At 43.1% G+C, this 126856-nt stretch overlaps 1 protein-coding gene across 1 annotated transcript; it reads right to left on the minus strand.

Annotated features, from left to right (window-relative positions):
* Nucleotides 1-64559: 64559 nt before the first annotated feature.
* On the minus strand, nt 64560-105283 carry C25H1orf198 (chromosome 25 C1orf198 homolog). The gene is made up of 4 exons (XM_064276635.1): nt 104907-105283; nt 82420-82470; nt 71474-71971; nt 64560-67518 (listed from the first exon to the last, which is right to left on the minus strand). Exons 1-4 carry the CDS (start codon nt 105246-105248, stop codon nt 67462-67464), a joined length of 948 nt encoding a protein of 315 aa, XP_064132705.1. The 5' UTR covers nt 105249-105283; the 3' UTR covers nt 64560-67461.
* Between the last annotated feature and the right edge of the window lie 21573 nt (nt 105284-126856).

Below are 126856 nucleotides of genomic sequence, written 5' to 3' on the forward strand. Positions count from 1 at the left end.
ATATCAGTTTTTGCTTCATGTGTTTTAAAGTCCTGCTATTAGGCGCTTACATGTTTAAAGTTTTATGTCCTCTTGATCCGTCAACTCCTTTATTATTATGAGATAACAGTAGTAATATTCATTGCTGTGAGACCTACTTTATCAGCTATTAATAGAGCCACCTCAGCTTTCTTACGATTAAGTTAGCATGGTATATCTTTTTCCATGCTTCTGCATTTGACCTATTTGTACTTTTATTTTTAAAATGCGTTACTTATGGCAGCATATTTTACTATGCAATATGACAATCTTTTTTTGTAATTGGGTATTTAGACCACTTATATTTGATATGATTACTAATAAATTGGATTTAAATCTACCATCTTGCTACTTGTTTTTTATTTGTCCCATCTGTTCTTTGCTTCCATTTTCCTCTTTTCCTGACTTTTTAATTTTTGATTTCCCATTTCACTCTATTGTGATTGGAGAACATACTTTATATGATTTCTTCCTTTTAAATTTATTGAGGCTTATTTTATGATCTAGCATATGGTTTATTCTGGAGAATGTCCTATATGCGCTTGAGAAGAATCTGCATTCTGTGGTTGTTGGGCATTAAGTCGGTTAGATCAAGTTGGTTTACAATGTTTTCAAGTCTCCTGTTTTCTTCTTGATCTTCTTCTTATTCTATCAATTATTGAAAGAGGAGGTATTGAAGTGTCCAACTATTATTATTGATTTGTCTATTTCTCCCTTCAATTCTGTCAGTTTTTGCTTCATATATTTTGGCGCTCTGTTGATAGGTATATACATGTCTATAATTGCTATGTCTTCGTGGTGGATTAAACCTTTTTTCATTATAAAATGTCTGTCTTTATCTTTATCTCTAGTAACATTTTATTTTGTTTTAAAGTCTGCTTTGTCTGATATTAGTATAGCCACTGCAGTTTTTTTGTGGTTACTGTTTGCATGATATATCTTTTTTCATCCTTTTAGTTTCAAACTATTTGTACCTTTGAATCTAAAGCATGTCTCCTATAGACAGCACATAGTTGGTTCTTGTTTTGTTTTTTTGTTTTGTTTTGTTTTCCCCTCTGACAACCTGCACTTTGAGTGTATTTTTTAATCCATTCAAATTGAATGTTATTGTTGATATAGTTGGATTTATATCTACCATTTTATTTTGTTTTCTCTTTATCTTTCTTTGTTCCCCTATTCCACCTTTATGAACTTATTGTCTTAGTCATTTAGTGCTGCTATAACAGAAATACCACAAGTGGATGGCTTCAAGAAAGAGAAATTTGTTCTCCCACAGTCTAGTAGGCTACAAGTCCAAATTCAGGGCTTCAGCTCCAGGGGAAGGCTTTCTCTCTCTGTCAGCTCTGGAGGAAGGTCCTTGTCATCAATCTTCCCCTGGTCAAGGAGCTTCTCAGCACAGGGACCCTGGGTCCAAAGGATATGTGCTCCTGCTCTTCATTCTTCAGACATCCGTTTTGGTCTTTTCTTTCTTTTCTTTTTAATGACCTTTTCTCTGGAAACCCTGGTGGCATAGTGGTTAAATGCTACGGCTGCTAACCAAAAGGTCAGCAGTTTGAATCCACCAAGAGCTTCTTGGAAAATCTATAGGGCAGTTCTACTCTGTCCTATAGAGTCACTATGAGTCAGAATTGACTTGACGGCAATGGGTTTTGTTTTTTTTTTTTCTTTTTTGCTTTCTTCATGTGTGATGTCCTTAAGGTCATCAACAATTCTTTTGGTCTTTGGTCATTAACGTTCAGTGCTTCAAATCCTTCCTTGAGATGGTCTCTAAATTCAGGTGGAATATACTCAAGGTCATACTCTGGCTTTTGTGCACTTGTTTTAATTTTCTTCAGCTTCAACTTGAACTTGCATATGAATAATTGATGGTCTATTCTGTAGTTGGCCCTGGCCTTCTTCTGACTGATGATATTGAGCTTTTCCATCATAATTTTCCACAGATGTAGTCTATTTGGTTCCTGTGTATTCAATCTGGTGAGGTCCATGTGTATAGTCATCGTTTATGTTGCTGACAAAAAGGTATTTCCAACAAATAAGTCATTCATCTTGCAAAATCCTGACATGCAATCTCTGGCATCATTTCTATCACCAAGGCTTTTTTTTTGCAATTATTGATCCTTCTTTGTTTCCAGCTTTCACATTCCAATTACCACTAATTATCAATTCATCTTGATTGCATGTTTTTATCAATTTCAGACTTCAGAACTTGTTACAAATCTTCAATGTCTTCATCTTTGGCATTAGTGGTTGTTTCATGAATTTGAATAATAGTCATATTAACTAGTCTTCCTTGTAGAAGTATGGATATCAACCTATCACTGGCAGCTTGTACTTCAGGACAGATCTTGAAATATTGTTTTTGACGATGAATGTGATGCTGTTCCTCTTCATTTTGTCATTCCTGGTATAGTAGACCATATGATTGTCCAATCTGAAATGGCCAATACCAGTCAATTTCAGCTCACTAATCCTAGGCCATTTCTGAAGTCTGAAGCATTGATAATTACCAGTAATTGGAATGTGAAAGTTGGAAACAAAGAAGGATCAATAGTTGGAACATAAAGTCTTGGTGGTAGAAATGATGCCACAGATCACACATCAGAATTTCAGAAGACGAATTATTTATTCATTGGAAATACCTTTTTGTCAGCAACATAAACGATGACTATACACATGGACCTCACCAGATCATGTCGCAGTGGTTAAGTGCTACAGCTGCTAACCAAAGGGTCGGCAGTTCGAATCTGCCAGGAGCTTCTTGGAAACTCTATGGGGCAGTTCTACTCTGTCCTATAGGGTTGCTATGAGTTGGAATCGACTCAACGGCACTGGGTTTTGGGTTAATGCCTAGGATATCAATCTTCATTTCATTTTGACAACTTCCAGTTTTCCTTGATTCATACTTCCACGATCTACTTACTGATGGATTTTTTTCAGCTGTTTCTTCTCATTTTGAGTCATGTCACACCAGAAAATGAACTTCCCAAAAGCTTTATTCCATCTAATTCATTAAGGCTGACTCTACTTTGAGGTAGCAGCTCTTCCTCAGTGTATTTTGAATGCCTCCCAACCTGAGGGGCTCATCTTCAAGCATTATATTGGACAATGTTCTGCTGCTATCCATAATGTTTCACTGGCCAAATTTTTTCAGAATTGAACTGACAGGTCCTTCTTCCTAGTCTGTCTTAGTCTGGAAGCACTGCTGAAGCCTGTTTACCGTGGGTGACCCTGCTGGTATTTGAAATACTAGTGGCATAGCTTCCAGCATCACACCAACACACAAGCCACCACAGTACAACAAACTGACAGGTAAGTGGTGGGTGGTTGCTCTAGGACCTACCATATACATCTTAACTTACTATACTCTACTTCTAATTTATACTAATTTAATTCTAGTGAAATATAGAAATACCCCTATAGATCTATTTTCTTGTCCCTACTTTATGCTATTATTGTTATCCATATTACATCTATATATGTTACAACCCCAACAACATTGTTATAATTATTGCTTTATGTAATCTTATGCCAATTAAAAAAGCTGAGAAAGGAAAGAAAAGCAAGAATTCATTATATTAACCTTCTTATTGACCGTTTCTGGTTTTCTTCATTTGTTCCTGTGGATTTGTAATACTATTTAGTGTCATTTCCTTACTCCATTAAACTTTGCCCCAATCACTTCCTTTTTGCTGCTATTTTCAAATACATTACATTTGTATATGTTATAGGCCCCAAAATACAATTATATACATAATGTATTATACAGCTGGTTTCTAAATTAGTTAAGAGAAGAAAGATGCATTTATACTGTCTTTTATAATTGCATAATTGCCTTTACTGGTACTTTTGTTTTCTCGTGTGGACTCAAATTACCATCTGGAGTTACTTGTTTTTAGTCAGAAGAACTTCCTTTAGATTTCTTATAAAGTGGGTGTGCTAGCAGTGAATTCTCTCCATTTTTGTTTTTCTTGGATTATCTTTATTTCATCTTAATTTTTTAAATTTTTGCTGGGTGTAAGATTCCTGGTTGATGATTTTTTTCTTTCAGTACTTTGAATATGTCATTTCATTGCCTTCTGGTATTTATTATTTATCATAAAAAGTCAGCTGTTAATCTTATTGGTGTTCCCTTGTGCATGATGAGTCATTTTTCTCTTTCTGCCTTCAAAATTTTCTTCATTTGTCTTTGGATTTGGGCATTTTTATATGATCTGTCTGGTTGTGAATCTCATTGTGCTTATCCTTCTTGGAGTGTGTTGAATTTCTGAACTATAGATAACCATTTTTTGAATCAAATTTAGAAAGCTTTCAGCTGTGATTTCTTCAAATATTTTCCCGGCTCCTTTCTTTCCTATCTTTTTCATATACCTGTTACATTTATATTGGAGTGCTTAAAAAAAAAAAAAAACCCTGTTACCGTGAGTCAATTCCAACTCAGCAACACATTTCTCTGAGGCTGTTTATTTTTCTCTCTGTTCTTTGGACTGCATAATCTCTACTGATCTATATTCAAGTTTTCTTATTCTTTCTCCTACCAGTTCACATCTACTATGGAGCTTTTCTGTTTTATTTTTCATTTCGGTAACTGTACTTTTCAACTCAAGAATTTCCATTTCATATTTTTTTTTATTTAAAGGAGTATTTTTTAATTACTCTATTTTATCTGTTTTGTTGACTTATTAACTATAACTTTTTGTTGTATTATTTTTTTGCAGATGCTTTAGGGATATAGTGTACATATGTTACTTATCACAGCCTACCTTCAGGTAATATTATACCACTTCATCCAAAATATTAGAATCTTACAAAAGTAAACTTACATTTCTACCTTCCCACCCTTTGTGCTGGAAACCCTGGTGGTGTAGTGGTTAAAAGCTATGGCTGCTAACCAAAAGGTTGGCAATTTGAATCAAAAAGACTTTCCTTGGAAACCCTATGGGGCAGTTTTACTCTGTCTTATAGAGTCACTAAAAGCCAGAATAGACTGAACAGCAATGGCTTTGGGTTTTTTTGGTAGCCTTTGTGCTATGGTTGTCATACATTTACTTCTGCGTATGTTATAGACCCCACAAACCATTATTATTTTTTGTTTTAAACAGTAAATCACCATTTAAAGAAGTTAAAATAATAAGAAAAATCTTTATATTTACCCATGTAATTGCCATATTAGTGCTCTTCATTCCTTTGTGTAGATTCAGATCCAGGTATCATTTTCATTCTGCTCCAAGGTTGGTTTTAACATTTCTTGGACTGCAGGCTAGCTGGTGACAAATTATCTCAACTTTTTTTTGTGTGTGTGTGTGTGTGTGTGTGTCTGAAAAAGCCTTTATCTTACCTTCACTTTTGAAAACCATTTTACCTGGCTATAGATTTCTGTATTGGCTGCTACTTTCTGTCTCAATACTTTAAAGATGTTCCTCCACTTTATTCTAACTTGCAATAATTCTGATGAAAAATCTGTTGTCCTCCTTATTTTTGTTCCTTAATATGTAATATGTCCTTTTTTCCACTGGGTTCTTTTTAAGATTTTCTCTTTATTACTGGTAGTAAACAGTTTGATTATAATATGACTTTTTGGTTTTCCTTGTGCTTCTTGTGCTTGGCATCCATTGAGCTTCTTGGACCTGAGGTTTTATAGTTTTCACTAAACTTGAAAAATGTTGTCTTTTTTTTTTTTCCAAATTTTTTGTCCTTCACTTTCCCTTCTGCTTTAAGCAATCAATTAAACATATATTAGGCCTTTTGAAGTTGCCTCATAGCTTAAATGCTCTCCTTTTTCTTTCTTTCTTTCTTTTTTAATTCTTCTCTGTTTCATTTTGGATATTATTTTGTAATGTCTTCACATTTACAAATCACTTTGTCTTCAAAGTCTACTCTGGTGTTCATCCCATGCAGTGAACTTTTCATCTAAGACTGTGGTTTTCACCTCCAGAGGTTCAATTTTTGTCTTTTTTTTTAATCTCCCATATCTTTACTTAATATGTTCAGTCTTTCCTCTAACTTGCTGAACACATGAAATATGGTTTTAATAACTTTTGTGTCCTTGTTTACTAATTTTATTTTTTGTGTTAGTTTTGGGTCAGCCTCAACTGACTGATTTTTCCCCCCTCATTATTGGTTGTGTTTTTTTGTTTCTCTGCATGCTTAGTAATTTTTTATTGAGCAACAGACATTATTAATTTTATCATGTTGGTTGCTAGATATTTTTGTGTTCCTAAGAAGATTCTTGAACTTCGTTTAAGGACACAGCTATTTGAAATCAGTTTGATCCTTTTGAGTGCTGCTTTTAAGCTTTCTTAGGTATGCCAGAGCAGCATTTAGCCTAAGGTTAATGTTCCCTGCTATTGTGGGAAAACCATGTACGCTGTCCCTGAGAATTATGATATTATCCACTCAGAACAGTGAAAACATGTACTGTTCCTGGCCTCATATGAACTTTGGAGATTTTTCCCTGTAATACTTTCTGATAGTTCTTTCCCTAGCCTTAAGTTCTTTTTTTCACATGCATATACTCATCAGAGCTCAACTGAGTTCTCTAAGATTGTTGCTCTGTGCAACTCTCTTCTCTCTTGTACCCTGCCCTACAAAGCCCTCCTTCCTTGGCCTCCCTAGACTTCTAGCTCCATCTCCTTAATTCAGAGAGGCCACCAGGTTCCACGTAGGTCTCCTCTCACTGTGACATGGCCTGAAAAACAGGCAGTAAGCTGGAACAGTCATGGGGCTTCCCTAGCTTTTTTCCTACCTCATAGGGGCCCATGTCCTTCATTAACTGGTATCTAATTTTTTTTTAATGTCTTTAGAACTGTTGTTTCAAATATTTAATCTAGTTTTTAAATGTTTTAGGCAAGAGGATAAATCTGGTTCCTGTTTACCCATGTTGGCTGGAAGCAGATGTCTGAGAAATTTAATTTTATTGACTTTAACAAAAGAAAAAGAAACAGAAGTGAAAGAACAAACTTCAGATAAATATTGTTCACCAAGAGATATTATTTCCTGAAAGATTTCTCTTAAGTTAAAAAAAAAAAAAAAGATTATGAAAAACATTAAGGGGTTGGAGTAATTTTTTTTTAATTATATGTTTAAATTTCAGATATTATTTCCTGAAAGATTTCTCTTAAGTTAAAAAAAAAAAAAAGATTATGAAAAACATTAAGGGGTTGGAGTAATTTTTTTTTAATTATATGTTTAAATTTCACTAGAATCAATAAAATCCCTTTTATGAAAAATGAGTATCTTAGCACTTTTACATTTCCATCCAATGTCCTTTTGTCTGCATTCTGATTTTTGGTAGTTACATTATTATTTGTTCTGCCAAGGTTTATTAACATTTACATTCTGTATCTGTAATTATACAAGTGTTTATTTGACTGGCATCAGTGGACATCATCAATCAGTTCACATGGCTTCTTCATTTCATTGGAGGCAGGATTATAATCAGGGACTAAAAGCACAGGCTCAAGCCCCAGCCACCTAATTTAGGAACCTGGTATGTCCATACTTCTCATGTGACCCAGGACAAATTGGTTAACCCTTCTGAACCTCAGTTTCCTCATTCATAAAAATGAGTGTGATAATACTGCCCACCTCATAGGATTGTTGTGAGAATTAAATGAGTCATTATGTGGAAAAGCACTTAGAACAATGCCTTGCACCTAGTAAGTACTCAATACCTTTTAGGGATTATTTTCCTTAAGTCCTTTATTTTGATTCATCTTCATATCTAAGTAGCCCCCTCACCCACTTAAAGGGCTCTTAGAGGCTGTTTGAGAGTTCTTACATGTTTGAGAATGTCTACTCGTTCCCTTTATATTTCATAGCATTTGGGCTGGGTTGAATATTCTCAAGTCACACTTTCTTTCCATCAAATTTTCTAGACATTGAACAATTGTCTTCTAGTATTGAATTCTGCTGTCTCCTTCCAAGATCTCTCAGTACTCTTCACATAGTTCAGGGAGTCTTGAGTATTTGTCTGTGATCTTGGACCATGGTTCTGAAACTTTGGCAAATATTTTAAAAACGTAAATAGCAAAGCCATAGCATCAGACTTCCCACTCCTTATTCCCCAACCCCATCCCCTTCCACCATCTACATATTTACACCCTGGCATTACACACATCTAACACTACTTAGAAGGTGAGGGAAAGGATCTTCAGCTGCACAGATTCCCCCTAAGCCCTGGTCCTAAGTCATGGGACTTTATTTCCCAATCTAAAAATTTCCCTAAAAAGCCAAACCATAGGTACACTGCTCAATATATTTTTATTACCATAGTGCTGAAAGAAATATAGAGATTTATTAAGGCACATGTATGAATTGAACCAATACATATAATCACCATGCATGAAATCACTTGGAAACTGTAAGACATAAAGTGTCTATTAAATAATGGAAAATGAAATATGCAGCCTAAAAATAAGCCTTTCAACAAGATAAATGAGGTCATTTTCTTGGAAAGAACTCTGCCAGATGTTCTTTGTGCCTATGCATTTGAATATATTGAAAGAATGGAACCCAAGACTTCTTATTATGGACATTCAGTAAAGGTGTGGTGTTGGTTCTAATTATCATTCTCAAAGAAGAAGAAAGAGAAGGATAGAGAATTTTGTTTTTTGATTTCTCTCTCTCCCTCTCCCACAACTTAAATACCCAGACACTGCCCATTTTCTCACTGATGTCCATGAAGCTCAGAAAATAAATAGCCAATCTGTGCTTCATCTTCTCCCTCCATAATCTAAGGAATTCTGATGTTGTCTTTGAAAGAGCAAATGTGTAGAAAAGGCATAGAGAGGGGTTAACTTATTTACGCCTCCACAACCTTTTTGAGTACAAGTGGCAAACCAATTTAAAGATTGATGGAAAGAGAAAATGGAAGAAGTCATTACCCAGAAGGAGAAAACAAAGATGTCTGAGGATGTAAATCTTAGAGAGAGAGAAAAAAATGACACTATTGACAAAAATGAGTAAACTAGGAAGAGCAGCCAGTTTCATCTTGGCTGGTAACCAAAAAATCGATGGTTAAAACCCACCACCTGCTCCAAGGGAGAAAGATGTGCCAGCCTGCTTCAGGATGATGGGCAACATAAGACCAGTGAATTCTATGAGCATAGGCCCATTGCTGCATTTAATTTGCCATGAAGTGAGCTCCTTGATCTGAGGTGATGTTGTGTGGGATACCATGACAGTGGATAAGGCATCCTGTAAGTCCACAGATGGTAGTTTTGGCAGAAGCATTGTGTGCAGGAAAGACAAATCCATATCCACAGTGTCTATTCCAGTAAGAACAAAATGCTGCCCTTTTCATGATGGAAGTGGTCTAATGCAATCAGCCTGTCATCAGGTTGCTGGATGATCACTTCAAGAAATGCTGCCATATCAGGGACTCAGTGTTGGTCTCTGCTGCTGGCAGATTGGGCACTTCACAGAGGCTGTAGCCAAGTCGGCTTTGGTGAGTGGAAACCCATGTTGCTGAGCCCATACACAACCTCCATCTCTGCCACCACGGCCACTTTGTTTCTGAGCTCATTGGGCAATGATGGGAGTGGCTGGGAAAGATGACTGGCATCCACAGAATATGTTATCCTATCCACTGGATTGTTAAAATCCCCCTCTGCTGAGGTCACCCTTTGGTGAGTGTCCACATGAGACACAAATATCTTCACTTCTTTGGCCCATTCAGACAGACCTTTTCCCCATACATCCTTGCCTCCAATTTTCCAGTCATGTTCCTTCCAAGTCCCTGACCATCTAGCCAAACCACTGGCCACAGCCCATGAATCAGTATACAATCGCACATCTCCATTTCTCCTTCCAAGCAAAGTGAAAAACCAGGTGCACTGTTTGAAGTCCTGCTCATTGAGAGGATTTTCCTTCAGGGAGGTCCCAGAAAGGGGATGTAGTGCTGCCACTGTCCACTTTCAAGAAGTGCCAGCATATCGTGCAGAACCATCTGTAAACCAGGCTTGACCTTTCTGTTCCTAAGGGTCTGTCCTGTGATTCACCAGTAGGGACCTGCCAAAAACCCCAAACAGCATTTCTATCTGCCACTGACACTTCAAGCATTATTGAATCAGTTGGATTAGATGTCCCAAGTGGCAGAACAGCTTGCATGGCAGCCTGAGCCTATTACAGAGCCTTCTATTGTTCTGGGCCCCAGTCACAATTAGCAGCTTTTCAAGTCACTAGATAAACAGACTGGAGTAACACACCCAAATGAGCATTATGCTGCCTTCAAAATCCAAAGAAGCCCACCAGGTCTTGTGTCTCCTTTTTAATTGTAGTAGGGGAGATGCAATACCTTATCCTTCATTTTCAAAGGAATATTTCAACATGACCCACACCATTGAGCCCCTAGAAATTTCACTGAGGTGAAAGGTGCCTGAATTTTTGTCAGATTAATTTCTCACCCTCTAGCATGCAAAAGTTTTATCAATAGCTCCAGAGTCATGGACACTTCTTCCTTACTAGATCCAGTCAGTGTAATGTCATCAGTGTAATGGCTTAGTGTGAAGTCTTCTGGAAGAGAAAGGTGGTCAAGGTCCCTTCGGACTAAACCATGACATAGGGCTGGAGAGTCGATATACCTCTGAGGTAGGACAGTAAAGGTGTATTGCTGGCCTTGCCAGCTGAAGGCAAACTGCTTCTGGTGATCCTTCAAAACAATTGTGCAGAAAACGACACTAGACAGAACAATAGCTGCATACCACATACCAGGAAATATATTAATTTGCCCAAGCAATGAAACCACATCTGGAACAGCAGCTGCAATTGGAGTGACCACCTGGTTAAGTTTTCAATAATCCACTGTTATTGTCTCAGATCCATCTATTTTTTGCACAGGCTACATAGACAAGTTGAATGAGGCTGCAGTGGTTATTGCCACCCTTGCATCCTTCAAGTCCTTCATGGTGGCAGTAATCTCTGCAGTCCCTCCAGGAATGCAGTATTGTTTTTGTTTACCGTTTTCCTAGGTAGTGGGAGTTCTAATGGCTTCCACTTAGCCTTTCCTGCCATAATAGCCCTTACTCCACATGTCAGAGATCCAATGTGTGGGTTCTGCTAGTTGCTGAGTATGTCTATTCCAGTCATGCTTTCTGAACTGGGGAAATCAGTACAAGATGGGTTGGAGGACACACTGGACCCACTGTGAGATGGATATGAGCTAACACTCTATTAATAACCTGACCTTTATATTCCCCAGCTCTGAATGGTGGGCCACAGTGATGTTTTGGGTCACTTCAAATTAGTATCAGTTCAGAGTCTGTATCCAGTAATCCCAAAAATGTCTGATTATTTCCTTTTCCCCAGTGAACAGTCACTTTCGTAAAAGGCTGTAGATCCCTTTGGGGAAGGATGGGCAAAAGATTAACAGTATAAATTTTTTGGCAGTATAGTGGGACCCTTCCTCAAGGGGACCCAGCCTCCTCCTTCACCCATTGTGAACTTGCTAAAGTCTGGGAATTGACTGAGGGGCTGTGACTCTCTGTTCTGATGTTTCGAGTTAGTCTGCCATTTACTTGACCTAGAATTCTTTAGCTTGCACAGATCAAGTAAATATTTAGTAGATTTTCCATCTATTTCACTCCTAGGGATGCCATAAGTGTATATGAGTCAGACTATTCTAGTTACTGCTCTGACTCCGCTGTCCATTACAGTAACCATGCCCATCCTGTCTTTGTCAGTTGAGTGCCACCACTTGGCCCCTACCACTACAGGGTACAATCAGCTCCATTGTAGTTAGGTGTCTTAATTCAGTTAGGGCAGCTCCCACTGTCAAATCTAACTTACATAAAATAGCAATCACAGCAGTCTTCAAGGATGCTGGGGCTCCCTTCACAAATTCGTTCCTCACCATTGTGGTAAAAGGTGTGTCCTCTGGGCACACCACGTGTGGGTCTATGGGTCTAACCTGATAAAGTCACTCTAACATGCAGATTTCCCTAAGCCTTTGGATACCTTCTTCTACAGTACATCAAGACAGGTCTGGTATTTCAACTTGATTTAGTGTAGGCCACCATGTAATCCATGCTTCGGCAAAAGAACCAAATAAGCTATTAGATTCTTCCTTGACTGAAACGCCAAATGAAGAATCTGTGCTTAGTGTGCTCATGTCAATAAACTCAGATTGCTCCAACTTTATGTTCCTTGCACAATTATTCCACACCCTTAATAGCCATTCTCACACACATTCCCCAGGTTTCTGTTTGTACATATTATAAAAGTCAAGTAGTTCTTTTGGAGTGTACATACCTCCTCCTGGGTCACACTTTGTACTTCACCTTTTAGGGTTTGCTGGGACTTGAGTCTAGTTGTAGATTTGGAAGCAAAAATGAGTTGTGGGGATGCATTTTGAGAGCATTCAGCAAAGTCTTCTAAGGCATCTGCCTCAGGTGATGCCCCAGGGGATGTCTCAGACAAAAGCTCTTCAGACAGAGCTGGGTTAATATCCCCAGATAGGGGTGGAGTGGCTAAGAGTTTGTTGGCAAGAGTGATTCAACAGAACTTGGGGGCTCCCCTGCTTTATGATTATCTGCCCATATGTCCCCATCCCAAGTTTCAAGATCCCATTTCTTCCCAATCAATGCGCTCACATTAACTTCAGAAACTATTCAACGTTGGGAATTTAATTGATGAAATTCAACCACTTGTATGATAAGACTCTGGGTTTGGCTTTTGGCAATATCAGCTCTATTACTATAAGAAATAACGCTTCCTTTCAGTGCACAAGTGGCAACTTTAAGGTCATTTATGTGGTGCTTGAGCTCTGACTCTGAAGCCCTGAGCTCATGTCTTTCTTTCACCACTTTGTCTAGTGAAAGTAGGACCAACCAACCAGCTTCCTTATATTTCTCATTCTGACAAAATTGTATAAAAGTATCAAACATGTAATAACCCAGAGCCTCGCCTCTCACCAATACTTGGTCTAATGGTGGTGACATTTTGTGTGTTTCTATTGCCACTTTACACCATAGACTAGTCATGCCCCTTTACTACAGGAAGCAGAGTCACCAACATCTTTAAGGCTAGCTAAACTTGAGAACCAATTTAGAAAACTCACCCTTACAATTTTGTTTCTCTAGAACCACTCTTGGTACCAAATATCTTAGACTGGGTTCTCTAGAGAATCAAAACCAGTGAAGCGTAGAGAGAGAGAGAGACAAATGGCTCATGCGGTTGTAGAGGCTGGAAAGTCCCAAGTCCGTGGGTCAGGCACCAGGCTGGAGACCTCCTGACACACGTAGCTGCCGTGGCTGATGGACCCAAGATTGGCAGGTCAGATGGCAGGCTGCTGGCTCATGGGCTGTGAAGGCTGATGAATCCAAGATCGGCAGATAAGGTGGCAGGCTGCTGGGTTAAGTCCCAAAATCCAGAGTTCAGATGATTATGGTCTGAAGACAAGATCCAGAGCAGAGCAAAAGCCAGCAAACTTTGCCAGAAAGTCCATATATATTGGATGCAGGCCATGCTCCCAAGGAAACTCTCCTTCAACTGATTTGGTTTCTCATAGCACATTTCATCATGGAGGAGATTATATTGTATCAGATCTCATCATCAAGTGATTACATCATTACGTAACTACCAAACTACATCGTAACTGCCAAACCATTGAAACTCCTGGCCCAGACAAGTTGATACACCACCTTAACCATCACAAAACAGATAAAACCTTAAAGGAGCCTGATGCTAGCGCAAATCAGGAAGGAAGAAGAGATGAAAAAAAGCAAATTACAGGGAGAAACGAGACGTATTATATGGTCTATATGTTTTCCTTGGGTGGAGGAGAAAGGGATTTAACTCTGGTCTGTCTGAATTTAAAGTTTACACTTTTGCCACCATTGAGTGGTGCAAGCAGTTAATGTGCTCAGTTGCTGTTGTGAAAGGTTGGAATTTCAAATCCAGAGGCACCAGAAAAGAAAGGCCTGGCAATCTACCTCCAGAAATCATCCAATGGAAATTCTACAGGGCATAGTTCTTCTCTGACACACACGGGGTCTCCAGGAGTCAGAGTTGACCTGACGACTGGTACTTCCAGGACAAAATTGCAGCTTCTCAACCTAGCCTGTCCCTTGTCTTGGTCTCCAAGGTCTTCTAGAAGTACAGAAAACCTCAAGTCTTCTGAAAAGGGGCTTTACCCCAGTCACAGAGAGTTGGAGTGGGCCAACAGCTAAGGCTTACAGATGAGTGACTGACTGTAAGTGTGATGAAGCAGGTGCTCAGAGTCAAGAGTCTCAGATGAGGGGCAGTCAGCTGAGAATCTAGGCCATGCTCTTTCCACAGTCTTTTGCTGCTGGGAAAAGTTTTTTTAAATGAGTTGGTCATTTGTCACTAAAAAGTTAGGGAGACTTTGAGATACTGATGAATAGTTCGAATAGTAAAAAGATTACCAGCGACTTTCAAACATCCAGTGGTGTAGGAAAGAATGGTGATTAGACCACACTGTCAAGAAGCATGGCAGTGACAAGCAGGAGATGAGTCCGTGGGGAGTTCAAAGTAGGCAGCAGGATTAAGTGAAGGCATTGTATTAGAGATGGTAGAGGATATCTGTTTAAAAGTAGAATATCATGAGCTCTTTGAGACTGATACCGAGACTAAATTAAGTGTTGGAGTTCCTGGTGGCACAAAAAGTTAAGCACTCTACTACTAACCTAATGGTTAGTGGTTCAAACCCACCAGAGGTGCCTTGGAAGAAAGGCCTGGTGATCGGCTTCTGAAAAATCAGCCATTGAAAACTCTGTGGAGCACAGTTCTACTTTTTCTTCATAGCCTGGTGGCTGACCTGATGTCACAGCCCAGCCAGTCCCTCAACTCCCACAAGGGTTGGAGGTGCTAGGGCAGGAAGGCCTGAGAACTGAAGTGTTACATCACAGAGACTGGGTACACCTCGTCCAATTTGTGAAACTGGATTCTTACAAGGAAGTCTCCCCAGGCCCCAACCTTCCTCTCCTTATGGGATTCTGACCTGTTCTAAAGACAGCAGAGAAAAATTAGGTTTTGTAGAGCAAATTGGAAAAAAAAATTTGTGCAATTCTAGAAGCTAGGATGTCATAACCAAAACCAAACCAAACCAAACCCACTGCTGTTGAGTTGATTCCGATAGCGACCCTATAGCACAGAGTAGGGTTTTCAAGGAACAGCTGGTGGATTTGAACTGCTAACCTCGTGGTTAGCAGTTGTAGCTTTTAACCTCTACCCACCAAGGCTTCTAGGATGTCACAGTGGGCTCAAAATACCACAGGTGGCCCTTCTTCCTCCCAGAAACGGGCCTAGGGCTCAGGCAGCAGCCATCTCCAAGTGGGGCCAGAAGTGGTCCCAGGTCACATCCAGAAACAAGCATGACAGTGATGCGGAGCAGGCCATCTGTGGGCCAAAGAGACTCCATGGAGCCTGGACCAGGAGCAAAGGAAATGATTATAACAGGAGATCTGCATCCAATTACTCAGGAAGAGCACCACCCTTTGGACCACTGCATTTTCTTCCAACACCGAGGGAAGAAACACACGCCCATCCAGCAGACCGCCCACTCCACTCCCTGCCTAGTCACCATTGCCGGAGGCCCGGCAGGAAGCAGGGCCCACGCACAACGGACTGAATGTGCTTGTGAGAATTCTAGAAGGTCTGTGGTGGAAGGAACCTCAGAGATCACCCTCCATAGTGGTTCCTTGTGTTCTTCTGGGCCATAGACTCCTTTGAGAATCTGAAAAAAAGTTACGGGCCTTTCCATCAAGAAAATGCACATACAAAAGTTTGCACGTAATTTTAGAGAGCTCACAGAGTGTCTGAAGCCTACCTGTGGACTTCAGGTTAGAATCCAGGCCCCTCAAGTGAAGGTTTAGCAAGACTATGTGACTGGCTCCAGGAGGCGCAGCTGACATTTTGCAGAGCCAGGACTGGACTTACAGTGCTCCCACCTGAGCCCTCTTCCTTTCCACCACTGTATCCATCTACCTGATGGATCCAGGGCCTTCCATGGCCCAGCACCCTTCTTGGAGAACTGGAAGCTTTCCTGTCTCTGCTTTAACTCATCCACATCATCTCAAGAATCCTAGTTGTTATAATTTGCTTTAGTAGCTTGGTGACTCTACCACTAACTGCGCTAAGCAAGGGGCACAGTGAGCAAATCCCAGTTTTACTGTGGGAAGGATCAGCATGAATCCAATCTCACCTGGAAGTGGGTCCAGTCCTCACTTTCCAACAACTCCATCAGCCTCATTGCCAGCCATGTGGCAATTTCTTTCTCTGACCCTAACCACCCAGACCTTACAAGTTAAAAGGAACTCTGTCCTTTTAGATCAACTGCTGTGCAGCCTTTCTCTGACCATTAACCACCTAGAGCTGGGTCTTCACAAATTAGGATTCTGTCCTTCAGCCCTTGCTGGCTCTTACTGCCCCCAGTGAGTACGATAATTTGTTAGAGTGACTTACAGAACTCATGGAAAGGGCTATAGTCCCTGTAACAATTTTAAGATAATCACAAAAGGATATACGCAAAGAGAAGTACAGGCAAAGTCAGAAGGGGGTTTCGGGTACGGAGCTTCATGTCCCCAGAGATGCAAATCTCTCCAACAAGCATCATGAATATAGTCAAAGGCCTTCTAAGAACAATGACTCACTTTCTGGTACTAAAATGTCTAGGTTAAGCCTAGCTACTAAGGAATGAAGTTTAATTCTCCGGGAATCCAGATTTCTGAATTCCACAGAGGTTGGGGTGACCCACCTAGGCCATTGCTCTCAGATGTTCTTGTGGATATTGAGACTTGAGGAAACCGGTTTCCTAAAGTTATCTTTGAGTCAAAAAATAATCCAAAAACCAAACCAAACCCATTGCCGTCAAGTCAAATTCTGACTCATAATGACCCTATAGGTCAGAGTAGAACTGTCCCATAGGGTTTCCAAGGCCACAAATGTTTAGGGAAGCAGACTGCCACATCTTTCTCCCATGGCGGGTTCAAACTGCCAACCTTTTGGAGCAACCAAGTGCTCAACCTCTTGCCCCACCAGGGCTGAGTCGAACAATGGTCTAGATAAATTAGTAAAGACCATTTTGCCTTAGGCATTGTGTTCTTTTTAAGAATTATCTGTGTGTAGTCAATTTCAAGAAGCAGAAACTCCAAGGTCAGACTAGAAGCTGTGTTTTAGGGTAATTCACTATTACATAATCACCATTCTAGCCCTGTTTCTATAGCAGTGTTGATAAGATGGGCTATAAGAATCTTTGGAAGTTCTTTCTTCTTGGGAATATTTTTTACTTCCTAGTCAAAATTTTACCCTGATTTGCAAATAAATTTCAATTAATTTCTATTATTAGTGTGATATAATCTTTGTTTTAACAAAAATATGGCAACAGAAGTGGGACTTGAAGGCATCTGCCCATGTCCTTGGATCCTTGGAGGAAATCAGAAATTAGGCACATCTTTTTTTTTTTTAGCTCATTAATAATTTTTAAATATTAATTACCTGTTGAAATTATACAATTTTAGATATATTTGGTTAAATAAACTTTATTATCAAACTTAATTTCGCCCGTTTGTTTTTACCCCATAGAGTATTTCTTTTTGCTCCGTGTTTCTCTCCAGTATCATCAGGGCCGTGGTAAAAATTCTTGGATCCTGAGTTCCCTGTCTCCTGCTGCAGCTCGGCTGGTTAATAGAAATTGGTTTGAAGTTGTAGAAGATTAAGTCTCTAGCTGCAGAATAAACTAGGTCCAGAAAAATTGAAACTAGGTTTCAGATGGTTCTTACAGAGGAATCTCAGAGACTTTTTAAGCCGTACGGATGTGTGGGTATGAACTCGGCACTTTAACCGCCTCTAGGGTGCTCGCCACCAACAGAAAGATGCTCATGAGAGGATGAGCTGGACATAGGAAGGGCCAAGACATTAGGCTGCCCTCCGTTTGCGAGAAAACTGTCATGCAATAGAAGAACACGGTAAAACAAAACACTGACCAAACCCCACGGCAGACTCCTGCTAGGTATTTTTCTGGATCTAGGAAACCAAAGTTTCAACCTAAGGAAAATAAGGCCCTTGGTATCCTAGAAAAGTGAGCTTGGAGCTCTCCACTCCTGGGACCCTGGTTTGGGGTTCATGTTCAAAAATGCTATAAACTGCATAGCTGTTTATTTCTAAAAAATATTAGAGGTTATTTGGAATTCAAGTGGTTACTTTGGAGAACTGGATTTCCATCTACTCTGTCGTTTTTTCTGACTTTGGAAAAGGTGAGTTCCCATTTGCATTGTCTTTTCTTTTCCTTTTGGAGAATTTGTGTTTGGTGCCCAGGTTTTGTTATTGCTTTCCGTTTGTGTTATTTGAATACTGTCCTTGGGCTGGGTCCAAGGGAAATAGGTGTAGGTCTGATAAAAAGAGAATCTGACTAGGTCTGACAGAGGCATCAGGTAGTTTTTAACATTGATTCAGCTGAGTCAAATTGTCTGGGATTCCTCCATCTGAGACTCTGGCAAGTTAAAAAAGTTTTATCTAGAACCTGTATTTTTCTGTTGAAATGGATCAACCTTTCCAAAGACAACTTAAAGTTACAGTAACCATTTTAGGAAACTGGATTCTCTATTTACTTTGTTTTTTCTCTTTTCTTTCTTTTTTTTTAATTGTGCTTTAAGTGAAAGTTTGCAATTCGAGTCAGTTTCTCATTCAAAAACCTATACAGACATTGTTAAGTGACCCTAGTTGCTCTCCCTATAATGTGACAGCACACTCCTCCTCTCTACCCTGTATTTCCTGTGTCCATTCAACCAGCTCCTGTCCCCTCTGCCTTCTCATCTCACCCCCAGAAAGGAGCTGCCCACATAGTCTTATGTGTCTACTTGAGCTAAGAAGCACACTCCTCACCAGTATCATTTTATGTTTTATAGTCCAGTCTAATCTTTGTCTGAAGAGTTGGCTTTGGAAATGGTTTTGGTTTTGGTCTAACAGAGACCAGGGGCCATGTCCTCTGCGGTCCCTCCAGTCTCAGTCAGACCATTAAGGCTGGTCTTTTTACTGGAATTTGAGTTCTGCATCCCACTGTTCTCCTGCTCCATCAGGGATTCTCTGTTGTGTTCCCTGTCAGGGCAGTCATTGATGGTAGCCAAGCACCAGCTAGTTCTTCAGGTCTCAGGCTGATGGAGTCTCTGGTTTATGTGGCTCTTTCTGTCTCTTGTACTCTTATTTTCCTCGTGTCTTTGGTGTTTTTCATTTGACTTTGTGTTTTTGCTGTGTTGTTTAAGAATATAAGCCTGGTTGTTTTAGCTGGCCTCACAGATGGGTGAGCTTACGTGGTTCTTCTGTCACGTTTTTTCTTGAGAGCTTTGGGTTTGATTTAGAGAGTGTTTTGTCTGATTTTTTTTTATTTTAACACCATCAGATAGTGTGGCTGAAAGTGACTTTACTAGCTTTCATGGGGTAGTTTTAAATATCCGTTCTTTCCTCTTTCAGATAGTGCACCTATCTTTCTAAATGGCACGATTCACTAAGGATGATTGTGGCCTTTAGTAGCTACTTTGAGAAACATTTTAATATAAATTGGTTCATTTGAAAAGTGCACTAAAAAAAGGATGGATAGTAAAAAAAAAAAAAAAAAAGTAGCTTCTGAGGCTGGTTGTATATAACCAAAATCCTCATGGGTTTTGTTTTCTTGGTTTAGAGTCAAGGTTTCATGAGACATCCCAGTTAATTGGCCTAATAACATGCTTAGTGCCTCTGGTCTACCTACTAGTTTGTTGCATAGTTTGGGGTTGTAAAAGCTTACAAGTGGCCATCCAAGGCACAACAATTGGTCTCTATTCACCTGGAGCAACAAAGGAAGAAGGAGAGTCAGGAATACAAGGAGGATATGGAATTTGTGGTTAATTGCCTACACGAATAACTACTTCCTTCGCCGTGAGACCAGGAAAACTGGATGGTGCCTGGCGACCATTACTGAACATTTTGATCAAAGATTCCATAAAACAATCCTGATCACAGGGGGGAATGTAGAAGAGAATTTCAAATTCTCATGGACTGTACACTTTTTGGAGCCATGGAGGGTGGACGAACTCTTGCAACTATTGCCCTGAGAAAATCTTTAAACCTGACACCAAAAATATCCCTGAAGTCTTCTAAAACCAAGCAACAGTTAGTAAAAAACGTCTGACTTGAGCATTATGCTCTTTTAAGAACTATGTATATAGGATCAAATAAACAACAGCTGACTTGAAAGATTAGATAGAAATCTTAGGGGGAAGTGAATTTATGTTAAGGGGGGAAGGAACAACTCAGAAAAGGAGGGTGAGAATGATTGTAAAACTTGAAGAATGTAATCAATGTCACTAAATGGTACATGCAGAAAGTATCGAATTGGTGTATGTTTTGCTGTGTATATTCTCAACAATAACAACAAAATAAATTTTTAAAAAAAGGATGGATTGTTTATTTTGGTTGGTATAACAAGACCTGGGAAAGGCAAATTATTCTAAATTGTTCCTCTAAAAGATTATTTAAAGCATGAGTGATAAGTAAGCACTTATATAAAATTGAATTATTTCCACAAGGAGATTTATTCTGACTGGTTGAGTGATAAATAAATACTTATATAAACTGAATAGTCCTAATAGTCCCAAGGGAGCCTTAGTGGCACAGACGTTAAGAGCTCAGCTGCTAACCAGAGGGTTGGCAGTTCAAATCTACCAGCTGCTCCTTGGAAGCCCTGTGAGGCAATTCCATTCTGTCCTACAGGGTCGCTATGAGTTGAAATCGGCTTGATGGTGACAGGTTTGGTTTTTGGTTAGTATTCCCAGGAATAGTGAATTCATTCTGACAAATTTTTTATAGTATGTTGACTTAAAAGCAGTTTCCAAGATCTTTTTAAGTAACTTAGGCTGGATTGAGTACATGGAATGTATCTTGTTAGAGGAAAAGAGAGTACTTTGCCCATTTTATAATTGAATTATTTGTCTTCTTTTTGTTGTTAAGGGGTTGAAATTTTATATATACCTTGGTTATTAGATTCTTGTCAGATATGTGGTTTCTGAAGATATTCTCCCGGTCAGTAGCTTGTCTTTTCACTTTTTTGGCAGAGTCTTTTGATGAACAAAAGTTTTTAATTTTTATGAGGTCCAATGTATTTATTTTGTTTTTTGTCGTTTATGCTTTTGTTATATTAGATAATCCATTGTTGAAAGCTAGGCCTGACAGTGTTGCCCCTTCTTGTTCTTCTAAGAATTTTATTGTTTTAGTTTGCACATTTAGGCCTTTAATCCATTTTGAATTTGTTTTTGTATATAGTGTGGTATATGGATCCTCTTTCATTTTTCTACATGTGCAAATCCAATTTTCCCAGCACCATTTATTGAAGAGACTCTTTTTTCCCTGTTGATGGCCTTATCTATCACTCTTGTCAAAAATCGGCTGACAGTAGATGTGTACGTTTGTTTCTGGACTCTCAATTCTCTTCCGTTGGTCTGTGTCTATTGTTATACCAGTACCAGGATGTTTTGATTACTGTAGCTGTATAAACCAAAAAACCATTGCCATTGAGTCGATTCCAACTCATAGCCACCCTATAGGACAGAATAGAACTGCCCCATATGGTTTTCAAGGAGATGCTGGTAGAGTTGCCGTAGCTCTTAACCACTGTGCCACCAGGGCTTTATAGTTGTATAATATGTTTTGAAATGAAGAAGTGTGAGTCCTCTTACTCTGTTCTTCTCTTTCAACATTGTTTTTAGCTCTTTGGGGCTTCTTGCCTTTCTGTATAAAGTTGAGAATTGGTTTTTCTATTTCTGTGAAGAAGGCTATTGGAATTTTGATCAGGATTGCACTGAATCTACAGATCATATTAGCAATATTAAGTCTTCCAATCCATGAACATGGAACACTCTTCCATTTATTTAAGTCTTCTTCAATCACTTTCAGCAGTGTTTTATAATTTTCATTTTATAAGTCCTTCACATCCCTGGTTAGATTTATTCCTAGGTATTTTATTCTCTTAGGTGCTACGGTAATTTCCCTTTCAGATTTCTCATTACTGGTATATAAAAACCCAGCTAATTTTTGTTTGTTGACCTTGTACCCTGAAACTTTGCTAAATTCCTCTACTACCACTATGTGTTTTCTTGTGGACTCTTTGGGATTTTCTATATATACGGTTTTATGTTTACAATTAAAGTCCTTGATTAAGAAAACCAAGCCTCATGACTTTCGAAAAAGTTAACGTTTTTACTTCTAAAATCTTTTTTTTTAATAATTTTTAGTGTGCTTCAAGTGAAAGTTTGCAAATCAAGTCAGTCACTCACACAAAAACCCATATACACCTTGCTACACACCCCTAATGAGACAACCCGCTTTCTCCCTCCACTCTCTCTTTTCGTGTCCATTTCGCCAGCTTCTAACCCCCTCCACCCACTCATCTCCCCTCCAGGCAGGAGATGCCAACATAGTCTCAAGTGTCCCCCTCACCAGCATCCCTCTCCGACCCATTGTCCAGTCCAATCCATGTCTGAAGAGTTGGCTTCAGGAATGGTTCCTGTCCTGGGCCAACAGAAGGTCTGGGGGCCATGACCACCAGCATCCTTCTAGTCTCAGTCAGACCATTAAGTCTGGTCTTATGAGAATTTGGGGTCTGCATCCCACTGCTCTCCTGCTCCCTCAGGGGTTCTCTGCTGTGTTACCTGTCAGGGCAGTCATCGGTTGTAGCTGGGCACATCTAGTTCTTCTGGTCTCAGGATGATGTAGTCGCTGGTCCATGTGGCCCTTTCTGTCTCTTGGGCTCGTAATCACCTTGGGTCCTTGGTGTTCTTCATTCTCCTTTGATCCAGGTGGGTTGAGACCAATTGATGCATCTTAGATGGCTGCTTGCTAGCGTTTAAGACCCCAGACACCACTCTTCAAAGTGGGATGCAGAATGTTTTCTTAATAGATTTTATTATCCCAATTGACTTAGATGTCCCCTGAAACCATGGTCTCCGGACCCCTGCCCCTGCTATGCTGGCCTTTGAAGCATTCAGTTTATTCGGGAAACTTCTTTGCTTTTGGTTTAGTCCAATTGTGCTGACCTCCCCTGTATTGTGTGCTGTCTTTCCCTTCACCTAAAGTAGTTCTTATCTACTATCTAATTAGTGAATGCCCTTCTCCCAACCTCCCTCCCTCCCTCCTCTCGTAACCACAAAAGAATGTTTTCTTCTCAGTTGAAACTATCTCTCAAGTTCTTACAATAGTGGTCTTATACAATATTTGTCCTTTTGCAACTGACTAATTTCACTCAGCATAATGCCTTCCAGGTTCCTCCATGTTATGAAATGTTTCACAGATTCCTCACTGTTCTTTATCGATGTGTAGTATTCCATTGTGTGAATATACCATAATTTATTTATCCATTCATCCGTTGATGGGCACGTTGGTTGCTTCCATCTTTTTGCTATTGTAAACAGTGCTGCAATAAACATGGGTGTGCATATATCTGTTCATGTAAAGGCTCTTATTTCTCTAGGATATATTCCAAGGAGTGGGATTGCTGGATCATATGGTAGTTCTGTTTCTAACTTTTTAAGGAAGCGCCAAATCGATTTCCAAAGTGGTTGTACCATTTGACATTCCCACCAGCAGTGTATAAGTGTTCCAATCTCTCCACAGCCTCTCCAACATTTATTCTTTTGTGTTTTTTGGATTAATGCCAGCCTTGTTGGAGTGAGATGAAATCTCTTTGTAGTTTTTTGATCCTCATTTTTCTAATGGCTAATGATCATGAACATTTCCTCATGTATCTGTTAGCTACCTGAATGTCTTCTTTAGTGATGTGTCTATTCATATCTTTTGCCCATTTTTTAATTAGGTTATTTGTCTTTTTGCAGTTGAGTTTTTGCAGTATCATGTAGATTTTAGAGATCAGGCGCTGATCAGAAATGTCATAGCTAAAAACTTTTTCCCAGTCTGTAGGTCGTCTTTTTACTGTTCTGGAGAAGTCTTTGGATGAGCATAGGTGTTTGATTTTTAGGAGATCCCAGTTATCTAGTTTTTCTTCTATGTTCTTTATAATGTTTTCAATGCTGTTTATGCCATGTATTAGGGCTCCTAACATTGTCCCTATTTTTTCTTCCATGATCTTTATTGTTTTAGATTTTATACTTAGGTCATTGATCCATTTTGAGTTAGTTTTTGTGCATGGAGTGAGGTATGGGTCTTGTTTCATTTTTTTGCAGATGGATATCCAGTTATGCCAGCACCATTTGTTAAAAAGACTGTCTTTTCTGCAGTTAGCTGTTTTGGGGCCTTTGTCAAATATCAGCTGCTCATATGTGGATGGATTTATGTCTGGATTCTCAATTCTGTTCCATTGGTCTAAGTATCTTTTGTTGTGCCAGTACCAGGCTGTTTTGACTACTGTGGCGGTATAATGGGTTCTAAAATCAGGTAAAGTAAGGCCTCCCACTTTATTCTTCTTTTTCAGTAATGCCTTATTTATCCGGGGCCTCTTTCCCTCCCATATGAAATTGGTGATTTGTTTCTCCATCTCATTAAAGAATGTCCTTGGGATCTGGATTGGAATTGCGTTAAATGTATAGATCGCTTTTGGTAGAATAGACACTTTTATAATGTTACGTCTTCCTATCCAGGAGCAAGGTCTGTTCTTCCACTTATGTAAGTCTCTCTTGGTTTCTTGCAGAAGTGTACTGTAGTTTTCTTTGTATAAGTCTTTTACATCTCTGGTAAGATTTATTCCTAAGTATTTTGTCTTCTTGGGGGCTACTGTAAATGGTATAGATTTGGTGATTTCCTCTTCAATATTCTTTTTGTTGGTGTAGAGGAATCCAACTGATTTTTGTATGTTTATCTTGTATCCCGATACTCTGCTGAACTCTTCTATTAGTTTCAGTAGTTTTCTGGAGGATTCCTTAGGTTTTTCTGTGTATAGAATCATGTCATCTGCAAATAGAGATACTTTGACTTCTTCCTTGCCAATCTGGATGCCCTTTATTTCTTTATCTAGCCTAATTGCTCCGGCTAGGACTTCCAGCACAATGTTGAATAAGAGTGGTGATAAAGGGCATCATTGTCTGGTTCCCGGTCTCAGTGGGAGTGTTTTCAGTCTCTCTCCATTTAGGGTGATGTTGGCTATTAGCTTTGTAGAAATGCCCTTTATTATGTTGAGAAATTTTCCTTCTAGCCCTATTTTGCTGAGAGTTTTTATCACGAATGAGTGTTGAACTTTGTCAAACGCCTTTTCTGCATCAGTTGATAAAATCATTTGATTCTTTTTTGTTTTATTTATGTGGTGGATTAAAAAAATTACATTAATTGTTTTTCTAATGTTGAACCATCCCTGCATACCTGGTATGAATCCCACTTGGTCATGGTGAATTATTTTTTTGGTATGTTGTTGAATTCTATTGGCTAGAATTTTGTTGAGGATTTTTGCATGTACATTCATGAGGGATATAGGTCCATAATTGTCTTTTCTTGTGGCCTGGTTTTAGTATCAGGGATATGGTGTATGCTCTGAAATACCTTTAGTAGTAGTGGTGTTAACTCTCCTCTGAAAGTTTGGTAGAACTCTGCAGCAAAGCCATCCGGACCAGGGCTTTTTTTTTGTTGGGAGTTTTTTGATTACCTTTTCAGTCTCTTCTTTTGTTATCATTCTATTTAGTTGTTCTACCTCTGTTTGTGTTAGTTTAGGTAGGTAGTGTGTTTCTAGGAATTCATCCATTTCTTCTAGGTTTTCAAATTGGTTTGAGTATAGTTTTTCATAGTAATCTGATATGATTGTTTTAATTTCAGTTGGGTCTGTTGTAATATTGCCCATCTCATTTCTTATTCGGGTTATTTGCTTCCTCTCCTGTTTTTCTTTTGTCAGGTTGGCCAGTGGTTTATCAATTTTGTTGAGTTTTTCAAAAAACCAGCTTTTGGTCTTGTTAATTCTTTCAATTGTTTTTCTGTTTTCTATTTCATTTGGTTCAGCTCTAATTTTTATTATTTGTTTTCTTCTGGTGCCTGTGGGTTTCTTTTGTTGCTCTCTTTCTATTTGTTCAAGTCGTAGGGATTATTCTTTGATTTTGGCCCTTTCTTCTTTTTGGATGTGTGCATTTATTGATATAAATTAGCCTCTGAGCACTGCTTTTTCTGTGTCCCAAAGGTTCTGACAGGAAGTGTTTTCATTCTCATTGGATTCTCTGAATTTCTTTATTGCATCCTTAATGTTGCCTATAATCCAGTCTTTTATGAGCAGGACTATACTTTCTTTTCTAGTGCACATGGAACATTCTCTAGAATAGACCACATATTAGGTCATAAAGCAAGCCTTAGCACAATCCAAAACATTGAAATATGACAAAGCATCTTCTCTGACCATAAGGCCATAAAAGTGGAAATCAATAACAGGAAAAGCAGGGAAGAGAAATCAAACACTTGGAAACTGAATAATAATTTATAAATTAGAGAATGTTCCATGTGCACTAGAAAAGAAAGTATAGTTGGTTGCTGTTGGGTGGACTGTTCTGCATATGTCTACAAGGTCAAGTTGGTTGATTGTGGCATTTAGATCTTCTGTGTCTTTATTGAGCTTCTTTCTGGATGTCCTGTCCTTCACCAAAAGTCTTGTGTTGAAGTCTCCTACTATTATTGTGGAGCTGTCTATCTCACTTTTCAATGCTGATAGAGTTTGTTTTATGTATCTTGCAGCCCTGTCATTGGGTGCATAAATATTTAATATGGTTATATCTTCTTGGTGTATTGTCCCTTTAATCATTACATACTGTCCTTCCTTATCCTTTCTGATGGATTTAACTTTAAAGTCCATTTTGTCAGAAATTAATATTGCCACTCCTGCTCTTTTTTGATCGTTGTTTGCTTGATATATTTTTTTCCATCCTTTGAGTTTTAGTTTGTTTGTGTCTCTAAGTCTAAGGTGTGTCTCCTGTAGGCAGCATATAGATGGATCTTGTTTTTTAACCCATTCTGCCACTCTCTGTCTCTTTATTGGTGCATTTAGTCCATTTACATTCAGGGTAATTATGGATAGGTATGAATTTACTGCTATCATTTTGATGCCTTTTTTTGTGTGTCGACAGTTTCTTTTTCCCACTTGGTTTTATGTGCTGAATAGATTTTCTTAATATATTGTCCTTTCCTCATATTTGTTGTTGTTGATTTTATTTCTGCTGAGTCTGTATTTTTCCCTTGTATTTTATTTTGATGAGGACAGTTTGTCTCCTTTGTGGCTACCTTATTATTTACCCCTATTTTTCTAAATTTAAAACTGACTTTTATTTCTTTGTATCACCGTATCTTCCTCTCCATATAGAAGGTGTATGATTACATTTCTTAGTCCCTCTTTATTATTTTAATGTTGTCTTCTCTTACATAATAACATTACCGTTACCCTGTGTTGGGCTTTTTTTTTAAATCTTGCTTTGTTTTTTTGGATTTCCCTGTCTGAGTTGACTTCTGGTTGCTAGGCCCAGTGTTCTAGTCTTGGGTTGATACCTGATATTGATTTTCTAACCAAAGAACTCCCTTTAGTATTTCTTGTAGTTTTGGTTTGGTTTTTATGAATTCCCTCAACTTGTGTTTATCTGGAAATGTCTTAATTTCACCTTTATATTTAAGAGATAGTTTTGATGGATATATGATTCTTCGTGGGCAATTTTTTTCCTTCAATTTTTTAAATATGTCATCCCATTGCCTTCTTGCCTGCATGGTTTCTGCCAAGTAGTCCGAGCTTATTCTTATTGGCTTTCCTTTGTAGGTGACTTTTCATTTATCCTTCGCTGCTCTTATAATTCTCTCTTTATCTTTGGTTTTGGCAAGCTTGATTATAATATGTCTTGGTGACTTTCTTTTAAGATCTACCTTATGTGGAGTTCGATGAGCATCTTGGGTAGATATCTTCTCATCTTTCACAATATCAGGGAAGTTTTCTGCCAACAAATCTTCAGCAATTTTCTCTGTATTTTCTGTTATCCCTCCCTGTTCTGGTACTCCAATCACTCGTAGGTTATTTCTCTTGATAGAGTCCCACATGATTCTTAAGGTTTCTTCATGTTTTTAAATTCTTTTATCTGATTTTTCTTCAAATATATTAGTGCCAAGTGATTTATCTTCAAGTTCTGAATGCCTAGCTTCTACTTGCTCATTTCTGCTCCTCTGACTTTCCATTGAGTTACCTAATTCTGTAATTTTATTGTTAATCTTCTGAACTTCTAAGTGCTGTCTGTCTATGGATTTTTCCAGCTTATTAAACTTTTCATTATATTCCTGAATAATCTTTCTAATTTCTTCAGTTGCTTTATCTGTGTGTTCCTTGGCTTCTTCTGCATATTGCCTCATTTCCTTCCTGACAACTTGAAGGGTTCTGTATATTAAACTTTTGTATTCTGCATCTGGTAATTCCAGGAATATACTTTCATCTAGAAGATCCCTGGATTCTTTGTTTTGAGGGCCTGCTGAGGTGATCATGATCTGTTTCATTATGTGACTTGATATTGACTGTTGTCTCCGAGCCATCTATAAGTTATTGTATTAGTTTATGCTTGCTTACTGTGTCGTAGCTGCTTGCTTTGTTTTGTTTTGGTATACCCTTATGGTTTGCTTAAGTGAGCTAGCTTGATTATTTTTGCCTTTGGAGCTCTGGTGTCCTGTCACCAGCTGGCTAGAGCTGTTACCAGGTATATCAGTCTAGGAGTCCATTCAGTTTTCTTGTATGAATTCAGCTCAGGTTTCCAGGTAGCTGATATCAAGTGTGTGACACAGGCTCTGTCCTACAGTCTTAGAGGGGCAGGGGTGATTGGCGTATATACCAGTATCTGATTGCAGCAGGGGGTCAGGCTCTGAACAAGGCAGGGGACTGAGAACCAATCCCTGAGTGTCTCTGAGGAAAATGCATCTCTGTTGCCTAGAGCATGCTGGCAGGTGGGTTCTGCAGAGGGACCATGGGCACCCAAGGTTTTTGGTTGTAAGGACTGGGAGGTACCAGTTATCTTTGGATCCCTGTCGTGGGTGGCTGGGTGACCTGAGTGGAGCTACCAGTCCTTATGTCCCTGTTGTGGGTAGGTGAGGACCTTGTTTAATAGGTAAAGCAATGTCAAACATCAAACAACACCCACCTCTCCACTGCGCGGCTGAAATGGTTGGAGTTTGCTGACAAGTGTCTATTCTCCTGAGATAGGCCCACACAGGTCCATGCAGAAGGGAAAGGTGCTCAAGGTCCATGGATGGTTTATGCCTGGACAGGAGCCACTACTGTCCTGAGCTCCCCCGGCTAATGGAGCTAGCAAATTATCTTTTCCCCCAGTTGCAAATTTTTTCCTTCCCCAAGGCCAGGAAGATGGCTCTAGGTGCTCACCAGGGTCTATCTCAGGCCCAGAGATTCAGCCACTGAAGCTGGCTTGGGGGTGGGGAGGCGTGGTAAAATATATGCAAGTACTTAGCTTTTGCCAAGAGCACTGTTCTCCTCAGGTTTCAGAGGTGTGAGTGGGCTGTGTGGCTGGCTACTTCTCCCCGAGGAAACTGTGGCCGAACACTAGGACCAGCCCGCTGCCGCTGCAGCTCCAGGAACAATGCCAGGAACAATGCCTGAGGCTCCCTGCGATTCAGGCCTGGTAACTCCTCTCCACTTCTGAATGGCCTCTCCCTCCCCCTCCCCCTCAGTTCATTGTCTAAGCTTGCCTTTGGTGCTCAGTGCTCCCAGCTTGTCATAAATATACTCGTTTCACTTCTTTTTTCAGGTCTTTTTTGTAAAGAGGGCTCGACGGAAGCATCTGTCTATTCCACCATCTTGGCTCTGCCTCCTACTTTTAAAATCTTTTATTCTCACTGTAAAAATGGAGTGGCAGTGGCAACTGACCTCCCCTAACTTCAGAAGGGGAGAGAGAATCACATCAGCATCAGCCAAAGGCTGATTCCTTTGAGGTAGAGGTCAGACATGCCTCCTCTCTCCACCATCTGTAACAATTCTGACACCAACTGTCCCTCCCACGGCACTCTCTACTTCTCTGCTGATTTTGATAATTCATTGCAATGGCCGCGCAGAACTCACAGACAGTGCCCACAGTTATGGGTTTTATTAGGGAAATAACAGGTTACAATTCAGGTTCAGGAATGCTCAGGATCCAGTTCTTCAATCAGGACAGCCTCTTCTCAGTCATGCTGGAAGACACACCTCCCTCACCCTCTGCCCTGCTTGGGCTATTTGTTACAAAGCACTTCTGGCTCTGCCAGTAAGCCCGAACCTGAAAGAGCTCGACTCTAGCTCCATGAGTGAGCAAACCTAGCTTCACCAAGTGTCTGGAGGCAACCTACTCTGCCAGCAAGCCTCCTGTCCAAAAGCACTCAACTGAAGCCCTCTGCACTATCTCCTGCACTCTCTCCTGCCTCCGCTGCACTGTCTCTCTGCAGTCGCTTCTCACTGTATTCAGTGTTACAGCTCTCTCTCTTGGTCTCTTGGTTCCAATAGCTTCTCAGCGCAGGGATCCTAAGTCCAAAGGATACACCCCACTCCTGGTTCTTCTTTCTTGGTGGTGGTGAGATCCTCTCCTCCCACCTCTGAAATGGCTCATTTTAAGCTTAACGGGATGGCAAAACTAACCAATCCCCTCATTAGGGTTCCAAGTACCTTATCAGCATGGTCCCGTCCAATCATTTGGTGGGAGCTACAAAGACTATGGCTAGAAAGGCCATATTAAGTAATTCAATTGCACCACAGTCACTGTGGCTAAATAGATATTTAAGGAAAGGAAACGTTAAAAGGATTAAAAGAAAAATTAGGAGACGAGAAAAAACCCTTACCATAGGATACTTTATAGTCAGCACAATATTATTAGTTACTGAAATAGCTGATTTCTGCATTAAAAGGAAGCTTCTCAGACTTCAAATGGTTTTATTTAATCCTCGAATTAGAAGTTTTTGTTGATAAACTTGGCAAGGTTGTAAAACCATAACTAGAGAAATATCTGAAGTTTGAGCTATGACTTTACAACATAGGATAACATTAGGTTTCCTGTTAGTCTCCCAAGGAGGAGTTTGTGCCTTAATATATGAACATGCTATGTTTATATTAATAATATACAACCTGAGATTTTCCAGAAGGCAGTTGCTGCTCAAGCACTTGAAAAGCAGTTTTACAGCTGCTGTTGATGTATAACCAGACACGTCATGGGTTTTTTTTTTTCTTGGTTCAAAGCCTTAGCGTCCTGGTTTTGTGGGTCATTTCAGTCAACTGGCCTAATATTGTTCTTAGTGTTTCTGTTCTACTTCCTAGTTCATTGTGTAGTGCCTGGGGTCTTAAAACCCTGCGAGCAGCCATCCAAGGTGCAACAATTAATCTCTATTCATCTGGAGCAGCAGAGAAAAAGGAGAAACTAGACTCCATGGTCTCATTGCCTCCATTAACAACTATCCCCTTTGCAAGCGACAAGAAGAATCAGATGTACCCAGCTACCACTATTGAATATTTTTGATAAAGAATTCTACAGCAGAATCCTGATCAAAAGGAGGAAACTGAGAAATGTAGTTTAATTCTCCTGGAATCCAGATTTCTGGGTTTCGTGGAAGTCGAGCTGACCACCCCAGGCCATTGCCCTGAGATGTTCTTTTGGACATTGAGCCTTGAGAAAACTGATTTTCTAAAGTAAGTGACTTTGAGTCAAACAGTGGTCTAGATAAATTAGTAAAAACTGTTTTGCCTTAGGCATTGCACTCTTTTGAAGAATTATCTGTGCGTAGTCAGTTTCAAAGGCATTCTCCTGGGTGGATCATAACAAATTATGGATAACATTGCAAAGAATGGAAATTCCAGAACACTTAATTGTGCTCTTGTGGAAGCTATACATAGACCAAGAGGCAGTCCTTCGAACAGAACAAGGGGATACTGTATGGTTTAAAATCAGAAAAGGTAGGCATCAGGGTTGTATCCTTTCCCTGTACTTTTTCAATCTGCATGCTGAGCAAATAATTTGAGAAACTGGGCTATGTGAAGAAGAAAGCAACAGCAGAATTGGAGGAAGACTCATTAATAATATGCAGATTTGCAGATGACACAACCTTGCTTGCTAAAAGTGAAGAGGACTTGAAGTACTTACTGATGAAGATCAAAGACTACAGCCTTCAGTAGAGATTCCTCCTCAACATAAAGAAAACAAAACTGCTCACAACTGGACCAATAAGCAACATCAGGGTAAATGGAGACCAGACTGAAGTTGCCAAGGATTTCATTTTACTTGGATCCACAGTCCACACCCACGGAAGCAGCAGTCAAGAAATCCAATGATGCATTTGCATTGGGCAAATCTGCTGCAAAAGACCTTTTTAAAGTGTTCAAGAGCAAAGATGTCACTCTGAGGACTAAGGTGTCCCTGATCTAAGCCATGGTATTTCAATCCTCTCATACGCATGCAAAAGCTGGACAATGAAAAATGAAGACAAAAGATAGATTGACACATTTGAATTATTGGTGCTGGCAAAGAATATTGAACATATGGACTGCCAAAAGAACAAACAAATCTGTCTTAGAGGAAGTTCAGCCAGAATACTCCTTAGAAGTGAGAATGGCAAGACTCTGTCTTGCTTACTTTGAACATATTATCAGGAGGGACCAATCCTTGGATAAGGAAAGTATGCTTGGTAAAGTAGAGGGTCGGCAAAAAAGAGGAAGACCCTTAATGAGATGGATTGACACAATGGCTGCAAAAATGGGCTCAAACACAGCGACAATTTTGAGCATGTGTAGGACTGGGCAACATTTCGTTCTGTTGTACGTAGGGTCACTATGAGTGGGAATGACTCCATGGCACCTAACAACAAAGGTCAATTTCAAGACAGAAACTTTGAGATTTCTTTGATTCAAACTGTGTTTTATGGTAAATTGTTATTGTATAAACACTATTCAGGCCCCTTTCCATGGCAATGTTGATAAGTATAAGAATCTTTCCAAGTTCTTTCCTATTGGGAACATTTTTTATTCACTGGATGAAATAGACTTGATGGCAGCGGCTTTTGGGCTGGTTAGTCAAAATGTTACCCTGATTTGCAAATCATATATTAAATAAACTTCAATAAGCTTCTGTTATCGGCTTAATATGATTTTTATTTTAACACTACCTTCTGAGTGTCCCTCTGACTTATGAGAAGCCCCAGCACCTTCTCCACTCTTGATTTGGACATGCCGGCTGCTCCTCTCTGTCAGCCCTGCATGGACCCTGCCTCTGCTGCCCTTCCACCACTGGGATTGGGAGCTCAGGGGCACGGAGTGAGGGAAATGGGAGAGAAGAGCTAGAGCAAAATGTCAGCAGCAAGTCAGGCAGAACAGACACTTCGTACATGCCAGGCACTATTTCAGAAGCTTATGTCCCAGTGGATATGCAGGTAAAGGTGATTTTAACCAGTAGCTGGAAGGTAAACTTGCTTTGTAATATAACCTAATTATTAAGACCAGAGAGAGCAAAGACTGTAATATGTGTTGATTTTTATTAAAGTTGAGTCCAAAAAATTCAAAAAAAGTAGCATAACTCACCAGTCAGAATCATGTTTTAAGGAAGACTGTAGTGTGTATGGCTAAGAAAGAGCAAGTTATGAGGTAGGATGCATTGTAAACCTCCTGCTGGGAATATACTAAACATCTGTAATTTCTGAGTTGCATTTACTCCATTAAGTCAGATACTGATACTGTGACTTTGTGAGCAATTATCCAGGCTATAGAATATAGATATCACAAAATTTCAGGGGAAAAGAAAAAATTTCAAAGAGTTTGATTTCGGGCTGCTTTATTTAATAAGTTGAATAATGATAATAACATTGAATAAGTATTTGCTATGTGCCAGGTGCTGTTGAATGTGGTTTACATGTTTTTCACTGAATGAATCCTCATAACAACCCTGTGACACAGAACCATTATTTCCCCACATTAGATATGAGGAACCCAGAGAACAGAAAAGCTAAGTAATGTGCCTTATGTGATTTGCTAATAAGAAGGCATTTAGAAATCAAAATTGTTTGCTGTCAGTAATGGGATCAAGACATAGCGGGGCCCCAACAGTAAGATAGCCGATGGCAGGGGAGGCTTTTTCCTAAGTGGTCTGGCTCTAGAAAGAGGGTAATTCATAAGATAGCATATTCTCCTAAATAGTGTTACAGAGTGGCTGAGGCTAGAATCCCTTGGGACTCAGGATGCTAGCAGGGAGGGGAACTATCCAAAAATGCAGTCCTGTGGAGTCCTATCACTTGCCGGAAACCCTGCCTCAGAACTTGCTGAGTTTGGGATGCAGGTTGATGTAAAGTAAGAGATTCAAGGACACATCAGCTGTTCTACTTGCTCCCACGGAGCCGTGGAGCCGTTCTGTCTGCCTTAGGACAGGATCAAAACAAAAGCTCAAGTTGGAGGGGGGCAGAGGCCATAGGGTGCACACAGCCAGGCTTGCACAGGCTAAAAGAAAGCAGAGTATGCAGGTCCAGCTGTCTGGGATCAAAGCTGGGCACCCAGCCTGTCAGTACTTCCCAGCCACCAACTCCATCCTCAATGCCCAGTTCTAGCTGGCCTGGCAGAAGAGTTAGGGAGACCGGGAGGCTGGGGGACAGAGCCAGTGTGGTGGAAGGAATCATCCATTTCAGCACAGTCTGAATCCCTAACACCTCCCCCCACTTTAGAATCAGCCCTCAGGAAGTCACAGGGGAAGTCAGATAAAGGGATAGCAGGGCAGCAAATCACAATGCATGGACGTTCACAGAAAGCAGGCATGCAGGTAAGAGCAGATTAAAATGAGCATCAAGAGAAACCTGAAGTGAGAATAAAGTCATTAGATGGCATCATGCCCTCTTAGGGGTTGGAAAGAACCTTCGGCATTGCCTTGGAGGTAGAAGAGAGGAGAGGGGACAGTAACATGGCCAGCTGGGTAGAAGTCGTCTTAGGCACCAGGAGGGGAACCCACTTCCTTTGGCCCCTTCCTCCTGCTGCCTTCCTGAGTCATGTGCAACTGCTAATAAAAATAATGGCTGCTGTTCACTGAGTGTTTGCTATGTGCCAGGCATTATGTTAACAGCTACTTTATTTCATCCTCACAACTACCCTGTGAGGTTGATAGAAGCTTTTGAGAGAGGTTTTTCTATAATTTACCAAATCACAATTGGGAAGGAATCTCAACCTTGTGGCCCCAAAGTCCATCTTTAACTTCTCTACACCTCTGTCGATACTTACCTGGAACTCCCAAAGCTAAGACCACAGGTGGTATCCACAAGGCCACCACTTGCTGAAAATCAGGGATGTCAGTGTTATTACTCTTGTGCTTCTGAAGGAATAAAGACACTGTATCGCAAAATTTTTTTTTTTTTTTTTTTTTATCGCAGGGCATAGGTTGTGCCTGAGGCCACTGGAGCCCTGGAATACACAGGGTGCAGGCACCAACCATCCCCAAGGCTAGACAGTCTCTGCTGTAACTCCACCCCTCTCCCTACCCAACCCTGAGCCCTCAGGGACACACTTACATAAATTGCATTTTAGAGGCTGTGACAGCTTCCTGCATTATTCCCCTCTGCGATCCAGTGACAATCAAACCCAAAGAGCTCTTCGGCAAGGCCTCTCTGAAAGTGTCCTCTGGCCCTACTCATCCAGCGTAAGTTCCAGGCATTGGCACAGTCATTGGGCTGACACCCCCATCAAGCATGGCAGAAAGTTAAGTGTAACAATAGGCCTGGATCTACCACAGGGAAGTTATCTCGCCCAGGAAAAGAGGCCACTTGACTCTTCTCCAAACCACAGAATGTGTACAAGCTATTTGTGTTTAAAAGACAATGCACCCACGGAATCTGAATGTCATGGTCACGCATCTGTGCCCAAGTATTTCTAAAGAGGCTCCTGGGGTCTGTGCAGCAGCCAGCTCTCTCCACCCCTCCCCGAAGGCTGCCTACTGCCAGCCATCCTGTCTCTGCCCTCCCACGTACAGCCTTTCCTCTTGGTTCGCTTCTCCTCCCCCGCAGGCCCTGGATGCTGTTCTTGGCTCTGCCGTTGTTGGGTTGGATGCCTTTGAGCAGAACAGTCAACCTCAATGTTCTTCTATTTCTTCAGCTGGAAAAATGGAGAGAATGCTGGTTACCGTTTTCCTCAGGAGGAAAAGAAGTCACTACAGAGAATGCCTGGTAAAGACTGAAAACACACTGATTATCTGGAAGAAACGCTGCTGCATAAAGAAGCTGCTGACACCAGGCCCATCTTGCACTTGTCCAATTCTTTGATGTCATTTTTATTTACTTTCCTGCCTCACAATCCTGAAAAGTCAGGGTAGGCCAAAAGGCAAGCCTGCCCTTTCCAGACCTTTCCTGTCAAATCAATCTGACAATTCACTGGCATAGTGAGGTAGAAGGAATTGCTCAGCTGTGAGGCTGATGGTGGGGTTCCCTGAGCAGAGAGGAAAGAGCACTGGCCTGGAGATGTAGGTGAGTCTCCCTCAGGACCTGAGCTCCATGATTTGTGTTGAAGTTGTCCAAACTCAATAAGCTTTCCAGTCCAAGGCTGAGTAGGCCAGTTTTTAAAACTGGCTGTTAACTCTGACTTCAGGGTGTTACCAATCACCAATCTGACACAAAGGGTCCTTGTCTTTTCCCGAGTAAGAATACAGGTGAAAGACAAACTTTATCTTCAGCAAGCTTTATTTTGCTTGAGTCAAGCAAAAGGAGTCAGTGGGGAACTAAGCCTCTCCAAAAGGCTGACTCGAAAAGGGAAGCAAGGCTAGGGCCTATATGGGTTCGGTGGAGACAATAGAGTAATGAATATTTAGTGGGCTTCTTTCAAGGGGCAGGTACTTCTCAGAATGGTGGTGCATGTTAATTAGGTTGAGTGCTCATTTGGAATCCAAGATGGAACCCACTGATATTCAAGATGGAGTCCACTTGGCAGCCCTTGGCATCACTTATTATGGGATATAGCACAAGCACACTGATCTTTTGCACTACATCGCCATCTTCGGAGGGCTAAGGAAGGTTAAACAGCAGTCACATCTTGTTCTTCTGTGCATGCATGAAAAGGGGGAAGAACCAAAAAAACCAAACCTGTTGCCACGAGTCAATTCCAACTCATAGCAGCTCAGTAGAATTGCCCATAGAGTTTCCAAGGAGCACCTGGTGGATTTGAACTTTAGGTTAGCAGCTGTAGTGCTTAACCACTACGCCACCATAAAGGCGGAAGTAACTAGAAAAACACTGAGAGGGAGACAGTAATTCAGGGGTATTTCAACCTTATCTCATGTTGATAGGGTGTGGTTCCTATTTACCCAACTTCTAGATGGTAATCTTTTAATAGCTCTTTTGTTCCTGCAGGCAGAGTTAACCCTTTCTGTCTCAAAAGTTCCAGTCCCTAGCCTTCAGATTAGTCCAAAGTTTCATTGATTGATTCTGTCCATTTTGCTGCACACATTACATTTAAGGTAAGGCTGATAAGTTTGTCTGTGAATTAAATATGTTGTTGTTGTTGTTAGGTGCCATCGAGTCGGTTCCAACTCATACCGACCCTATGTACAACAGAACAAAACACTGCCCTGTCCTGAGCCATCCTTACAATCATTGTTATGCTTGAGCTCATTGCTGCAGCCACTGTGTCAGTCCACCTCGTGGAGGATCTTCCTCTTTTCCGCTGACCCTGTACTCTGTCAAGCATGATGTCCTTCTCCAGGGACTGATCCCTCCTGACAATATGTCCAAAGTATGTAAGACGCAGTCTTGCCATCCTTGCTTCTAAGGAGCATTCTGGTTGTACTTCTCCTAAGACAGATTTGTTCGTTCTTTTGGCAGTCCATGGTATATTCAATATTCTTCACCAACACCACAATTCGAAGGCGTCAACTCTTCTTCGGTCTTCTTTATTCATTGTCCAGCTTTCATATGCATATTATGTGACTGAAAATACCGTGACATCTTTGCTCTTCAACACTTTGAAGAGGTCCTTTGCAGCAGATTTACCCAATGCAATGCGTCTTTTGATTTCTTGACTGCTACTTCCATGGCTGTTGATTGTGAATCCAAGTAAAATGAAATCCTTGACAACTTCAATCTTTTCTCTGTTTATCATGATGTTGCTCATTGGTCCAGCTGTGAGGATTTTTGTTTTCTTTATGTTGAGGTGTAATCCATACTGAAGGCTGTGGTCTTTGATCTTCATTAGTAAGTGCTTCAAGTCCTCTTCACTTTCAGCAAGCAAGGTTGTGTCGTCTGCATAACACAGGTTGTTAATGAGTCTTCCTCCAATCTTGATGCCCCATTCTTCTTCATATAGTCCAGATCAGCATACAGATTGAATAGGTATGGTGAAAGAATACAACCCTGGTGCACACCTTTCCTGACTTTAAACCAATCAGTATCCCCTTGTTCTGTCCGAACAATTGCCTCTTGATCTGTGTAAAGGTTCCTCATGAGCACAATTAAGTGTTCTGGAATTCCCATTCTTTACAATGTTATCCATAATTTGTTATGATCCACACAGTCGAATGCCTTTGCACAGTCAATAAAACACAGGTAAACATCCTTCTGGTATTCTCTGCTTTCAGCCAAGATCCATCTGACATCAGCAATGATATCCCTGGTTCCACGTCCTCTTCTGAAACCGGCCTGAATTTCTGGCAGTTCCCTGTCGATATACTGCTGCAGCCGTTTTTGGCTGCAATTGATGGTCTGTTCCACCATCGTCAGCAAAATTTTGCTTGTGTGTAATATTAATGATATTGTTCTATAATTTCCACATTCAGTTGGATCACCTTCCTTGGGAATAGGCATAAATATGGATCCCTTCCAGTCAGTTGGCCAGGAAGCTGTCTTCCATATTTCTTGGCATAGATGAGTCCTTCACTGTTGCAATTTGAGCCTTGAATTTTTTCTTCAGTTCTTTCAGCTTGAGAAACGCCAAGCGTGTTCTTTCCTTTTGATTTTCCATCTCCAGCTCTTTGCACATGTCATTATGATAATTTACTTTGTCTTCTCAAGATGCCCTTTGAAATCTTCTGTTCAGTTCATTTACTTCATCAATTCTTCCTTTTGCTTTAGCTGCTCGATGTTTGAGAGCAAGTTTCAGAGTCTCCTCTGACATCTATCTTGGTCTTTTCTTTCTTTCCTGTCTTTTCTTTCTTTCCTGTCTTTTCAATGACCTCTTGCTTTTTTCATGGATGATGTCCTTGATGTCATTCCACAACTCGTCTGGTCTTCAGTCACTGGTGTTCAACTTGTCAAATCTATTCTTCAGATGGTCTCTAAATTCAGGTGGGATATACTCAAGGTCATATTTTGGCTCTCATGGACTTGCTCTGATTTTCTTCAGCTTCAGCTTGAACTTGAATATGAGCAATTGATGGTCTGTTCCACCATCGGCCCCTGGCCTTGTTCTGACTGATGATATTGAGCTTTTCCATTGTCTCTTTCCACAGATGTAGTCAATTTGATTTCTGTGTGTTCCATCTGGCGAGGCCCATGTGTATAGTCGCTGTTTATGTTGGTGAAAGAAGGTATTTGCAGTGAAGAAGTCGTTGGTCTTCCAAAATTCTATCATTCGATCTTCAGCATTGTTTCTATCACCAAGGCCATATTTTCCAACTACTGATCCTTCTTCTTTGTTTCCACTTTTTGCATTTCAATCACCAGTAATTATCAATGCATCTTGAATGCATGTTTGATCAATTTCAGACTGCAGCAGCTGATAAAAATCTTCTATTTCTGACTTACATCATCCTGAGACCAGAAGAACTAGATGGTGCCCAGCCACAACCAATGACTGCCCTGTCAGGGAGCACAACAGAGAACCCCTGAGAGAGCAGGAGAACAGTTGGATGCAGACCCAAATTCTCATAAAAAGACCAGACTTAATGGTCTGACTGAGACTAGAAGAATCCCGGCAGTCATGGTCCCCAAACCTTCTGTTGGCCCAGGACAGGAACCATTCCCGAAGACAACTCATCATACATGAAAGGGACTGGACAATGGGTTGGAGAAAGATACTGATGAAGAGTGAGCTACTTGTATTAGGTGGACACTTGAGACTGTGTTGGCATCTCCTGTCTGGAGGGGAGATAAGAGGGTAGAGAGGGTTAGAAACTGGCAAAACAGTCATGAAAGGAGAGACTGGAAGGAGGAAGCAGGCTGACTCATTAGGGGGAGAGTAAATGGGAGTATGTAGTAAGGTGTATTTAAGTTTATATGTGACAGACTGACTTGATCTGTAAACTTTCACTTAAAGCGCAATGAACATTATTATAAAAAAAAAAAAAAAACAAACCCCTGTGGAGCACAGTTTTACTCTGGCATACATGGGGTCACCATGAGTCCTAATGGACTTGAAGGCAACAGAATTGCTTAGCATAATTAAACAGTTGTGTTAGTCATTAAAAAAAAAAAAAAAAATTCTTCTATTTCTTTATCTTTGGCCCTAGTGTTTGGTGCATAAATCTGAATAATAGTCTTATTAACTCCAAATGAGAAGAAACAGCTGCAAACATCCATTAATAATCGGAACCTGCAATGTACGAAGTATGAATCTAGGAAAATTGGAAATCAACAAAAATGAAATGGAACGCATTAACATCAATATCCTAGGCATTAGTGACCTGAAATGGACTGGTATTGGCCATTTTGAATTGGATAATCATATAGTCTACTATGCTGGGAATGACAACTTGAAGAGGAATGGTGTTGATTTCATCGTCAAAAAGAACATTTCAAGATCTATCCTGAAGTACAAAGCTGTCAGTGACAGGATAATATCCATACACCTACAAGGAAGACCAGTTAATATGACTATTATTCAAATTTATTCCAATAAAATTAAATATGGGATCCTCTAATTCTAAAGAATACAGCACTCCACCTTCTGCAACCCTGGCTTTTTGCCAGTCCTAAATTATGGACCCAGAAGCGGCACATGTTTACAAAAATGGCAAAATATTACCAAAGACAATCATGGGGAATGATCCAATTGGATAAAATTGTCTATTAAAGAGGTGCTTTTAAAAGGAAAGCTTCCTGAATTAAATTTAAAAAATGGGACTCTTATTTTAATTGGTATGCAAATCCTTCAAAATGGCATCGTTAAAGATTCACTCCAAAAAGCAAATGAAAAACTTAAAACTCAGGAAACTTCAAAGACAGATGACTGTTGTAAACGGCTGACTGCCTTGACTTTCTTTCTCAGCACCCTTAGCTCCTCTTTACCCTTCTTTATTCTGCTCTTTGTCACAAATGCCTTTCTATCACAAGGAAACAGTTAAGCAGCTGCCTTTTAAAAATCAGACCACCAAAGAATGATCTGGGCCTTCAGCTGCTACTTTCAGAAACTTTTTGACATAAACTGATTCATTTGAAAAGTGCTCTCAAAAAGAAAAAAGGATGGACTGTTTATTTTGATTGGTATAATGAGGTATCAGAAAGACAAAATTATTCTAAAATGGATTTCTTTAAGAGATTCTTGAAAGCGCATAGAAGATAGTGTTATAAATGTGAAATATTTTCTACCTCTGGATGGCATTAACAATTTAGATTATAATATTCCTTTAAAGAGCTTTATTCTGGTTTCTGGTTGAGTTAGAGGTAAACAAACACATAAACTGAATAGCCCTAATATTCCCAAAGATTAATGAAAGTGAATTTGTTCTGATGAAAATTTTTGTTTTGTAGTATGTCAGCTTAAAGATAATTCCCAAGATCTTTTTGGTAACTAAGAATAGATTGAGTATGTGGGGTGTGTTGGTTAATGGAAAAGAGAGTAATTTTGTTCTAAAGTAAAAAGACTGGTTGTTCCAGAATGAAAAAAAAGGGAAGTGTAGGACAAAACCTGGATGGATATAGAAAGGGGAAGATGGTTTAGACAAAAGGTTAGCTAAGAACTCATGGGCTTATTTCTCTACAAGATTGTTAAAGAAAGGATTATACTAAAGAAGAAAAGGCTACAACTGATTACCAAGAAAATAGTAAAGAAAGATTTAAAAAAAAAAAATGTCAAGGGACCTCTCCCAACAGGATGGAAATCTTTATTTAAAAGATCTAAAAGTTTATTAAAAAAATAGGATAAACAAGGTGGATGCTAATGGGGTTAAAAGAAAATAAATACTGTCTTAATACAGCTATCAGAAACTAGGTGGATCATTAGGAACTTCTGCTTATCATCCAACATTAAAGAGCCATAAGCAAGTCTCTTCTACTGTGACTCAAAAAAAAACAAACCCACTGCTGTCAGGTCGATTCCAACTCCTTGCGACCCTACAGGACAGAACAGAACTGTCCCATAGAGTTTCCAAGGAGCACCTGGCAGATTCAAACTGCTGACCTTTTGGTTAGCAGCCCTAGCACTTAATCACTACGCCACCAGGGTTTCCTCTACCATGGAGGAACTCTAAAATGCCAAATGACAAAAATCACAATAAAAAGCCTCGCCTGAGTTGCCTGGAGCTGTGATGTAGATTCATTACAATTTAAGTTTACATACTTCTGATTTTATATGCCACAGAGAGACGATATATACATATTTTGAATCTGCTGCTAATGAATGTGTTCTTTTTTTTTGCTACGTTAAAAAGTTGTATTATAAGTGAACTGTGATAAAGCTAGAAAGCTTAAAAGGTTTATAAAAGGATATTTATTTGATGTGGTCAAAGTTTTTATTTGTCATGGTTAAAGTCTGATGGGCTTTTTTAAGAGCTTTAGTATCAAATAGTATATAAAACAAAATTTGGTTTTCTCTCTGTTAAAATTACAAAATTTTCTTTTATTACTAGGATGAAGGTTGTAAAAGGTTAACTTCATCTTCTGTGTAATCTGCCTAGAAGGCAAAGATTCCACATTTCTTACTAAGCTCCTGAGTTCATGTTGACTTAATCATGCCCTTCTTGTAGTGTGCCTTTGAGTTGATTCCAACTCATAGCAACCCTTTAGGACAGAGTAGAGTAGAATTGCCCCATAGGCTTTCCAAGGCTGTAATCTTTACAGAAGCAAACTGCAACATCTTTCTCTTGTAGGGGCGGTTGGTGGGTTCAAACCACTGACCTTTCAGTTAGCAGCTGAATGCCTAACTACTGTGCCACCAGGGCTTTTTTGTTGTTATTATTTAAAAAGAAAAAAAGTCAAGACTTCTGGCTTTTGGAAGCTCAGGTTTTTACAATCATGTTACCTCCAATATACACTTCTAGCTATCCAACTATTATTTCTCAGTGACCTATGATCTGATCCTATTTCACCAATTGTTAAAACTCCTGATAACTTCTAATCCTAAATGATGTCTTTTATAACTAAAACCTTGTCTTTTGGAACTTTACAGAAAACTTGTGGAGAGCCACAAAACATTTTTTCCTGCTTTGTAAGGGGAAACGTGCTAGAAATAATAAAGGTTATTTGGTGTGTTGTGAGTTGCATGGGAAAGGCCAAATCAAAAGAGGAGCTTAGCTTCCCCAGGTTAAATTTGTGTGGGTGAAATGTTATTAATATAGACATTTTTGAAAATATATACTATATAGGAAGTTCCTAGAGATTTGTCAACATTCTTATTGTCCATCATATGCTTCTATTTATCAGGATCTTTTTGTTATTTGATCTCATATTAGACAATCAAAATATAGTATTATCAGTTATAACTTCAGTTTTTTTTTTTAATTGTTAACTCAAAAACCAAAAAACCCAGTGCCGTTGAGTTGATTACGATTCATAGTGACCCTACAGGACAGAGTAGAGCTGCCCTATAGAGTTTCCAAGTAGTGCCTGGTGAATCCGAACTGCTGACCCTTTGGTTATAAGCCGTAGCACTTAACCACTACGCCACCAGGGTTTCCATTGTTAACTGAGTCACAACTTTATTTCTTTAATTTGAATCTAGCATTATCTAGGTCAATGGTTTCCAATCAGAGATTCACATCACTTAATGAAGTTTTACTAATACTCAGTTTTTTGCATCTGCTAACCAAAAAAACCAAACCCATTGCTGTCGAGTCGATTTCGACTCATAGAGGCCCTGTAGAACAGAGTAGAACTGCCCCATAGGGTTTCTAAGGAGCGCCTGGTGGATTCAAACTGTCGACATTTTGGTTAGCAGCTATAGCACTTAACCACTAGCTAGAGCTGTAGCTGTAGCACTTAACCACTAAATCTCTTCACTTGATAATCTTGATATAGTCTTGGTATATCCTAAATGTATGTTTGATATATCTCAAGGTAATAACATGTTATATCTGAAGTTCTTTTCTTTCTAAAGATTGTGTTTAGTTATTTTTATAGAATCAGATATAGTATTCATATCCACTCTTTGAAAACAGAGTAAATCATTATGCTTAGAGATATTTTGTCCAAAGGTTTTTTTAATTGACTTTATTTTGCTTTAATTTCCTTGTCGATGCATTGTTTTTGTAATAAATTCTCATTAGATCTTTCACTTTCAAAAAACTATTAGTAGTAAGTGGCCATTTTTAAGTTTTGTCATCTGCAGATAGGCTTTACTCTGACTCCCTTTACTCTCCCTGCCCTTGTAGACCAGAGTGTTTCAGTTCTAGGGGGATCAGAGAGAGAGAAAGGTAAGTGTTTCATTCTTGTTTACAAAATATAGTCTGTAGGCGAAAAGAGAAAGAGGTGTAATCAGAGAGGTGTGGTCACTGAGAATATAAAAAGGGACTGTCTCAGAGACACATGGAAAGGACTATGTTGGATATATATATATATATATATATATATATAAGTCCCTGACTTACGACGGGGTTCCATTCTGATGACCCCATTGTAATTTAGTTCTGACTTTAAGTCAAATACCTGTTTTTACTTTTTAGCTTCCATTATTATTGCCTTTTATTATCGGTATCTTTACAAATCTGATTTTAGAACACCTGCGAGTAAACACCTGAGAATGAAAACATCAGCAAATTATACACTGTAACATTGTATGTAGTATACACTACTAATGACAAGATGTACAAAAAAAAAAAGTCTTAAGTGGGATTCATTGTAACTTGAATATGTTGTATGTCGGGGACTACAGATGACGGATGGAAGGGTGGATGGATGGATGGATGGAGAGATAGAGAGAGAGATAGATAGGTAGGTAGGGAGGGAGGGAGGGAGGGAGGGAGGGAGGTAGGTAGGTAGATAGGTAGATCGATCTAGGCTTAATATAATTTATTGTATTATTTTGTTGTTGCTGTTGAGAATATACACAGCAAAACGTACACCAGTTCAACAGTTTCTACATGTACAATTCAGTGACATTGATTATATTCTTTGAGTTGTGCAACCATTCTCACCCTCCGTTTCTGAGTTGCTCCTCGCCATTAACATAAACTCACTGCTCTTTAAGTTTCCTATCTAATCTTTCAAATTGCTGTTGTCCATTTTATCCCATATAGACAGATCGTGAAAGACCACAGTGTTCAAGGCATTCTTTACTAGTTAAGCTAAACTATTGTTTGGTTTTAAGAAGTTTCAGGGGCTATTTTTGGTTTAAGGTTTAAAGATTATCTTAGGGCAATATTTCCAGGGCTTCATCCACTCTCCATGGCTCCAGAAGGACTGGATTCTATGAGAATTTGACATTCTGTCCTATATTTTCCCCCTTTTGATCAGGATTCTTCTATACAATCTTTGATCAAAATGTTCAGTAATGGTAGCCAGGCTCCATCCAGTTCTTCTGGCCTCATGGCAAAGGAGGCAATTCATGGAGGCAGTGAGCCACACATTCCACATCCTCCTATTCCTAACACTCTTCCCTCTGTTGCTCCAGGTGAATACAAATCAATTGTTGTGCCTTGGATGGCCACTTACAAGCTTTTAAGACTCCAGGCACTATGCAATGAACTAGAGGTAGAAGAGAAGCACTAAACACATTTTGGTCCAATTAACTGGAATGTCCTATGAAACCATGACCCTAAACATGCAAACCAAGAAAGCAAATCCCATGAGGTGTTTCGTTGTACATACCATATTTTTATGCAAATAATGGCCACCTTTTACGTTTGCTTGTTTGCCAACCACTCCCTCCCCCCGCAAAGTATTTTCATGAACGTCGCTATGCCAATTTTTTTTACATGTTTCCGTGAAAAAAAAAAAAAGGATGGCATGCCTACAAAAATACTTCAACAGGGGAGGGAGTGGTTGGCAAAGAAATGTACAAGGAACACATTATTTGCATTAAAATACTAGAAGCAACCTCAGCAGCTACTGTTTTTGTTTTTCATTGTTACAAATATATCTATCACACAACTTTTGCCAATTGAACTTTTTACAGGTGTACAACTAATTGACAGCACTTACAATAATCAGCCATGCAACCCTACCCCTAGTTAATGCAATTTTTTTTATCACTATAAACCAAAACTAAGTACTCTATAAACAATAATTCCCCTCTCCCCCACCCTTTTGCCCCTGGTAACCACTAACAAAATTTGGTCTCTATACGTTTGTCTGTTCTTGTCTTTTTATATAAGTGAAGTGATATGATATTTGTCCTTTTGTGATTTACTTAGCATAATGTCTTTAAGCCCCATCCGTATTATAGCATATATCAAGACTTTATTTCCGCTACTGGCTGAGTAGTGTTCCATTGTATGTGTGTGTCACATTTTGTTTATCTACTGGTCTGCTGATGAGCGTTTAGGTTGTTTCCACCTCTTGGCTCTTGTGGATATTGTGAATGCACCTTGTATACTAGTCTCTGAGTCTCCGCTTTCGAGTCTTTTGGGTATATACCTAGGAGTGGAATTATTGGGTCATATGGTAGCTCTATTTTTAGTTCTTTGAGGAACTGCCACACTGTTTTCTACAATGGCTGTACCATTTTGCAGTCCCATCAGTAATGGATAAGGATTCCAATTTCCCCACATCCTTGCCAACATTTGTTATTTTCTGGTTTTTGTTTTTATCTTAGCCATCCTACTGGAAGTAAAATGGTATCTCATTATGGAATGCCAGATATTTTGAACATGGGCATCTAATAACACTGCTTAAATAGCTCTGATATTATATCACTGAACAGAATCATGATTTCCAGAACTCCTGGGGAAAAGCTGACAGGTTCAGGAGACTGCTAATCCAGGATCGAGCAGAACAGAAATTAATTACACAGGACTTAGTGGACTAAAAAATTATTATGGGTTTTAAGTGGTGAAAATTACTGATGTTTTGAGGTTCTATTTTCCGAGTATAAGAAACCTCTTTCACTTTTCTCCTAAACTACAGACTATGTTTTGCAAACAAAAATGAAACGTTTATCTTTTCTCTCTCCCTCCTCCCTCCAGAATTGGAAAACTCTGGGTATTCTTATTTTTATGACAATATAATTATTTTCATAAGTTCAATAAGAATCTGTCCTCTTCGTTAACAGGACATGATTGGAAACCTCGGTAATATAACCAAGCTCTAACTGGAATGTCATATTTAAAATGATGCTCAGAGAATCAAGTATGACCAAACACATACTTTATGGAGCCAGTGCTTACAAAGCCCTTCCCCAAAAATCGCCCTGTTTACCTGGAGAAGAACTCACTCAAATCTGTGAGTACTACAAATGAAATAATCTGGTGGTAAGCTCTTGGTTTGGCTTCCTAGCCTCACGAGACTTTCACAAATTTAATCTGAGATTCCTTATAAAAACTTCCAGCAAAGCAAATTTAAAAGGCCTATATGATAAATGGCAGAGTGGCACAGTGGTTAAGAGCTCGGCAGCTAACCAAAAGGTTGGCAGTTGGAATTCACCAGCCACTCCCTGGAAAACTTATGGGGCAATTCTTCTATGTCCTATAAGGTCGCTATGAGTCAGAATTGACTTGACTTGACGGCTGTGGGTTTTTATGGAATAAATTACCATCCTTGCTGTCTTATTTTAGATCAAGAAAAAATTTGTTTTGCGCTTGTCTTTTGGTTAAGAAGAGGGTGATTGTACAGAAAAATGTTGTTTCAATCAAAAATTATGGCAAAGATTTTGTGGGCTATCATTCTGGTTTTGTTTCATTGTCTTTGAGCTATTTTTACATCTTTTGTAAACTACAGACAACTAACGGCTTTGATTTCTACCACACATTGGACTGGTTCTTGTTATATAGCTTATATTTTGCATATGTGTCTATACATAATTAATTCTTAGATATTAGTCCATGTTCTAGTTATAGTCACAATAATGGCTATTGTTTTTCAGATACTAAAGGCTTCTGCTCAGGTTTATTTTCTTTCAAGGACCAAAAGACCTAGGAACTAAGGACATTATTTTGTGTGTGGTCACCAAGCATGTAAAGCCCTGCCACCAAATTAGATTGAAGCTTGTTACTTGGCTTATGGAGTCCCTCATATTTCATTTCATTCAGAACTCCCATCAGAGAGAATTTGGAATATGACAGACTAAAACTGATAGCGACTGTGAATAGACTATCAAACAACTGACTGAACAGCTATCAAATCAAGGTCCATCGGCTAATGGAGCATTAACTGAGCGTACTGTAACAGCCATAGTACCCATAGTTACTGGAACTGGCTTAACCTATGTAAAAAAAAAAATTTATGGTTGCAAATGGTGTTGGACAAAGTGACTCTAGAATTGGATAGCTTTGTTAATCATCTACCAAAAAAAAAAAAAACCAAAACCCATTGTCTCCAAGTCAATTCCGACTCATAGCGACCCTATAGGACAGAGTAGGACTGCCCCATAGAGTTTCCAAGGAGCTCCTGGTGGATTCAAACTGAGGACCTTTTTGTTATCAGCTATGTCCTCTCATTCTCAGAAGTAGCACAGATAAAGATAAAAACATTCTTGATTATTTACCTGCTCAGCAAGGAGGAGGAGCCCTGGCAGCTCAGTGGTTAAGCGCTTGGCTGCTATCTCAAAGGTCAGCAATTTGAACCTACCAGCTCCTTCGTGTGAGAAAGATGTGGCAATCTGCTTCTGTAAAGATTTACAACCTTAAAAATCCTATGGGTAAGTTCTACTCTGTCCTTTAGGGTTGCTATGAGTCAGAATCAGCTCAACAGTAAAGGGTTTGGTTTGGTTTTGGAAGCAAGGAATAGTCTATTTGGTGGCTAATACCACCTGTTGTACTTGGATTAACATTCTGGGGCAGTCGAGGCTCAATTACACGAAAGAGAAAAACAAGTTGTCTGGCTTAAACAAATAAAACATAACTCAGGGTCATTTTTTGATCTATTTGATTTAAGCTGGTTTCGGTCATGGGGACCTTGGCTTTGAAGTGCACTCCAAGCAGTAGACGTTGTTCTCTTTATAATTATAGTTACCCTGGTGCACTGTATTCTCTCAAAAATCTTAAATGTATGTTCACAGTCATTAACGCATCACCAAATGGTCTCAATAAGACTAAAAACAAAGGAAAAATGAAGCAGAGGTTGGCCTTTGTTGTGTAACAACCCAGCGGCACCTGAACCCAAGGTCAACTGCATCTGCAAGAGAGGGAAGAAAGACTCCGGAACCGGTGATCATGACATATGGTTTATTTGGGAAGCCTACTTACAAGACCATGGCCCAGGGCAGAGGCTGGACCAGTTTAGTGCTCCACAACCACCTAGCAAGAGACGCAAGCTTATATACCATTCCAGCTGGGACCAAGGCTCACTGTTTTTCTGCCCCGTCCTTGGGCAATCAGTGTTCCCAGGGACTTCATGCCCAGGCCCAGATGTTTTCCTTCCTGTGGCTAGAGAATTCCTCGGTCTTGGCTGCTGGCCTAGTCATGCTACTCCCAGTGCTGTACCTTAGCCTGGGTCCATCCTGAATTCATCCCCAGCATGCTTTGGGGAAGAGCAAAGCTGATTCCATTAGGAGGGGATGCATATAGCTGAATAGCATTACCCTACAGCCTTCAAGAATACAAACTTGATATGTGACCTGTGAATACTATGCAGATACCTCCCCACAATGACAAAGCAGTGACCTTAAATTTTGATCACACCTCTATAAAGGAGAAGTTCATGAAGTCTTTTTGATCAGGACTGGATGATCGAATTAAACTGGTCTATTCACCTGCCTGCCCAGGGTACACTAATTAACTGAGTCAACCCACAGTGCTCACAAGCTCTATCACTAAACTCTTTTAATTGCTTAGCTATCATAGAAACATGGGAGAATGTTTTCTCTGGGTCGAGTTCGAGATGTAGAAGCAACGCACTCTGAAAATGGAATGTTGACATAGGTGCACTTTGTGTATAATGGGCCCAGAAAATATTTCTTTATGACAAAGATATGATAATAATGTTTTGAGAGTTAGCCTTATCTGAAATTCCCTGAGTAACTTAAATGGATTTTGATTAATCAAGCAATCCTGAAAAGAAGAATCCTGGTGCCAAGTGTGCATCATGAATCTGGTCCCTAACCTCTCTTAGGGAGCCCTAGTGACACTGTGGTTATGATCTTGGCTGCTAATCAAAAAGTCAGCAGTTCAAATTCACCAGCTGCTCCTTGGAAACCCTATGGGGCAGTTCTACTCTGCCCTGTAGGGTCACTACGAGTCAGAATCGACTCTACGGCAACAGGGAAACTCCCTTAGAGATACTTTTCATTAAACATAAAGTTTCATGACATGCCATGCTGTGACTATAATTTGTAATCTCTGTAACTTCTGTAATTAACTTCCGTAATACATTCTTAGTCCTCTTACCTCACTAACCACCAATCAAAATAGTACAAGCCCCATTCTTTGTCTAAACACTGTAAAAATATTTGTGTAATTATTGGGACCCTGACTTGTGGTTTCATCCTCATAAGCCACATTGTTCCCAGTCCAGACTGCTTTTAAAACCCTTAATAAGCCTCTCTTTTATTCTAAAGCGGCACTGGAGTTTTCTCTACAATTTCTCTCAATAAAGCAAGAGTATGATCAAAGAGGAAGAGTTGTTAACCTGACTATTATAGGCCCAAGATGGAGTCACTTATGCTAAACCCATGTCAGAAAACCAAAACCTAGTTAAGTTTCTATTTCCTGTAAATACCTGACCTTCCCAGGAGCGGAAACCCAAGACAATCAATTTAGTCTCTCAGTGACAGGAACCTAAGATAACCAATTAAGGCTTGCCTGTTCAGTTTAACCTAGTTCAAAAATTGCCCTTAATCCCAAATAAAGAAAGAAAATGCCTGCCAGTCAAACCAAAATTTGCCCAATATAGCTTCTTTGTTAGTCTGTATCTGTGCTTACAGAAACCCTTCCTCTTTATACCACGCTGAAGAGCTCTTGTCTGACTTCCAGACCAGGAGTTCCCCAACTCATGAATTGAAAAGTAAAGCTTATGATATCATGCACAAATTTAATATTGTGGAAATTTAAATTTAATAGCATAAACATAGGCCCAGGTTCGGAGGGGCTGGAGAACGCCTCTGGAACAGAGAATTTGAGAGGCCAAAGCAAATGGACAACTTCTACTGTCTAGCAGTTTCCAACCTTCATATCTTCAGTGGAACATTTTTCACAATGAAAATCTGATGAAAAATCTCCATGTATGAGAGAGATCAAGTTAGAGTTGCTCTAACTGAAGGGGTTAGACCAGTCACCAAGCCTCTCCAAATGTGCCTGAAGCACCTCCTTAGAGTTTTAAGCATTCAAATCATCAAGTTGCCCCAGCCTCTAAGCTTGGGCCCACATCCCCAAGCCCCACATGCATCACTCTCCAGACTTCCCTCCACGACTTCCCTAGGGAGGCAGGAAGTGTCTATGACCTCTGCCGAGTGCCCGGTATTTTACAAACCTTCATTTACAGTAGCCTCAAAAAAAAAAAAAAATTTTTTTTTTTTTCACAGCTTTAAAAAACAAAACAGAACCTAGTGCTGTGAAGTAGATTCCGACTCATAGCAACCCTATAGGACAGGGTAGAACTGCCCCATAGAGTTTCCAAGGAGCGCCTGGCAGATTCAAACTGCCGACCCTTTGGTTAGCAGCCGTAGCACTTAACTACTACGTGACCAGGTTTTCCCTCACAGCTTTGTGCAGTGGGAATTACTGGGCTCATTCTGCAGAGAAGGAATCTGAGGCTTTGAGAGCAAAAGTAACTTGCTCAAGATCACACAGCTACTAAGTGGAGGAGTCTATTCATATCAACCTGTCTGCCTCAAAGCCCATGGACTTCCCATGAGAACAGATTCCATCCGCTTCAGACAGACAAACTCATGATTAGCAGGAGTCTCAGTATAGGTACCTTTCAAGATATTAAGATTTCTGAAATCTCCCAGAGCACAGGCTTAACATGCTTCACAGGCTGTGTAATTCAGACTTAGAAATCAATATGCCTTTCTAGAGTGTCCAAAGCACCATACAATTTTAAAATGTGATTTTTTTTTTTAATGTCTCACATGTAGGTATATTTTGTGACATAACTTAAATGCACCTATAGGCCTAAAAAAAGCTATGAAAGTATAGATTTATCTGACACACACTGGGTGCCTATCCCATCACAAGCAATTCAAAAATATTATTCTATTCCATATTCATCCCCATTGTGGAAAGAGGGGTAATGGGGCTCAGAGGAGTGAAATCATCACACAAAGGTCTGAGAGCTCAGGAGCTGCTACTGGATTCCGTGAAGATTGTTTCCTCCTAAGCTGACCTACTTGTCCCCAAGGGCAAGTGGTATTTTCCCCTCCCAGAGATGGGACTTTAGAGGCAAAGCTCCCCCCACCCCCGCCTGTGACAGGCACTGCCACAGTGTCGCTCCAGTATGGGCACCCAACAACTCCATCCAGATGAGGATGGGAACAGTTGGGCACCAAAGACCATGTGGAAAACAAAGGGAGCAACAGCTTTCATTTAAAAAAAAAACCAGGAACATAATTATGAGCCCAAGAGACAGAAAGGACCACATAAACCAGAGACTACGCCAGTCTGAGATCCGAAGAACTAGATGGTGCCCGGCTACAACCCATGACTGCCCCGACAGGGAACAGAAGAGAGAACCCCTGAGGGAGCAGGAGAGCAGTGGGATGCAGACCCCAAATTCTCATAAAAAGACCAGACTTAATGGTCTGACTGAGACTAGAAGGACCCCAGAGGCCATGGTCCCCAGACCTTCTGTTAGCCCAAGACAGGAATCGTTCCCAAAGCCAGCTCTTCAGACAGGGATTGGACTGGACTATGGATAGAAAATGATACTGGTGAAGAATGAGCTTCTTGGATCAAGCAGACGCATGAGACTATGTTAGTATCTTCCATCTGGAGGGGAAATGAGAGAGCAGAGGGGGTCAGAAGCTGGCCAAATGGACACAAAAATAGAGAGTGGAGGGAAGAAGTACGTTGTCTTATTAGCGGGAGAGCAATTAGGAGTATACAGCAAGGTGTATATAAATTTTTGTATGAGAGGCTGACTTGATTTGTAAACTTTCACTTAAAGCACAATAAAAATAATAATAATAAAAAAAAAAACAGGAACATTAGGCATGTAAAATTGGGTGTTAAAGTGACCAAATTAATATTTCACTCTACAATAAACAAGCATATGAAAAGGGGGCCAGTGTGATGTTCGGGAAGATGAGTTCTTTGTGGCTCTGTGCTCTAAGAAGAGAAAGGACAAAGGTTCAATATATCACAGCTCAGTGAATTTAATGTTATGTCAGAGGAAGCATGAAGATGTTTCAGAACAAATGTATCTGTCTTTTAGGAAACTACTTCATTGAGTTTGAAGGAAATAACGATCCTCATAGGCAGGTGATCAGGACTGTATGCCTCTGCAAAATGGCTGTGTACTCACTCAGAAGTCAGGTGGGCCTGGGCTTGAATCCCAGTTTGGCTACTTGCTAGCTGTGTGACCTTCAATAAGTTGCTTAACCTAGCTGAGCCTCGGTTTCGTAATCTGTAAAATGGAACTAATACCAGACTCACAGAGGGTATGGTGAGGATTCAATGGCATAAAATAAAACACCTAGTACACCAGTTGATACCTATTAGATGTTTAATAAAGGATAACTCTTATTATAATAAGATCAGTTTCCAAGTGTCCCAGACAGCTCTGGCTACCTCAACCCACACTCGATGAGATAGCTGCAGCACCCGTAGCCACAGGGGAAATGCCAGTTTAGCTCCTGAGGCGGTCCCATCTGAGACAGGACAGGTAAAAAGTACCGTAAAATTGAAGTCCTTTCATCTGTGGCGCTTTCCCAGCCTGCCTCACACAACTGATCTCTCCTTTCTGTCATTTCCTCTAACTCTACCAGTGTTAGCAGGTTGGTAATTTACAGTGACTTACAGATTAACAGTAAAAAATTTTCAACTCTAGCTCTCTTTGCCTGAACAGTGAGATGCTTGAGTACAATGATCACACCATTATTCTTCTTTGTACCCCCTGCTGGTCCCAGCACTGACAGCCGTATGTACCCCACCCACTGGCGGGTTAAATGCCTCAGAGTGTGGCTGGATACTGGTGGTCAGGGCAGCGTCTGTCCCCACCTCCTGTCCTCAGAGCTCTCTCCAGCATCCGGCTGCCTCTTCCGGCAGGGGGTTGCTATCATGATCTAGGGGCTCCTCTTTCCACTTCCAACCCAGATGGCTACCATTTCTCATCGCAGTGACGGAGAGAAAATGAAGGCAGGTAAAGTGCTTTGTAAATGGTCAAGGGTCTGCAAAGGAAAGGAAGGCTGTGTATCTATCAGTTTATTATTGCTAAATGAAAACAATAAAAATATTCATTGTACTCTACAAGGCTTTATCAGGTTGGGTAGGATTTTTTGTTTTGTTTTGTTTTCTCTTCATAATAGAAATGCATTGTGGGCTTCAAGTTAGGGGGTAGCGGATAAGAAAAGTGTATTAGTGATTTTGCCGTCCATGAAACCACCCCAAAACTTAGTGACTTAAGTCAATCACGTTTTAATTGCTCACGATCCTCTGAGTCGGCCTTTAAACGGGCCTGTAGGAGCATTTGGTTTTTGCTGGGTGGGTAGGAGCATTTAACTTACGTCTCACAAAATGTACCTACAAGTCAGACATTTTAAAAAGCACCTTTTGAAATTGTATGGCTCCTTTGTGTTCCTTGTGCTGTCAGCTGGGCTTCCTCCTGTGTTTGCAGCCAGCTGGCAAGTTGGCTGGAGGCTGGCAGGTCCCCTGAGCTCGCTCAAGTGTCTGGCAGCTGGCTGAGTCTTCCCTCCGAGGTGCCACAGTTCTCCTCCCCAAGGCCCCTCATCCTCTCGTGGGCTGGACCAAGCTTTTTTGCAGGATAATGCAAACACTTCTAGAGGGCAAGAGTGGAAACTACAAGGCTTCCTGAGGCTTAGGTGCGTAAGTTATACAACATAGCTTCCACCACATTCTTTTATCAAAGCAAGTCACAGGGTCAAAGGAAGTCCCAGATTCAAGGCGATGGAAAGTAGACTCCACCTCTTGACAGAGAGAGTAGCGTGCATGGTCAAAGGTGGGAAGAAATTGTTAGAGGCCATCTTTGCACACAATCCATCCCAGTGAATTGTGAGTTTACCAACAGTATGTTGGATTAATCTAACACTGACACTCGAGCTTGGCTTAGTGAGTACTTGTGGCTAATAAACTAGCCAAAAAAGATTTCATTTCTTATCCGACCTCAATTTTGGAGAATCAGGTCATCTCCAGTCCACACATCGTTTTCTTACCAATCAAAAATGCCACTCTCATTTGTGCTTAGCCTACCATGGCGAGGCTGATAATAGACTCCATCTCCCTAGAGTGTGCCCATTCTGTCAAGCTGCCTCCTAAATGTCTCTTAAATCCACCCACTTCCTTCCATCTCCATTGCCACCCATCTAGGCCAAGCCGCCATTCCTTGTCACCTGAACTATTGATTACAATGGTTTTCTAAGTACTCTCCTGATTTAAATATGCCTTCCTCATTTTGGTGATTTTATCAGGTAATTAAAAACATGCTGAGTGCAGGGAAATTGAGACCTTTATGCGTTGCTGGTAGGAATGCAGAATGGTACAACTGCTGTGGAAAACAGTGTGGCAGTTCCTCAAATAACTAAAAATAGAACTACCATAAGACCGAGGAATCCCGCTCCCAGGTATACACCCCGAGGACTTGAGGGCAGCGACATGAACAGACATATGTACACCAATGTTCATTGCAGCACTATGCACAATGGCATAACGGTGGAAACAATCCAAATGTCCATTGATGGACAAATGGATAAGCAAAATATGATACATACATACAATGGAATACTAAAACATGGATGAAACTTGAAAACATTATGTCGAGGGAAATAAGTCAATGATAAAAGGACAAATATTGAATGACCTCACTTATATAAAGTGACAAGAACAGGCAAATATATACAGCCCAAAGTTTATCAGTCGGGGGTGTGAGGGAAGGGGGAGAAAGGGAGCCATTGTTTGGGAAGCAGTGAGTTTTTGTTTATGGTGATCAGAAATTGGACATCAATTAAGGGCAACAATTGCACAACTGATTAATGTAATTGATATCATTAACTTGTACACCTGAAAAATATTGACTTGGTAAATACCTTGTTATATATTTTTTACAAAAAAAATGCAGCTGTTGAGGCTGCTTATGCACAACCAAACACTGCATGGGATTTGTGTTTTTTGGTTTGGAGTTTTAGGGTCATGGTTTTGACGGACATCCCAATCTCTCCTAGTTCCTTTTGTAGTGCCAGGGGTCTTAAAGGCTAGCAAGCAGCCATCCAAGGTACAATTGGTTTCTCCATTAGTTGAAGCAACAGAGGAAGAAGAAGAGTCAAGAATCGAAGAAGGAAATCAAATGGGTATCTGGTTGTCTCCATAAACAACTGCCTCCTTTACCATGAGACCAGAAGAACTGGATAGTGCCAAGCTACCATTACTGAATGTTTTGATCAAAGATTCTATAGAAGAATTCTGATTAAAAAGGGGGAAATGTGGAACAGAGTTTCAAATTCTCAATGGAATCCAGATTTAAGGGAGTCATTGCGGCTTGATGAGGCTTCAAAATATTGCCCTGTGATAATCTTTAAACTTTAAACCTTAAACTTATCCCCTGAAGTCTCCTGTGAACAAAAAAAATTGTGTAATTAGTAAAACACATCTGCTTTGAGCATTGTGCTCTTTTAAAAAATTATCTGTGTGAGATCAAGTTAACAATGGCAACTTGAAAGGTTGGATGGGAAGCCTAGGGGCAGTGAGCTTAAGAGAATGGCAGTAGAATAATGCGGAAAAGGATAGTGAGAGAAGTAGCCCAACTGATGTCACAGAATTGTACATGTAGAAATTGTTGAAATGGTATATCTTTGGCTATGTATACTCTCACCAAAAACAAATATCCTATGGTAGGCGGAATAATGGCCTCCTCTCTCCCCCAAAGATGTCCTGTCCTAATCCCTAGAACCTGTGAACATGTTGTTATATGGCAAACGGGAATGAAGGTTGCAGATGAAATTAAGGTTGAGAATGAGCTGACCTTAAAATGGGGGGCTTATCTTGGGCTATGCAGGTGTAATCACGAGCTTCCTTAAAAGTGGAAGAAGGAAGTAGATGAGGAGAGGCAGAGGGAGATGTGAAATGTGGAAGACCTGTCAGAGAAAGAGATGCAGCAGTGCAGGTTTTAAAGATGGCACCAGGCCCCAAACAATGTGGGAAGCCTCTAGAAACTGTAAATGGCAGGGAAGAATTCTCCCAAAGAGCCTCCAGAAAGGAATGCAGCCCTGCTGACAACTTGATTTTAGCCTAGTAAGAGCTGTGTTGGACTTCCAACCTACAGAACTGAAAGATCATAAATCTGTGTTGTTTTAAGACACCAAGTTTGTGATTTGTTACAGTAGCAATAGAAAATGAATACATGTTCTCAACCACCTCTTGGGCTTGGGGTGAGGACTGGGGATGGGAGCAGGTGAGGCAAGCAATGAGGCACGGTCCCTGGATGGGATACGCATGCATATTTCTTATCAACAAAAAATGGTTTTCATTGTACTAACTACTACAACATCAAAGTGTCCCACCATCACATTGGCTATGCAGAAAAGCTGTTTGAAACCAGCTCCTTCAAAATATCTGCTTTAACAAACCAGCCCATTCATCATTCAATTTAACTGAAATATAAGAAGGAAGGCTCACGATAGACCATCTCATCCATCACCAGGTCTTCAAGCAGATCCAAACCAGACCAGTTTGGTTCCTGTGTCCAAGCCCTGCCTAAACACACTGTCATTTTAACTACTAAGATTTTTATTTTAGTTTATAGGGCCCATTCAGCTGAGGTAAGCATTTCAGGAGTTGAAAAAAATTGAGTTGCCATTATTACGCTCCAGAATCAGCTTAAACTTCCTTTTTCACACTGTCTTTCCAGCTCTTGGGATATTTCTGGGGCCAGGGACTACATGAGGACAAGACCCATGAATTTCTAGGAAAGCATAACTGGAAAGTGGAGGAGGAAAATGACCTCCTACTGAGCTAAGTAAAAGGAGCCCTGGTGGCACAGTTGTTAAAGCACTTAGCTGCTAACAAAAAAGGTTGATGGTTCGAACCCACCAACCGCCCCACAGGAGAAAAATGTGGCAATCTGCTCCGGTAAAGATTTACAGCCTTGGAAACCCTCTGGGGTCGCTATGAATCGGGATTGACTGAAGAGCAGTGGGTTTGGTTTGGGTTTGGGTTTAAGCTAAGTAAATTCCAACCTGACTGGTCACTGTAGCAATACATTTGTTCAGATTCATCCATGTTGCCATGTATACATCCGACTTGTTACTTTAAATGTCTGCATAATGCTCCATGGTATGAGTCCATCACATCTTATAGCTTACATCCACCTCCTACATTAACACTGCAACGAGCAGCTCTTTACACATTCCCTCAAGTACTTGTGTGAGAATTTCCTTAGTATATGTATTCCAGAGGGGAATTGAGGGGTACAGGATATAAAGAAAAAAATATATATGTACACTTAATTTGGCAAAATGGTGGCAGATTACTTTTGACACAATAGCTGTATGGTTCTGCTGTCCCAGGGCTTCTCAACCTTGGCACTACTGACATTCTGGGCTGGATAATTTTTTATTGTGGGGGGCTGACCTGTGCACTGTAGAATGTATAGCAGCATCCCTGGCCTCTACCCACTAGATCCAGTAGCACCCCCTCCCCAATTATGACAATCAAAAACATCCCCATAGTGCCACATGTTCCCTGGGGGGCAGAGTTGCCCAGGTTGAGAATCACTGCTATACCCCATCTCTGTCAACATTTGGCATCATCCAGTTCTTGGATTTTTCTCTGATTACCAATTATTTTTAGCATCTTTTTGCGTATAGGGTCATTATGAGTCAAAACTGACTTGACAGCAAAGGGTTTTTGGTTACATATTTGATAGTTTTTTGGATTTTCTCTAATGTTAATTTTGTATTGTGGTTGTTGGCCTCTTCTTGTTGATTTCCGAGAGTGCTCTATATGTTCTTGATACTTCTTTATTGGAATTGAAATAGTAAGTAGCTTCCCGTTCTGTCAGCTAATGAACTCTATCCATAGTGTACTTCACTGATGGGTGTCCTAAATTTTCATGTTGTTGTTAGGTGCCGTCGAGTCGGCTCCGACTCATGGCGACCCTATGCACAACAGAACAAAACACTGTCCAATCCTGCGCCACCCTTACAATCATTGTTATGCTTAAGCCCATTGTTGCAGCCACTGTGTCAATCCACCTCATTGAGGGTCTTCTTCTTTTCTGCAGACCCTGTACTTTGCCAAGTATGATGTCCTTCTCCAGAGACTGACCCCTCCTGACAACATGTCCAAAGTATGTAAGATGCAGTCTCGCCATCCTTGCTTCTAAGGAGCATTCTGGTTGTACTTCTTCCAAGACAGATTTATTCATTCTTCTGGCAGTTCACGGTATATTCGATATTCTTCACCAACACCACAATTCAAAGGCATCAATTCTCCTTCGGTCTTCCTTATTCATTGTCCAGCTTTCACATATATATGATGCGATTGAAAATACCATGGCTTGGGTCAGGCGCACCTTAGTCTTCAAGGTGACATCCTTGCTCTTCATCACTTTAAAGAGGTCCTTTGCAGCAGATTTACCCAATGCAATGCATCTTTTGATTTGACTGCTGCTTCCATGGCTGTTGATTGTGGATCCAAGTAAAATGAAATCCTTGACAACTTCAATCTATTCTCAGATTTTCATGTAATCAAACTTATTAATATTTTGCTTTATGGTTTGTGTTTTTGAAGTTTTATTAAAGAAGCCCTTCCTTTCCCTAAGTCGCAAGATATATTCCTCTATTAATTTTACACTTTTATAATTGGTCTTTAATCCATAGAACCCACCTTCTATGCGATGTTGGGTAGGAATCCATATGTCATATAGGGAGAATCCATCCACTAAAGAATGTTTCATTTTCCCCACCAGTTTGTGGTGTCACACTGATTGTAACTTAAGTTCCCATATCGGCCTGGGTTTGTCTCTAAGCTCTCCATTCCATTTCATTGATCTAATTGTCTGTCATTGTACCAATATCCACACATTGTAACTCTGTGGCCTTGTAACATGTCTTCATAGCTGGTAGAGTAAGCCCCGTCCCCTTTAGTAAACTATCTTAATAAACTATTAAACTATTTAGTAAACACCAGGGTTCTTTAGTAAACTATTTAAATTCCTCCATTTACAATTGGAAATAAATTTATCAAATTTCTCAAAATATCCCACTGGAATTTTTTACTGAGGTTGCACTAACTTTATTAGATGATTTTGAAAGGTTTAACATTTTTATAATATGAAATTGTCCCACCTAGGAACTATTCAGATCTCCTTCTGAACAATAGGTTTTCTAAGTCTTCTATGATTTTCAGTTCTCTTTAAAGAAGTCTTTGTCAAAGCTGAGTCCTGCATACTTTATATTTTTGTTTGCCATTATGAGTGTTATCTTTTTATTTAAGTGTCTAGCTTGTATTGCAGCTCTTGATTTTTGTTAAGTTGATCTTATATCCTGCATTGCTCTCTTGTTTTCTGCCTGAGTTTGGGTGAAATTCAGAATCACTCTGGTTTCCTCATAAAGTGCCCCCCTCTTGGTATGAAAGCACCTAGAAAGCTGATAAATTCATCCCAAGAGTCATATAACACAGAATCAGACCAAAGAAACTGTTGGGAACCCCATGAATACCCTTGCCCTACAACAGAGAATGTTTTTGTCCCCTAGATTCAGCATCTTCCTTCCCTGGCTGTAACATGCTGAATAAATCTAGATGTATTTTAATGGCTCCCTCTTATATAGAAACACTCCCTTGTACTGCATAATAAGCTACCTTAAAGGTTGCCAAACTTAAGGGCTTGGGAGCTATTTTACCTCCTCCCATAATTTGTAGCTAAAATAACCCAACTGTTGACAGCCCACAAACCTTATCACAAATAGTCCATATCAATACATAAACCAAAAAATCAATACATAAGAGATTAAAATAACCTCCTTGCCCAGAAATCTCTGCTCCTAGAGGCACAACTTAGAAGTCTGTTAACTGGAAGCACCAATTTTCTGAGCAATATTAGTTTTTCTTTTTTTTTTTTAAATAATTTTTATTGTGCTTTAAGTGAAAGTTTACAAATCAAGTCAGTTTCTCACACCAAAACCCATATACACCTTGCTACACACTCCCAATTACTCTCCCCCTAATGAGAGAGCCTGCTTTCTCCCTCCGCTCTCTCCTTTCATGTCTTTTTCGCCAGGTTCTAACCTCCTCCACCCTCGCATCTCCCCTCCAGGCAGGAGATGCCAACATAGTCTCAAGTGTTCACCTGATTCAAGAAGCTCACTCCTCAGCAGCATCCCTCTCCAACCTATTGTCCAGTCCAATCCATGTCTGAAGAGTTGGCTTTGGGAATGGTTCCTGTCCTGGGGCAACAGAAGGTCTGGGGGCCATGACCACTGGGGTCCTTCCAGTCTCAGTCAGACCATTAAGTCTGGTCTTATGAGGATTTGGGGTCTGCATCCCACTGCTCCCCTGCTCCCTCAGGGGTTCTCTGTTGTGTTCCCTGTAAGGGCAGTCATCGGTTGTAGCCGGGCACCATCTAGCTCTTCTGGTCGCAGGATGATGTAGTCGCTGGTCCATGTGGCCCTTTCTGTCTCTTGGGCTCGTAATCGCCTTGTGTCCTTGGTGTTCTTCATTCTCCTTTGATCCAGGTGGGTTGAGACCAATTGATGCATCTTAGATGGCTGCTTGCTAGCATTTAAGACCCCAGACGCCACTCTTCAAAGTGGGATGCAGAATGTTTTGTTAATAGGTTTTATTATGCCAATTGACTTAGAAATCCCCTGAAATCATGGTCCCCAGACCCCTGCCCCTGCTACGCTGGCCTTCGAAGCGTTCAGTTTATTCAGGAAACTTCTTTGCTTTTGGTTTAGTCCAATTGTGCTGACCTCCCCTGTATTGTGTGCAGTCTTTCCCTTCACCTAAAGAGTACTTATCTACTATCTAATTAGTGAATACCCCTCTCCCACCCTCCCTCCCTCCCTCCCCCCTCTCGTAACCACAAAAGAATTTTTCTTCTCAGTTGAAACTATTTCTCAAGTTCTTACAATAGTGGTCTTATACAATATTTGTCCTTTTGCAATTAACTAATTTCACTCCTCATAAAGCCTTCCAGGTTCCTCCATGTTATGAAATGTTTCACAGATTCCTCACTGTTCTTTATCGATGAGTAGTATTCCATTGTGCGAATATACCATAATTTATTTATCCATTCATCCGTTGATGGGCACTTTGGTTGCTTCCATCTTTTCGCTATTGTAAACAGTGCTGCAATAAACATGGGTGTGCATATATCTGTTCGTGTAAAGGCTCTTATTTCTCTAGGATATATTCCAAGGAGTGGGATTGCTGGATCATATGGTAGTTCTGTTTCTAACTTTTTAAGGAAGCGCCAAATTGATTTCCAAAGTGGTTGTACCATTTGACATTCCCACCAGCAGTGTAGAAGTGTTCCAATCTCTCCAGAGCCTCTACAACATTTATTCTTTTGTGTTTTTTGGATTAATGCCAGCCACGTTGGAGTGAGATGAAATCTCATTGTAGTTTTAATCTGCATTTCTCTAATGGCTAATGATCGTGAACATTTCCTTATGTATCTGTTAGCTACCTGAATGGCTTCTTTAGCGAAGTGTCTATCATATCTTTTGCCCAATTTTTTATTTGGTTATTTGTCTTTTTTCAGTTGAGTTTTTGCAGTATCATGTAGATTTTAGAGATCAGGTGCTGATCAGAAATGTCATAGCTAAAAACTTTTTCCCAGTCTGTAGGTTGTCTTTTTACTCTTTTGGTGAAGTCTTTGGATGAGCACAAGTGTTTGATTTTTAGGAGCTCCCAGTTATCTAGTTTTTCTTCTATGTTCTTTATAATGTTTTCTATACTGTTTATGCCATGTATTAGGGCTCCTAATGTTGTCCCTATTTTTTCTTCCATGATCTTTATCATTTTAGATTTTATATTTAGGTCTTTGATCCATTTTGAGTTAGTTTTTGTGCACGGAGTGAGGTATGAGTCTTGTTTCATTTTTTTGCAGATGGATATCCAGTTATGCCAGTACCATTTGTTAAAAAGACTGTCTTTCCCCATTTAACTGTTTTGGGGTCTTTGTCAAATATCAACTGCTCATATGTGGATGGATTTATGTCTGGATTCTCAATTCTGTTCCATTGGTCCATGTATCTGTTGTTGTACCAGTACCAGGCTGTTTTGACTACTGTGGCGGTATAATAGGTTCTAAAATCAGGTAAAGTAAGGCCTCCCACTTTGTTCTTCTTTTTCAGTAATGCCTTATTTATCCGGGGCCTCTTTCCCTTCCATATGAAATTGGTGATTTGTTTCTCCATCTCATTAAAGAATGTCCTTGGGATCTGGATCAGAATTGCATTAAATGTATAGATCGCTTTTGGTAGAATAGACATTTTTATAATGTTAAGTCTTCCTATCCGGGAGCAAGGTATGTTCTTCCACTTATGTAAGTCAGTTTTGGTTTCTCGTAGAAGTGTACTGTAGTTTTCTTTGTATAAGTCTTTTACATCTCTAGTAGGATGTATTCCTAAGTATTTTATCTTCTTGGGGGCTACTGTAAATGGCATTGATTTGGTGATTTCCTCTTCGATGTTCTTTTTGTTGGTGTAGAGGAATCCAACTGGTTTTTGTATGTTTATCTTGTATCCCAATACTCTGCTGAACTCTTCTATTAGTTTCAGTAGATTTGGATATTAGTTTTTAAAACTTATTTGATATGGAAAACTGACATCTGAAAATAGTCCTTAATCTATAGTTTGTAATTTAGTCCCTGCACCATAATGAATGAAGGAGGACTGACTGGCTGGCTTAATTTTGTGTTTCTCCTGCTAAAACGCAGCTTCAACCAGGTCAACCAGATGCAACGTAAAAGTTTTCAGGGAGATAGCATTTGCTCTGCTGAGTCTTTGGGAAGACTCACCAAAGCTTCATTTCACTGGAAAGCCCTCCGAACAGGGCTCCCCTTTTGTCTACAAGCCCTCCAGGACAGAGCCCCCCTTCCGTCTACAAGGCCTCCCGGACACAGCCTTCCCCACTCCTCACCAGGGACCTCGTGCATCAAAATGGTGCAAATTGGGCTTTCTGAAGAGGTATCAAGCTAGTTTTAACTAGTATTAATCCTTTTTTCCTCTCATGTTCCTATCAAGCTTCCTGATTCCAGCAGAAACCTGAAATACACACACCCAGCATATTTTAAATGGCTTTATTAAAGGTTATTAATATAAAATATGACCAAGTTACAAGTTGTCAGTAAGAATTTATAGTTTTTGAAAACATGTATCAAAGAAAGGGCAGCATATTCAACCTCAGTGGCAGCTGCTCTGACATCCAGGGGGACAGAGGTGGGCAGGGTGACCATAGCACCGCCCAATGGGGGCCGCCTCCGAGACCCAAAGGTAGGGGACCAATCCCCGGGCTGAGAGAGCAGAGACTGGTTTCTCATTTCCTTGGGGAGGTTTTGTAATATGCAGTCATCCAAAGCAGGGCTCTGAATCTCAGGTGCAAAGAATGGGGTGGGGGTGGGGCGGGATCCGAAACTACATACAGGCTTTAGCTGAAAAGTGTGTATTCTTTTTCCCAACAAATATAAACTCTTGATGCATGGAAAAGAAAGGGACAAATGTAGAAGCTTAACTTTCCTCTACTTGGGCACACTGAACATAGATCCCCAAGAGAAAGGGGAAAGAAACTACTTTTGCTTAGACTTTGCCCAGGGTTTGGAGGAGGATCTCACAGGTCAGGAGGAATGGACAGTCCTGGGAGCAAGTCGCCCCAGTCCTTCATCCCCCTGGGATGCCATTACTTTCATTACTTCTGAAACTGGAGCAAAGCAACACAAGGCTTAGGATGCTGTCCGTGATTCCCCAGTTGCTAATTTTTACATTCAATCCTGGGAGGCTATACTATTAAAAAAAACTTTTAAAAAATATTATGAAAGATAACTAAACACTGGTGGACACTGCCCCTAGGTGCTACTAAACATGGCAGAAGCTTTCAACAATGCCCACACCCCCTAAGCTCCCAGAAGAACTTTAAGGGAATACTGGGCTTTATGAGAAAGTTGGAAAGAAATTAAATTTGTCTCCCAAGAGAACACACAGATCATCTTGGACCAACTGTCCAAGGACATAAACCTGTCTTTCCTGCTACAAAAACACCAAGGAACATAAGCTCACATCTACATATCTTAAAAAAAAAAAAAAAGGAAGCCCCAAATTCTAGGCTGGACTGTGTAGTGTAGCACCTCGTTGGCCACGAGGCTGAGATTGGAGGGCAGGGCAGGCTGCGAGCCCATCCCTGAGGCTGCAACCCAAGAGGGGAGCAAGCATCCTGCTTGTGCAGTTCCAGCTGGGATCCGAAGCCCCTTTCCCCTCATTGCAACTCGGGAAACTTCCCCTCCCTCCCCCTTGTATATATCAACTATGCTCAAACAGTACAGAAAGAACCTGTATTTGCCAAGTTATAGTCAGTCGCTGAAGGAGAAATGTAAAACCCAAGACCCCAGGGGGCCAAGTGAGGTTAAGGGACATAAAGCAATTGGCAGGAGCCAACCCAAAAGTTGGCTGAGCCACAGCTTTGGCAGAAACTTTCCTTGAAAAAAATAAAGTTGCCATGTGCTTTACCCTGGAGCCAGATAAAATATTCTGGAAATCATTGTAGAAGGTCCTATAACACAGAAAAACATTTAAAAAAAAAAAAACAAAACCCACCATGGTATTGAAACCAAATGCTTACTGGCAAGGGTTCAAAGGAATTAAGGCTTCAGGTGAGAACGCAGTGAGAGGAGACGTGTTAAGTCATGCTGTACTGGGGACAATGGCTCTGCCCAGCGCCTCCTGCACGCCATGTAGCTCAGGTGCACTGGTCGGGGACACCATGTGGGCAGCTTCCTGAGGGAAGGTCATACTCTCCACCTACTCGGAACATGGTCCATCTGCTCCACTAGGAAGCCCTGGAGTCTCCAGCCACAGTCAGAGGTCACCGGAGCAGCAAGGAACACAGTGCAGGGCAAAGTCCAGGTCCAAGGGACACCCTCACTTTGACACCACCGAGGTCTCCAGGGGCACGCCACCAGGGATGCAGACACTTGCTTTTGCACTTCCAGTAGTGGTCAGGGTGGAAGAGGATCCATCACAGGCTGACCAGTCCTTGGGGTGAAGGACATTGCCTCCACCTGCCAGTCTCACACTGAAAGGTTCAAACCCAACTCATCAGAAGCCAGCTCTTTCCTCCAGCAATGCCTGCCATTGGCCCTTTCTCCTGTCGACGCCCAGTACGGAAATAACCAACAGGTCACAGAAGTAACAAAGAATTTCCTAAAGGACATTGGTATAAAACAAGAAAAGTGGTAGCCCCATGGCTGCTAAATCTAGATACAAAATAATGAAGTGTTAATACAAAACTTTTAAACATGCAACTTTTTTAAAACAATGATCAACAGTTTCAATATGTATTAGGGCAGATTAAGGATGAGCTTTACCAGGTGCCAACCATCTAAATCTGAGAAATGCCATAAGGGTGGCGTGTGGCACAGAATATGAAAAGTGTGGCTTCAGAAAGAGAACCTCTGGACAGGCAGAGCATCACTGAGAACTTCATTGGAGGCAAATCATTCTATGGTTAACAGCCAGGATATTGATGTCATGATGCTGAGGACATCACCGTCAATTACCCCATCAAAGTCAACCCCATCCGTCAAAGGGGGGATAAAAGAGAAGGAGACGGAGACCATGTTTATGATTTCTGTGACATGGCTAAGAAAACTCTTTCTTTGAGGAGGGGAAAAACCGGGTGGAGCCGGGAACAGGAATTTTATTTACAATATTGACTGAGTGCCAAATAGTCTTTAAAAATTCCAAATGTAAAAGTGCTGTTATCAAATCATGGAAAATGGCATATATATCTGGTCTTACCAAAAAAGGAAAAGACCATATTTAACAATTCCCCAATGATTAAGAAAAGAGTGTACAGAAATCAGGGAAATACACAAGAAAAATGTTGCCTTTTCATCCTCTACCACCACACCACTTTGGAAAACATTTGGGAGTTCTTGGTTTTATTTATTCATTTTTTTCTCTTCTAGCTCATTTTACCAATTGTCCAGAAAATCAAATCCCGTCTTCAAGACGACACTGCTGGAGCTGACCTGCAGAAGGGACAGAAACACAGAGTAAGGAGAGAGCTTTTTCCCATTACACATAATCTAAAAACAGCAATTCATTTAAAGTGACCCAAATGAAGCAGCCTGCTTCCTCCTCAGAGGCTCCCTGGCCTGAATGGACCTCAGTGCTTGGAACCAGAAAATTAAATAAACTCATGCTGCCAGCATCCAACACCTTTCCCTCCCTCCCCAGGCAAGTCTGCAAGCAGCCTGCAGACCTACCTACTGAGCAAAGGACAGAAAGGCAGTTTTCCTATTTGTGAATGACAGACACATGTTTAAATGTATTCGCCGTGAAATAAGTGAACAAATCATAAGGTATTCTTTCTAATATAAAGCAAACGCGTGCACACACAGAACATAACAAAAAAGAACTTGCAAAGTTGAATGAAAGGATTTAAAGCTTATTTCTTTCAGATTATATTAAAAGGATCTGAGGTGACTTTCCCTAAACCAGGAACATTCTTAGGGTCCAGGATAACCCATTTAAATGAAATATGGCTTGATTTATAGGGGCCCTTGAGGAACACGGGCTTTCACAAGCTGCGGCTGGGTTTATAGACATTCCAACAGGCTTCTGCTCAAGAGCCTGGTTAAGGTTTAAGATGCCCTGATCTTTTCGTCTAACACAAGCAGGTCTTCGTCTGGTAGGCTGCTGTCCTCTCGAGCAAGGGAACCTTGGCACTACGTCCTCCACAAGGCTGGTAAAGAAAAAACACTCACGTGGAAGCAATGGCCTGGAACGGACTAAGCAACTTACCCCTGAAGCTTGGCTCAAGTTTTGCTGCACCTAAGGCTGATACACAGCGTGCTGAAACATGAAAAATCAACGGTGTCTAATCGAGGTTTTCCTCTTCTGATCTCCCGTTTCTTAAACGCTATGGCATTTCACTCTGCACTTTGCTCTTGGCAATCTGTTCTTTAAGGAATGGTCTGTGCTCTCGCCTGCTCTCTACCCCAACCCCCATACTTTCCTGCTCCTCCTTATGGTTTATATAAATGCTTCCTTCAGAGGCAGACTCAACTCTAGAGTGTTAAAGAGGACTCAAGTAGACACAAAAGACTATGTGGGCAGCTCCTGTCTGGAGATGAGATGAGAAGGCAGAGGGGGACAGGAGCTGGTTGAATGGACACGGAATTCAGGGTGTAGAGGAGTGTGCTATCTCATTAGGGGGAGAGCAGCCAGGGGTACATAGCAAGGTGTGTATAAGGTTTTGTATGACAGACTCACTTTTTAAAAAAGAAAGAAAGAGGGAAGAGGAGCATGGAGCATGTTTGTCAGGAGGACCTGAGAGACAAAAAGCTCAGAGCAGTAAAAGGTACCAAAAAGGAGGTATGAGAGGGGTAAGGACCAGAGAGGCTGGGAAGTATGGCATCAAAGCACTGCCTCAGATGGTGGAGATGACGGAAGTCAAAGGGACAGACACGGAAACAGAGCCATACCCGGGACAGACTGCACGTGTGGAAACAGCTACAAGCAGTAGAGCAACACCAAGGATGCCAGCAGCCACCAGACACTGGGCAGGAGGTGGGGACAGGGGCCTTCTCAGAGTCCTTAGGGGAATGGACACCGCTGATACCCTGAATTCAGATTTCCAGCCTGCAGAACTGTGAGGTAATAAATGTCTGTTCTTTACAGCCACCCACTTGTGGCATTTTGTTATGGCAGCACTAGGCAACTAAGACATCCCATAATCATGCAGGCCAGTTCCTTGCAATAAATCTCCTACTACCTCCCACGGTTCTTCGTCAACAGGACACAACACTCATCCTCAGGGGCCTTCCTCACCACCTGCTGGTGGCCGACTGTCACCCCCACTGACATCACCCACAGGCACCTCTGCTGTAGAAAGTACCCACAGCCTGCCCATACCAAGGTCCCACCCCACTTCGAAGAGCTGCTCGGTGTCTCCTCACTCATGTTTGGCCTGCCGACTTCATGGCATCCCACCAGCTACTTCCCAATTCTGCATTTTGGCCTCATTGTTATTCTAGGTGGCAGCTGGGTTATAACCCCACACTTGGTCCTCAGTTCTCTCATCTGTGAAATGGAGACTACAGCTTACCTCTCTGATTCTTGGTTTAAGTTAATGTACATACAAGCCCTATCCCAAAGTAATGTGAGCAACATTATTTTTTCCACCAAGATTGTGGTGAGGCCAGAGATGAGTTTTAAGCAGCTAGCAGCTGCTCAGAGCTGACCTCACGTACACCCTTACTCCTGGTCCCAAGTCCCCGGCAGCACCCTGGGAAAGGCAGCAGTGACAGGAGTGGGCCCTGGTGCAGGCTCTGCTGGTGAACAGACCCTCAGAAAAACTCTTCAGGGGTCAGCAGGAGAGCAGCAAGGGAGAGCTACTGGCTCCACTGGGGCCACATGGCTGGGCCCTCAGCCCCTTCATGGCCAGCACCTTTGGGCAGTGCTCACAGGGAGGCTAGGGCGCACAGGAGACCAGGAAGCAGGGAGGCCAGAGAGCACGGGAAGCCAGGGTGCACGGGAGGTCAGGGTGCATGGGAGTCCAGGGTGCACAAGAGGCCAGGGAGCACGGGAGGCCAGGGCACATGGGAGGGCCGCAGCCTCCAGACCCCTTGTGTCTTCCCTCTGGCCATCCTCACCTGTAAGCAGGTTTGCTTCTTCTCATATCCTCCCTTCCTCCTTCCCTCAGGGGATCAGCAAGCACCCTGACTCCTCCAGAACAGCTCTGAGTGACCAGAAAGCACCAGTGTATGGACAGCACCAGCCGTTTCTCCCAAAAGCGGCGCAGTATGTGAGGGGGAGCAGAGCTGTGCCAGAAGCTGCTGCCAGACAGCCATTGCCCGGTGTGGAGCCTGCCTACGGCTTCCTCCAGATGTAGGAACAGTCTGTGCTCTTCTCCCAGAAATGGTGCTCACACACACCATGTCCACAAGTATTGTTCTGTTTATTATACAACACTGACTCGAACCAAGGGCTCCCTCTAAAACATAATGACTAGTTTTTTTTTTTTTTGGTTTTGTACATCTGTCCAACAGTAGTTCCATTTAAATCAAAGGTTTTTTCTTCTTCTTGCTTTAAAAGGTGCCCTGGTGGCAAAGTGGTTAAAGCAATCGACTGCTAACCTAAAGGTAGGTGATTCAAAACCATCAGCAGCTCCTAAGGGAAAAGATGTGGCAATCTGCTTCCTTGGAAACCCTATAGGGTCACTATGAGTCATTTTTGGTTTTGTTTAAGATATGTAAACCAACCAGTAAAGAACAAGGGACACTATTCCCACAAAAAAATGGGGAGAAAAAACTCTAAAAGAAGCCACTTACACTGTTTCCCCTTGCACAGTCCCTTCCTTCCTTCCTCACCCCACCTCGCCCAGCGACCTCCCAGACGCCCCCCCTCAGACCCTCTCAGATCTTTCCTTTGCTTCCTCTACATCCAGTGAGAGGAACTGCTGTCTCACGGTCCCTCTCAGGACCCCTGCCCCTGCCCTGGTGGGGAACGAGCAGCCCCACCTGCTTCCTCTGTATCACCTCTGGACCTAGCAGGACCCCTGCCTCTGCCCTGGTGGGGAACAAGCAGCCCCACCTACTTCCTCTGTATCACCTCAGGACACCGCTGACCCGTCCACACCCAAAGCCACAGCCAGCCTTGAAGGCCCTCCAGTTCAGCAGGTGTCCAACTACCTACCAACCTGACAGCTTTCTCTTCTCAAGTTCCCTGTTCACACCCCCTCCTGGGACCTTGCAGTCAAATAAGTCAAGACAAGCTCCTGTAACTCACTGCACTGCACATTTAGCAGTGGCAGTGCTGATGAGTAGTCCAGCTCTCTCCTGACCCTACAAACACTCTTAGGGGGAGGTGGGGCAAGAGGAGGAAAGGGGAGGAAGACAGCCGGTGAGAGCCCTCTGTCACTCTAGGAGCCACCGACCTGGAGCAGCATCGCACAGGAGCAGCATCGCAGCAGCCACCCACCTGTGTAGGCGTGGGCTCCGAGAACAGAGCATCGTCCTCGTCCTGCTGGATGGTGTCAGGGGCAGGCAGCTTCCTCTCAGGCTCGGTGGGGCCAGCCTCCCTAGGTGGGCTGGCGGATGCTTGCATGAGCAGAGGTCTCTCGTGCTCAGCCCCCAGGCTAGAGAGGTCGCATGGCTCCTGCCGTGGGCCGCTGGGCCACTCAGCCTGGGTCTCCCTGTCCTTCAGGGCAGGCTCCTGCCGATGGCAGGCAGGCACAACCTTCTCCCCCTTCTCCATAGACTTGATCTGGCTGGGGGTCAGAGACTGGAACTCTGCCTCAGGCCCATCACCCCGGGACCGCTCAGCATTGATCTTCCAGAAGGTGGCTTCCTCCTCCTTCCGCAAGGCCCCCAGGACTTCTGGGACAGGTTGCTTGTTGCCCTGGGAGGACTTGAGGGCCTGAGTGGCATTGCCCAGGTCTTGGACTGACAAAGAGGAGATGCTGAACTCCATCTGACTCTGGCAGAGGGGGAGCAGGGGAGAGAAGAGACAAGAGAGCAATCCTTACAATCAGTCAGTGGTAAGAGCCCTGATGCTCACACACTTCCTCCCCAGCACGCGCACCAGCAACGACACTACTTAGATCATCTCGGTTATTGTTCTCCGTTTGCTGGAAATGACTCTCTGTCCCGGTGGTAAGTTTCACAACTGCCACCATACCTGAAGCACACTAAAGCTGGGGTATCCAGGCCCTTCCAGCCCCAGGTCCCACGAGCCATACCAACAGTGAAGGGTCTCTGCTTGGCAGGCAGAGTGTGCTCACCTGTCTGCTCATGGTGACCCCAGCGCCTTCCTAAGAGAGCTGAGGAGGAAGGGAAGGATGCCTGCCTCTTTCACCCAGTACAGTAGCCAAGCTGGTCCGCACCTCAACATGACCGCACTGAAAACCAGTTGCCAACCAATCTACTCCAACTCATGGCGACTCCATGCGTGTCAGAGTAGAATCAGAGATGGATTACCCAATAAGCAAGGTATGCACAGGCTTGTGTTTATTTACTAATCTGTAGTGCACAATTCCACATGGGTTTCTGATTCCATGCATATTTTATGAGGGTAGAGTTGTTCTTTTGTGCATATTATCTGGGGCACTGCTTTGTCACTTCATCATAAGTATCATCCATATTGCTGCATAATCTTCATAACCATTATTTTTTCTTTTTTATTGTGCTTTAGGTGAAGGTTTATAGAGCAAATTAGTTCCTCATTAAACAATTAATACACATATTGTTTCATGACATTGGCTGCCAACCCCACGACATGTCAACACCCTCCCTTCTCAACCTCGGGTTCCCCATTTCCATTCATCCAGCTTTCCTATCCCCTCCTGCCTTCTTGTCCTTGCCCCTGGGCTGGTGTGCCTATTTAGTCGCATATATATGGTTGAACTACATGTGTTATTGTTTGTTTTACAGGCCTATCTAATCTTGGGCTGAAAGGTGAACTTCAGGAGTGATTTCAGTACTGAGTTAAAACGGTGTCCAGGGGCCATATTCTCGGGGTTTCCCCCGTTTCTGTCAGATCAGTAAGTCTGGTCTTTTTTGTGTGTGTGTTAGAATTTTGTTCTACATTTATGTCCAGCTCTGTTTGGAACACTCTATGGTGACCCTGTCAGAGTAGCTGGTGGTGGTAGCCCAGCACCATCTAGTTGTGCTGGATTCAGTCTAGGGGAGGCTGTGGTAGATGTGGTCCATCAGTCCTTTGGTCTAATCTTTCCTTTGTGCCTATGGTTTTCTTCATTCTCCCTTGCTCCAGATGGGGTAGGACCAGTAGACTTAGATGGCCACTCACAAGCTTTTAAGGCCCCAGATGCTACTGATCAAAGTATGATGTAGAACATTTTCTTTATCAACTATGTTATGCCAGTTGAGCTAGATGTCCCCTGTCTAACCATTGCTTTTAATGGATGCAAAATATTTCATTGAGCAGCTGTCTCACTATCTACTTGAACATCTTTTTATTATTGGACAATTTAGTGCTTCTGATCTTTGTTGTTATAATTCAAGTTATGACAAACGTCTCCTCTATTTTGGGTTAATTTTTTCAGTAAGATTTCCAGAAGTGATATTATAAACCAAAATAGAAAAGATTTAAACCTTTCTGTTTAAACCCTTCCTGGGCGCAGATTAGGTCAGCAGTTCGAGTCCACCAGCCGCTCCTTGGGAACCCTATGCGGCAGTTAGTTTTACTCTGTCCTATAGGGTCACTATGAGTCGGAACTAACTTGATGGCAATGGGCTTTGTTTTTTTTGTTTGTTTGTTTGGGAGCAGATTTGCTTTCTAGGGGCTGCCGTGATTCTAATGCCATCAGCTGTCTATCAGAGCAGCATTTTTTGTCACTGAATCCACGTTAGCACTAGGCATAACAATCTAAAAGTATGCAAACTCAGTATCCAAAACATGGCTCTTTCTTACTTTAATAAGTGGTCAAGTCTTTACAAACAATGGCACTCCTCCAGGATTCTCACCGATGGGCCAAAACATTTGTGAGGGCAAGCACGAAAAATATTGCTTTTCCTGTAAAAACTGTCGGCCCCGGAAGAGCTGCCACATTCTAGCAGTCTCAAACCTAAGGCCCATCATTTCTGTGATGGCTAGAGGGCTCCCTCCATGTCTCAGAGGCAAGATGGTGAGGCCACAAAGGACTCCAAGTTTAAATCACAGCCCAGGCTGCCTGGAAATTCAATGTTACAAGAAAGAAAACCCAAGGAAAGATATCTGGCTTTGCCAGTTGCTGTGGTTACAAACAGACGTGGGTTCCCGTGTGCAGGTTCTGCACCAGACCCTTACTATCTGCATTCTACAGATGAGGACAGAGGTCTGGCTGATGAAGTGGCAGACCCTGGGTCACTCGTCCATCAGGACATCTGGAGTCGGGATTTCCATTCGATGGCCTGACTCAAAGCCTGACAACTGCACTCATGGCCCTGAGGTTGGGTCTGAAGCCATGCTGGGCATCACTGGTATATAAGAGCCAGGTGCCACCAGATGTAATGTCAATCTAAACAGCTGATGGCCTTTGCACATAGTAGAGTTTTGATAAGTATCTCAATAATCTAATGTGATTTTTAAAGGACTGTGTCTGAGTGAACCTGTCTGAATACTCTCCAAATTCTACAAAGGAATACAGAGACTGTGGGCAGGGAGACTGTGGTTTCTTTAAATATACAAATTGTTAAAAATAGCTCAGAGGTGGGGCCCCAAGATTCTGAGAACAGATTTGACTTTGATTTGGAAATTGTAGTATCAGGGAAGCACTCAGCACTGAGCACTTCATCCAACCCCAGGCTTTTTTAAGATCAGCAATTTCTCTTCGCTTAGAAGCTTCTGGAAGGAGGGGCTGAACATTTTGTCTATGTAGAGGGCAGCAATGGGCCGAGTGGCAATGCTGGGGACAGAAGGCAGTCACAGTGGCTCCAAGAGTGATTCGGGGCCACTGCTGAACTCGGCAGCACTTAGCTGGACATGGCATCCTCAAACAGAATGACAGATGGCTCCCGTCTCCTCCTGGTAACAGATATCTGGTTAGAAGAGGGTCATGCTGAGAGAAGCAGCTACCTGCTGCTGTGGCTCCAGCGTGGATATGAGGAAAACAGGAATGCAAGAAGAAAAAGTGCTAGCGTATTTGCTTCTAGGGCTTTCCTACCATGTACATATTGTTTTTAATTTTGCAAATAAAATAAAGCTACAGTCTCCTTTTACGAACAGTTCTCTTTGATCACCATGTCCTGTGCCCACCTCCCCTCACCCGGAAGGAAAAGGGTTTGTTTGTTATCTAGTATTCCTAAAAACTTGTTGGGAAGGGAGGAGTGGGATGGTGGGAGAAGAGGTAGAAATGCTCTTTTGTTCTGCCTAGATATGATTTTACTCAGCTCCAAGGACCCCAGGAACTCTAACAAAAATGGACTCTAACAGGGCCAGGTGAGGCGTCGGGGAGAACACACTGCACCCCAGGGCTGCAGTCTACCAGAGAACTCCTTCAGCCCTATGGGGCTGTCTACAATGGCACAGACCACAGGGAGCCGTTGGAAGCACAAGGACAGAATGAAAGTGACTTCATGCCCACTTCATGTTCCTTTTGCCTTTTCCAAATACACCTTATTGCTTTTTTGCTTCTGCGACACTACACTACCCCTGGGATTTCCTCCCTACTGACCGCTCCTCCTTCCCTACCAGCCGGGGGCAGCCCCAGGGTTCTCTTCACTGTACCTAAAGGATATCAGTTATCATCCAATGTTTGGGAGCCACAGATTCACCCCCAACTAGGAGCTCCTTGCTGAGCCCCAGACCTATAGATAACCCTGCCAGGATGTTTAAAAGGTACCTCAGCTCACCAGTCCAAAACTAAAGTCACATTCTTCCCCTCAAACCTACTCTTCCTCAGTAAATGGCAAAGCTGTCCACCAACTGCCAACCCCCAAACCCAGGGGTCATCCTTGACTCTTCCCCCTGCCCCGTTAATCAGCAAACCTTCGCAATTCTTCCTCGTCAATACATTCTGTTTGGCCCATTTCTCTTCTTCCTCACTCTGGTCACCCTAGCTCATGTGTCACCTACAGCTGCCTCCCAGCTGGCCTCTCTGCCTCCATCTTGCTTCCCTCTAGGCCGTTCTCCAGACAGCAGCTAGAGAGTGACCTTTTACCACACCAATCTGACATGTCATGTCCCAGCCTGGAATAGCCCCAAGAGGTGGGGTCTGTCCCCCGCCCCTTCAACCTGTGCTGGTCTGTGGCACTCTTTGACCAATAACAGAACAAGGCAGACATGATTCTGGGCCATTTGGCCTGGCCTTGAAGAGGCCAAATTGCTTCTGCTCTCCCATTTGGAAGCCAGCCAGGTCAGGGAACTGCCACCCCCTACCTGGAACATTGTGCCATGAGGCCCTCAGCCCAGCCCAGCCTGCTCCCAGTCCTCAGCCAAGGTGCCTGGCCTCCTACTCACTGTTGACAACTGCACTGGTCACCCCCGCCCCAGCCCACTGACCTGGACAGCTCTTCTTCTGTCAGCACCCACAGCCCTGCATCTCCACACAGCGGCAGACCAGGTGTGCAGAAATGGCCTCCCCTATGGGGCTCTAAGTCCCACGAGGCAGGGCTGTCTCTCATCTCCTCAGTGATCTAGCCCTCACACCCACCTCTCACACTCTCCAATATTACACAGCCAGGGACCACCAAAGGCACCAGAGAAGGGGCGGAGATCCCACCCAGGAGGGCAAGGCTCTGGGGGAGCCCATAGAGCTAGACAGAGGCTCAGCCACAATATCACGTGTAGTCTCACAGCTCTAGCCCCACTGCCCCTACAACAGGGCGGCATCCACCCCAGTCCTGCTCTTCAGGCACAGGCACCGGCACAAGCTGCAGTCCCAGCCATGCTGGGCAGTCCAGGTCCAATGATTAGAGGAATGAGGGAGAGAAGCCAAGCCCTGTGGGCACCTCAGGAACACTGCTGCTGTGCCCCTAAGTCATGGTTGGGACATAGAAGTGGCCAACCTCAGCCCAGGGCGACTCAGGAGGAAGAAGAGGCCAGTAAAGTAGCTTGGGCTTACTAAGCACTGACTACGGGTCAGGGGCTGCTCTAAAACCTTTAGACGCACTCATTCATTTAATTCCCAGAGCTGTCCAATGAGATAAGTATTCTCTTTTCATTATAAGGAGTCCCTGGGTGGTACAGTTAATGTGCTTGGACACTAAACAAAAGGCTGGAGGCTCAAGTCCACCCAGAGGTGCCTTGGAAGAAAAGCCTGGTGACCTACTTCCCAAAAACCAGCCATTGGAAACCCTATGGAGCACAGTTCTACTCTGACACATGGCATTGCCATGAGTTAAAGTCAACTCAATGGAAACTGGTTCTGATTTTATTATATAAAAAAAGGAAACACAGCAGTCCCCAGCACAGAGCCCAGTCTGTCCCCTCCAGGGAACACCCTGCCACCATTTAGCCAGGGTGAGAGCAGGCACTGGATCTGTGAGAAGGGAGGGTGTAATCAGAAAAAAAATGAAATTCCACAGAGTTATTTATTTCTGGGAAAAGTCCATTTCCCAGGTGTGGCAGAAGAGCTAGGCTCTTGTGTCTTGGGAAGGGCAGGAACATCAGCCCCACTTCCACAGCACTGAGCAGCACCAGCAGAGGGCTATGGCAGGAAGAAGGGGCAAGGGTGATGGTTAAGTAGGCTCTCCCACACCCATACTGGATACAGGCAAAAGTCAAGGAGCAGAGATTCGGCCCAGGGGGTCTTACACAAGGTTCGCAACAGGGTGCTGAGAAGGTAAGGAGCCGCTCTCCCCTGGCAGCCAAGTGGAGCCCCACCTCGATGTCCCCAGAGCTCTGGCTGGACCCTGGGAAGACCTGTCCAGAGGACCCAGTTCAGTCAGGTCAGGATCTGGGCGCCAGCCACCCCATGTGGGGAATTGGGTCTTAGCTGGCCATGTCTGCTCTAAAAACAGAAGAGCCACAACTGAACCCAGTGTCTATTTTTGCGCCCTCGTCACTGGAGAGGAATGTGTAATGTTTCAGCAAAGCGGGGGATGCATGCGGCCAACACTAATTGTTTGGCTTGGCAGCCTCCGGCACATCTAAACTGTTGAAACAAAGGCTGCAGAAACAGTGTCAGAAAATAGTTTACTGGAGCAAATCCTAATAAATTCACAAACCATTTAATATCTATTCTCCCCACCTCACCCTCCAAAGAAGGGGGAGAAAGACAGGAAAAAACTAAAAACCTTCATAATCACAGAATTAGCAGAAGTGAAGACCTGGCAGGAAAGAGAGTATGAGAGGCCACCAGAGCCGGAGGTCTCAGAGTGCTGGTCCACATGGCCTTGAGCAAGTTTCAGAAGGGCAGCTCCAAGTGAACCCCGAGTCCTGAGGTGCTCTGCACAGACAGGCCAGGCTGATGCCAGTCCACACCAACCGCATCTGTCCAGCCTCCATGGGGCTGCGTGCCTGGGGGACAACCCGATTCAGATCAGACATCCGTGAAGGGCGTGCAAGGGGCCATGCTGGGCCCTGTGGTTGTAAAGACTAAAGGATAAATATATAGTCTTTGCCCTCCAGGGGCTTGTCCTCTAATAGGGGCAGGGACACAGCGGCAGCTAATTAACAGGACACTGGCATTCTCAGTGGTAACACAGAAGAGAGAAAGCCTGCGGCAGGGAACAATGTTGGAAGCTACAGCACAGGGCTACCAGCCTGGCCTAGGGAGTCAAATCTGTCTGCCCTCAAATCTCTCCCTAGCTGCTCATGCTGTGGTTTCCTCATCTGTAAAACAAGGCTGCTGTGAGGATCAAACGAGGAACTCACCCAAAGTGCTCAGCACAGCACATGGTGAGCCATGTCAGCGGTTATGTTGCTGGGGACAATAGTCAATCACAGGTCTGCACTGGGTCTTGGGAGGACAGGTGGGCCTGTCACAGACAGGTGTGAAGGCCAGGGGGTGGGTGGGAGGGTAAAAGACATTCCAGCAAGGAACTGAGGGAGGCGAGAGCATGGCCCCTGGAGACAGGGAAGAAGAGAAGCTGTGAGTGTGGGAACTGTGGGGCTGCGGGAAAGACACCTGGTGAGGAAGCTGGTGAAGTTCTTCCACAAACATGGACAGAGCAGCAGGGGGCCACAGGGGTCAGCTCCAGGTCTCAGGAGGTGAGCTGGGGCAGCACAATAAGAGGAGGGAAGGGGAGAGCCCAGAGCCCAGAGCAGTGAGAGGACAGAGTGACTGCACCCCTGGACCAGGACAGGGCAGTAAGGGTACAGGACTACAAGGTGGAGAGATGCAGGGTCAGGGAGGGGGTGAAGAGGACCCTTGCTTCTCAGAAACCTTATGACCAAGGGAATGGATCCTCTGTGAACTGAGATGACCCCTGTGAGCCACCAACAGCCCTGAGGGCCAATCTCAGCTCACCCAGTCAACAGGCCACGGTTTCCTGGACCGCCAGTCTCCTGACCTGTAACAGTTTGACCTATAATAAAAACACCTGCCTCGCAGGGGCACCGTCAGAGAATTCATAACGTGCACAGATGCCTACGGTGGTGGGTACAGCACATAGAGGTGCCTGTGCTCATTCCTCCCCTTGAAGAGGGGCTGGAGGGCTCCCCCACCTTGGGAATGATCTGTACTAGCCCTTGGAGATCTCTGAATGCTAAAGGACTCAAGGATCTGATCCCCACCCCAGCTACTTGCTATCCCACAGCAGGCAGCTCAACAGTAGCAAAGGAGACAGAGAGGAAAAGCCAGACAGCTGGGGGAGGAGTGCAAGGCTGGGCAGGGAACCCAAGAGTCTCCCCAGGCGTCCTCCTCCACTGGCTGGAGAATGCCAAGAATTCGCTCTGCTCCCTACCTCCCTTAGCTAAAGCATTCCAAGTGCTAGGTTTTTTCCTCTTGGAACACCAGCAGCACGAGAAGAATCCCACACTGGCCATTGGCACCCTCTCCGCAGCACTCCCTCCATGATGACACGATGACGAGTGTTAAAGATGGTCACCCTCACCTCTACCTGGCTCTTTAAAACTCAACCGTGACTAGTGAAGGGAGCAGAAGGGACAAGTTACTCTGTTCTCTAACCCAAACTTGCTGCCATCGAGTTGATTCTGACTCATAGTGACCCTACAGAACAGAGCAGAACTGCCCCATAGGCTTTCCAAGCAGTAGCTGGTAGATTTGGACTGCCGACCTTTCGGTTAGCAGCCAAGCTCTTAAACCACTCTGCCAACAGAGATCCCTCTGCGCTCTGGGGTGCTCTGTTTTGCCTGTAAAAGTTCTAACACTGAACTGTATGTACTAAGTCTGACCTCCAGAGATCACACCAAAAGAAAGGACACGCGGTGAACCTACCACAGCTTGTGAAGTGAGCTGGTACTCCTGGAACATGGAATTGAACTGAGAACTCTAAGCTGCAAAGACTATGCTTTTCTCTAATAAGACACGGGTTAAAAAGGGCAGCATACATGGACTTGATTTCAGCTAGCCTTCTCAATTTACAATGGCTTCAGAAGTGGCCCCGCTGGTGGCTGTGGCCAATCAGCATCAGCACAAGTGTGACCAAGCTGGACTGTATTAGTTCTACTTGTTATGGAGTAAAAAGACCCAGTAGCTGGGCCTGTATCAGCAGCTGCCCCAGGCGCCATACTGCCCTTGTCCCAGAATGCCATTTGCAGCAAGTTAATAATAGATGTAATGTCCCATCCTGCAAATAGCTGACTCAGGAACATTTAACAAGGTAAATTCTTAAGAGAGCAGATAATTCTCATGGGTCGCCTGATGGGCTTAGGTGTGGAGACATTTGAACTGCTTTGACCGCCCTGAATCCCCATTGCTGTGATATCACCAAATGCAGGGCTCAGCACAGGCAAACAGGTGCTGCCTTCTGGGCCACTGCACTCAAGGCTGCTGGTTCCCAGCATATAGAGTGCCTATTTACATATGACCACCAGGCATCACTATGGGATCAGTGCTTCTCACAGCCACCCATTCTCGGCGACAGAAAAAAGGAGTATCCAGGACCCTGGCTGAACACCAGGGCAATGATGTGCTTCCACCCAGCATGGTCTCCTCTGCAGTGCCACCAGACACAGGATTTTGGTCCCATTCAGGAGCTACTGAAATTGCAGGCTGCTGTCTGGTATCCTCTGCTCCCCGCCCCAACCTCAGCAAGCCCTTCAACCAGTGCCCAGAACCCCCAGGGACACTCAGCTGCCAGTCAGGCCATCCTCCCTCGCCCTGCCCTCTGCACAGACCTGGGCCATCAATCTGCAATGGCAATAAAAACAAGACACACAGGTCACTGACATCTGTGTCTTTACTTCTAGGACGTTTAGGATCCAACATAAATGCTACACTGAAGGCAGAGGGCATGTCAGCTTGCCAAGTGAATTAGCGCCATGCACTCCCCCAAACCACCTTGTCACTCTGACATGAGGATAGATTCCACCTGGGAAAGCTCCATGTCCTGAGCCCAGCCCGCTTCACTCAGGGCGATCACAATCACTTACTGAAGGTGTCTGTGTGCTGGCGGCACCTGTCCATCTGATCCCTTGTGACATACTTCCTTGGAAGACACAGTTCCCCGTGTGAGGGCCCTAGGCCCTGGCTGGCCCCCTCACTACTTCCCCCACCTGGCTCACCCTCCCCACAGGCTTACCGGGTGGCAGAATCCTGCCCTCTTCACCTGGTGCTGCTGGGGTGAGGGCCCCAATTGGCGACTGACAGGTTTCATGAAAAACCCACAAGTGCCACCCCAAAGATGAGTGGCTGAAGCCCTGATCTGACTCCTGGCCTAAGTCCTGTCCCAGGCACACAGCCACCTCCATCACCCCAGCATCCACACTGATTACACCAGTCTTTAGAAACGCCTGGCTCTTCTTTGGGAGATAGACGCCTGCCTTTGGACATTTTGCTGCTTATTAATACAGCTCTACCAGGGCAACTCATGGGGGAAATATACTTAAATCAGTCAACTTGACGCTCTTAAGCGACTCTGTAAAAAAATAATAATCATCATAAATAAATGATTGGGAGAAGAGAGTTAGAGTCAATCAGCCAATGTCATTCGTTGACAATACACAATTCTCATAAAGCTTTGTCTTACGGAGCCACCGAGATGCTCAGTCCTGGCGGGGGGTGGTGCCAGCTAGAAAGGCCTGATGTTGCTCCTCACACACCCTAGTCGTGGGGCCACTGGGCCCACCAGCAGCACTCACTGCTACTTCACATTCCATCACCAGACCCCATGGCAGTGTCCTAACTCCCAACAGTCTCTCCTCCTTCTGCTCTTCTCCTTTTCCCTCCACAAGGGCAGGCCAACTGCAGCCCGGGAGTGTGGGCAGCTGCCTTCTAAGTCCATCAGATGTGGAAAGAAAAATACTTAATCCCTCAATTCTTTTTAAAAAGTAGAAATAAATCTAAATTTAGTCCAACTTACCCTTGTTTCCCAGGAGAAAGGGGCCGAGTGCTCGTCTTGCCAAGTTATGTCCTGAAATAAAAAGTCCAGAATAAATCTGAAACCCAAACCAGACATACCACATGCAAACACCCACCCAAGGCCAAAGGGGAAGGAAAACTCAGGCGTAACCCTGGCTCCCGGCTCAGAACAAGCCCGTCGTTTGGATGCTCTGAGTGGAACGCACTGGCCTTCTCTGTGGTTTCATCCTCACCTTTCTGGCAGAGGCTGTAAGACCATTTCCAGCACTCTCCTCCTCTCCAAACAGGCCCACAACGGACTCAGAGAGGCAGGGACGGGAGCAGAAAGGGAACAGGGCTTTACTGTGTATGCGGAAATGGGCTCAAGTCTCAGCTCTATCCATGACTGGTCATGCAACCATGGGAAGACACTTAGCCTCTTGGGCTCAGTGTCCTCAGCTGAAAAAGGAGTATATTGGCTCCCTCGCAGGGTTGTTGCGAGGTTACATAGGAAAAGAAAGCCATGCCAATACAGCTGAGCTCCCCTTCTTCCTCCATGGCCTACACTCTGAAAGGTGAAGGCAATGAAGAAAACACCCAATTAATATATAATGGGAACTTAGAAATCCCTCCCCAGCCTCTGCCCAGCTTTTCAGAACCATCGATTCGATTTGATGTTGGGCCCAGGATGGTGTGACTTAGGGAAATGACTTAGGGAAACCACCTCACCCTGCCTAGCCCACCCTGTCCCAGCCCCCAGCAGGATTCCTATGCTGGCAAATACCTCACCTGTGCCCAGCTGCCTTTAAAGATCATATTTTCTGAACCAAAAATTGGGACATGCTGTGTGATAGAGACTGAAAATGGCATGAAATATTTTAAATTGAACTGATAATGAGAATATTATATCGATGTATCACCCCACCCCCAGGCCCCAGTTATTCGTCTCTTTTTCCCACCCAGAATTGCTCTCTGCCCCAAGTTAGGTCATCTGCCTCTTCCTGTCTACAGACAAACCAGTTCTGTCTGTTGATGGGCCGCTTCCTTCAGCTTCTGGCAGAGCCCAGTCCCACCCCCAGCTTAGCCTCAGGGATCCCAGGGATCAAGAACATCGAGGGAGAATGTCTTACAACAAATTGCAGTTAGCCATGACAGCCTTCCAGCAGGCCCTGTGCACTCTCTGTGTGGAACCCTCCAACGGCAATAATGAAGCTGTTGCAGGGTCTTGGCACTAAAGGTCTTTCCTGAAGAAATGCGGGAGAGGAAGGGCACTGGATGCTGACTCCCCAGTAAGCCGCAAGGGCCAGGCACCTTTAAATCATTAAGTCTACCAGAGCGGGGCTGTGTTCGCTGTCTACAGTGTGTCCAGTGTCCATAACAGTGTTGGGAGGTAGCGCACATGCAAAAACCACTTATGAATCAGTGAACTCTGTACAAGCCCAGGTCCTCCCATGTGGTTGACGATCCTCTCCCCCAGGCCCCACACTCAACACTCATCCCAAGACTTCCACACGCAGGGACTCAGCGAGGCTTCCCTTTCCCCCTTCTTGCCAGGGCTGATCTCTGAACTCTAAGCCCAGGAGATAGAGCCACCCATCTGCAGGGCGCAGAGTTTCTGCTTTGCACCCTGCCGCACCCAGGGCTGGGCAGCAGGGCCTTGCATCTGTGACTCGAATACTTCACATCAACTGGGGATAAAGAGCAAGGAAGACCCAGAGTGGAGGCTGCTGGAAGCCCAGAATCCAGGCTTTTATTTCTGTGTGGCTATATGTATTCGTATCAAGAAAAAACTACTAACAAAAGTATTATTTATGAACATTAAGAACTACAAAGGGGGGGAAATATTAGAAACTGGGCTGAGTTTTAAAGAGTAGTATTTTCATAGAACCAGTAGTAATATCAATTATAGTACTATAGTCACTTTTGAGAACCAGATACTGTGTACAACTAATTACCGTGTTACAATAAGATTATCCCTATCATTAAAACGTCATGCTACTGTCCATGTAATACTATTTGATTATAATCCTGACATCTGAAGGGGTTTGCATAGTCTCTTATCAGTCATGGGTGTCAGGAAAAACTTTTAAAAATTAGAGGGAATATAGGTTGTCTTCTTCCTGTTTAGGATTTCGGTTAAACTCAAGTTACTTCCCAATTTACTAAGGTTGCTCCTCCAAAATTAGAAATAGCTGTTGAGACTAGAAGTGTTTGGTAGAGGTTGTGGGTCCCCCTTCAGCTGTCAGGGTGACCCCTGCATCAGTGTCTCCACCGGGATGTTGCCGGGGAGGTGTGCAGCAAACGTCTAAAACTCTAGTGTTGCAGCAAACATCTAAAACTCTACGATCTCAGGGCCCTCTGAGTTCCTTTTAGAAATAATAAAACAAGCCAAGGAGGACTCTTACCCCCCAAATGGGAAAAACAAAGGAGGCTGAATGAATGTAAATATCATTTACTCTGCATTTGAACCTACGGAAAAGAGGCAAAGGGAAGTCAGCCAGCCAATCTGCCCTTTCTGTTCTGGGGTGGGAAAGTCCGCTGACCAGCTCTGTGGGCAGGTAAAGTACATGCAGACTTCATCTGGGGAGCAAAAGCTGGGCAGCAGAACCGTGTGCGTGCCAAGGACAGAGCCCCATGTAGCTGGACTGCCCTGTCATGTAAATACAATCGATCATCTAAACAGTAACTTTGCAACTAGAGTCCCTTTGAAATCTGTAAGGATTAAAATAGAGGCTTTTTGACTTTGGGAGGTGAAGTGGGTACAGAGAGCTCAGAGCTGGGTGAACCGGCCCAGTCTCCAGGGACTGGAGCCCAAATGAGCTGAAATTCCAGGGGGCCACAGACTGGGAAAGGGTCACGCCGTGATCTCTCCCCAACTTGGTGCCAAGTCAACAGTCTTTTGTTTACTCCAGCAAGAAACTGAGTCAAGGAGCAGATTCCTTGGATGTCTGCAATTCTGAGCTCATAAAAATAAAATAATAAAATGCTTAACAAAAATAAACATGTCAAACAAAAATGTGATTAAAGTTCTGATGTCAGCCACCAGCTGCACACTCTAGCCACAAAAAAAGTATTTGCAGCAAGAAAAGGCTCCCAGGCAGCTGGATGCAAAATGGTATCAGAATTGCAAAGTGGCAGCACCCCCCTCTCACACACACAGTGGAATCTTTCTTCTGCTCCCATGATGACCAGCAGGCTCTCAAATCATGGCCAGGCACTAGCTTGTGGACCAACCATGGATGCTTTCTGTAGGGCTGCTTGGAAGGCTGCCCCCTCGCCATCTGATTATCTAAATATCCATTTATTTACACACCCATTACTTATACCACAGAACAAGACAAAGTGGTTTCATTTTTGCTAAGAGTGTATCCTCAGAGTCAAATTCCTTTCCGTCAGAGATATGCGTACCAAAGACAGCACTGAACCTCTTCATTTCTTGACAAAGGCTCCTCAGGGCACCAAATTCCAGAGGAGAAAGTCAAAAGTTCAAGTGGAATCCACTGAAAGCCAGAGACACACACAGTATCTGGCAGTTACCAGAGACAGCACAAGTGGGAGGCTCTGCTGGTCCCCCACAGTGACTCCAAGAACTTCAAGTTGAAAAGTCACAGAAAGTACCTCTGCCTCTAACCTCCCAGAGGCCTTGAGCACTGCGCTCTCTTCTGAGGAACGTTCATCCAATACAGTTTTTACTTCGAAAGGAGACAGCATTTAAAAAGTAAATAAATAAAAACATATATTCTCTGCCTGCAGTACCTAAATACATATTTGCATGAAAGCGCTAACATTTACTGCTTTCCTACTTGGTAAAAGGAGCCCCGGTGGTGCAACGGTTAAGTGCTCTGCTGCTAACTGAAAGGTTGGTAGTTCAAATCCACCCAGTGGCTACACAGGAGAAAGACCAGACAAACTGCCCCCATAAAAATTACACCTAGAAAACCCTATGTGGCAGTTCTACTTTGTCACATGGGTCGCTATGAGATGAAGTTGACTGGGTGGCATACAACAACTACTTAGTAAAGGATGAACGCATGGTGGTGGGAACGTAAAATGGTATAGCTGCTGTGGAAAATAGTTTGGCAGTAAACATAGAATTTTCATATGTCCCAGAAATCCCACTCCTGAGACCTGAAAGCAGGAGCTCAGACATATACTCGTACACCAATGTTTTTTCCCATTCACAACAGCCAAGAGGTAGAGACAACCTAAATGTCCATCAACAGATAAGCAAAATGGTATTTATAGACAATGAAATATTACTCAGCCATAAAGACAAATGAAGTCCTGTCACATTACGACATAGATGAACCTTGAAAACATTATGACGAAAGAAATAAATCAGATGCAAAATGAGAAATATTATTTGTTCTCACTTACATGAAATATCTAGAATAGGCAAATGTATAGAGACCAAAGTTTATTAAGTTGTTACCATGCACTGGGGGAGGGGGAATGGGGAGTTATTGTTTAATGGGTACAGTTTCTGTTTGGGGTGATGAAAAAATTTGAAAACACATATTTAGTGTTGTCAGTTTCAGGGCATGATGAATGTACTTAATGTCACTGAATTGTACGTGTAAAAATGGTTGAAATGGCACATATTTTGTTTTATATACAGGTAAGTGCCAAATAACGTCCGTTCGGACAATGTCCGATTGCATATACTTCCATGGTCCCATAAGATTATAATGGAGTTCAGAAATCCTGATGGGAGAATGGAACGTATCCTGTGTACTTTGGTACATACTGTAGATTCTATCTGACTCTCACTGGCTATCTGTGACCACGTAGGAATGGTGGTGGTGGGTGCAGTGCCAAAGTTCTCATGCAGTCCCTCAGCTCAGTGGAGGCGGGATGGAGGCAGCTCGGTCCTGGCTCAATGACCCGTCCTGTGCATCTCTCTCCTGTATGTAATACGGTGATTGCACATAATATCCTATTTCACAGCCCTGGTGGCACAGCAGTTAAGCGTTTGGCTGCTAACCAAGAGGTCAGCAGTTCGAATCCACCAGCCACTCCTTGGAAACCCTATGGGGCAGCTCAACTCTGACCTATAGGGGTCACTGTGAGTCAGAATTGACTCAATGGCAATGGGTTTTTTTGGGTGGGTATCACAGACGTTAAGCGACATACACCTGTATATATTTTACCACAATAAAAATTTTAAATTAAATTTAAAAAATAAATAAAAGAATGGATGCAAGACTGTTTTAAGATCTCTGTTGTTGTTAGCTGTCGTCGACTTGAGTCCTACTCATGGCGACCGTATGTACAACAGAACGAAACACTGCCCAGTCCTGCACCATCCTCACAATCATTACTACATTTGAGCCCACCACTGCAGCCACTGTGTCAATCCATCTCATCATGGGTCTTCCTCTTTCTTGCTGACCCTCTACCTTACCAAGTATGATGTCTGTCTTAGTTATCTTGTGCTGCTACAACAGAAATACCACATGTGGATGGCATAACAAACAGAAATTTATTCTCTTGAAGTCTAGGAGGCTAGAAGTTTGAATTCAGGGCACCAACTACAGGAGAAGGCTTTCTGCCTCTGTCAGCTCTGGGGGAAGGTCCTTGTCATCAATCTTCCCTTGGTCAAGGAGCTTCTCAGCACATGGACCTTGAGTCCAAAGGATGAGCTCCACTACCTGGCGCTTCTTTCTTGGTAGCATGAGGTCCCTCTCCTCTCTACGTGATTCTCTCTTTTATATCTCAAAAGAGATTGACTCAAGATACAAACTAATCCTGTAGATTGAGTCTTGCTTCATTAACATAACTGCCTCTAATCCTGCCTCATTAACTTCATAGAGGTTAGGATTTACAACACATAGGATAATCACATTGGATCACAAAATGGTGGACAACCACACAATAGTGGGAATCATGGCTTAGCCACGTTGATACACATTTTGAGGGGACACACTTCAATCTATAACATCTGGAATTCCCATTCTTCACAATGTTATCCATAATTTATGATCCACACAGTCGAATGCTTTTGCATAGTCAATAAAACATAGGTAGACATCTTTCTGGTATTCTCTGCTTTCAGCCAAGATCCATCTGACATCAGCAATGATATCCCTAGTTCCATATCCTCTTCTGAATCTGGCTTGACTTTCTGGCAATTCCCTGTTGATGTACTGCTGCCACCATTTTTTAATTATCTTTAGCAAAAATTTACTTGTGTGTGATATTAATGCTATTCAATAAATTTCGCATTCTGCTGGTCACCTTTCTTTAGAATGGGCACAAATATTGATCCCTTTGGTCAGTTAGCCAGGTATTTCAAATGTCTTGGCATAGACAAGTGAGCACCTTTAGCGCTGCATCCATTTGGTGAAACATCTCAATTGGTATTCCGTCAATTCCTGGAGTCTTTTTTTCCTCAAGACAGCCTGGATGTCTTCCTTCAATACCATAAGTTCTTGATCATATGCTACCTCCTGAAATGGTTGAATGTTGACCAATTCTTTTTGGTACAGTGACTCTCTGTACTGCTATCTTCTTTTGATGCTTCCTGGATCATTCAATATTTCATCCACAGAATCCTTCAAAATTTAACTCAAGGCTTGAATTTTTTCTTCAGTTCTTTCAGCTTGAGAGATGCTGAGCAAGTTCTTCCCTTTTGGTTTTCTAACTCCAGGTCTTTGCACGTTTCACAATAATATTTTACTCTATCTTCTCGAGCCACCCTTTGAAATCTTCTGTTCTGCTCTTTTACTTCACCATTTCCTGCTTTCACTTTAGCTGCTCTATGTTCAAGAGCAAGTTTCAGAGTCTCTTCTGACATCCATTTTGGTCTTTTCTTTCTTTCCTGACCTTTTGCTTTCTTCATGTATGCTGTCCTGGATGTCATCTCACATCTCTGGTCTTTGGTCATTACTCTTTGATGTGTCAAATCTATTCCTGAGATGGTCTCTAAACTCGGCTGGGACACACTCAAGGTTGTACCTTGGCTCTTATAGACTTGCTTTAATGTTCTTCAGCTTCAGCTTCCATATGAGCAATTGGTGGTCTGTTCCACAACTGGCCCCTGGCCTTGTTGTGATTGATGATATTGAGCTTTTCCATCCTCTCTTCCCACAGATGTAGTGGATTTGATTCCTGTGTTTTCCATTTGGTGAGGTCCATGTGGATGGTTGCCGTTTATGTTGGTGAAAAAGGTATTTGCAACGAATAAGTCATTGTCTTGTGAAATTCTATCACAAGTTCTTTGGCATCCTTTCTATCACCAAGGCTGTATTTTCGAACTACAGATTCTTCTTCCAACTTTCAAATTCCAAATCACCAGTAATTATCGATACCTCATGATTGCAGGTTTGATCAATTTCAGACTGCAGAAGTTGGTAAAAATCTTGAGTTTCTTCATCTTTGGCCTTAGTGGTTGGTGCGTTATTTTGAATAACAATCATATTAACTGGTCTTCCTTGTAGGCATATGGATATTATTCTATCACTGACAGTGTTATACTTCAGGATAGATCTTGAAATGTTCTTTTTCTGGTGAATGCGATGCCATTCCTCTTCAATTTGTTAGTTCCAGCATAGACCATATGGTTGTCCAATTCCAAATGGCCAATACTAGTCCATTTCAGCTCACTAATGCCTAGGATATCGATCTTCATGCATTCTATTTCATTTTTGACAGCTTCCATTTTTCCTAGGTTCATACTTCCCACATTCTATGTTCCATTTATTAATGGATGTTTGTAGCTGTTTCTTCTCATTTTGAGTTGTGCCATATCAGCAAACGAAGGTCCTAAAAGCTTTACTCCATCCATGTCTTTAAGGTCAACTCTACTTTAAGGAGGCAGTTGTTTTCCAGTCATATTTTGAGTGTCTTCCAACCTGAGGGGATCATCTTCCAGGACTATATCAGACAATGTTCCAGTGCTATTCATAAGGTTTTCATTGGCCAATTTGTTTTTATTATTGTGCTTTAGATGAAAGCTTACAGAGCAAATTAGTTTCTCGTTAAATAATTTCGTGACATTTGTTGCCAACCCTGCGACATGTCTACACCCTCCCCTTCTCCAACTTGGGTTCCCCATTTCCATCCATCAAGCTTTCCTGTCCCCTCCTGCCTTCTTGTCCTTGCCCCTGGGTGGTTTGCCCATTTAGTCTCGTATACATGGTTGAGCTATGTGTATTACTGTTTGCTTTATGGGCCTGTCTAATCTTTGACTGCAGGGCGAACCTCAGAAGTGACTTCACTATTCAGTTAAAAGAGTGTTTGGGGGCCATACTCTCGGGGTTTCTCCAGTCTCTGTCAGACCAGTAAGTCTGGTCTTTTTTTGTGAGTCTGAAATTTTGTTCTACATTTTTTTCCAGCTCTGTCCAGGACCCGCTATTTTGATCCCTGTCAGAGCAGTGGGTGGTGGTAGCAGGGCACTGTCTAGTTGTACTGGACTCAGTCTGGTAGAGGCTGTGGTGCTTGTGGCCCAGTAGTCCTTTGGACTAATCTTTCCCTTGTCTTTGGTTTTCTTCATTCTCCCTTGCTCCAGATGGTGTCCAATTTTTTAAGAAGTAGACTGCCAGGCCCTTCTTCTAAGTCTGTCTTAATCTGGAAGCTTCACTGAAACCTGTCCACCAGGGGTGACTTTGCTGGTATTTGAAATACCAGTGGCATAGTTTCCAGCATCACAGCAACATGCAAGCCACCACATTACAACAAACTGACAGGCACAACGACAGGCCTCCTGCTGCAGCCTCAAAGACAGAAACAGCACCTTTCTGTGATACTCAAAGGGGTGTTTCTGTGGCACTTGCACACATTAAGAGTCTATTCTACACTTCAAGCATCTCTGGAGGGCAGGTTGAGGGGCTGTCTTTAATCTCATCCTCAAACTGCGTCTTCTGCCAGTGCCTCCCCATCCTGCCCTGGAGGACACTGGCCTGTCATTTATATTAAGTGTATACACCTCTTTCTGTCCTTGTTCTGCCCTGGCTTCACGCTGGAATTTTTTCTTAACACCCAAACTTAAAATCCTGGGACTGAGAGAGGCTCAGAGACTCTCCAGCCCAGCGGTCCCCAATTCTCGCTGTAAATCAGAGCCGCCCACGATGTTATTTTAGTATGCAGAATCTTTGGGTCCCACCTTCACTTAGTTTAAAAAACAAACAATTCCCTAGATCACTCTAATGTGGCCACTATACTGAACAGCTTACCTAGTTTCATCCTTCCTGGGATGCTTGAAGCCCCCCTCAACATTTTTAACATGAAGCCATATGGCTCTGCTCACTCATCCCTAGTGCACAAGAGCCTACATCCTTCTGCCTGGCTCCACATAAGGTGACACCATGTGCAAAGATGCCCTCAATGACTACCGTCATGCAGGCTCCCATGCTCCCCAAATAAAGAACACCTGAGAAAGCAACCAAGGTGCAGGTTCCCTCACCCAGCCTACTGTGGAGCAGACAAACTCAAATTCTTATCTTCGATGTGGGAGACCCAGTTTCGATTCCTGGCCAACACACCTCATGTGCAGCCACCACCCATTTGTCACTGGAGGCTTGGGTGTTGCTGATCCTGAGCCATTCTCAGTGGAACTTTCAGACTAAGATAGACTAGGAAGAAAGGCCTGGAGATCTGCTTCTGAAAATCAGCCAGTGAAAACCCTAGGGACCCTGTTGTACATGGAACTGGCACGAGTCAGGAGCCAACTCAACAGCAGCTGACAACATGCTTTAGTATAAAGCAATAAGGCAAATTAACAGCCTCCTAAAACACTACAAGACTCTGGCATAATAAGAATCATGTTTAAAGGCTTCTTTGGTTTTTCGCAGCATTGAAAGAGTTTATACAAGACTACTGTAATGGATTTTTAATAACACTGTTTCACAATTACTACAACTATGTAACTAGAAACAAAACACCTTGTCTGGTAGAGGCAGCATATGGACATAAATACAGCTTCGTGAATATCACCCCATACCTAGAATGCTGAGTACTTAAAATTAGAATCTCAACTATCATACCCAACCAAACCCATTGCTGTCCAGTCGATCCCAACTCACCAAGACCCTATAGAACAGAGCAGAATTGCCCCATAGGGTTTCCAAGCAGCAGTTGGTGGATTCGAACCGCTGACCTTTTGGTTAGAAGCCAAGCTCTTAACCACTGTGCCACCAGGGCTCCTCCCAACTATTAAGCTCCCCCAAAATATATTTAATTTTTCTTGGATGGTTCAGAAGCAACTTCAGGATCTTAAAACACGGGAACCATCGATTGCCACTGTATCCCTGAAGCACGTCACTTAGGGTGCTTTCTGGTTCACAGGCTGCGGCTTCTTGGCTTGAAGGTAAAAACTCAACCCGTTGCCATCGAGCTGATTCCGGCTTGTAACAACCCTATAGGACAGAGTAGAACTGCCCCATAGGGTGTCCAAGAAGTGGCTGCTGGATTCGAACTGCCTACCTTTTGGTTAGCAGCTGAACGCTTAACCACTGCACCAAGGAAATTCAAACCGAGAATATACCAGAAGGTAGAGAAACAGCCCTAGATGGAGACTGAGAAAAGGGGGCAGGACCCCCTGTACTGATGACTGCAATCCCTGTAGTGACATTTGTGGGCTGGGCCTCCAGGTGAAGCACACTGCTCCTGTGAGCATGTAGGGTCTGTATGTGCCTCCAAGGTCAAGCAGTCTGACCCGTGGCCCACCTGTAAGCCTAGATACCACATGACTACGCAGCACCCTGGATGTGGTAACGAACTGAAGGCAGTATCTAGCCTCTGACCCACAGCTCCTCCCTCCACAATTTAAACAGCGCTACTGCTGTATTAATGGCTTCACATTAATAATGGGAGGGAGGAAGAAAAATGACTAAAATATGCTCTAACTTAACAACTGCTTCTTTTTAAGGACAAACCAAAAAAAAAAAAAAAAAAAAAAACCAAACCTGTTGCAGTTGAGTCGACTCCCACCCTTAGAAATCCTATAAGACAGAGCAGAGCTGCTCCATAGGGTTTCCAAGGCTGTAATCTTTACAGAAGCAGACTGCCACATCCTTCTCCCATGGAGTGGCTGGTGGGTTCGAACTGCCAAACTTTTGGTTAGCAGCCAAGTGCTTAACCAATGCGTTGCTAGGGCTCCCTTTTTAGGGACAACTGTTTGTATATTTGGAAACCCTGGTGGTGTAGTGGTTAAATGCTACGGCTGCTAACCAAAAGGTCAGCAGTTTGAATCCACCAGGTGCTCCTTGGAAACTCCATGGGGCAGTTCTACTCTGTCCTATAGGATCGCTATGAGCCAGAATTGACTCGCGGCAATGGGTTTGGTTTGGGTTTTTTGATTTGTGTATTTATTGAGTCAATGCTCTCCTCTTTGACTTGAATATATATTTAGCTCAGCTGAGATAAGGGGGTTTCCATAAGTGGAAATACAAAACTGCAGTCCCAATGACAGTGATGATCTAACAGCTGGGCAGGTTCCACCATGAACATAAACTCAGAATTCGGGTCTCCACAATGACAGCTGATCAAGTCCTCTGGGCAATGTGGTGATGGGGGAAGGTGGAGGGGGTGCTAAGGAAATGAACAGGAAGAGGAAGGAATCTAAACAGACAAGATTCGGCCTTCCTTAATTTTTTTCAAGAAATAGGTATTTTTTTCCAGCACTATGGGAATCTCTGGAGCCCTGTTGGCACAGTGGTTAAGTACTTGGCTGATGAATGAAAGGTCAGCAGTTTGAACCCACCAGCCGTTTCACAGGAGAAAGATGTGACAGGCTGTTTCCATAAAGATTACAGCCTTAGAAACCCTATGGGGCAGGTCTCCTCTGTCCTGTAGGGTCACTATGAGTCAGAATCGACTCAACAGCCATGGGTTATGGGAATCTCTTGCTTAGAGTGTAAAAGTGATGCCTGTCATCTAAAAGATAATACCATACCTGCAAACATGCTTCCCAGCTCTGCCCTCTCCCTCCCTGCTTGATGGTGAGCAAGTCATTTAATTGTTTGCAAGCCCTGTTCCTGGGCACCAGTGGGCCACCCCTGCCAAGAGGTGGAGGGGGAGAGGCCCAAATGTGGTTTAGCGCGCTTCGGCCTGGAGCCTACCAGTGAGGGTGCCAGGATAGGTACTGCTCTGGGCGGGAGAAACCTCAAACTGAAAGGGGAGCCTGGCAGGAGGGAGGCCCAGCAGCCTCCTACCCCAGCCTCTGGGAACTGGATTTGGAAGGCAGGGCCACATTCTCAGCTCCTGCCCAGTGCCCAGGGCCGGCTCCAAGGTAGGGAAACAGAGAAACATGCCTTTGGTCATCATCCCTAAAAAGCACATTCATCTGCCCGACTGAGGTAGGAATCACAGTTATACACTCCACCTTCTCAAAAATAGTTCCGAACACTGAAAACGCAACGCCCAAACACCCTGTTTTCTTCAAAACAAAAGGCTGAGCTGCTAACGTGGAGGGGGCGGGCTCTCCTGTGTCACAGGTCTGGCATCAAGCCACTCAAACCTAAACAAAGACTGAATACTTGAGAAAAGTTCTGGAAGGGTACCAGTGCTCCTTCTGCACTGCTTGCAACAGTTAACAACAATGTACAAGTGTAACTTTTTTTGGCAACTTTTACAGTTAATTAAAAACACATACAAGCATCTAGGCTGGCCAGCGCTTGGGCCTCCAAGCCAGCAGGAGCCTGGATCCTAACAAGGAGAGGCCGGGGGTGGGGCGGGGAGGCCTTTGCAGACAGCTCCAAGGGCACCATGTGGCCTCTGTCCACCCAGACCCTCCACAGCAGCAGCTCAGCAATGTTTGCTGAGCCCGCACCTACTCCTCGGGCCTCCTCAGGTCCCTAAGGAGCACTCTAGGAAAAGGTGGGGGGAAGGAGCGCTGGAAGAGACCTGCCACAGAAGAAAGGGTGGGTGTCTAAGAATCAGGGAGGGCACGGCTCAGGCATAGAAAAGCAGGTCAAGGCTGAGCACTCAGAGAGCAGCCAGCAAGCCAGCCAGGCTCACTGGTAGTACTGGAAAGGTGCAGTGAAGGCCACAGGCAGGGTGGACAGCAGGCACCAAGGGACTGTGCCCGCCGCTGGGACATGGTAAGCTAGTGACAAGGGGGCAGAGCTGTCTGGCTCCAGGGTCTTAAAACTCCTCGATCAACAGCAAGCAAAGTCCAGATCAGGGCCCCTGTGGGCTGGTATGTGGAAACACCACACCAGTTTAGCTCCACCGACTTTATGGAGAGGCAGAAGAGGTAAGTAGGTCTATACAAAAAAAATGCACGGGCTGTCCTCATTTCCCAGGTCATCTGCTTATGGCCCCTTTGGAGCAAAGAAGGTGGCTCAGTGCCACGGCTTTAAACTGGTTCATTCTGGTTCAAACCATTGCTGAGAATTTGTACTTCCAACCCTAGATATACTGAATCAGAATCTACTTTTTTTCTTAATATTTTATTGTTGTTAAGTGAAAGTTTACAGAACAAATTAGTTTCCCATTCAATAATTTATACCCAGCTTGTTTTGTAACATTGGTTGCAAACCCCTGAATTTGTCAGCACTCTCCCCCTTTCTCTCTGAATTCCCTGTGTCCATTTGCCCAGCTTTCCTGCCCCTACTGTCCTTCTGAACTTTGTTTTGGGGCAAATCCTGCCCTTTAGGTCTTGTATAATTGATTGCTCTGAGGTGCACATTCCTCACTGGCATTTTGTTTATTTTATAGGCCTGTCTCTTGTATGAATATAATATGATCTCTGAGCGTGATTTCAGTTCCAAGTTTGAAGGGTGTCTAAGGACCAGAGTGTCAGGGGTTCTACCAGTCTCTATCAGACCCGTAAGTCTGGTCTTACGTATGAACTTGAATTTTGTTCTACATTTATTTCCCACTCTGTCCATGACCTACTATTGTGGTCCCAATCAGAGCAATCAGCAGTGGTAGTTGGGCACCATCTAGTTCTTCTGGTTTCAGGCCAGTGGAGGCTGTGGTTCATGTCGTTGATTAGTCCACTGGATTGCTTCCTTGAGTTTTTGTTTTCTTCACTATTCTTTGCTCCAGATGGAAAGAGGCCAATTGTTGTATCTTAAATGGCAGCTTGAAAGCTTTTAAAACCCCAGTAGCTAGGGGCAGGATATAGAACATTTTCTATGGATTATGATATGCCAATTGACCTGCATGTCCCCTAAGACTATGGTTGCTAGCCCTCAAACCCAGTATCTCAGTCCTGGGATATATGTGGTTATGGCTAAGAAATTTTCATGACTGTGTCCCCTGTGCACACTACTGCATAGATAGGTATATTTGTAGCATGTACCCATATATATGTTGAGTGGGTGTACTTCCACACGCCCACCCACCCCTGTTCAGCTTACATACCTACCTATGAATCCACTTGTACATTAAACCAGAACCAATCCCGTTGCCGTCCAGTCAATTCCAACTCATAGCGACCCTACTGTTCATTATTACTGTTGTTGCAGGATTGTATGCATATTAGTATTTACCACTGTTGCCTTTTACTCTTGTGTACCTTTCAGTGTCTTCCTTTAAAAAAAAAAAAAAAATTACCTTGATTATATTGTGCTGACTTCTCCCATATTGTGTATTATCTCTCCCTTCACCAAAGTTAGTCCTTGTCTACTGTCTAGTTAGTGGTTTTCCCTTCCCCTCCTCCCATCCCTGGTAACCAACAAAGAATGTTTCTGTCCATGTGAAACCTTTTTCTTGACTTTTTATAACAGTGGTCTCATACAATATTTGTCCTTTTGTGACAATGGGGTGGAAATGCAAATTCTCAGCAGGAGTTCAAACCAAAATAAACTGGTTCAAAGCCCTGTTCAGAGTAAAGAATCCTTAACTCCTTTCAACCTACCCTGATCCTACTAAATTAGTAGCAAGGAGTTTGGGCGTGGGAGCAGAGAGCAGGAAGTGAAACATGTTAGTAAACCTTAAAAATTCAGCTTTTTACCATTTCACTTCCACTAGGATGGCTAAGGGGCCCTCATGGCGCAGTGGTTAACAGCTTAGCTGCTCACCAAAAAGGCTGGCAGTTCAAATCCACCAGCCACTCCTTGGAAACCTTACCAGGCAGTTCTACTCTGCCCTATAGGGTCGCTATAAATCAGAATCGACTCTATGGCGATGTGTTTGTTTTTTGTTTGTTTATTTTTAGTATGGCTAAGATTAAAAAAAAGTGGCAACTAACAAGTGTTGGATGGGACATGGAGAAATTGAAACCCTCATCCATTGCTGGTGGGAATGCAAAACAGTACAGCCATTGTGGAAAACAGTCTGGTGCTTCCTCAAAAAACTGGAAGTAGAGCTGCCATATGACCCAGTAATTCCACTCCTAGGTATATACTCTAAAGATCTAATAGAAGTGACACAGACGGATACATGCACACCTATGTTCATCACAGCACTATTCACAATAGCAAAAAGGTGGAAACTACCTAAGTGCCTATCAGTGGAAGAAAGGATAAGTAAAACATGGTACATATATACAAAGGATACCAGAACATCTTATGTGGATGAACCTGGAGGACATTATTTTAAGCAAAATAAACCAATCACATAAAACAAATATTATATGTTCCCATTTTTGTGAAATGACATGAATAGGTAAATATACAGAAACTCATGCTCATTAGTGGTTGCCAGGGATGGAGGGGAGGAGGATTCACTCTCTAAATAGTAGATACTTGTTATTTTTGGTGACGGGAAAGGTAGCACTGAATGAGGGTGAAGTGTCCACAGCTTGACCAAAGTAAGTGATGTCTCTAAGATGTACGCAAGAAAAAAGGACCTTTTGGTAATTGCTGACATATATAATTTTGCAACAACAGCAAACACAAACAAAAAATATATGTGCAGGTATATATATCTACGTATGTAGGTATATACACATATAGGTATGCATATGTGGGTATATGCGTGTGTATATATAGATGTGCTTCAACAGTTACTAATGAAGATCAAAGACAACAGTCTTCAGTATGAATTACACCTCAACATAAAGGAAACAAAAGTTGTCACAACTGGTCCTATAAGCAATAACACGGTCAAAAGAGAAAATACTGAAGTTATCAAGGATTTCCTTTTACTTGGATCCACAATTGACACCCATAGAAGTAGCAGTCAAGAAGTCAGACAACATATTGCATTGGGCAAATCTGCTGCAAAAGGCCTCTTTAAAGTGTTAAAAAGCAAAAAAGTCAACTTGAAGACTAAGGTGTGCCTGGCCCAAGCCGTGTTTTCAATCACCTGGTATGCATGTGAAAGCTGGACAATGAATAAGGAACAACGAAGAAGAATTGATCTCTTTGAATTATGATGTCGGCAAAGAATACTAAAAAATGAACAAATCTGTCTTGGAAGAAGTACAGCCAGAATGTTCCTTAGAGGCAACGATGGTGAGACTTCGTTTCACGTACTTTGGACATGTTATTAGGAGGGATCAGTCCCTGGAGAAGGACATCAGGCTTGGTAAAGTAGAGGGTCAGTGAAAAAGAAGAAAATTCTCAATGAGATGGATTGCCACAGTGGCTGCAACAATGGGCTCATGTATAACGATTCTGAGGATGGCACAGGATGGGGGCAGTATTTTGTTCTATTGTACAGTGTCACTATGAGTCAGAACTGACTTGACGGCACCTAACAACATACACAGGTGTATGCATATGTATATGCAGTATGTGTGTACATACACATATATTCATATATAATAATAAAACATATTGGGGTACAGTTACAGATACTTCTTAGACATAACCAAACATCTCCCAGGATTGGATTTCTGGGTTTGAAGGCTTAGGACCGTAGTCTCATGAGACAATTCAGCCAACTGGCATAATACAGTTCATAAAGTTTATATTCTACATCTTAGTTTGGTGAGTAGTGTCTGGGGTCTTAAAAGCTTGCGAACAGTCATTTAAGATACAACCATTGGTCTCCACTCGTCTGGAACGAAAGAGAAAAAAGGAAACCAAAGTCTCAAAGAAGAAACTAGTCTGCGGGACTAATAGTCTACACAAATCATGGCCTCATCTACCCTGAGACCAGAAGAACTAGATGGTGCCCAGCTACCGCTACCGACCATTCTGATCAAGGCAACAAGAGATGATCCTGATAGAATGGGAGAAAAATATGGAAAGGAACCTCAAAATCTTAGAACCACAAACAAAAAAACCAGACTTACTGGACTGGTTGTGACTGGAGGACTCCCTGACACTATTATCCTGAGATACTCTTTAAGCTTTGAATCAAAACTGGCCCCTCAAGCCACCTTTTTGCTAAATAACAAATAGCCTCACAAAATAAAGAATACTACCCATGAGTACTGTGCTTCTTTAAAAAATCACCTATATGAGACCAAACAGTCAACAATCACTTTAAAACAGAGATGGAAAGGTAAGGGTGTAGGGAAACTAGATTAACGGCAATGGAACAACCAGAACGGAAATAATGAGAATGTTCCCACATTGTGAAGAATGTAACCAGCGTCACTGAACGATTTGTGCAGAAATTGTTGAATGGGAAACTAAACTGCTGTGTGAAAACTTCACCAAACCACAATATCATTTTAAAAATCAGCTTTTCCCTATTTGTTAACAGAAAGCAGCAGAGGCAGGCTGGGGTGATCACTAAACACTTCCAGAATGAAAAGCTTTAACCTCCCAAAGTAAGCCTTCCTAGAACTTCACTGCTGGAGGAAGAGCACAGGAATCAAGAAACCCAGGGCAAGTGACCATGTTAAAAGCATCTATTTACAAACATGCCTTGATCTTCTCACCAAAATACTTGACCCAAAGGGCTTGTCTCCAGGGTCTATGTCTGCTCAAAGCCAGACCACAGGCCTGAAAGACCTTGTGAGCCCCTTGGTTCAGCTCTCATCCCACAGGTGGGAGACCAAGGCCTTACAAGGTGAAGTGACTTACTGCTGGTACAGGCAGGACTAGAACCCAGGTCTTTGAATCCAAGTGCTTCTCTCCTCTTATGCAGAGAAAAATGGTCCTAACAGCAGAAGCTCTGGATTCTGTATACAGGAGAGGCTTGAGGGAAACAATCTGGGTGGGAGAGGGGCTAGTGGCCTTGTGTTAACACTGTACTTACATACTTTTTACTGAGATCATATGTTCAGGCAGGGTGATCTTTAGTGAGGCTGGTGAAGATTATGGGGGGACTAAGAACCTCCTATTTAAAGTATCTCTGGGCAGTGCTGGCTTACTGGTAGGATTCTCGCCTTGAGGCCCAGCCAATGCACCTCGTGCACAGCTACCACCTGTCTGTCAGTGAAGGCTCAACTATTGTTACGATGCTAAACAGGTTTCAGTGGAGCCAGACTAAGACAAAGTAGGAAAAAAGGACTGGCAATCTAGTTCCAAAAACCAGCCAATGAAAACTGGATTACAATGATCTCCTCCCCAACAGATCATGGGGATGGCGCAGGATCAGGCAGCGTTTTGTTCCATTGTGCATGGGGTCACCATGAGTCAGGAGCTGACTCAATGGCAGCTAACAAAACAACAAGGATCCCCAAGCTAAAATGTCTCTAGTACTAATACAGTGAAAAAAAAAAAATTTTTTTTTTTTAGTAGTCCCCGTTTATTCACGGTTTTGCTTCCTGCAGTTTCAGTTACCCGCAGTAACCATGCTCCTATTATTGGTTATTGTTGCTAATCTCTTACTGTGCCTAATTTATAAATTAAACTTTGTTATAGGTATGTATGTATAGGAAAAAACACACAGGGTTCGGTACTATCTGTGGTTTCAGGCATCCACTGGGGGTTTTGGAACATTTCTCCCACAGATGGGGGGAGCGAACTACTGTATAATAACCAAAACAAAAAAAATCCATTGCCATCAAGTTGATTCCGACTCACAGCAACCCTATAAGCCAGAGGAAAACTGCCCCATAGGGTTTCCAAGGCTGCGGTGCTTATGGAATCGGATGGCCACATCTTTCTCCCACAGTTCTAATATAATAAAAAATATATATAATAGGCCTTGAGAAATATTCGCTAAATTGATTCCCAAAGAAATAACCACCCCTCCCCCCCCAAAAAAACAGGTCCCCGCACAGCTAAAATGATCAAAAGCAGTCAATCTCCTACACGGCAGAGGGTCACACTAGTATCAAGGCAAGGAAGTATCTAGGCCCAGGGTCAGGTCTTCCTGCCTCACAGGGCGCGAGAGTAAACATACACTCAGATGCCAAATTGCTGCACCTCTTCTATGCAGGCGGTACCATGACATCGCCAGTTCTGGTGTGTGAATTCGGCCCCTGACGCCCTCACAGTCACCAAGCTCTGTGTTATCATCATACAATGACGTTTTTCCTCAGTCGTTCCTGCAATATATCGAAATGGCTAAATGGATGGGTCAGAACACTGGAGGCTATATTCGCACGGTCTGACTTACATTATGGCTGTGTGGGACACAAAATGTCACTGAGGAGGATATTCAAACAGGCAGCTGTCCTCCAGGCTGGCTGAACCAAGGCACAGTGTGAGGCTCATGTGACTGCTGATAGGAGACATGCCATATCAAGTCTACACACTGTTTACAGAGCAGACTGAGGTTTCAAGTACATGCCCAAAGACACCACCAGGCCTCTGGGAGCAGGGCTGCTTCTTGCATGGGCAACTCTGCTCTAGGGTTAGCAACAGCAGCAACTTATTTATTTCATGATGGTGATTTTTCCAAGTGGAAATGGGGAGACTAGCTAATATTATTACTGCTACCATCAGCAGCCACCACTTCTATGCCCATAGGCCTTTCACATACATTATCTCTAGCATCATCCTGCCGATGCTATTTCCATTGCTGAGGCAAGAAAACTGAAACTTGGAGAGGTTAGTAATTTACTATGGTCAAGAGACCAGTAAATGGTGGAGACAGAATTCAAATCCAAGTCTGACAACAAAGCCCAGACTCTCCTGCTATAAACCAAAAAACCAAACCCACTGCTGTTAAGTCAATTCTGACCCATAATGACCCTATAGGACAGTGTAGAACTGCCCCATAGGGCTTCCAAGGCTGCAATCTTTACGGAAGCAGACTACAACATCTTTCTCCTGTGGAATGGGCTGGTGGGTTCGAACCACTGACCTTTTGTTAGCAGCCAAGTGCTTAACCACTGCACTGCCAGGGCTCTTTTTCTTGCTATAGCCCCTAAGAAAGGCCCTCAGAGCCAGCATCCCCAGGGGTCTTTCATCAACCAACTGGCCAAGCTCTCCCCTGATTGTCTTCTAAGGTCAGACATCGGCTAAAAGCAAAAGCTATGTTTGCTTGTGGATGCTGGGGTCACACAGATTGGTGAACCCTACACCACAAGGCACTGGGTGGCCTGGGATGCACGCTCTAACACTTGATTGGACATGAAATCCTGTGAGACCAAATTAGGAGATGGATCAAGCAGGAAGGGACAAAGTGCCCTACTCAATCTAGGTCTGGGTCATTTTGGACAAACCCAGGGCCACCTGTTTGGGTGGATCTGCCCAACTACTAGGGAGCCACCCGCCCACCCTGTCCTTGTCCATGGCCCCCTTGTGCCCAGAAGCTGATCCTCTTCCACCCAGGTGCCGATCTCTTAACCAGCCCAGGAGAAAGTATTTTAAACTCCTTAGTGCCATTCAACCATGGCAGGCTGCCATTGTAGACTACCCTACCCACTGGGTAACGTTTCTATGCACCTCTCCTAAAATTCAGTGTCTGTTTGCCGCTCGGCCATCTGCGCTGAGGGTGGGCAGATACATCTGGGGCATGGTCATAGTTTTGCAAAGCTAAGGTTCAACTCTGAGAAAAAAGGCTGGTTTGCTTCTGGCAGGGTGTGTAGGTGCCACAGTGCACAGTCCCTCTGCCTTTAAATCCCATTGGGTTCACAAGCAGCTTAGTCTGGCATTTAGTACAGAATAGAGTAAAAAAATAATTTGGCCCCATCTTTCCTTAATGGTGATATCGGGGTTTTTATATGGCATGGGCTTTTTGATTATAAGCAGGTGTGTGTGTACATTTGGCCAGACACCAAGCCAGGAAAAAAAGACTGTCACGTTTCAACATTTGTAAGTATTTACAGATTTATTTCCTCTCCTATTTATTTATTCATGAATCTTTGAAAGAAGCGCTGACTACCTTTCATCACCCCGATCTGAGCGCAGATACTCCACACATGTCTCTATAGGTAGGCATAGTTTCACCCTGAAAAATCTCTCAGCTCTGGGAATACATCTTGAAACTTTCCCAGTTTATTTCACCCTTGTCTTCCTGGCAAAGCCCTTGGAGTTTAAAGCCCAATGGAGAATTCTCTTTTAATGCCGTCAGAATAAGGCAATGTTGGCAGCAGAGTTCTGTCCTTTCCCACCCCTCTCACATTCAAGTGGTTTTACTACCACAAACGTTTTCTGTTAATAAATGCCTCAGCACACCCAAGCCTCAAAATTAGATTTAGCCCTTATTCTTAAGTTCGATTACTTCAACAGTAAACAACTTCCCCTGAAAAACTCTCCAAGCGCAGCTCCTATTTCCTGCAGCCTAACAGCCTTAGCATGCTGATTTCATTTTCATCATTTTCACTCCTTTTGACCCTGCCCTTCAACGTCAAAGTTTAATTTGAAAGGCCAAATAGCCACGCTGTAGATTCTCACGGCACTAAACGGGTATTGGCTAAACACCTTTCCAAGAAAAAGATGAACAAAGTTTCTGAGCAGCACAAACCCCTCCGGCCTCTGTGATGTGGGGAGCGACCCTTTTTCTTGCACAGGGTCAGTGTTTCATCCTCCAATGACTGCCCCTTTAGAGAAGTCTGAGCACAGCGTCTCCATCAGAGACCTACGCATACTCCCACGTAGTGGAGGCTTGTCGTGCCTTACTTTTTCAGTGGAAAAATGGGCGCCACAATGCTGACCCTCAAGACATAATAGGGGTGAAATGCTCACCCGGCAAACACCTCAGGGGTTTGCTTCAGGATTTGGCTTTCCCCTTCTAACCTCGGGAAGCACCTCTTCTTTCTTGTTATCTCGGTTGGCAATTTCACGAGTCCGAATCGACTCGACTCGACGGCACTGGGTTTGGTCTGGTATAATGCTCACCATATTCATAATAATGCCTGTCATTTACTACGTGACTTCCCTGGCAGGCACTGCATCAGGCACCCATGTCCTCTCCACTCACAACAACTCAGTGGGCGGGGTATTATTACCCCAGTTTTACACAGTGGCTAACTGAGGCTCTATGAGGTTAAGTCACCCACGCCACACAGCTACTAAGTGCCAGCGCTGGGTTGGAATCCACGCTTGTCCGGTTTAAGAGGCTTTGCTCTTTCCACTTTGGGCTGTCTGTCTGCCCAGCGGCCGCCTCCCACTCCCGGCGAAGTCTCAGGCTGGGGCGCGGACCCGGTGGGGCAGGTCCAGACCGAGGGTCTTTGAAGACCCCTCTCATCTCGGCGATTTCTCCACACCCGCCCCCCCCGGGGAGCGCCCCTCCCCCACCTCACCCCATCTTCGGCTCCGGGACGCCCGTGCCCCTCCCCCACCCGGGGTGCTTTTCTCCTTCCAGCCGCTGGGTCCCCGCGCCCACCTCGTCCCCGAAGTGCACGATCTTCTGGCCCGTGGGCCCGCGGGGGCCGGGGAGGCCGGGCGCGGGGTCTCGGGCGCCGGCGCGGTGTGCCGCGTAGCGGGCCTGGACGTGCGGGCCCACCAGGTGCCGGTCGATGATCTCGTCCTGCTGCGCGGGGGGCAGCCGCTCCCACTCGGGCCCGTACTTCTCGCGGATCTTCTCCTTGTCCTGCATGATCTTCCTGGCCATGGGGCTCAGCGACGAGAAGTAGGTGAAGCGCTTCCGCTCCTTGTCGTCCAGAGGCCGGTTCCCGTTCATGACCGCCGAGCGCGAGGCCGCGATCGCCGCCGCCATGGAGGCCATGACCGGGACCCTGCCCTGTCCGCGGCCGCGGTCGCCTCGCGCCGCCCCGCCCGGCTCCGGCGGAGGCGGGCGGCTGGGGGAGGTGAAGGGCCCGGGGCGCCGCCCCCAGCCCCGCCCCTCCCTCTCCGGATCCCGCCCCGCCCACCCGGCCCCCCCGCCCCTCCCGCCCGGCCCCGCCCCTCCCTCTCCGGACCCTGCCCCCCCCCACCCGGCCCCGCGCCTCCCTCTCCGGATCCTACCCCCCAGCCCCGCCCCTCCCTCCCCGGCCCCGCCCTTCTCTCCCCGGGCCCCGCCCCTCCTCCCTCGGCCCTGCCCCCTCCCTCTCCGGACCCTGCCCCCCCCACCCGGCCCCGCCCCTCCCTCTCCGGATCCTACCCCCCCAGCCCCGCCCCTCCCTCCCCGGCCCCGCCCTTCTCTCCCCGGGCCCCGCCCCTCCTCCCTCGGCCCTGCCCCCTCCTCTCCCGATCCTGCCCCTCCCACCCCGGCCGGCCTCCCTTTTTTCCCTTTCCTCTGCCCTCTCTTTTTTCCCCGCCTCCCGCTCCCGCTCTCTCGATCCTCCTCCTCCTCCCCTTCTTCCCCACCCCTCTCCCGGCCCTTCCTTTCCTCTCCGCCACCCCCGGTCTGGCTCCTCCCCGCCGGCCCCCAGCGCCGGGCTCCCGGCTCTCCGCCTACCCAACCGCTGCAACCTGGCCCGGGCGCCTGCTTCGCGCTCCCCCGCCCTCCCCACTGCGAACCCCACTGGGCTCCGGCTTCTGCTTTCTGCAGTGTACCCACCCCCTTTTCGGGTCCTCCCACCGCGCGCTCTGGAGGTGGCTGGCGCGTCCCCGAGCCCAGCCCGGCGCTTTGAGAGGGTCGTTACAGGTTTATTCTTACGGTCATCACCGCAGCGCCACGTGGTCACTTGCTGGACAAAGGAAACTTTTCCCCCTCAAATGTGCTTGAATAAGCCCCGACATTTCAGGACCGAGCCACCTGTCGTCCTACTCCTGTCATGAGATCCTTACTAATTCCTTTCCTTGTAGTGCGGTCCTCGTTTTGTTTCTTTAACTGGTCCCAGAAGCCGGGTTAGGGTCTGGCCACGATTAGGTACGAGAGAAGTGGGTGGAGTACCGGCTAGCCACTAGGCGCGGAGGAACGCTGTGGGAACACCAGAAGTAACGTCTGGCACATAATGATATTAGAAAACTAATTCCCACCCTTTCTGAAAAGATGGGGGAGTAAATGAAGCATCAGGTAATTCATAAACGGCTCTCTTTAATCAAAGGAGCGGGAACTACAGGACAGAGGAGACCGCCCCGAAGCCGGGCACACCTGGAGAGGCCGCTGCCTTACAAATGTCTTCGGGCAGCAACTCAGGCTCAGGTCAGGAAGGACGTTTCCCCCAAGCAGGCCGTGTGGCCTTTCTTTTCTCCAATGACAAGGTTTATTTTCGAATTTCAGAAGTCACCAAAACTCTGACCAGCTCCATGTTTGCAAACAAATCGTTTTCAGTCAATCAAGCAGAGAAGTACTGTACAAACAGTGCGGGGGGGGGAGGGGGCGGGTTTGCAGTGCCGCAGGTGTATCATAGTGATATGAGTCAGAATGGACTCGATGGCACCCAACGACAACAACGAGGTGTATCCCTGGAACACAAAATAAAAATCGTATAGCGCCCCATCTGCTTGACCTGTCCGATTTTAACACAAGACTGTGACAATAGACAACACAGGTGAGAAACGTCCACTCTTTACAAAAAACACCAAAAAAAAACTGAATTTCAGCTCTTACTTAGGGTCTTTGCCACTGAAGTAGCACTTGGATCATTCTGAACACAGAAATGGAAAATATTTGCAAAGTTCTATTTTAAATGTGAGATGATGTTCTTATCATCTTTCAACCCAGAAATTCTAAGAAAACATTTTTGGAACGTCCTGAATGTGGCAAGTTCTAGAATAAAAGATAATATAATATCAGTAATGTTATTATTAGAATAATATATTGTGGCCATTGGGAAAAGTTCCAGTCCAGATAATAGCTGAGTTGCCAAGTATGTGGAATACTATTTATGAAGCCACAAAGTTGAGAACAGCTTTTTGGTGGAATTATTCTCTCTATTCAAGTTGTCGCTATATAGTGTCAGTACACTGACTTGAATCCCACTGATTTCTTTCACTGGGTTTGGTTTTGTTTTTTTGGTACTCCTTATTTAATAACGTGGGTGATTTTTAAAGATGTATTCTTGACATTTAATTAACATCTTCAAACTTGCTTTGAAATTTACATATGAAGGTTTCTATATTATTAGAAGCTTGGTCCCATACTGTTTTCAAAGCAGTTGCAAAAATAAATGTTGCTTTCAAAAAAAGCACAAACCTTGTTGAGTGTTTTGAATCAAATATAATTTATGGCCAGGGAGGTTTGCAAAATAATATAAATATGAGATAATTCAGGGACATTGGCCAAAGAATGTAAAGTCCATGATCTGGATGGTAAGGGGTAATTAAAAGAAAAATTGAGATTGTGAGAAGAAACTCAAGGGAATTAAATGGTTCAGACAGATGACTTGACTGAAATTTAAGAAGTTTGATAAGTATGCTCCAAGGGGGAAAATAAAAATAACCAAACTTAAAATATGTAATGTAAAACAGTGGGATGGATCTAGTGTTAAGCATCTTCTTAAGCAAGAATTCGGTTGGAGGAACCTGACCTTGTCTCTCTGTATGAATTTGCTTTAGCCAGTAGACTGGTTCACAAAACAAAGAGATGCATGGTCCCTGACTCACTGAAATGATCTAAAAACTTAGAGTGGTCTAAAGAGCATTCCTTTATTCTTAAAACACTTACTAAGTCATTAGCTTCTTTATGTTAAGCACTATGGTGAGAAATGAAAGCGGTTTGAGAACATAGAGAATACAGTTATTTTTACTAGATCTTTTGGTGATGGACAATCTATCTTCCACAGAAGGTCAACTCCTCAAGACCTTGATCATACTCCACATAGTTTATATAATGCAAACTCAAGTTTTTAGGTGCTGTTCGTTCCTGGAAATGCTTTTCTTAGAAACTAGGGAGACATAGCAACGAGTGCCTTAACTAAGGATTAAATTGTCTCGCGTGGCCTGGGCTGTGGAGCAAGTGCCATTTCAGTTATTTTTCTCAGGTGTTCTTGAGACCCCATCACAACAGTGAGAACTTTGTCTTATTTACTGTTGTGAACAATAATGCCTGATTCAGAATAAGGGCTTGATGATGACTATTTGTTGGATGAATGAATGAATGTTACATAATTCGTATTATTATCCCCTCTTTACAGATAAGGAAACTGAGGCATTAAAGAAGAAGGCTCACCTGAGATTATCTACCACTCACCCTGCTATTCAGGTCCCTGAATGGTGCAAACAGTTTACGCTAGGCTACTAAAGGTTGGCAGTTTGAATCCACCCAGTGGCACCATGGAAGGCAGGCCTCGTGATCTGCTTCTGTAAACATTACAGCCAAGAAAACTCTGTGGAGCAGTTCTACCCTGTAACACACGGGGTCACCATGAGTCATACTAGACTCAATGGCAACGGGTTTGGGTGCTTTTTTGGTTTACTCTGCTTTATAGTTTGTGGTGGAATTGAGATTTATAGAACAGGAGTTCCTTTGCCTTTTGTTAAATCCTTAAGCATAGATAAGTGTGCCTAAGGTTAACTAATTAGGAAACCCTGGTGGCGTAGTGGTTAAGTCCTACAGCTGCTAACCAAAAGGTCAGCAGTTCGAAGCCGCCAGACGCTCCTTGGAAACTCTATGGGGCAATTCTACTCTGTCCTATAGGATCACTATGAGTCGGAATCGACTCGACGGTACTGAGCTCTGGGTTTTAAGGTTAATTACTAGATAATTAATAATAAACTGGGTATATGGCTACAATTTATTAGTTTTCATTTCTCATTTGTCAAACACAGAGCTAACTTTCAGTATAACTGAATTCCCAAGGTGATGACCAACATTTCCATCACACACCTGACATCTTGGCTAACAGTCATTTCCCTGAAACTCCTCTCTCTAGGTCAGCCAGTTTTAAAAAAAAAAAAAAAGCCTATTGGTAGAGACACAAACAGCAAGACCAGCTGGTCTCCAGGAAGGTGAGCAATTCTCTTCAAGAACACTGCTACATCCTGTGTTTTGGCGAAGGAAATTTCGTTTATTCTGTTCACTTCTTACTAGTATCTTACAATAGAAACTAACTTTATCATTTAAATAATATATATTTGATTTTGTTTCTTTTGGCAGTTGTTCACACATATTTTCTCGTGTAATTGACACTTACTGAGACCCTCCTCTGTGGCAGGCACTGTGAAATTTTACGTTAGTTGGCTGTTGTACATTAGTTAGGAAATTTTACATTTGTTAGATGTTTGATATGCATGTTAATAAGAACCCCCCACCCCACTGAGGAACTTACTAACTTCTATTTTCTTTCCATTTGGCTTCAGATTGGCTTTGGAAGTTCTTTGGGAATAGAACAGGTAGGATGAAGAAGATGTTTAAAATAGACTAAATTGTCAGCTGCTGTGTTTCTTCCTTTGTGTCTCCTAAAGCAGCAGTTCCCAAACTTGACGGCGTCAGAAACACCTGGTAGAACAGATTCCTAGATTCCACCCTGTGAATTTCTGGTTTAATTGAGGCCCAAGAATTTGCATACTTAACTAGCTGCCAGGTGACGCTGGTCTACTGAGAGGAGGACCAGCTTTAAGAACCATCATTCTACAGCAGGAGCCCTGGTAGGGTGGTGGTTAAGAGCTCGACTGCTAACCAAAATGTCGGCAGCTCACATCCACCACCTAGCCGCTCCTTGGAAAGCCTGTAGGGCAGTCTTACTCTGTTCTGTAGGGTCACTATGACAGCAGTGGGTTCGGGCTTGGTTTTACAGATCCTATTATTTTTCCACAGTTGTTGAGTGTACAGTGGTGCTCTCAGCTGTATGACTCATGGAAGCATTAGAGAACACAAGCCCCAAGAAACCTGTCCTGGAACAGAAAATGTGTTGTTATGTCACTGTTTTGTAGGAATAGGGGTGATCCCAGCACTTTTGGGAAGTTTCCTCTCCAGGCAGACAAGTCCATAGGGGGGTGCAGAATGCTCATGTGGGAGGCAGAGATGAAATATGAAAGCCCTTGCCTCAACACATGTTGAATCCAACTTCTCTGACTCCACATCCACCTGGCATCTATGTGCGCTGTATTTGTCATATTTTACTTATGTGTCATGTTGGTTGGTTTTTTTCTATGGCTATTTCAGGTCTTTAATCTTCTTAGTTGAAGATAAGGACAGAGTTCCTTTCTTTTCTTTCAGTCACCCATCCCAAAGTGCCTACTACACAGCTAAATTCCAAGTAGGCTGTGATGGCTAGGCCATGTTTCTCAGTGATTTGGCAGATATTATGTAATCATCCTCCATTTTGTGATCTGATGTGAGCAGCCAATCAGTTGGAAGGGGAGTTTCTTTGGGGGTGTGGCCTGCATCCAATATGTATGGATGTTCTGGCAAAGATTGCACTCTCTATCGATCCTGCATTTGTCTTGTCATCCTCTAACTCTGGTTCTTGGGATATGAGAAGCGTTCAGCCTGCTGCCTAACCTGTAGATTTTGGGTTCGTCAGCTGCTGCAGCCACGTGAGTCAGAAGAAGCCTGTGTCAGAAGGAGCCTTCCAGCCTGATGTCTGACCCATGGATTTGGGACTTGCCAGCCTCAACAATGATATGAGCCATTTTCTTGAATATTTCTGTATCTATACTCATATATACCTTTCACTGGTTTTGATCCTCTCAAAAGCCTAGCCTAAGACATAGGCTCTAAGTATATATGTTGTCGAATGAATTTCCTATCCCGAACAAATACGTGTGAGACCATACTCCCCCATGGAGATATTCTGGAAGGTAATGGAAAAATCACAGGGCAAGGACTCTAGTCCTACTTCTATTAGCTGAGTGACCAGCTCTACCACTTTGCAAGCCTGTTGCTGATCCCTAAAGGAGAAATTTCAGGCAGATGACAGCTTTGGGAAGGGAGTTGTTACTGTTACCTGACCAATGAAAGATAGTCTGCTGGTAGATAAAGTTGGCCTTCAGCTTTATCAGATAAAACAGATGCTTTTAACCTGGTGCAGGTAAGGCTCCCTGAGGATGATGATTCCTTTGTACATCTGCTACTGATTATTCTACATGCTGCCCTGTAGGAGGCCTATTCTTAGCCCTTCATCTTCCTTGCCCATCAAAAAATGGGTAACATTCCATTTACAATAGCACCTAACAGAATAAAATAACTAGGAATCAATTTAACTAGAGACATGTAGAATTTATACAATGAAAATCGTAAAACACTGCTGAAAGTGATTAAAGAAGACTTAAATAAGTGGAAAGATTCTTCATATTCATGGACTGGAAGACTTAATATTGTTCAGATGTACGATAAAAAACAATGATGAAACCACAAAACATAACATGGATGAATCTGGAAAGCATTATGCTGAGTGAAATTAGTCAGTTGCAAAAGGACAAATATTGTATGAGACCACCATTATAAGAACTCAAGAAAACTTCCAAACACAGAAGAAAACATTCTTTGATGGTTATCAGGGTGGGGAGGGAGGGAGAGGGGTATTCACTAACTAGACAGCAGACAAGAATTAGGTAAAGGGAATGACAACACACAATACAGGGGAAGTCAGTACAACCGGACTAAACTGAGCTAGGAAGTTTCCTGAATATAACCAAACACTTTAAGGAACAGAGTAACAGGGGCAGGGGTCTGGGGACCATGGTTTCAGGGGACACCCAGGTCAATTGGCATAACAAAATTTATTAAGAAAGTGTTGTGCATCCCATTTTGGTGAGTAGCACCTGGGGTCTTAAAAGCTGGTGAGTAGCCATCTAAGATGCATCAATTGGTCCCAACCCACCTGAAGCAAAGGAGAATGAAAAACACCAAAGACACAAGGAAAATATTAACCCAACAGAGGGAAAGGGCCATGTAAACCAGAGACTCCATCAGCCTGAGACCAAAGAGCTAGATGGTGCCCGGCTACCACCAGTGATTGCCCTGACAGGGAACACAACAGAGAGTCCCTGATGGAGCAGGAGAAAAGTGTGGTGCAGAACTCAAATTCCAGCAAAAAGACCAGACTTAATGATCTGACTGAGACTGTAGGAACCCTAGAAGACATGGCCGTGGGCTCTCTGTTAGCCCAAAACTAAAACCATTCCTGAAGCCAACTCTTCGGACAGAGATTAGACTGGACTATAAGACATAAAATGATACTCATAAAGAGTGTGCTTCTTAGCTCAAGTAGATAACATGAGACTAAATGGGCAGCTCCTGTCCGGAGGTGAGATGAGAAGGTAGAAAGGGACAGGAGCTGGCTGAATGGACATGGGAAATCTGGGTGGAAAGGAGGAGTGTGCTGTTATACTATAGGGAGAGCAACTAGGGTCACATAACAATGTGTGTATAAATTTTTGTGTGAGAAACTAACTTGAACTGTAATCTTTCACTTAAAGCACACACACACACAAAAAGATGTCAATACTACCCAAAGCAATCCATAGATTAAATGCAATCCCAATAAAAATTCTAACAGCCTTCTTTTCAGAAATGAAAAAACAACCCTCAACTTTGTATGGAATGGCAAGAGGCCCCCAAACAGCTAAAGCAATGTTGAAAGAGAAGGACGAAGTAGAGGGACTCACACTTCCTGATTTTAAAACATGTTATACGGCTACAGTAATCAAAACAGCCTGGTACTGGTACAACAATAGACAGATGTTGCTGTTGTTTTTAGGTGCTGTCAAGCCGGTTAAGACACGTAGTGACCCTACGTACAACAGAACAAAACACTGCCCAGTCTTGCGCCATCCTCACAACCATTGCTATGTTTGAGCACGTTATTGCAGCCATTGTGTTAGTCCATCTCATTGAGGGTCCAGTGAAATAGAAGTGAGAGTCTAGAAATAATGCCACACATCTGTACCACACCTGTTGCCATCAAGTTGATTCCGACTCATAGCGAACCTATAGGACAGAATAGAACTGCCTCATAGGATTTCCAAGGAGTGGCTGGTAGATTCGAACTGATGACCTTTTGGTTAGCAGCTGAGCTCTTAACCACTGCACCACCAGGGCTCCCATACATCTATGGTCAACTGATTTTTGACAAGGGTACTAAGTCCATTCAATGGGAAAAGAAGTCTCTTCAAGAAATGGTACTGGGAAAACTGGATTTCCACATGCAGAAAAGTTAAATAGGATTCATGCCTCAAACTATACACACAAATTCAAAATAGTTTAAGGACCTAAATGTGCAAACTAAAACCATAAAACTTTAGAAGAAAACACAAGGGCAATGCTGTCAGGCCTAGCTTTTAACAATGGATTACCTAAGAACAAAAGCACAAAGAGCAAAAGACAAAATAAATAGGGCCTCATAAAAATTAAAAACTTCTGTTCATCAAAAGACTTCACCAAAAAAGTGAAAAGACAAGCTACCAGCTGGGAGAATATCTTCAGAAATCATATATCCGACAAGAATCTAATAACCAAAAAATATATAAAACTTTGACAATTTAACAACAAAAAGACAAATAACTCAAACACAAAATGGGCAAAGAACTTGAATAGACATTTCACCAAAGAGGACATTCAATTGGCCATCAAACACCTGAAAAGATGCTTATCATCAGCCATCAGAGAGATGCAAATCAAAACAATAATGAGATACCTTTTCACTCCTACTGGGATAGCTAAAATTAAAACAAACAAAAAACACCAGAAAATAACAAATGTTGGTGAGGACGCGGGAAAATGGAAACACTATCCATTGCTAGTGGGAATACAAAATGGTACAGCCGCTGTGGAAAACAGCGTGGTGGTTCCTCCAAAACTTAAAAATAGAACTACCATATGACCCTGCAATTCCACTCCTAGGTATATACCCAAAAGACTTGAAAACAGAGACTCAAACAGAGACTTGTAGACCAGTGTTCATTGCAGCACAATTCACAATTGGCAAAAGGTGCAAACAACCTAAATGCCCATCAACAGATGAATAGCACATACATACAACAGACTACTACTCAGCCAATAGAAGAAATGAAGTCTTGATTCATGCTATTGTATGGATGGAGCTCGAAGGCATGCTGACTGAAATAAGTCAATCACAAAAGGTCAAACATTGTATGACCTCATTTATATAAAAAGACAAGAAAAGGCAAATGTATAGAGGCCAAAGTTTATTAGCAGTTACCGGGGCAAGCGTGGGGAGTTGGGGGGGAAAGAGGAGTGTTATTGTTTATGAAGTATTGTGTTTTGGCTTATGGTGATGGAGAATCGCATTGATTAAAGGTAGGGTTGCACAGCTGATTACTGTAAGTGCTGTCAATAAGTTGTACACCTATAAAAAGTTGAATTGGCAAAAGTTGTGTGATAGACGTATTTACAAAAAAAAAAAAGGCTGTAGTTGCTGAGGCTGCTTATGTACAACTACACACCTCATGGGATTTGGTTACTTCGTTTGGACGTTTAGGGTCATGGTTTCATGTGACATACCAGTTACTTGGCCTAATAACATGTTCAGTGCTTTTGTCTACCTCCTAGTTCCTTGTGTAGTGCCTGGGGTCTTAAAAGCTTGCAAGCAGCCATCCAAGTCACAACAATTGGTCTCTATTCACCTGGAGCAACAAGAAGAAGAAGGAGAGTCAGGAACAGGAGGAGGAAATTGAATATATGGCTAATTGCTTCTAGGAATAACTTCCTCCTTTTCCATGCGATCAGGAGAACTAGATGTGCCCAGCTACCATTACTAAACATTTTGATCAAAGATTCTATAGAATAATCCTGATCTAAAGAAGGAAAATGCAGAACAGAATTTTAAATAAATTTGCTGATGTCTGCTGGATCCTGGCTGAAAGCAGAGAATACCAGAAGGAGGTTTACCTGTGTTTTATTGACTATGCAAAGGCATTGAACTGTGTGGATCATAACAAATTATGGATAACATTGCAAAAAATAGGAATTCCAGAACACTTAATTGTGCTCATGAGGAACGTGTACATAGATCAAGAGGCACTTGTTCTAACACAACAGAGGTTACTGCATGGTTTAAAGTCAGGAGAGGTGTGTGTCGGGGTTGTATCTTTTTACCATATTTATTCAATCTGTATACTGAGCAAATAATCCCAGAAGCTGGACTATATGAAGAAGAATGTGGCATTAGGATTGGAGGAAGATTCATTAACAACCTATGTTATGCAGATACACAAGTTTGCTTGCTGAAAATGAAGAGAACTTGAAGCACTTACTGATGAAGATCAAAGACTACAGCCTTCCATATGAATTACACCTCAACATAAAGAAAACAAAAAACTTCTCAACTGGACCAATAAGCAACATCATGATAAATGGAGAAAAGATCAAAGTCTTCAAGAATTTCATTTTACTTGGATCCACAATCAACATCCTCAGAAGCAGCAGTCAAGAAATCAAAAGACGCATTGCATTGGGCAAATCTGATGCAAAAGACCTCTTTAAAGTGTTAAAAAGCAAAGATGTCACTTTGAGGACTAAGGTGCACCTGATCCAAGTGATGGTATTTTCAATCTTCTTATAGGCATGTGAAAGCTGGACAGTGAATAAGGAACACCGAGAAAGAACTGACACCTTTGAGTTGTAGTGTTGGCAAAGAGTATTGAATATACCATGGACTGCCAAAAGAACAAACAAATTCTTCTTGGAAGAAGTACAGTCAGAATGTTTCTTTGAAGTGATGTTGATGAAACTTGGTCTCACATGGTTTGGAAATGTTATCAGAAGGGACCAGTCTCTGGAGACAGACATCATCCTTGGTAAAGTAGAGGGCCAGCAAAAAAGGAAAACCCTCAACAAGATGGATTGACACAATAACTGCAACAGTGGGCTCAAGCATAGCAATGATCATGAGGATGGCACAGGACTGGGCAGTGTTTCATCCTGTTGTGCGATAGATCACTATGAGTTGGGACAAACTTGTCAGTAGCTAACAACAACAACAACGTGGACTCCATACTCTCTGGAGCTATGGGGGCTGGATAAACTCCTGAAGCTATTGCCCTGGGATAACCTTTAGACCTTAAACCAAAAATATCCCTGAAGCCTTCCTAAAACTCACCAATAGCTTAGCTTAACTAGTAGAGTATGTCTGCCTTGAGCATTGTGCTCTTTTAAGAACTATCTATATGAGATTACCAAGGTCATGGAAGCTCCATAGACACAACCAAACTCCCTGAGGGACAGAATTACTGGGCTGAGGGTTGTGGGGATCATGGTCTCAGGGACATCTAGCTCAACTGGCATAACATTGTTTATAAAAAAAAATGTTTTACATTCTACTTTGGAGAGTAGCATCAGGGGTCTTAAAAGCCTGTGGGTGGCTGTCTAAGATACTCCACTGGTCTCACACCTCCAGGAGCAAGGGAGAATGAAGAAAACTAAAGACACAAGGGAAAGATTAGTCCAAAGGGCTAATGGACCACAACTACCATGGCCCCCACCAGACTGAGTCGAGTACAACTAGATAGTGCCCAGCTACCACCACTGACTGCCCTGACAAGGATCACAATAGAGGGTCCCTGACACAGCTGGAGAAACCCCAAGAGTATTGATACAGGAGGATAGAGGAGAAGAGGATGAGTAAGAGAGACAAAGATTAGAGAGAGAGAAAGCGAGACTGGGGAGAGTTCTAGAAAGTGCCGGTGTGAGAAGGAGAGAGCCCATAAGAAAAGAAAGACAGAGACACAGAGAATGTAAAGAAAATAACAGTGTGAGATTGAGAAACAAAAGAAGGGGAGGCCAAGATATTTGGTAGACAGTGCGGGAGGCACTCCCCTCTATTACTTGGTTTCTACCCCTTTTGGGCCCCCTAGTTGCTATCCTTTTACTTCGATTTTTGGGCCTTGTCTCCTCAAGATTCTGATAAAGTTTGTATTCTCTAGGTTACAACAATTCCAAGATGACACAGGGTTTCCAGCCCATTCCTGAAAGTGAGGCTGCCAGTCCTTACAAAACTTTAGAACCAAATAGGGAGAGATTTCTACTCCGCTAGGCAGGCCAACAACCCAGTGTCAGCTTGAAGAAGTTATAGAAGAAGAGACCTCAGCCCCTACACCCCCGTAAAGAATCATAAGTATGAAATCTCTCAGGGGGAATTGAGACAGAGAGGGTTAACTGTGCCTGAAGCTGAACAAAAGAGGTGTTAAAAGATTACCATCTAGGAGTTGGGTAAACAGCAACCCACCCTGTCAACATGAGATAAGATTGAAACATTCCATGAATTACTATCTCCTTCTTAGTGTTTTTCTAGTCCCCTCCTCCTTTACAGGCTCTGCATGTGCAGAAGAACAAAGTGTGACTGCTGTTTAACCTTCCTTAGCCCTCCAAAGATGGAGATGTAGTGCTGAAGATCAAGTGCACTTGTGCTATATCCCATAATAAGTGATGCCAAGGGCTGCTGAGAAGACTCCATCTTGAATATCAAAGGGTTCCATCTTAGATTCCAGACCAACCTAGTTAGCGTACACCACCATTCTGAGAAGTACTCGCCCCGCTGAAAGAAGCCCACTAAATATTCATTACTCTATTGTCTCCACTGAACCCATACAAGCCCTAGACTTGCTTCCCTTTTCCAGTCAGTCTTTGGAGAGGCTTAGATTCTCTCTGACTCCTTTTGCTTGACTCAAGCAAAATAAAGCTTGCTGAAGATAAAGTTTGTCTTTCATGTGTATTCTTACCCGGGAAAATACAAACACCTTTGTGTCAGACTGGCAATTGGTAACAGTATGGCCCCTGGACACCCTTTTAGCTCAGTAATGCAGTCCCTCCTGTGGTCCACCCATTAGCCAAACATTAGACAGGCCCATAAAACAAAACGAGACTAAAAGGGCACACCATCACAATGGCAAGGACTAGAAGGCAGGAGGGGATGGGAAAGCTGGTAATAGGAACCCAAGGTTGAGAAGGGAGAGTGTTGACATGTCGTGGTGTTGTTAAACAATGTCATAAAACAATATGTGTACTAACTCTTTAATGAGAACTAGTTTGTTATGTAAACCTTCCGCTAAAGTACAATAAAAAAAGAACCATCTATATGGGATCAAATTAATTAACAGCAACTGAAAAGATTAGATAGTAACCTTAGAGGGCAGTGAGTTTATGTTAATGGGGGAGCAGCAACTCAGAAAAGGTGGGTGAGAATGGTTATACAACTCTAAGAATGTAATTAATGTCACTAAACTGTACATGTAGAAACTGTTGAGTTGGTATATGTTTTACTGTGTATATTCTAAACCACCACAACAAATAAATACAAGGTTTTTAAAAAATTGAGACCAATAAATAAATAAAGAATGGGTAATGGATGTGAGTGAACCTGTTGATTTAGGAGACCAGTGCCTGGATGTGGTTGCAGGGCAGGTTCACGACCAAGCGGAATACGTGCTTTGAACTGTCTAAGGTGTTGAGTCACTTTTCCAACTGTAGGGAGAGTGTTCCCTGAAAGAACCCTGGTCTGTCACCCCGTACACTCCGTTTGGAGACCTCCCTGTGCCTATAGCATAGAAGAGAGTCCTCTTCTCCGGGCAAAGCCACATGGCTCATGGGTGGGTCAAAACCAGGCCCTTCTTTCCATCTACCCCATAATCTAATTAGCAACAGTAACCGGTTTTGACTGCTCTGTAAAAAATGCTAAAAATCATCTCAACAGTAAAAAAACCAACAAAATCTCCTTTAGAGAAGCCTTTGAGTTTTTTACTCTCTTGTAAAAACATGAATAACTCTAGAAACAGTTACTAATCCCTTTCTCCTTCATCTGAAATTCCTGCTCCACTTACCTCGAACTTCAGAAATTCTGTCCTTAAGACCTAGCTCAACTCCCCCCTTCCGTGAAGTCCTCATGATCACCCCTACCAATAAAAGCTCTTCCCCGGAGAGAAAAGGAAGTAGGAGCAACAGAGACAGTTCCTCTCCTTCTTAGTTTGCTCTCAGACTTTGGTGACTTGGGAAGAACAATGTCAACATTTTTTACATCATGCATATGGAAATGGCTTCAAATTCATATAAATATTTTATTTATTAAGAGTGTATAAATATAGCCAGAGAAAAGAGGGGAGTGAAAGACAGGGAGAGAATGAACAAGGGAGATAAAAACGGCTGAAGGAGAAAAGGATATATGGAAAAGTATGTGGCAATAATTTATTGAATGAGAAGGGAATTCCCCTCTTTCTTCCTCTAAAGGATCTGTTCCCAACTTCTAAACAGTTCCAGATGTGGAATGCATTTTTCCTCATTCTGTTCTTCTCTTCAGGCTGCCCTGACATTTGTTATATGGGTTCCTGGCCCTTGGTTTTCTGAATGTCACAACTTAGACCCATAGATGGTCATTCCAAGGCTCCCTCTGAGAGTTTTGTGGAATCCACCAAAGCCCTCTGCTTGAAAGTAGAGTCAGTCTGGGTTTTTTCCTTTCCTCTTTCATCACTAGCCAAAGCTCAGGGACTTAGTTAAAACTTTAGGCAATTAAAAAAGACTGATGTACGGGGATCATAGTATTTGCACTGAAATGTCCTTGCTTGGATTTAATCTGTATCCTTGAATTCCATTAGAATTCTGAAATGCTTTCAAAATACTAAGATGATATGAAGAACGGGAATGAATATGGAAAGGTCAAAGCCTTTCCAAAGGTTCTGCAATTATATTTTACTTTTTAATCTCTGTGAAAATATTTTTTTGTATAATAAATACATAAAACTTATCAAGTGCTGTGAGTCATTTGCATTTCCAAACAAAGAGTGAGATACTACTGAACACTAAAAATATGATCAGTGTGGGTTGGTGACAGTGAACCTGACCACCAGGATAAACTACATGATGGGGAGTAAGAGCAGCCCTCACCTTCCTGGTGGTTGACATATAGTTCTGCTCCCCCAGCTTTGAGTAAATGAAAGTTATCAGCCAGTGCCCAAAGGGAGCCCTCAATAAATACTTTTTCTATAATGAAAGGTGGATGGGAAAGGGAATCGTGCCAGTACTTCGGCCTCCAAATTTCATGGTGTGACTCAGCTCACTATCCTATAGGTCTATTCAAGGAACAAGTTGTATGGTGTTTTTAACAGTCTTCAAAATCTCTCTTGTTCTTACCTTTTCTACTGCCACCCTCCATACTCCGTGTCTTATCATCCATTCTGGCCTGCCTGGCCTTTCCACCTCCAGGCCACCCCCTCCAGATTCTCCTGCACACCACTGCAGGACTCCTTTCCCTCTGCAAACCCTGCCTTTTTGTTATCACTTTAGGCCTAAACTCTCTTTGGCCTTCAAGGGCCTCCCCCACTTTCGTCACATCATCAAAGCCTCAAGTATGCATGTCTAACTTCATTTCTACCTCCATGCATTGATTCACATCAGTCCATTTTGTTGGAAAGCCTTTCTTCCATACTTCCACCTACCCAGAGTCTACCAAATCTTAAAAGTTTGATTTAAATGCCAGCTCCCTGAGCTTCAGTGCACCCCTTTTCCTCTAAACCATGGCTGTCTTGTACCCAGTACAGTGGTCAGCACATGGTGGTGACTCATTACTACATAGGGTGTGAGGACACACAACAGATGAGCAGCTCAGAGGGTGCCAGAGTGGTGAGGTGGTAATGCTCCCAACCCATGAGCAAACGGTCCTTAGGTAGCAACCCTTCAAGGCCCTTTCCCTGCTGGCCAAGCACCTCACTGTTGCTGTCACCTTCCACGAAGCCAGTGTGGACACGTTGTCTACGGGGCCTGTGGAGCTCCTGCTGGTTTCTAGAAGGTTATTGGGCTAGAAAAACAGAAATATGGAGACCTCTGATTAAGCTGTTTTGAAAACATCATAAAATAGAGTCCAGTGAGATCAAGGAAGCTAGATTTCTGAAATATTAGTTATGTGCCTGTTGCGGATTGAATTGTGTCCCCCCAAAATATGTGTTATAAATCCTAACCCCATACCTTTGGCTGTAATCCCACTAGGCAATGGGTTTTCTTCGTTATGTTAATGATGCAGTGTTAGTGTACAGTGTGTCTTAAATAATTTCTTTTGAGGTATAAAAGAGCAGATTAAGCAAGAGCAAATAGAGGGGAAGATACACACCATACTTTCACCATGGAACCTAGGAATAGAAACTGAAAAGAAACAAGAACCTTTCTCTAGAGCCGTCAGGGAGACAGAGAGACTTCCGCTAGAGCTGGAGCCCTAGATTTGCACTTCTAGCCTTCTGAACTGTGAGAAAATAAATTTCTGTTCTTTAATCCACCCACTTGTGGTATTTCTGTTTCAGTAGCACTGGAGAACTAAGACTGCCTGTATCAATAAACAATAGCTAGATGTAGTTAACTACTTTACCGTCCCATCACGCTCCTCTAAACCAGAGTTAGAAAAAGCAAAAATCAAGTGTTCCATGTATCATGCATTTGGAAGAAAAATCAAGGAACTTCCTGAGGCTAATGTTATATATTTAATAGAAGCTTTCATGTAAGAAGCTTTGCTTTAGACACATTAGCACCTAGGCCTTAACAGCATCCCCTTTAAGAAGAAGGAAATTAAATTCCCTTCATCTAATGGTTGGTATATAGAGAAAGAGAAAAATGATTTGCTCAAGTTCACAGAACATGCCATCTTAGATTGGGAATAAAACTCAGAGTCTGGAATCTCAAACTAGCATGCAGCTCAGTTTCACAGTTTATTACTCCATGTGCATCCATTCACTGTGTGCCAGACACACACTGAGAAACCAGACCCTGCCCTCACAAAGCTTATAATTCAATAGGTGAGGCAGAAAATGAAAACTAAACATACAGACCAAATAAATAGAATATGTTGAATGCTATGAAGGAAACAAATATCTGTTGAATCCTTACTGTGCCAGGCACCAAGGTTGGCATTAATCCTCATAGCATCCCTTTGAAGAGGGTATTCCACAGGTAAGGAAATTGAAGTTCAAAAAGGTCAGATAACTCACTCCAAGTGTCACTACTCTTAGTGGCTGAGCAGGAATCTGGACACTGTTGACCTCCGATGCCTGGTTCACCTTTGTGCCCAAACACATTCCCCTCCACTTACGGGGTCGACCTCCAATGACATACAGACATGGACCTGTGAAAGAACACCCCTCTTTTTCTTACGTGTTATGTTGGGTGACACTTGAGTCTTTTCTTCCCTATTTATCAAGGGAAATGGACTTGATGGCACGACCTAAGGAAGGAAATTGTTACCATAGCTTAAGGATCCAGCTGCCCAAAACAACATTCTCCAAACTGTTCCAAAGAGTAAGTCCATTCTAAGCAGGATAAACACAGCAGAGCTAAGAAGCATGGGGAGGTCCTTGAACATTTATAGAGGACCCATCAGGTTTCTGGGGCTCCAAGGATGCTATGACAGTCTCTCTACCCTTGGGGAGGACAGTGCGCATGCCAATAGCTATAACCCAGCATTGTAACTGCTGCATGGGAAGTAAGCAACAGGTACTTTGGTGGTGAGGAGGAAGCACATAACTGCCTGTGGGGGGAAGGGAACAGTCCACAAAGAAGACAAATGCTGAGACCCATGGTGAAGGATGAGGGGCTCACCTAGCACACGCGTGGGACAGAGAGCAGGTTGCACTGGGCCCGTCCAGGACGTGGGGTGTGTGTGTGAGCACGCACCGCTCATAGGAGAGCAGTGGGGAGCAAGATGGTGTGGGAGGAACCCTTTCTCAGGGCTACATCAGGAGCTACCTCCATTGCTGTCATCTCCCTGTCCCTCCTTCTCCCACTCCATCTCCTGGTGGGGTGGACAACCAGCCTTAGCATCACAGTGCCAACTTCCAACTCTCTTGCTTATAGAGCCGAAGCTTTATACGTAGAGTTGCTTACAGCATAAAGTTTACATAAGCCTCTCTCCTATGCACATACACACAAAGCCTAGCACTTATAAATCAAAAGCATCTTGGTTATCAATCTTACTGCCTTTTCTGTGAGTTTACAAATCTGTTGAAAAAGACAATTGGCTTCTTTGTTCTTCGCTTCCATGGGCAAACAATTGCCAACCCTGCACCTGCCATGAAGGCTTTTGCCTCCAGAAGCTGGAGGAAGGTGGCAGGATAAGGAGGGAAAGTACTCTTCATAGAGAGGAACGTGGGCTCTGGGGCTAGGCTGCCTGTGTTCAGGTCCTAGCACTGCTACTTGGAAGTGGCGTGATGATGGACAAATCACCTCTCTGTGCCTCAGTTTCTACATATGTAAGATGGGGATAATAATTGTACCTCCTTCACAAAGTTTTTATTTGGTTTAAAAGTGATAAACAACATATATAAAGTACTTAAAAGAGTTCCTGACACATAGAAAACCCTCAAAGCCACTCTGGTCTCAGGATTCATTCCACCACAATAGGGAAAAATGTGGCTGGATGGCTCGTGTGTGAAAGGAATGCTCTGTGGAGAGGAGACACGAAGCCTGTGGAGTGGCAGAGGAGCAAGCAGTCCAGGGAGAGGTTGGGACCCCGGGGCACCTGGCGTGTGATGCAAAGGGAGTTCTGAAGGAAAACAGGTGGGAGGGTGACAACCAGGACAAGAACGGCAGGCCGGAGCAACCTGGAGGAAGTAGGTTTGTGCATCTAAACACTGTGAGGGGCTCACGCTATGGGAGGTAACAAAAACTAAGAGTCCGCAGTATCCAGAGTCCCTAGGTGGCGCAAACAGTTAAGTACTCTCTACTTCCGAAAGGTCACAGCCACTGAAAACCCTATGGAGCAGTTCTACTCTGTAACACAGGGAGTTGCCATACGTGGAAGCCCACTCAGTAGGAACTGGTTTGGTTTTGGTCTTAGTATCCAAGAATGCCATGCTGGGAGCAACCCAGGCTTCCAAAAGCTGTACAGCGGCTATCTGGCTGCAAGGGAGAAAGAACCCAGAGAGGGACTCGGATGGGTACCAGCATCAAATTAGCTCAGCATCTAGTCATTGAGACTATCATGTTACCTCCCCCGATCCTGCCCAGAGCAGGCATATCCTTAGGCCAAGTCCTGTGGCTGAGCTGAAGGGTACCTCCTTTCAGCCTGAGTGGGGAGGGCGTGGGATGGCACAGGGGTTACTCTACGAGGGCAGAGCCTTGTGCCTCCACCTCCAGGCTGCATGCTCTCCCTCATTCAGGCTCTTTCTCTGCATCCCCAAAAGCACGGGGCTGCTTTTAAACAAAACTTGTTGAACAAATCTTAGCCCTGCGGGCCCTGGACTATTCAAATCTGTGTGGAACATCTCTTTCCTTCTGTCTGCTTCTTCTCTTTTTCCTAGGGTGAACTACTCTTCTCTGCCCATTATCCACTTCATTTCCTCATCACCTCCATGTCCTTGCCTTCTTCTTAGGCTCTCTGTCCTTAGGGGCCAACACCCACCCTTCAACACCCCCAGATGTTATATTCTTCCTGGCTCTCCTACACTCTCTGCTAAGTGGGACAGAGGGGACACCGCTGGGCCCGGGGCCACCTTAGGAGACTCTTCTCCCAGGCTCTCGTTGCTATGGTGCCATCCTGGTCTTGTGTCTGATTTTCTTGCCATTCCTCCTGTTTCCTTGTTCTTCCTCAAGGCCTACGCCTACTCTTGTCATCTTCCCTGCCTCAGGAATTCCCACAATGTGTTCCTTGGGGTTCCAAGGAACATTCAATGCTGTTACACTAAGAGCTCTGAGTCAGTCCCTTTGAAATGGGCGTGCACTGTAGTGGGGGGAGCTAGCTATGTAGCAAGTAAACTGTGGCATGTGCTGTGATGGGTGTGAGACAGGTGAGTGAGCCCAGGAAAACTCGTTCCACCTGGGTTTAGAAGTTGGCAGAATCTTGAAGTATTAGTGTTATGGATTGAATTATGTCCCCCACAAAATACACGCTGAAATCCTAACCCCTACGCCTGTGGTTATAATCCCATTTGGGAATGGGCTGTCTTTGTTATGTTAATGAGGCAGGATTAGTATAGGGTGTATTTTGATTCAATCTCTTTTGAGATATAAAAGAGATTAAACAAACCAGCAGAAGGGAGATGGGGCAAAATAGATGCCAAGACACATGGAGATCTTCAAGGAACCAGGAAGCAGAAGCTGAAGAGACAAGGACCTTCCTCCAAGTTTTCCCCTGGAGCTGGCACCTTGAGTTCAGACTTCCAACCTCCTGAACTGTGAGAAGGGGCCCTGGTGGCGCAGTGGTTGAGCATTTGACTGCTAAACAAAAGGTCAACAGTTTGAATCCACCAGCCACTCCTTGGAAACTCTATGGGGCAGTTCTACACTGTCCTATAGGGTCGCTATGAGTCATAATTGACTCGACAGCAACAGGTTTGATTTTTTTTAAATGGTGAGAAAATAGATGTTTGTTAAAGCCACCCTCTTGTGGTATTTCTGTTATAGCAGCATTAGATAACTAAGACAATGAGTAAGTATTTGAGCGACCACCCTTGGTGGGGGAGTCCAAGTCCAGGGAGGATGGTGAGGAGACACTGAGGGCAGAGCGGCCACCATCCTGGACCGTGGCATCATTAGGGGTATTAGGGGGGGTGCAGACCACACTGGGTGACACTGTCAAAGGGGGTGACACCAAAATGACTGTCTATAAAAATCTTGTGCAGTGTTTCAGCAGAAATTTATTATTTTTTATAAAAATACCCCTGTAGTTAGTTGTAACAACAAAAACATTTTTTGTAAGCCCAGTTTACATGTATCAATATAGCTACAAGGCTAAAACTCTGCTAATTTACTTTTTGAACCTTCTAAATGCACTGGGTTTCTGGTAATGCGCTCTGGTCAGAGCTGTCATTATTACTCAACTACAGTGACACTTTGAGTCATGTGGTTTCGTCTGCATGCAGCTAGTAGTAGCACTCGCTATTGTTTTTGTTGATGCCGGTATTTTTATAGTTGCCGATTTCGTCAAATTTTCTGGTGTGTTAGCTACAGTACTGTGGTAATCAGCATCGGGGGGTGACACCAACTTTAGCAATGCCATTGGTCCTGGAGCCATGGATAAAAAAGGTGCAGGGAATTGAGGCTAGAGGAGCAGCCGGGCTGCTCCCCACACCCCACAGTCCCTCGTCCCCGTTTGCCTCCTCCTTCCCATCCACTCTCCCACCCCTCTGTCTCCATTCTTATTTTTTTGTCCCATCTGTGCTACTTCCCACTCTTTCCTCCTTGACAAGGCTATAACCACCATCCCCAATTCTCCCTTTCAATTAGAGTGGAACTCTGCACATTGTAAAAAGAAACAAAAGGCCTTTTCCTGTTTTATGGAGGTGCCACCAGGTGCTGGCTCAGGAAGTTTACGAAGAAACAATGTATCTTTTACATGTATAATAAACCCTTTCACCTGAGTAAATTTTTCTGTAAAAATTAAGCTCTTCAGTCATTTATTCCATATGGTTACTTCAAACTACCTAAGGTATGAGTGGAAACCCTGGTGGCGTAGTGGTTAAAAGCTATGGATGCTAACCAAAAGGTTGGCAGTTTGAATCTACCAGGCATTCCTTGGAAACCCTGAGGGGCAGTCCTACTGTCCTTTAGGGTCGCTATGAGGCGGAATCGACTCGATG

The sequence above is a fragment of the Loxodonta africana genome, chromosome 25 (genome assembly GCF_030014295.1).
Source record: "Loxodonta africana isolate mLoxAfr1 chromosome 25, mLoxAfr1.hap2, whole genome shotgun sequence".
Classification (NCBI taxonomy): domain Eukaryota; kingdom Metazoa; phylum Chordata; class Mammalia; order Proboscidea; family Elephantidae; genus Loxodonta; species Loxodonta africana.

What these genes read in the sequence shown, in the direction of transcription:
- C25H1orf198 (XM_064276635.1), bottom strand. Translation starts at nt 105,248, where the DNA reads ATGGCCTCCATGGCGGCGGCGATCGCGGCCTCGCGCTCGGCGGTCATG. An exon ending in TCGTGCACTTCGGGGACGAG is followed by an intron (nt 82,471 to 104,906) that starts GTGGGCGCGGGG and finishes TTTTTATTTCAG; the next exon opens with GACATAACTTGGCAAGACGA. An exon ending in CGGAGCCCACGCCTACACAG is followed by an intron (nt 67,519 to 71,473) that starts GTGGGTGGCTGC and finishes TCCCTTCTGCAG; the next exon opens with GTCAGCTCCAGCAGTGTCGT.